This window comes from Perna viridis, chromosome 2 (genome assembly GCF_037379345.1).
Source record: "Perna viridis isolate PV_CMFRI_1.1 ecotype Kerala chromosome 2, ASM3737934v1, whole genome shotgun sequence".
NCBI classification, from domain to species: domain Eukaryota; kingdom Metazoa; phylum Mollusca; class Bivalvia; order Mytilida; family Mytilidae; genus Perna; species Perna viridis.
Genome location: NC_142446.1, coordinates 11,133,355 through 11,244,041, shown reverse-complemented (window position 1 = coordinate 11,244,041; position 110,687 = coordinate 11,133,355). Strand labels below are relative to the sequence as shown.

At 32.5% G+C, this 110,687-nt stretch overlaps 3 protein-coding genes across 9 annotated transcripts; 2 read left to right on the top strand and 1 right to left on the bottom strand.

Annotated features, from left to right (window-relative positions):
• The first annotated feature begins 8,780 nt into the window (after window positions 1–8,780).
• LOC148623626 (phospholipase B1, membrane-associated-like) lies at window positions 8,781–27,589 on the top strand. The gene is made up of 13 exons (XM_088565572.1): window positions 8,781–8,938; window positions 9,412–9,521; window positions 10,933–10,984; window positions 15,037–15,095; window positions 15,576–15,643; window positions 16,479–16,522; window positions 16,740–16,848; window positions 17,147–17,282; window positions 18,906–19,063; window positions 23,658–23,838; window positions 24,654–24,752; window positions 26,215–26,280; window positions 26,771–27,589. The coding sequence occupies exons 1-13, from the start codon at window positions 8,887–8,889 to the stop codon at window positions 27,059–27,061; spliced, it is 1,425 nt and encodes a 474-aa protein (XP_088421698.1). The 5' UTR covers window positions 8,781–8,886; the 3' UTR covers window positions 27,062–27,589.
• Window positions 27,590–31,097: 3,508 nt separating this feature from the next.
• LOC148623625 (zinc finger CCCH domain-containing protein 14-like) lies at window positions 31,098–91,924 on the bottom strand. 5 transcript variants are annotated; one of them, XM_088565570.1, is made up of 18 exons: window positions 91,824–91,924; window positions 62,557–62,599; window positions 59,138–59,252; window positions 58,343–58,383; window positions 56,210–56,503; window positions 55,626–55,894; window positions 54,642–54,778; window positions 52,145–52,272; window positions 51,115–51,594; window positions 49,827–50,181; window positions 49,434–49,609; window positions 48,117–48,240; window positions 46,349–46,488; window positions 45,571–45,686; window positions 45,294–45,335; window positions 41,265–41,371; window positions 38,763–38,856; window positions 31,098–34,192 (listed from the first exon to the last, which is right to left on the bottom strand). In XM_088565570.1, exons 3-18 carry the CDS (start codon window positions 59,227–59,229, stop codon window positions 34,142–34,144), a joined length of 2,646 nt encoding a protein of 881 aa, XP_088421696.1. In that variant the 5' UTR covers window positions 59,230–59,252; window positions 62,557–62,599; window positions 91,824–91,924; the 3' UTR covers window positions 31,098–34,141. The 5 variants fall into 5 exon arrangements, with proteins under 5 accessions (XP_088421696.1, XP_088421693.1, XP_088421695.1 ...); XM_088565567.1 differs by lacking the exon at window positions 91,824–91,924 and adding an exon at window positions 66,241–66,580; XM_088565569.1 differs by lacking the exons at window positions 38,763–38,856; window positions 91,824–91,924 and adding an exon at window positions 66,241–66,575.
• Window positions 91,916–106,077, top strand: LOC148623624 (uncharacterized). Of its 3 annotated transcripts, none has more exons than XM_088565575.1 (4): window positions 91,916–92,032; window positions 94,681–94,778; window positions 96,324–96,451; window positions 105,741–106,077. In XM_088565575.1, the coding sequence occupies exons 1-4, from the start codon at window positions 92,005–92,007 to the stop codon at window positions 105,886–105,888; spliced, it is 402 nt and encodes a 133-aa protein (XP_088421701.1). In that variant the 5' UTR covers window positions 91,916–92,004; the 3' UTR covers window positions 105,889–106,077. The 3 variants fall into 3 exon arrangements, with proteins under 3 accessions (XP_088421701.1, XP_088421702.1, XP_088421703.1); XM_088565576.1 differs by having other exon boundaries at window positions 91,977–92,116; XM_088565577.1 differs by lacking the exon at window positions 91,916–92,032 and adding an exon at window positions 92,071–92,093.
• The last annotated feature ends 4,610 nt before the right edge of the window (window positions 106,078–110,687 follow it).

Below are 110,687 nucleotides of genomic sequence, written 5' to 3'. Positions count from 1 at the left end.
TCGATGGTAAAAGAAAACTATTGACCAAACTTTACGACAAACGTGATGACATTCAGAATTGTCAACTTTCCTTTCATCTGTGGCAACATCCCTTCAGCACCTGCGTATGGAGTGTTCATATCACAAATCATGTTTTGCCAGAGCTTGCCGAAACTACGCAGACTTTTTGTATCGCACTAGAACTCTAACAAATAGGCCTCTGGAACAGGGTTATGTTGCTACAACACTGAAGTCATCACTACAGAAGTTCTATGGTCGTCATCATGAACTCGTGGATCGTTATGGTGTATCCATCTGCACCATGAAAACTGATTTATTCAACGGGTCATAGTTTTTCTTTCCTCGTTTGTCTACCCCGGACTTGACTTTTTATGAGCAACTCGGCGGGTGTTTCTAGAAAAGCAGAGGACGCTTACCCTACCGGTGCACCTGGTCCATGCCCCCAGTTTTTAGTGGAGTTCGAGTTGCTCATTTGCTTTTGTTACTTTGTATGTATGATTTTAGTTACTTTATATTCTTTGTTGTGTATGTCTGTTTTCCATGTCTGGTTTTGTCCCTGGATTACATTCTTTTGATTACCGCTATAACCGTGGTTTCCTTGATTACTATTTCGTATAGTTTGATCATGTGTTTTCCTTTTCCATCGATCTGTAATGTCTTTTATCTAATTTTTTTTGGGTAAACTTCTTGTGTTTTTCCTTTGCTTTGCCAGTTTTTTCATAACAAGTGATGTCCAAAACAAAGTCAACATTGCTACACTTTGAAGACATGTCGAAACTCGCATTTAATTAAGTTAATTTAAATTATATACAGCTTAAAAAATATGTCGAACACAGAGCTTTTTCTATAGAAAGTGTCAGAAATGTTATGTCAGAAATGCTATTATTACTGCTGTTTTGTGGCATTTCATTTGATCATGACTTGACTTATTTGATTTAATTTCCCGTCTGCCTGTAGAGAATGGGGCCATGAACAAGTCATCTCCATTCCCTGTCTCCCTGTGGAGAATGGGGCAATGAATAAGTCTTCTCCATTTTGATCTATCGTGTGCAAATATTAATGTATCTGCCCAAGACTGGAACTCCAGCTCTTTCAGTCCATTTCCGAAACTTCTCCGTGTTTTGGTTGTCCTCTTTTTCTTTTTCCTTCAGGGGCTAGCTGAGTGTGATTTTGACACACCTGGTGTTGTACATTCTTAAAACATGTCCTATTCACTGCCACCTTCACCATAGTCCTAATCTTTTCTAGTCCTGCTCTTTGTCTCTCTTTAAGAATTTCTTATACATTTGTGGAGGAAGACGTCCTAGATATTTTCATCTCCTTTTCTTATCTTCCAGGTTTCTCTCTCATATAACAAAACAGATATTACATTAGATCTGGAAAGCTTCATTGTGGTGTTTCTTCCAACCTGGCTACTATTCCATATTGGTCTCAATTTGTGGCAGGCTGTTCTTGCATGCACTAGCCGTCTTCGTATGTCTTCATCTATTCCACCTGTGTGATTGATTGACTGTTGCACCAAGGTATATGAATTGCTTTTCTCACAATCCAGTTAATAACTAATTAGAAAATAAAACTAGACATATTACAGCATTGCTTCACTCCTGATCTGAATGTGGACCGCTCTGAAATTCCTGTTCCATCTACTACTGCACATTCACTGCCAGTGTACATACATTTGACAAGACAAAATAATTTTTCTGGTATCCCATAATACCTTATTATAATTACCTTCCAGGATGTGAACACTATCGAATGCCTTTTCGAAATCAATGAAAACAATGCAAAGGTTGGAGTTCCACTTAGAACACTGTTACAGGATGTTACGTAAAATATTTTTTCTCGTTGTTCCTCTCCCTGCACTAGAGCTTGCCTGCTCATCTCTTAGGTGTTTGTCTGCCTCCTGCTCAATTCTTTTGATGCTGATTTTACCCATTTTTTACTATGGAATACTTCTCTAACTTGCACATAGAGTGAAGTTGCCTTTCTTTACCATCTCGCCTGTGGCATTTAATTTAATCTACAAGCATTGAAAATTCACCATCTCACTATTGCATGCTACTAGAATCTCAGGTGACACAAAACCAAACAAACAAACAAACAAAAAATGACAGAAAAAAAAATAGTAGCACATTTTAAAACACGGAGGCTCATTCCTTGTATTACACCTGGTACACTTCACGGAGGCTTCATCTCCTGTGTTACACTCAGTACAACTTAGTACTAAATTTGGTTTCTATTTCGATATATTTGGTTTTAATTACTTCTGGCATATAATTAAGTTTAGGATTAAGATCTCCGTTTCCATTTCGTTGTAATACTGCTGAGACACGAGCACAGCATACCGGAATTTATCATAACAATGTGTGTAGTATTTTTTTTAACTTTTGTTTATAACAACCAATCAACGACGAGGTCATAAATGGCATCATAATGTATTTTGCAAACTAGATACGGATGGGAGTACAGAATCCATAAAAACAGAGCTACAACGACGTCCTATATATGTAGATGCTCTGAAACACGAATGGCTCAAAATTGTTCTGGCGGAAGTGACGTAAATCGGAAATGACGTATGCAGTAAGGAAGAGATTGTCTGAAGTCTCACATATTCCCGTTTGTTGAGACATCAGTGATAAAACAACGTAGCGGTACGTTATCGACAAAGAAAAATGCGATTTGAGTAAACGTAGCTCTGGCCCTTACAATAGGCAAACCCTAAAATCATTATTTAGATGCTCTGAAACACGAAGGGCTCAAAATTATTATGTCAGAAGTGACGTATTTCGAAAATGACTTATGCAGTATAGAAGTACAGTTACTTTGTTTTGTTTTAAACCGCGATAATATACAATTGACAGTCTCCGAAAATTTAGGTTTACAGTAACAGCATCGCGGTGCATTATCAACAAAGTCATATATGGTATGAATTATAAATAAGTGAACAATAGCCATTTTTTAAAGGTAAAGGGAATTAAATATAAATAAAATATTTCCCCCTACGTATGCACAACACTTTCCTCTTCAATAGATCAGCAATAATTTCTGGAGGCAGATAAAAAAAAATAGAGAATGACTGTTATCGTCCATCTGCCATAAGTTGGTCGTTGTCCAAACTGAAGTTTCTTTTAAACAGAAAGCCAAAGGCGCACTCAACAAGACCTTATGCTGTCTTCTCCTTCTTCCTAGAACTAAAAGTGTAGCCTAATTAACCAAATACAATGTAAATACAAATTTGTATCAACAAAATGGGATCGGACAATAATCGTGGCTAGGACGTAATTGTGTCGTATTAAGGTCTTGATGAGGGCGGCAAGTACTATTCTGTATGTTCTTCATCAGAGTATCAACAAAACGAAAAGAAAAAAAACGTAGGAAAATCTAGGTAGTCGTAGTAAAACCGCAGTTAAGTCTTTTCTGTTTGCTTCAAGATTGCACAAGATAGGTACTTATACGTCCTTACTACAACCCTCCAGCTCCTACGCTTCTGCTACGACTAATTATGGCAGCAAACGAATGTTTTAAGTATGTTGGTAGTGGACATCGGCAAATCTTTGCTACGACTTCCTATACATGTATATATATTGTTCTTGTGTACTGTAATTCCACTCTCATGCGATCTATTACAAGTGCTACGATTGACATTTCATAGGTGATCATGGAAATTGTCTGAAGCTACAGATTTGCATACAAGGTAATGCGAGTCGAAAGTTCTTATACTATTTTTTGTTCGATTTGGTTACGGTTGGTCAATTTCAGGTGTGAATAGTTGTTACGATCACATGCATAGTGTTAAGTAAAGTTCGGGTTGTTCATTAACTTTAGATTCTTTGTACGTGTAATTTTTGTTATAGTTGTTTGTTGCCTTGTCTAGTTGTTATCCTTGAATTATATTCTTTTTTATTACCGTTCGAATCATGATTCATTTGACTAACAATCACATTGACCCGATCAATTTCATTATTTTTTTCTCGATCTGACATCGATGAGCATGCGTGACATATACTTCCGCGTGGTAGGACTTGGATAGAACATACGAATTTTCTTCGCGAAAGTGTATATCTAGCACGCTCAACGTATGTTTCTTGACTATTTCACAGTTAACACGAAAGTCTTTATTCACGATCCAGGTCCTCTATTAGGGACGACTGGGCAACTGTAAGTTTCAAACAAAACCGACGCTCTATTTTGCGATAGTACACAAGTGTGTTTGCGATGCATTTCACGGTTGCGATCTTTGGGATAACGATTTGAACTGTAAATGTATCCCGACAGGTACAAACTGACCTCCAAACGACCATGATTTTGATTGTTTCTTCAATTCCTAGAAATAAATTCAGGAGCAAAACTACCATTACTTTTAATGCAAAGCTATTTTTAAAGATTATTTCTTTGTAAATAGGCCTTTAGGAAAAAAATATTTCTATTTTTCAAGATGACTTCAATTAGATTCTACGTCTTACCGGATCGACTACCCACCGAACTTGACACCGTCTAGCCACTGAAAAGTAGCTCCTTTGACACAAGTCTAAATGCTAGGTTATATGAGTCACTACGGTTCTCTATTACATATATCAATCACACTAATATCCTGAAAGATAGTTTTAGTATATACTTAATGAAATAAAATGTTCTTAAACTATGCCCTATATGCGAGGGTATACCAATATCCATACGAAAGTCAGCTCAAATAAATACTAATATTTTGATTAAACTCATTTTATCTACTATTTTAAAACGTCGCGCTACCGTGTTCGTTCGTTAAGAGAGATAAAGATTTTATTTCTTTTGAAATCTTCAAGTAAATTTTTGGCCCTAGGTAATTTTTATTGCATGGTTTTTTGTTTTGCGATATCAAATGCATGATCCGACGGATTGAAAAAGTAATTGATAATGGTGTTTGTTTGGTGGTTTAATCTAATTTTGTCAATTTCGGATATTTTCCCCTATATCCAAGTAAGTTAAAAATGAATGATTTGGGCCTTATAATATGTGTTTGACACGTGTTGCAGAATTACATTATTGTTACTCACTTGCAATATGGCGGGTTCCGCTGGTTTACATTTCCGGAGCACCTGCTGTCCATCCCGTGTTTTGATGGGAGATCATATAACAAGTGCATTACATTTTGTGGGACGTCATGTTTTCTCTTACATCTAGTTTTTATGTGTAATCTTTGGTTTGCTACATTGTGTATGTATATTATTTCTGTTTCATGAATTCACGTTAAGGCCATGTTTTAGGATTTTGACGTATTTGAATCATCCCACTGCTGACGTTTCGGTATTCTTGCCAATATTTCTTTAGGTGATGACCCAAGGTATCTTTTAAAACTTTCAAAACATAGTGTCATGCCGTATTTTTTGCCCATTTCAATTGTTGTTTACAATATGAAGACAGGCTAAATTTTGAGATAAGCCGCCACGACTTTTTAAATGATTTGATAAAAATCTTAATTGCAGAAAACTAGCATATTTTTTTAAGTGCAAATGTGAAATGTTATACAATCATATAGCAACTGTTTTTACTTCGTTTCAAATCACTATTCACATTCACCATTTTCGTCGAATCTTGTGGAATCAGGGGCCATGTCAATGAAAGTATCCTAAGATATGTCTAAGGCCACGTCTTACAAATAAAATTTGGATGGTCTTAGGACAAGTCTGCGTCTCGTCGTACGGTGCAAATCGAAGCTATCTTAGGATGATCCTACTATGATCATCCTACGATGGTCGTAAGACGATGTTATTTTTAATACGATTTAATATCGGATAATTATTAAAAATTGAATTGCGAATATATTGAAAAGGTGTATATATCAAATCTATAATATATACAGAGCATGGGAAAATTCTACAAAAATTAATGCCATTAATTCTAATATTTTTTGTCGTTAATGTAATATATACAAGTACAACTTAAAACTAATACAATGTACGTACCTATGGCCAATTTGATACGCATAAAAGATTCGAGCAGAGGTCCACTCGATATCATTTACCTTTAATTTCAAATGTCGTTCAACTCGTATTGCACGAATCATGAGTAGTAAGGAAAGAAATTTTTCTTATAAGTATCCTAAGATCATATAAGGATACCTATCGAGGTATTCTAACTTTAGGGCAAATTTTAGGACGTATCTTAAGTTAGGTGACTTTTGTTGACATGACTTAGGAAAAAGATGTGTCCTAAGACCATCCTAAGACATCCTCCGAACATTAAAATATCGAAAATGCTTCTATAAAATATATATCAATTAAATATTCCTGAGAGTAATCGAATCAAGTTTCTTTTCCCATGGCTCCAATTGCAATCTCACCCGATCTTAAGCCTGCTGACCCCTGTTAACCTCGATATAATTGAAGAAGTTTTCCGGAATGGGAGTGAATATGAAAGTCATCCATTGAGGGTGGCAGGAATTAGGGGTGGTGCCAAAAAAGCAATTGGGACCTTATAGATCGTCACCAATAGTGATAAATTGTGGGAAATAGTATCACCAAGTGAATATGGACTTATTAAATAAATAAAGAGAGAAGGAGTATTTTTTTTTATTCGGAATATTTTAGTATGATTTTCATGTTAGTTTGCAGTACTTTTAAAGTGACATTAATTGAGCTTTGTTAGTTGCCGTTGAGAACATTTAAATAAATCTACGTACATATAGAATGAATATAAACTTCTTTGAATGTTTGTATTCGTTGTATGTTCGTTCAGCTGTTTTTGCATTTCATGGTAAGCATTTGTAGCTTTCTCTTGTTTTTCAATTCTTTCATGATGTTGATTTTCTGTATACATTCTCTTCCAGTCCACTACATTAGAAAGAGCTTTGTGTATAGCTTAACAAACGCGTGCTTAACGACTAGGCTTTGTACAACTAAATAGTTTCTCAAATTGATAAAACTTTGATAACACCTTGATGACTACGTCTACATTGGCAATATGGACAAGAGTGAGCAGTGGGATTATTCAATAATTATTACATAAAAATCCAAAAATATGGCCTAAACACGAACACCTGAAACAGAGACAATCTACAAATTAATCTGCAACAGTCTAAAGTTGAATTAAATGGCTCTATTTTATTTGATCTTCTCTTGTGTCATTAGCTATAGGTGAAGCTCTAGTAAAACACTATTGTCGGCTTGTCGATGAGTTCGGGATCTACAACATACACTGGTGACTTTTCATATCTGCAGGAAACTCCGGATTCTAGCACCATCAATGACCGTTTGGTTTTGGAGTCTCTATGAATGATTGTTTGTCTGGACGTAGAAATTAGTCACGAAGATTTAAAGAAATGAAAATTTCGCCTAAACACTAACTCACAAAAAAGAAACTATGGAAGTTCATAGTACAAAACCTAATCCAATTTTATATCAACATGAATTTTACAAAATGTATTTAAAGCTTTTCTAATAATTAGTAATACTCAAATTAATATGACTACTAAGTAACAGATTTATTTCTTTTATAATTATCAATAGACATTTATGATTTGTAATACATAAGCTAAGTTTTCTGTATTTCTCTTTTATTTTAATAGTTATTATAGCCCGTGTTTATTGGATGATACATTCATTGAAAATAAAACAAACTGTATTTCACTTAAAGTGTTAGTCTTTGCTCTCTCCCAATAATCACACAGTTTAAATACAATTAAATTGTAGCGATTTTTAAACCGAAGATTAATAAAACTGAATATATTAAACCACCCATCAAATCAAATATCGAAAAATAAAGATTTAAACCAGGCAGCTAACATGTTTTAGAGCGGTGTAATAATTTAAGTTTTTGCATTTTTATTGCACGGTACAATTTTCCTGCATAGTCTTTATCATCTAAAATATTGTTGAAAAAAATAAACAAATAGGTAATAATTATAATTTGTAGTAAAAATCTTTCGTGGTAAAACCATGGCAATAATGATATGAATTTAGGCTTTGTATATGAGGAGTGAAATAACATTTGACTTTATTGATAATTTTATTATTTTATCAATGTCTTGACCAACGGGAATATGTTGGATTTCCTACATCTGCGTCAAAAGTTCAAACAATCAATTTTCGAAATACGTCACGTCCGACAGAACGATTTTGAGCCATTCGTGTTTCTAAGCATCTTTATAAACTTCCCTAATATCCTAAAATTTTATTCCACACAAAGTAATTTTTGTTAAGATATGAAGAGTTTCAATCAGGGAGAAGGACTTTGTGTGACAATCAATCTAAAAATTTCCTCTCTCTAAACGATCGATTCCTAATACAGTTCCATTTATATTCGGAAAAAACGGGGAAAAACCCTGTAACTTCCCAATTCAATATGCCGTGTCTTAGAATGTAACTGTGCGTTTGTGAGCTTTCATTTGAACACATTTCCCTTACAAATTCGTTTCTAGAAGTAGCAGAATCATGGAAAAAAATGATTTAAGTCTCGCAAATGTCGCCTATTTACTGATTTGGAATTAAGAATAGGAATATTACAAAATTATTTGAAATATTGTGTCAACTATCCACCCAGAACGAAAGATGTGGACTCCACATAATTTTTTTCTAGAGTAAACAATGAGTAGGATTTGTTAGACATGTCAAGTTCAATATATTTATTCACTGGTTGTTTATATTTGCAATTTGAGTCCTAATCTGAAAAATAAAGAATACCTATACAATAAAGCAGTTTTATGACAGAGTTAATGTTTATTTAATGTTCACATATTTAAACAGTTAAAATATGGTGTATTGATATTAATTTCCTTGCAGTATTTCAAATGTTAAATGTAAGTCGTCTACGCAGCCATATATTGTTATAGATATCAGTTTATCTTAAGTGCTATTTATAACAGTTTCATCATGTGATAATGTATTAATAATCGTGTACAATCCAGAAGAAATGGAATTAATTCACCTGCTGTTCCTTTTGTTGGGAGTATCAAGCACATTTGGTGAGTATCAACTTTTTTACTTCCTAACATAAGAATACTAGTAAAAAACTGAAAACGTCTGGGATGGGTTGGTCAGTTCAATAAATAAATCCACCTTACACAATGACATTATAATATGGGAATATTGAATAACTGTTTAAATACTGAAATGTTGATTGGTATTTTACTAACGGACAATTTAATATACTGTTTAACGTATTAATTTTTTTTTGTATCTTATGCTTGCAGATTCTGTCAAGTAAAATATTCACGGGCATCAATTTTCGCAGTTTAAAGAGATGATATGCATTTTAGGGTGTTAAAAATCGATATTGTGTGTGCTTTTTTCGTGCTTTTATGTCCACTGCATATATAGCGAAAATTAATGCGTTAATAGTATGGATTTCAACAGTAATTTTGAACGTAAATGGATCTAATATTCTGCTCCATCTTATTTAAATGACGTAATTTGAATATGTATTCGGCTTTTATAGGTTTGCGTTTTGAAGAGTACAAAGTATTTTTGGAAAAACAGTCTAAAAATACAACATTTGTGAAATTGTTTCATGATCACCTTAAGAACTTCCACAGAGTTAGTACAAAGGTCAGTATGAATGTATAACCAACTTAAGTGCGTTTCTTCAATCCATGAGCAAAGTCATCCGTTTTTTTTCACCTATTCCACCCTATAAAGTGTTTCTGATTTTCATATAAATGGTAAAACATTTGATGATAATATTCATTAGAGAGGAAATTCAGTCTGGTTGAGGAGCAGGGGTTCTATTAGTGATAGGACGTGTCTTAGGGTGGTCTTATGACACATCTTTTTCCTCAGTCATGTCAACAAAATTATCTTCACTTCAGACACGTCCTAAAATTTGTCCTAAAGTTAGGATACCTCGATAGATGATCGTAGGATACTCCTAAAACTTACGATGAACTTAAGATGTCATAATTTGAAAGAATAACAACAAACGATGATAACTGTATATTTAAGGAATAACGAAATAAAGACTGTTTACATTTAATTAAATAATTTTATTTATTTGTTTATACAAATATTTTATTTGTTTATACATTTATTTTTTATTTGTCTCATAACGAAGGGAATAGAGTATTTTGGGACAGAGATAATCCATCAGATTATTATTTTCACATCCACTGTTAACGGCATTCACTTGGAGTCAAATATTCTCCTATTCCATTTGTAAAACATTCTGTTAAGATATTGTCGATATATTTTATAACTTTAGTCAATATAATTTTCTGAAAAAAATGGGCTCCTCTCATTATTTCCCATTATTCGTGCAATACGTGTTTAACGACTTTTGAAATTAAAGGTAATGATATCGAGTGGACATCTGCTCGAATCTTTTATGTGTATCAAACTGATCACTGGTAGGTATTAGTTTTAAATTGTACATGTACTTGTATATATTACATTAACGACAACAATTTCATTAGAATTAATGGCGTTAATTTTTGTAGAATTTTCCAATGCTCTGTATATATTATATATTTGATATATACACCTTTTCAATATATTCACAATTCAGTTTTTAATAATAATCCGACATTATATCAAAATAAACATAACATCGTCTTAAGACCATCGTAGGATGATCATAGTAAGGATCGTCCTATGATAGCTTCGGTTCACACCATTCGACGTATCTCAGACATGTCTTAAGACCATCCTAATTTTATTCCTAAGACATGCCTTAAGACATATCTTACGTTACTTTCATTGACATGACCCCAGATTTGCTGCAGATCTAATATTGTTCATGCAGTTATTCTGGACTTAAAAAAAAAAACTAAAACTATATTCTTCCGTGATTAAATTGAAAATACCTGTATTTGTATTTGCACTGTTGAAGACATTAATTGGCGTTCAAAACATGAAAATATCTTTTATCACGTATGCAAAAAAGTCGGACCAATGGGAAATCGACGCCACTTCGGACGTTTTGAATATTTAGTTTTAGTAACATGTAAAGCTTACCTTTTTTCAGAATGATAATTTCCCTTGCATGCCATTCAGATTGAACAAAAATGCAACAAGTGGTACGTATAAAGGTTCTTTATTTCTAATTAACTTAAAAATAGATTTCTAATTGACAAAAAAAACCCAAAAAACAAAACAAAAAAAAACAAAAAAACAAAAACAAAAACAAAAAAACAAAAACGGATTTTAAGAACATTAAAAGACTGTATATTGAGAAAACATAAAATTACCTGTTATGCAATTAAATAGGTTCTTAAAGGAATCTCTACATAACTGTTTAAAAAGTCTTCAATGCATCTATTAATCTATTAATTTTGTCACCTATGTAAAATCTTAAACACTATTTAATTGGTAACCAACCAATGTTCGTTGAAAACAGAACTTTGTTGAGCTTAACTCTTTTTTTTAATGGTAACTGACAGAAAACCTAAAACTAGATGGTGCTAAAATAATTGCTATCAAGACAAATGCGTACAGCTCATTTTGCAAGTTTTGAGATCCTATCTGGATCTTTCTTTGAAATTTCACCCAATACCGAGCTGAAATAATCAACGAAAAACAAAATATATGAATTATATCAAGTTGTCTTACTTGAACTGGTAAATAAACTTTAATCTGTACCTTAGCATCTGGTAGTGACAGTCCTCATGGGTTGTCTTACGAAACAAATATTACTTTTTTTTTAAATATTTGTTTTTGAACAGGTTCTCGTCAGTTTACACTTAAACACTTATTGTGTACAACCTGTTCAAAAATTTGACTTATTGTACATTACTTTTTTTAAGGACGGGCCGTCAGCAACGTACTTTTTATGTTAAAATGTTTGCTGGTCTATTTAAGAACAACAATTATTTCAAAGGGTTGTGAAATCTTTTAAGATCTTTCATGCTTGATCAATATAAGAAGAAAAAAAAAAGATGGGTCAGTGTGCTCGTTTTTGAGATATGTGAATTTGAAATATTCGCGGGGAAAATATTGTCTCTAACTTTTTCATAGGTTTTGTCGTAGTAGGTTTTACCTAATAAAACCACCGAAGAAATAACAAGGATTTCACAAAAACTTCCAAAATAATATTTTAAGGTTTGTTAAATGAAAATGTGAAAAAAAAACTGGGGGACACTGGGCAAAAATATTTATGCTGTGAAATAGATAAAACCAGAGGAGTCCGAAAATCTAATAAAAATGGCTGAACCTGACCGCGAACATCCTTAATGCGGCCCGAAATCGTTATGTCAGAAGTGACGTATGCAGTAAGGAAGTGATTGTTTGAACTTCGTACGGCGTGTGTTATAGGCATATTCTCGTTGGATATAACAATATGATCAATAAAGTCAAATATTACTTGAATACATATATCCCTAAAATCAATTTAAGTTAATTTCTAAGATTTCAGGACAAAAATTTAATAATTAATCCGTAATCAAAATGCTTTTTTTGTTTGGGGTTAATTTCATCATTCATATTATAACCTGGTACCAACCAACTAGATACCATTTTCATCGAATTTTGTTGTTAATTTGTGTACTTTTCTTTATCTGTTTCAACACGAAGTTCCTTTTTTTCAAAATACGTTTTTTTCCTGCAGATTCTTATGAAAGTTTCGGACATATAAGCATTTTCTTAATTGGCCTTATTGGAGGAGTCAAGCTAAATTCGTTAGCTGTGTTGAACTCAATTCTCCTTGATCACTCTCACAACTATTTTGTTTTTATCTGCAAAACTTTTTACATCCAATGTTTATTATCAGAGGTAGACGTAGAAAATAACAGCAGTGATAAGACTTACACTGCCACCACACTCTCCAAAGAAGAGATTGTGGAAAACCATAACTCTGTGCTATCCTCTTTTGGTCTTTCTATCAGCGACGATGATTGTGATTTACCGTCTATGTACTGGAATCCTAAACTCCACAAGAATCCATACAAACAACGTGTCATAGCTGGATCTGCAAAATGTACCACCAAATCTCTTTCAAAACTTCTATACTCACAACTGTCAAAGAAGGTCTGTAGTCCTACCACAACACTTGTAATTCCCGTAGTGGTATTAATTCGATGTGGATCCTGAAAAATTCGAAAGATCTTTTGGAGACAATCAGTTCAAGACTATTATCTGAATATAATAGCATTAAAACCTATGATTTTTTGACACTGTATACTTCTATTCCCCATACTCAGTTAAAATCCCGGCTTAAAAACATTATACATCGTTGTTTTTCCAAAAAAGATGGTACACCTAGATACAAATATATAGTTCTTGGTAGAGATTCCTCATACGTCGTAAGAAATAATCCAAATCATTTTCCAAATATACAGAGGAAGATGTTTACAAAATGTTGAAATTTTTAAACGATAACATATTTGTCCAGTGTGGTGGACGTGTTTTTCAATAAACGGTCGGCATTCCAATGGAAACAAATTGTGTTCCTTCTTATGAGGCTGACTTTATAGCTGATCTGATCCGAAAGAAAGAATATTGTTTGGCTAGATCTTTTAATCTCACCTTCCGCTATACAGATGACGTATTATCTTTAAACAATCCTAATTTTGGGGATTTGATACATCGCATCTACCCCAAAAGAACTTGAGATAAAGGATACTACAGACACTTTGAAGTCAGCCTCATATCTTGATTTACACTTAGAAATCGATGGTAAAGGAAAACTATTGACCAAACTTTACGACAAACATGATGACGTTTCATTCAAAATTGTCAACTTTCCTTTCATCTGTGGCAACATCCCTTCATCACCTGCGTATGGAGTGTTCATATCACAACTCATACGTTATGCCAGAGCTTGTCGAAACTATGCAGACTTTTTTGTATCGCGCTAGACCTCTAACAAATACGCTTCTGGAACAGGGTTATGTTGCTACAAGATTGAAGTCATCACTACAGAAGTTTTATGGTCGTCATCATGAACTCGTGGATCGTTATGGTGTATCCATCTGCACCATGAAAACTGATTTATTCAACGGGTCATAGTTTTCCTTTCCTCGTATGTCTACCCCAGACTTGACTTTTATGAGCAATTCGGCGGGTGTTTCTAGAAAAGCAGAGGACGCTTACCCTACCGGTGCACCTGGTCCATGCTCCCAGTTTTTAGTGGAGTCCGAGTTGCTCATTTGCTTTTGTTACTTTGTATGTATGATTTAAGTTACTTTATTTTCTTTGTTGTGTATGTCTGTTTTCCATGTCTGGTCTTTGTCCCTGGATTGCATTCTTTTGATTACCGCTATAACCTTGGTTCCCTTGATTACTCTTACATTAAAAAGGGTCATGACCGTTCCAATTATATCATGTGATTTCGAAACATGCTTCAACGTCACATTAGCCTAAATAGCCAATTATCAAGAATGTATTTATTGCATATTTACTGCCTGTGTAACTGATTGATGTGTAATCTGATCAATCGATAGCCTAGTCAAACAATAACACTCGTGTATATATACAGATATAGACAAAGGTCATTGCCGAATGGGTTCAAAAACCAATGTAAAAAAGCTCACTTTCTAAGAAAATATAAGTGAAAAATAGCTTAATTTAAAAGGTTAAGAGAAACTAATTACAAATAAATACAAGCAAAACGTAATAATTTAAAACAAAGAATGTTTGCGATTTATTTGTATTTCAGTTGTATTCAGTACCTTCTGACCTTTTAACTAATTTATTAATCATATTTGCGCTTAACAAAGCCACTGCACGACTTATATTATTTTTCAACATATGTTTTAAATGTCAGCATATACTATTAAATTTGTTTGTATATTTATGTGGGAGGTGAGACTTTAATAAACTATTTCGTCTTGTCTTGTCTATGAAATTTTGACTCTAGTTTATTTATACTTGCATACTTGATTAAAATAACAACTGAAATAAGGTCTAAATATTAAAAAAGTTATGAATTTTTATAAAACTTTTTAGAAGATGCGACTCACCTAAAAACTTTCCTTTTGAACATGAAAAAAGCGTCATGCTTATCATAAGACGCTTTTGTTTTAGTACAAATATGAAAAAAAATCAGACGTATGACATTATAGGAATGTAGACAATTGCATGTGCATATTTTAAAATTGTAATGTATGTTTAAGGCATCATTTTTACTTCTTAGTACATGAGCTGACACCAGCAGATATAAATGTCATAGGCGCAATTGGTGATTCGATTACAGTAAGTCTCAAGTTTTTAAACGTCTCTTATATTTCTTTTAAGAATGACATTAATAAATGTTTTATTACACTATAATCTATGTAGATTTTATGTTTATATTGGTGGTGAGACATTAATAAACAATCTATCTTTTTATCTATCTTAGTATATAGCCTTTTTCTAATTAAGGTGTCATTAAATATATCCTGTAAACGTACATTGTGTTAAAGTAAAAATCCAAACCACCTTTAACATTAAATGAACAGAGTTAAAAGAAATTCTCTCGATGATACGAAAGAAAGTGCCAAACAATCCATTAAGTTTTAATTACGACTGTGATAAAATAAACAATGAAGAAAATGGCAAAATGAACGTGCAACAGTTATAATCCTTTAGCTGTATTGAATTACTTTGAATATAAGTTAGTAGCTTATAATGCAACCCATCAACCCGTCAGTTGTTCCCCCAAGTTACAAATAAATACATATATCACGTTTTCAGGCAGGTACAGGAATTACAGCAAAAACTCCTATTGGTTTACTGAGACAGGACAGGGGACTATCATGGAGGTAAGACTGTTCACTGAGACAGGATAGGGGACTATCATGAAGGTAAGGATTGATCACCGAGACAGGACAGGGGACTATCATGGAGGTAATTTATTAGAATGATCACCGAGACAGTCATGGAAGTTACATGAATCATGCAAGTAGAAATAATTGACGACTGTCATTTAGGTCAGATGAATTACTGAGAGATGAAAGGCAATTGCCATGGAGGTAAGAATGATAACTGGGACAAATCAGACGACTCTCATTGAGGTGATCTGAAAAACATACATGCAGTATCGATTATTGTGTGTACAGCCGTTTCACTAGGAGGCATGCAGCATCGAATAGAGTGTACAGTCATTTCACTAGGAGACATGCAGCATCGAATAGAGTGTACAGGCGTTTCACTGGGAGGCATGCGAGATCAATTTTTGTGTACTGCCATTTTAAAACTGAAATGGTATATATCTAAGCAAGTTTTTAATGAGAATTATTCCTAAATTTTCATAACATCACAGGTTATAGAGAGGTATTTTTCATTGATATTGACACTGATGTCATGATTTTTTTATCGACTGAACTATCTTGTTTTTACATAGATAGAAGTTAAATTTAGATAACGTGGTTTATATTACTGAATTAGTCAGTGTAATGTTATGGAAAGGGTTTAATACTCGACATTTGTAAAAAAATTTCTTTGACTAAACTACAAGTATTTATACCGGTTCGTTCTAAAACCCCCAAAAATAATAAGCATTGAGAGAGTTGTATAGTGAATGACCTCTTTACACAAAATAATAAAAACTATACTAACAAAGGCCTTACAAATATTAATGATTTATTTACGTTTCAGTGTCGGGGGAGATGGCACCGTGGAAGATCATATTACATTAGCAAGTAAGACATTGTTTATTTTCACTATTATAAGTGCTTAATACCTCATATGTAATTATAATACTTTAAAAACTTCAACTTGGTTCATTCATTAAAAATATAGTTGATTCTCTTCATTCTTCATTAGTATTTAAAGCTCCAACATGATGTTGTTTTTGAAGATCTTAAAAAAAATATTCGTCAATTAAAAATGCTGAAGGCAAGACCGTTTTCCTTTCAGATATTCTTAAGCGATATAACCCAAAGTTGAAAGGATTTTCGATTGAGAGTGGTGATTATGAAAGTAAGAATGCTCATTTAAATGTGGCAGACCCTGGAAATGAAGCAAGGTAGTATAAATGTAATGATTACGCTGGAATTTTATTTCACAAAGTTATGATATTGTATGATATGATTTTGAGCACTTGTTTGTAGTATAAAACGATCTTAAGCACTGTATTACTAGAAGCACATATTGTAGGTGTTGCTATGTCTGTTTGGGTATAATCATAAAACTGTCAAAGGCTCTTGACTCTGCAAGGTATCACACTAACATACATGTGAGGATTGTTTAATATTATATAGTATATATATACGTACATATGACATGTGACCTAAATATTCGTAAAACATATTTTCTATTCATAGAAATATGCCATTCCAAGCAAGGCTTCTAGTTGAAAGAATGAAGGCAGGTGAAGAAGGTGTTGACTTTCAGAAAGACTGGAAAGTGATTACCATGTTTATTGGAGGCAATGATCTGTGTAATTACTGTGGTGATAGAGTACGTTTATTAGGATTCTTCTTAAAGATCAAGAAAAGAAGGTTTATTCACATACAAATAAGGGGTCGATAATAAATTATTTGCAGGATCCTTCAAGTATCCATGCAGGGTGCTTCTAGGATCCTGATGGTTTAATGACCGTAAAATCATGATTTAATAAACAATTAAAAAATAACTGTTACTCAAATAGTGATGAAGCTTAAATAAGCTTAAATTAGGGGGCTCCTTATTAATTATTTATTTGTGTGTAGAATTTTGGGTATATTACTATTCACACAGTGTTTTCGGAAAATATCATCTGAAGGCCTTTTCAACATGTTTTTTTTTCTTGCAAAGTAACTCATATTTGTTTAAGTACATATCAACCAACCAATCTTGATATTTCATTTCATTTATAATTTTGAAAATAAAAATCTGGTCTATTCATTGTAATACCTTTTAAATGTTTTAAAACGATATTTATCTCTTAGTAACGTACATGTTTGCTTTGTCTTTTGATTTATTCCTGTCAAATATTTTTTGTTACTACAGATCGCAATAGTATAATAAATTTTATTAGAGAAAGGCACACATTTTAAGACCATTAGTGCAATATTCCTTGGCATTTCACCTTAAAACAAATTTCAAAGCATCCTTTCAAGTGCTTTAAATGTATTCTAATGCTTGAAGTTTCCAAGCATTATTGCAAGCTTTCGACATCATATTAGGGGCTTTCTTGGATAATCTTTCACTGATCAAATGGTTAGTATAAATGAACATTTTTTTGGATAGATATCCGGAGAACCAATCTGTAGAGATCTATTTTTATACAAAATTATAGATGCCATATCTTTGCATGACTTGGAATTATACCTTAAAATAGTTCATAAACATACTAATTATAACGGTCCCAATTCATATAAGGAGAATACTTCACAGTTAATCAGGTTAATTATCATTTGCACAATTTAGAACTCAGTATTAATAGTTTATGAATATAAGTTAGAAAACTTTATGGTAACAAATGACAAGAGTTATTATCATGAATTAAATGCTAGTGAAAAATCAGTTTTTGAACATTTCACTTTCTCCCAATTTAAGTCTTATATTTTGATTTTATCACTCAGAAGAATAAACAATATAAAAATAATTTTTGGAAATATCCTAATCATTCATTTTGTAGACTTATTGAATTCAATCTCTATGCAAAAAAGGGGATGCAATTTGATCACATTGCAAATATATAGTAATAATCAACTTAAGACAATGAACTTCATGTAAAAAAAAAAGAGTTTCTTAATGATACTCTGCTAAAGAAAATAGGTCACCCTGTTACTGTAAGAACCAGTTCTATAAATGTTTGATTTTTAAGAACTTATCATTGCATGATAACCACCAGGATCCTTGGAGCATCCTGCTAGTATCTTGCTGAGAATTGATTTCCGATCCTAAGGGATATCAAAAATATGATATATGGAGTGGGCGTGGTTTGCGACAATGTCGACAGTCAAAATATAAAAAAATGCAATTTATTCATTAAAGTGGTATTGAGTTTACTGGCTCAGACAGACATTGCCAGTCATTGTTGAACAAATAATTACCTTGCCAAATTAGACTCAATCTTAAGATTTTTATTTTTTATAGCCAGAATATACAGTAGAGAAGTACATAGGATATATAACAGAAGCATTGGATATTTTCCATAAAGAGTTACCCAAAGCCTTCATTAATGTTGTGGAAACTTTGGACATAGCAAATGTGCCGTTGTTAAATGAAAATATTGTCTGTGATACACTACACTAGTAAGTATCTCTTTATTATATGGAAAAAGTTTGTATTGTACATATATATATATTAAAAACAACAAGTGCGGGTAAATATATAAAGTTATATATACGATACATCTACTCTACGCTATAATTTTCGATGCAAATGCCTCCAAACCGTTTCAAAAAGGACGTAACTTTCATTGGTTTTATCCTGATAACAAGACTTATTGAAGGTATCAGTCTTGTATTACATATTTCTGAGCTGATAACCAGTTTCAGTGGAAAGTGAGATTTTTAGTAAGTGAGTTTCAATTATCTTCAAATAACAATATATCATATTTTATACTAAATGGAGCAACTTTTAATGAAGAAAAGTAATGCAAGGCCTCATTTTTCACTTTTTTGCATATTTTTACTAAATTTGGAAATTAGCCATTAGATTGAAAGATAAGCAATGGATTGCAATTGTTATTATTAAAAGTTTTCTCAACACAACTTTATAAGAAATAAATTGGGTGACTCAAATTGCTGAATTTTAAACAGATTTGATTTTTGGCGTAGAGACTTGAAAACGGTAGAATTGCACTTGTTACACATGACATATAAAAACTGAAATATTTTTCTGCATTTTCACTTCAATTCTATTTCAACTGCTGTACTGTAGTACTGTACTACAGCCATTTGATTGAATAAAGTGAAAACTGACCAATAAACCACTTTTCATCTCATACATGACTATTTCTAATGGTACTTCCACTCAAATTCTAATGCGGCTTATATAAAATGGTAGTAACGACATATAAAAAGTGATTTTTCTTTAATAGTCTGTGAAGTAAGTAGAACTTTGATGTTTCATGTTATTTTATGTTCTTGCAAAACATCTATCTGTATCTGTGTTATTTCTTCTTATGTAACTAAGGAGTACATTTATGCATGCTCAGGGTACGAAAGTTGACTGAAAATCAGCATTTTTGGCAACTAAGATGTCTTTTTCATTACAATAATGGTAAATATACAACATTTTGACTCTATTTTACCTTTGTGCAAACAAGAACTTTAACTTTGTCCAATTGGCTGTATTAGTAAGCAGATTTTAGATTATCAAGAGGTCCCCTTGTGTTAAGGCTACAAAAGGGGGGTCCGAACTTGACTTTTTGTGAATATGAGGCAAAAAAATTGACTATTCACAGAATAGTTAAAGCATTTGTCTTATCAATACAGACCATCTTTCATGTTTAAAAAGGTTACTAAATTATTTCTTTCAAAACTTGTCTTTTTTTGCAAAAATTGAGATATTTGACTTAATGCTGTTATAGGGTACCTCTATTAAAATTAAGACAAAAATTCACAGGAAAGCAGGAGGACAGAGGTATTTTGTCTTTATTTTGGAAATTGAACATAATTATAGAAACACAAGAAAAACAGTATTTTCATGAAAAATATACTTCAGAAAAGGGTCTATTTCATGAACCCAAAAGAAAAGTGAAAATCTATTTTAGTTCGACCTGTCCTGATGTACCGAAGTTCGGGCTTTTTTTTTCTAAAATGGGTCTATAAATTATTTTGGACATTTCCTGAATGGAAAAACATGGTCAAAAGTTAGATTGAAACTCCTTGTCTATTTTAAAAACATCTTGAAAACTTAAGGTTTACTATAGACGTCTATGTGGCAAAGAATACAAGACTGAAACCTGAAATATGTAATGGAAAGGTAGTAAATATACAGGAATTGTCGCCCTTTAAAGTCCAAAATTGTTTTATTTATTGTATTTTGCTTCTATTGGAACCTATAAAAACTTCAGGAATTAACTTCAACAAGGCTTACAAAATACAGAGAAATGGCTTGTTTATTTCAAAACTACCCTATCTTTTTTTTTGATAAAGTGATTTTTGTCATTTCTTTCCAAAATAACGTATTTTCGATGATAAAGTAGGTGTACAAAACTTTGAATTTGTACCTGAAATGAAATTAGTATATAATCACAATACATATGTCATAAACAATTAATAAAACATGTAATTTTGAATGCAAACACCATTTTCAGCTGTTACAACTGTGGTCTAGTAAACGATTTATTTCATTTGGAATAGCAATCTTTGACAAATGAATATGTTCACTGGATAAAAGAGAAATCAAGAGCACCAAGATTCTAGTGGAAATAAAAAACAAAATGTAATCCCGGGACAAAGACAAGACAAGGAAAATTAGAAATATACAACAAAGAACATGAAATAACCAAACTAATACTTACAAAGTAACGAAAGTAAAGGAGCAACTCGGACTCAGCCTTATTTCGAAGGTAACTTAAAGCAAACAATATTACTGAAACAGTATTGGGATATGTTGTTTATTAACTCCTTTAGTTAAATGACATTTTCTATAAAAGACCGAAGCTGTACCAGGTTTTGTCTCCGTACTTTTGTGAAAAAGCGTACCATCCAAGAAGCCTAATTAGCTTACTTGTGTGGTAATAGACCCAAGTGACCCAATTAAAATATAATCCAAAGGGTAATCAATGAAACCAAGGTTTTAGCGACAATCAAAATAATGAAACCCAGGGACAAAGACCAGACATGGAAAACAGACATACAAAGAACATGAAGTAACTAAAATAACACATACAAGGTAACAAAAGCAAATGAGCAACTGGGACTTCATTAAAAACTTGGAGCAGGACCAGGTGTACCGGTAGGGTAAGCGTCCTCTGTTTTTCTAGAAACACCCGCGGAGTTGCTCACAAAATGTCAAGTCCGGGGTAGTCGAAAGACGAAAGGAAAACTATGACACGTTGAACAAATCATGGCGCAGATGGATACACCATAACGATCCACGAGTTCATGATGACGACCATAAAACTTCTATAGTGATGACTTAAATCTTGCAGCTCCAAAGAATAGATTAATGAGCTATTATGCCTTAAATGTTTTAATATTGACGTTACCAGTTGTCGTTTCTTTCCAATTTGCAATTATTTCTTATGAAACTAAGAGGCTTGTGAATGGCTGCTGATCTGGAAATATTGGCCAAACTAAATACTTTGCCAAATGATATCTCGATACCTTAAGCTTTTGTGGTTGAAAGATTAAAGTTGTCGACAAATATGGCCAGTACTTCCTTCGTAGGAAATATTCTCGAAACTGAAGAAAATCTTGCTATGATCGATCGTTTACATATATTCTGGTGGTTTTTGTAATCATAGTTTACAATATTGTTTTTCCTGTATGTTTTCCAATTTGTCTTAATTGGTATATCTTCAATCACTATTTGCAAGGATATCGAGTATCATCTCATTTTTGATATTACTTGTTATGTAGAATACATATGGTATTTACATTCCGTGATCCTTCCTTAGTGATTTTTAGCTCAATTTTTCAAAAATCCTCTCCTTTGACACTACTGGACCAATTGGAACCAAACTTTGTATGAATGTGCCTTTGGATATCCCGCATAAAACTAATGTGGGGATTTTTTATCCATCAAAGAACATGGCCGTCGTTACATAAAATAGAACATATGGGTCAGACAGAAGTTTTTCGTATATATCTCCAAAACCGTTAGGTTTAGCCAAATTCTGACACAAGTAAAAGTGTACAGCATGATGAGATCTATTTATGGTCAAATTTTCGTTTTGATTTGTTAAGCCATGTTGGAGTTATTGCCATTTTTCGACGTTTTTTGCTATCTTTAATGTTACTTCTTTGAAAAATCTTCTCCACTACTTGACCAATTGGAACCAAAATTGGTATGAATGTTCCTTAAAGTAACCTGCATAGAACTGGTGTGGGGATTTTTGATCCGCCAAAAAAAAAAAAAAAAAAACATTGCTGCCGTTACTTAAAATTAAACATAGGGGTCAGAGTAGTTTTTCGCATATATATCTCCAAAACCGTTTGGTTTAGCCAAATTCTTTTGATTGCTGAAATAATCCTTATTACAAGGCCTACAAAAGTGAAGTTCCTAAGGAATCAGAGTTGTCAGACAACTCCTTGTAAGAGTTATTGCCCTTGAAAGATGAAAATGTTTTTTTACCGTTTCCAGCCAATATCTTGAAAACTATAATAGATAGAAAGAAATTTTCGCTTGCTGAAATGATCCTTATAATAAGTCCTACCATAGTTTTCTGATTCAAAAGTTTGGGACAACTGCTTGTTAAATTTATTGACCTTGAAATACAAAATTTAACCAGATAAACCTGGGAGCCTCTTGTTTACAGTTATAGTGTTTCAACCTCCTAGTATGTTAACTTTCGGTTCAAACCTTAGAAATCATACTTCATCGACCTTTCGGCTATTAATTAATCTCTTTGAATACTAGTATGCTCGATTGCTTTGCCTACCCTTTTTCACGTGGATTATATACATACTATGTATAAACAGGACACTTGTTTGCAGTTAATTAATCACTTTTAGCCCTTTATTGACGTTGCGGTCATCACGCACGTTGGACGATTGCGACCCACGGTCCAGTTTTTCTCTGAAAGCTTTGATTATTCGCAAAACGAGAGTTACCCTATTAAGCAATAGTCGCCTTTTACACGTAAAAGTCGACTTCTGTTGAAAAGTTAAAAAGCATGAAACACAGTTAATTGCACTTTGTTGATATTGTGCATTGATATTATATATGTAGCTTTACCTGTAAATGTGGTGCTTTTCCTGGAAGTGACAAGAACCATAAAGAACTTCGAGAACTTGTTTTGGCCTATCAGACTGGTCTGGAGAATCTAATACAGTCTGGTAGATATGACACAAGGGGTGATTTTACAGTAGTTAGTCAACCATTCTTTACTGAAACAAAAATTCCAGTTAATGTAAGTTTTTACTTTTTTACATATCCCCAAAATATTTGTTATCGCTTGTAAAATGTGTTGTTCGCTACTGTAGGTTGTTGCTGATTTTAATCATAAGGAAAAATTGTTGATACTAGAATTTGAGTCGTCAATAGTAAAGGTGTAAAGTAAATTTTATCATTTTCATTACAGTTAGATATGGTAAAAATGTCATTTAATTTTTAACCTGTTCACGATGTATTTTGGCACAAAACTGAGAAGAAGCGGTTTCTCCTAAGTATGTTTTGCATTGATAAACCGAGTTTGAAAGCTGTGTTTTTAACCATTGTATTGCTTCTTATAGACACAACTTTGTACAATACCTCTCCATAAAAAATGTTGAACTGTGATGTATAGGGTTAACAGTTAACTTTGGCTTAAAAACATAAAGGGATTTTATTCAATATTTATTTATGTCAAATTAAAATGTCGTACATTAGGAACTACTCTAATTTCTATATTACTTGCGAAAATTGTAAAAAAATATGCTGAATTAAGTTGCTTTAGTTAACAATGTGCAAAGCAATTTAATGTAATAGAAGGAAATGACAAAGATCAAACCAGTTATTACAAAACATCTCTTAATTGCAGATGAAAAATAAACATATGTTATAATCAAAGATGTTTTTAGATATTTAGGTCTTGATATTGACCCGGATCTAAACATATAAACAATTTTCGGTCTTTTATTTAAGAGAAATACAATTACTTTTTCTGATTGAAATGTACTCCTTATTCCTTAATGTATAACAGTCCTAGAATAGAACTCTGAACCCCACATTTCTTCTTTTGTGTAGTCTGATGGGTCCACTGATTTAGATTACTTTGCTCCAGATTGTTTTCACTTCAGTGAACTTGGACAGGAAGCTGCTGCTGGTGCATTATGGGATAATATGGTAAATATTACTTGAATATGTAAACCTAATGCTCCATCAACGATTCCACCCAAAACTCACATATGAGTGGCGCCCGAGTTGCTCATTCACTTTTGTTACTTTGTATGTATTCTTTTGGTTATTTTATGTTCTTTGCTGTGTATGACTGGTCTTTGTCCACGGATTACATTCTTTTAATTTCCGCTAAAGTCTTGGTTCACTTGATTACTTTTTCAAACATACGAAGGAAAATGAATGATTTATATGAAGATATATTTGGAGATTGGCTTTCGAAAGAAACTTTTGGGAAATACCTGTTATGGAGGAGCTACAACAAAAAGGTTCCATAACAAGCAACCAAAGCAGGTCCGATTGTGATTCAATACGGAATATTTTAATATCTAAAGCATGTCTTAGAGTGATGAATGACTTATAAATCATAAAATAGTAACTAGAATCGCTTAATTCCTGATAAAAGATTAGAAATCTGGAAATCGACTTTCAAACTTATATTTTCCAATACTACACTTAAACCTAAACTGTTGATTTTGTTAGAGAGCAACCATTTGATTTCTAGGGTTGGTGGGGTGGGGGTGTAGGAGGCTAGGATTAAATTTGAGAAAAGGCAGGATGGTAGCATATGGTAAAAATATCCAGGATGACCATTTGGGTAAAACAAAAAGGCATGATGCATCTGTTGAAAATAATCAGGATATATGTCATGAAAAAAATCCAGGATAGGCTGGAATAAAAAATAAAAAGTCAGGATAGGTTTAACACACACACACACACAAAATATCCAGGACGTAAAGTTTGTTCCTAGCCCCCCCCCCCCCCAATAAAAAATCAAATAGTTGCTCCTTTATTAAAACATGTGTAAATAAACCCCATAACTAACTTTTGAACAGTTAAAAATAAACGACTGTTACAGAACTTAAACATTATTGTAATGCTATACAAAACTTGTAAGGGAAAATAAATATGTTTCGTTATAATGCATCATTGAACCTCTTTGCAATTCCACCAGAACCGCATATTGTACAGGATCTACGTTTTTGTAGCATAGTTTTTTCATATCTTCTTTAGGGTTTATCCTTTGGATGGCTAAATTTGAGTATTGTAGCTATTTTATCTTTTTACTATAAAATCTGTAACACTCTGTGAATGTCCACACTCAGCATAGATTGAAGTAAAATATAAATACATTTTGCGAGATATGAAAAAAATATTGATATCAATAATTGCAAGATTTATGAATATCTATGACCATATTAAAGATGTTTTTGATAATTCAAATTCACTACAGGAAGAATAGAGATTTCAGAAAAAAAGTTTTTGTGAACAACATAATGATATACATGTAATCGTTTCTTCGAATTTGAAAGATATTTGAACTGCCTATGTATACACCACCAGATTTGTAGAAAATGAACACTTAATTATTAAGTAGGTAGAAGTTACACAGATGTGATTTTTTTTCCAGATTGAGCCTGTTGGTCAGAAACGAAGATACTGGAAACCAAGAGAACCAACTGAATGTCCAGACACAGTAAGTTTACTAAGTAGAATTATTATGATAAAGAGACATCTACCATATTATTATGGCGGACAGACATCGTCTATTTTATTACTATGACCAAGAGACATCGCCTTTTTTTTATTATGATGACGAAGATACGTCGACTGTTCTATCATTTTGACGGCGAGAAATCCTCTATTGTATGACAGACATCGTGTAATGCATTATAATGACGAAGTAACATTGTCTTTTGTATTATAATGAAGAAGTGACATCGTCTATTGTATTATGACGAAGTGACGTCTTCTATTGTGTTACAATGAAGAAGTAACATCTCTTATGTACTTGTATTATAATGACGAAGTGACATCGTCTTACGGATTATAATGATGATATGACATCGTCCATTGTATTATAATGATGAAGTGACATCGTCCATTGTATTATAATGAAAAAGTGAAATCGTCTATTTTATTATTATTGCCTATCCATTGAAATGCTCGTTTTCACTGTATTTCAGGAAAATCCGTACTTCTACACCAAGAAGAATAGTCCACCAGTATTAGGTACCAGCAAAAGAAAGACTACAAATGACAATAAACTAAATTTATTACAATTTAACACGAACCAAAAAAATACTAAGGACAGCAGTGAGTTTAGTGGCACTACAATGTTTGGAAGTGTTGTTGGAGGACTTTTACTGGTTGTTGTTGTTACTATGACAATTTACCTGTTCAAAAAGAAATCTTCACAAAAGTTGGAGGAAAAATGTCTTTTGTCTGAAGTATCTCCTACATATACTGAAATATGAAAACTAATCAATCTCATAGGTGTTTATTTTTTAGTTCATTTACTTCTGTATAAAACGGCACGGAAGTGAAATAACTAATATGATTATAATTGTAATAATTTATGCGGTACTTCGATGCTTAAAAGCCTTAGAACATTCGTAGATTGTTCATTAACTCTGATGTTGAAAAAATAGCCAAGACACTTGTGAACTTATAAATTCCTAATTATCAGAAAATAGTTCTGATTCCTAAAGTAATTAAATTTTGTTCATCCTATCAAACTTGGCACGATTCTAAGTACTAGTGACGAGAATAATTACATAATGATACTATATAAAACTGCAATTGATCTCATGATTTTGTTGCAATTGATTACAATAATGTTTGTTGCCTGCATGGCAAAGTTATACCATGTTTACCAGTTATGATAGAAATGCCCGTTTGAGATTAAATTATTGTCATGTTTGTGATTTATAGAACCGTTATTATGTTGTATTTATTTTTGCATCATTTTAATCGTTATGTTAAATATAAGGTCAAACAACGTATTGTGTTGTCATTTGTTGGATAAAAATATTTTGAAAATGAAGATAGTGACAATCATTCCATTGTACAGCATGTTAATAAGTGAACTTTGAAATGAAAAATTAAAAATATCAAAAGACATATTATGATTGTCAAAGAAAAGAAGTTTTATTGGAATCATTTTTATTCATCTATCCATGCAACTATGTAATCATTATTTGATTAAGTGTCACTTTTTATGTCTTCAGATTATTATGGGGGAACGAAAAACATTTTTTCTAGCCTCTTTTTTTAACCTTAAGGGTCAAAACCCAACATCAAAATGGTGTTTTGACGTAAAAATGTATCTCCTATTGACTAATCTTTAAAATGCATATTTTCAATGGTATTGTTAAATGCTCAAAATGTCAGTTTAGCAGGATGTATTGGTTTTGAGATTTTGCACTCACAAAAAAACTGTTCTCAAGATCTGCGGATTCACATTGAAGAATCAAACTTAACAGAACAAATTACATAATTTTGACAAAAATGCAATAATCCATCTTTGCTGATTATAGCGGAATATAATAGCATCAAGACCTAAGTTTTTACAACTCTTTATGTTACTATTCCCCATACTCAGATGAAATCCACTCTCAAAAGCATTATACATCGTTGTTACCATATAAAGGATGGAACTCCTATATACATATACGTAGTACTTGGAGATTCTCCATACCTTGTAAAGAAATATTCTAACATGTCAAAAAGCTGGATTTTTTATCGACAATTGGGATGGATGTGCTCGGCATTCTAATGGGTACAAATTGTGCTCCGCTACTCACTGGCCTATTCCTTCATTCTTATGAGGTTGACATTATAGCTAATCTTATTGTTTAGCCAGATCCTTTGATCTCTAGTTTTATTGTCTAGATTTTATCCTTTGAATATATCATTGTGATTTCCGCTCGAATCTTTGTTCCCTTGATTACTCTAAGCATAAAATGATATACTAAATCTGTTTTCCCACTTTCGGTATGCGTTTCAAGACGATCCAAATCACAGCTCGAAATTAAACTTTTCCTTAAATTGAAATCTAGGAACTCGTTGATATGGTAAAGTAAGCCATGTGTAGAGATTTTTTCAATTGCCGCCCATTTTTGGATTAAATAAAACGAAGTTCAAATGGTCTATATTCAAAAAGAGATAATAATGTTAGAGAAAAGGATAATGTTACAGTGTGTTGATCTTATCATGTATAATGATTTAGGTTTTTTTACCATCTGTCCAAATTAATATATAATAAGTTTATCGTATTTCAATATTTGTTTTTAATAGAAAGGAATGCTATGTATTTTACAAACTACAAATAATTGATATGATTACACGAATGACATGTACAATACATGTATTAAAATGTTAGTTAGGTACAACCGTGATAATCACCAACATCGTTTTTTCGAATCCCTAGCTAGATACACTCTCAATAATGGAATCTACAGTGCTGATCCGCCTCTACGCATTGATTGTTGGTATCCAGTTACTAGTATATCTTTGCTGCATATGTCAAATTCTTGGTTGCCGTTGGTCTAGGTCAGCTTCTCTCCTTATGCATAGAATATTCGCCACGCAGACTGCAGTAAAGCCTCTACATCCAACCTCTAAAGAATCGCTACATGTCTGCCATCTATATCAACAACGAGGCGCATATCGCATTTTCAATTTTCTTGGTCTAGGATTGGTTCGAAATATCTCGGAGAATGTCAGCCTCCGGTCAAGATCTGCAAATAACTTCCAATCTCCTGTCAGGTTAAGTATTATAACATGTATCGTTTTTGTCTATTTGCTGCTTCTCACAGTTGATATGTGTATATTTGCGTTTTGTTGTTTGAATTTGTTCTGCAGTTCCTTTTCATAAGTGTTTGCAATATCCGGTAGAATGTGACGATAGAAGTGAGGATAAGTTATGTTCCTTTATTTCAACAAAGCTAATGGACACACAGGTGTTTGTGCAAGAGTCCTTCCATGGAGTTTTCTAGTGTTGGTAGCACATCACAGACTGACCTCAGAAAAAAGTGCAATTGCAACGAAGGATATTTTTGTCCAGGTCACTGTGCGCTGGTCTGTTTACCATCTTGTCCTAATTGATTTTGTTTGTAGGCTTTCCCCTTTCTCCTTCATGGTTCATGCGTTTGTACCATACAATGTCTTAGAGTTGAGTCAATTTTCTTCCATTAACTACCCTTTTTAAGTTCCATTATTTGTATTTCCGCAACCAATATTCCAACAATATGAGGAATGCCTCAACTCGTCCACAGCTTCTACTGCTGTTGTCCGACTACTTTTTCCCCTGTTCCTATTTCAACTACTGCTGATCTGACTTTATTATCTTCAGAACTTTTCAATGTTCAACTTTGCCTTGCATGTATTCTATAGATTTAAAAAGAAGCTTCAGTTGAAGATGGTCTGTTTAAGTGATGCACGATGAAACCTAAACTATTTTCCAGAGGAAGTATTCCACTGTTGAAGCCATAAAAAAAGAGAATTCCCCTTTTTTATTTAAGAAGCTTACTATTCAGGGTTATCTTTTTTGAGAGCACCCTTTCGCCTTCCCTAAACACTGTGGAATAAATCCTTTCTTCTTATGCTCAAAATTTCTTATTCTTTTGTTTTGTTAAAACTGAGTCTAAATGACCATGTAAAAACAAGGATTATTTTGTCAAAATGCTTTGATTTTCTATCGACAACATATTCGTAGTGTGATGATGTTTTGAACGTATAGACGTTATACCAATGGGAGCATATTTTGCCCCTCTACTTTCATGAACAAACTTTATGGCAGATCTGGATCAAAAGAACATAATGGCAATTGGTCAGGATCTTAAACATTAGTTCACGCTTCATAGATGACATTTATTCCAAAGTAGTTGAGATAAAAAAATACTAGACATTGATACCCCTGCTCATATCTTTACCAACAATTATTTATCGACGAAGGAGAAAAACCCATGACTAAACTGGACAACAAATGTGATGCCTGTATATTTAAAACTGGCAGCTTTTCAGACTGTACATATGGAATACATATTTTATGCAAGAGCATGTCGAAGCTACCTGGAATCATGGTCTCCAAGCTTTTATATTTCCTCTACAACACTTTCAGTAGCTTTCATGGCTGTCCAAAGGATCGTTGAACATGCAAATTTAAATTCCTATCCACGAATTTCCCCAAGTAAAGGCTAACACCTTTGTCACCTGTATATGGAAATGGTGACCCATATGCTCTGGTACACATAGTTTTCAATGCAGTTCATAGTATAAGGGTCTTAGCAAAACTACCTTAATATTCAAATAGTATAGGAATCTACATTAAACTGACAACTGTAGGTCCTCATTCTGTTCTATAACTTTCAGCAATGACTTTGTAGTATTACTTTTCTAAATTGAACTGATTAGCACCATCACAATTTATATATGGAAATTTCGGACAGTTAGATACACATAACTTTCCATCTCATCACAGTTACCAATTACTATCAATCATACATGAACCACATTTCGTATGGAATTTTATTCCTTATTAACTTAAGTTATTCATCTAGATATATGACAAAAATATATCAACAAATTTATTCAACTCTTTTAACAAGTAGTCTACACAAAACAAAATATAACCAAAACTTGACAACGGTTCTAACTGTTATGATATCTACAAGACTTCTCACTGATATTACTTATCAGTATATTTGAAATCATATAGTTAAAGTCTGCAAAGATTGGTTGTGAAAATACTTCATCCCTCAGTCATCTACAATCATTTCAACCAGGTTTACATTATATTATGTAATCAAAGTGCTGATACAACCAGTGGTTTTAGATTTTTTGTAAAAATTGTAGCATGAACAAAGTTTCAAAGCTTATATAATGTTAAATAAAATTGTGATCATACATTGCATTTTAAATACTATTAAGAACTGTCTAAATATGTATGAACTGAGAGTCAATCTATACTACTGATCCAACTTCACACAAATTTACAAATTTTGTTCCATGTCACCTTTTTCTCCAATTTTAAATCTATCCATAAGTTAATGTGCATTTACATTCAAAAGCTCAACAGAGTATTTATCCTACATAACAATTATACTTAAATAAAACTAATATCAGTTTAAGACAATAATTTCCTTAACACAAGATTTTTAAAATATAGACACTTTTATCAATTTTAATTTTCCAGACAATGTTACTTGGTTAAAATCACTGCTCTTCACTTCCTGTTTATAAATGGTAAAATATTGTAATAGGATGGATAATTTGCTTTTTAAGTGTGTTCAAATGACAATACTTAATTCATTTTATCCTTCAAGACACAATACTGCAAGAAATAATTCCCTAAATGTAAATTTATTACTAAATATCTTTCAAGGCCGAAAAGGAGTCCCTCAAATCTTGATTTGATATGAAGACCAAATCTTTATTTTATTTGCATAAATAATAAACTATTATTGGGCTGATAAATTGCAAGAAACATAATTAATTGTTATAAAAGAGATACTGAATGATATAAAAGGAAATACATTTGGACTATATTTTTGTGTAGTGTTCAGAAATAGTAGGTTCCAGTGATAGACTGGTGACATAAGGTATTTTGATCCCGAAGCATAAATAAAAAAAACCAATACAGTATTTGATGCTAAATGTCATGAAACATTCATTGTGCTATTTTCTCTTATCACAAAATATCTGGGTTATAATGATGTCACATAACTTGCTGTAAGCATTCTAACAAAAACATGTCAAATATTGATAAGATTAAAGTACACATAATAAAATTATCTGCGGTGAGCAGCTTAGTGCAAATAATCCAAACAATTGGGCAAATATGGACACACCATTCACACTTACATGTAACACAACATCTCATTCACACTTAAATACAGCATTGAATTTGGAATATGATTAAATGTTTGACACTTGATATGGTTTTGACTAGAATGGAATAGAATAGAATGGACTTGAAACTTTCTTTCAATATTTGAATTAATAGTTTAAGTAACACAAAATCAGCCAATCAAAAGCTAAAATGGGCTCTAATGCCATCTGGTTGAACAGAGCAAGACCATATTAAAGTGGATTAATTGATAAATCTTGTCAAAATTAATTGAAAATAGTCAAGACGTCTTCAAGTGGTTGCAAAAAAAAATGCTTCTAATTTTACATAGTTGATGGATACAAGCATTCTGACAGTAATGCTGATGCAATACAGTGTCCCCTTTCGGCCTTTGAACTCATTGCCTTTATGAGATTTTTTTTATATATGTGAACTAACAGTGGATGGTGTTATTTTTTAACAATCAAGAGAAAATAACTCTTGACCAGCAAAAGCAAATTCCATCAAAATCAAACCTGAGCTTCATTTTACAGTAGATAATAACATTTTTGCATTACAGAAAGCTGCATAAAGACATTCTCTTTCTATCACCTGGAAAATTGAAAAAAAACTTCGTTATTATGAATTACAGGGCAAATAACTCTAGAATGACAGCAGCAATTTGCATCAAAATGATGAAACATAAAATTTTATGTAATTTTCTATGTCAAAGGGCCATAAGTTCCATGTAAACCATTTTGCCGCAATAATATTTAAATTTAATTTGTAACTTGTCATGATAAGACTAGCTAACAAATATGAAATCAATTGGATGAGGCATTACAAAGAAAAGTCTGGAAAACATAAAATTTTATGAAATTTTCTATGTCCAAGGGACACAACTTCTGTAAAAATCATTCAACTGTAACATCATTCAAACTTAACTTGTAACTTGTCATGATAAGACTATATACCAAATATGAAATCAATTGGATGAGGCATTACAAAAAAAAACGTCCAGAAAACATAAAATTTCATGAAATTTTCTATGTCCAAGGGCCATAACTTCTGTAAAAATCATTCAACCGTAAAGTCATTCAACTTAACTTGTAACTTGTCATGATAAGACTTTATACCAAATATGAAATCAATTGGATGAAGCATTACAAAAAAAGTCTGAAAAACATAAAATTTCATGAAATTTTCTATGTCCAAGGGCCATAACTTCTGTAAAAATCGTTCAACCATAATGTCATTCGAACTTAACTTGTAACTTGTCATGATAAGACTATATACCAAATATGAAATCAATTGGATGAGGCATTACAAAAAAAAGTCCGGAAAACCAAGTGTGACTGACAGACTGACGGACAGACGGATGGACGGACGGAGTGCAAACCTAAGTCTCCTTTGGCATTTGCTGAAAGGGGACAATAAAGTGAAACATATCATAAGCTTAATTTTACCGGAGTTCTAGGTGAGTACAACAATATAACAGATCACAATTTTTAATAACATAAATCAGTTAAAGAGCAGAGAATTATTTCTCTAATGTTTTAATGCACAGGTCTGGATGGTAACATCTCAGTATACACTGATCTCAGGACAAACAAATCCATATTTCTCCAAAACTATAACCATTCATTGACTCTCCAACTGAATCAGTTGAATACCAATCAATAACTATACTCTATCCTGTTCCAACCTCCCTGGTCATGATGGTTTACTACTGGTTCTCATTTTTGTGACTACATTTGGTTTGTTTAGCTTCATCACACTGAAAAATACAAATGTAAGAGACAGTTTTTTTTTCATACTTAGGCAATTTCAAACAAGATATCTGTATCTATTAATTATTACATCTGAGGATTTTAAAAAATAAGTATAAAAGGCTATGGAGGATAAAATAACCTCACTTGTTCCTGTTTCCATACTTTTACCATGACCTTATAAGATTATTTCTAAAATGTATAAAGTAATTCCAGATTAGAATCATATCATTATTTCACCAAAGAAGTAGGTGCTTTAAAAGATAAAACTGTCTCCAAATTAAATTTTTTTTCTTACTGCTATTTACAAACTTTACTATGGCTTGGTTTTAAAATTACAAAACTTAAATTGAGAAACAAGAGGCTCCCAGGAGCTTGAATCGCTCACCTGGTTAAATTTTTGCTTTTCAATGCAATAACTCTAACAAGAAATTGTCCGACAAATTTGTCTCCATGGAAACTTTGGTAGGACTTATCATGAGGATCATTTCATCTATCGAAAGTTTCATTCTATCTATTTTAATTTTCAAGATATTGACTGAAAACTGCAAAAAATGTAATTTTTTGCCTTTCAAGGGCAATAACTCTCATATGGAGTCATCTGACAACTTTGATCCCTGAAGACTTTTGTAGGCCTTATAATAAGAATCATTTCAACAATTGAAAGGTTCATTCCATCTATCATAGTTTTCAAGATATAGGCTGAAAACTGTAAAAAAAAGTCATTTTCCACCTCTCAAGGGCAATAACCCTTACATGGAGTCGTCTGACAACTCTGATCCCTTGGAGACTCTTGTAGACATTATAATAAGGATATTTCAGCAATTGAAAAATACTAGCCAAACCTAACCGTTTTGGAGATATATCCAAAAAACTACTGTAAGACCCCTATGTTGTATTTTTAGTAAAGGCGGCCATGTTTTTTAACCAATCATAAATCCAAACATTCATTTTGTTAAGGATACCCTAAAAAACAAAAAATACTAACTTTCATTGAATTCTGTACAGTAGTTTCTGAGAAAAAATTTTTGAAAGTAATAACATCAAAAACAGCAAAAAATGTCCAAAAAGGGCAATAACTCCAACATGGGTCAACAGATTTTCACCAAAATTTGACTACAGATAGATCTCATCATGCTGAATACTTTTATACCATATGTCAGAATTTGGCTAAACCTAACAGTCTTGGAGATATATGTTCTATTTTCAGTATTGGTGGCCATGTTTTTTTACAGATCAAAAATTAAAACATCATTTTGTGCAGGATACTCTAAGGAACAGCATTATAAGTTTCATGCAAATCTATTCAGTAGTTTCAGAGAAGATGTTTGAAGAAACTGTTAACGACGATGATGACAGACACCAAGTGATGGCAATAGCTCACATGGCCTGCGACCAGGTAAGCTAATAACACCACCAAAATGGGCAACTTTTTCAATTTATTTAATACTTGATAAAAATACTTCTTTTAAGTCCACTATTGTTAATATCCGATGCCTTCACACCCTTCCATCAAAAGATCCTTTTGATACTTATTATTCACAACATATCTTAACAATTTGTCGGTGGAAGAATGTGGAAGTTACTATTTTCCCTAATAACCATAGTAAAGGAGAGAAGGTACAATAAGGGCTATATTTGGCCCCCTATTTTACCAAAAAAAATGCCATATGCATTGTAAAATGGATGATTGCAATTTAATTTTAATTGGTTTTTAATTTTCACCATTTCATCAATTTTCTGTTTTGTGGAAGATAACAACCTGTCAAAACTACTAAGTTGGGAAAATGCCATTTAACAATGCTAATTTTATTATCTTCAAAGGGCTCTGCCAGTGTGACCCAGAGATATCTTGACTGATTTGTACTCTTATCAAAGTCGCAGTTAGAAATCGCAATCAGTAATTTGGGGTCAAGTTGGCAGAGAGACTGAAAAATTGAAAAAAATGTTCCAAGAAGTGCCCAATTTTGTCACATATGATGGAAAATTTACAGCTTTCCCAAATTTGGAAATCACATTTTGCAATCATTGAAACATGATATGCTAATAATTGAGGTTGAACATGCTAAATCATTCATTTAACATTCTAAACAGCAATTAAAATATTCCCATATCAAATGTCTAATTTCAAGTCATGCAGGGGCTTTATTGTGCTAAGTCCTTTAGGGATTTTCTTTAAATTTTCTTATAACGTTAAGTTTAAGAAGACTGATCTTAACAAGAATAATGCAACAATACCACTTGTTAAATATAAACAAAATTGTTCGGTGAACAAAGAACCAATTTTGGTCACTGAACAGAAAATAAAATAACTTGATGTTTAAACCCCTAAATGATATACCGGTAATCACTGATATAAAGGTTGATTAAAAAAACAGAAGAAAAAAGTCCATTTCTGACACTGATACCACCGGTTCTTGTGAATAGTCTTCTTTGTTCTAGAACTTTGACCATAGGGACTGACAAGTGATTACTAGACTTTATATGTTGTTTCACCATTGTTTCTTCAGAACAACAAGAGTAAGCTCATTGGTTTACAGCATTATAAACATATCATCAAGGTAGATCATACTTAATATAGTAGATAAATTTTTCTAGTTTTTCTGAAAGATGACCTTGAATAAACATACTTTGTGATAATTGAACCTTAAAAAAGGCAATTTTTTTCAACATTTTATATGGATTCTATAGGGAATTTTCACTATTTCCTGTACTACTAAAAAACTGGTAGAAAAGATTTCTTTTAAATTTATTTAAAGAACAATTAACTGATATTCTTTTATATTTCAAAAAGAAAATTAAGGGTCACCTATCTCTTTTTCTTGCAATATTGAAAAAACTCCCATTACATTTCTATAGAACATTTCCCGTCAATTACCTCCTTTTGAAAAGGGTTCTTTACAGTTCATGTTTGTAAGTTCACCATACAAAATTTCTATGTAAAACATTCTTTTAAAATATTTTGAACATATTATTTTTACATTATTTAAAGACCAGTAATTAATGGAAAATATAAATGTCCGTATGATTTTGCAAGATGACAGAAAATAATGCCTCATGTAATAGGTATTATCTCCCTTAATGACTTTATATAAAGTTTAATCAAAACCCATTTAACGATTCTGGAGAAGTTTACAACATTTAGAACAAATAAACCCCATTTAAACATGGCATTTCTTCATGTGCAAGAATTCAACAATAATTTTCTTGCTCATGCACATCTACGTATGATGTCCAACCATTCTTTGAAGTGTTATCAAAATCCTTAGAATGGAGATGCACTAACACGGTACATGGGCAGCATAACAGAGATTATACAGACAGCCAAACATGGTGATTTCTGTATAACCTCTTAAAGATTGTATGTGGGTTGTCTTAATGCTCCCTATCCATATAGGGGTTACTTGAAGTACAATTACCAGTAGTCAATCCTAGCGATCATATCTCAGAAATAAAGGGGATGCCCACTAGCATTAGTCCTAATTCATAAAAGAGAGTGTATAAAATTAGTGACCTTAATATAGTTTCTTAATTGAAATGCACATTGTGTAAGCTGAGCTTAATAATACTACAAAATGAATAAATATAGAAAGACATTTTGATATCTAATAACTGTCAGTTGAACTAACAGTAAACATGTACTGCTGTCAATGGATCCTGTGAACAATTTAAAAAAAAAATCACAATTTTGAGGCATTCAAGATCCAATAATTATGAATGAAAAAATTGGATAGCAACCAAAAATGAAAGGAGATTCATTCAATGACAATGAATCACAATGGCAGTGTGATATATTTCAAATTTTATATGATGTTATATTTTCTACAAAGAGTGTTAGGTGGACTTCAGAGAGGAGACCACAACAAAATATTTATGACAGATACACACAGACATTCAGTTTCCATGGAAAAAAGCAAAGCAAGTCTATACAGCCAAACATTTTATGACTAAAACTAAGTCCAAGGTTAATAATGGGTAAAACATCATTTCATGCCAAGGAAATTAAATTGATTAGAGACTCATCAAGAGCTTACCACAAACCAAACTTTTTTAACAATATCCAAAATGTCTGAATAACTTAATGATGTGTAATGAAGGATGGTATGACATAGACAGACTGACCACAAAACTACAATATCACTTGTTGCCATAAGGAGATTATCAAACCAGTAGATATTGGATGGTAATTATCTGAAAGAGTTAATTCTTTCAATCATTCTGTCTCTAATTCAATATTAAGCCAATTTAATGAAACTTTATTTCAACAAAATAATTATGAACTTTTGCAAAACACGTGCAAGTAATTGAACATAATTAAATGAAGACAGTCAAACACTTCATGAAAAATTGAATACCTCAGCAGAACTGAAAATGTAAAATATATACAGATAAAAAGTAAAGTTTTAACCTTTAAGATTCATTATCTAATCAAAGAACTGAATTTAATAAGAAAGCACCCAAATTTTCTTGCCATTTTAAAAACTTATACAGGTGGACTTTTTCATAGATCAAATTCGGCTACTATACAAAAAGGTCAATTTTTCATTAAATGTAGACATGCATGCAACATAAAGTCACCTTATTATAAATTGTGAGTAAAAGATTGGGTTCATCATAAACTGCCATTCTTTGTACAAAACTAACTGTATGGGTTCTTTCAAAATCACTCTTTCTTCATGGAAAATCACAATAAACAGTTGAAAAGAAGCAGAAACAAAACTGACAAATATAAATATAACTGACGTTAAAACAAATCTAGAAATACTGACAGCATAACTCACATAAAAATACAATGGCATCTAATACATGAATGCAAATACTTTCTAAAATTTCTATTCAATCATAAGTTTTACTATTAACACAAAACCCATTCAAATCAGAAATTAAAAATAAAATGCACAAAAACATTATATTAATGTTTGACAGAAACAAACTACATTGGAGTCAGTGGCGAAGTAAAAGTAATGGAATCCAAATTATTCAGAACAAGAATCAATATGGCAGGTGAACAATGGCTTGAAGTAATAATAATTACCTGGAAGTTATTAAAACATCATTCAAGCATTTGAGCATACAAGAGGGTGATGGAAAGACAAAAAGAAGGAAGGATATTCCGATCACATCAAACTGCCTTACTTTAAAGAAGGGATAAAAAAAACACCAGTAAGATATGAAAAGCTCAAGATAGGGAGAATTGATAATACAGATAGTAAATAAGTTATCTTATTCAAATGAATTTTAATTAATATGCTTTTGATGTCAACCCAGAAATCCAACCTTCAATTGTAATGGTGTTTATTGATTGTTCAGATACTATAAACTATATGATTCCTGCTACCTATTAAAACCATGTCCCCAAAACATATAGATATTTCAACTAGCATTGTTGAGAGCATGAGATCTGTGTAAGTTAGACCAAACCTATAAAATCATGAGAAAGCTTAAAACAGCAGACTTAGAAAAAACTGAAAAATCCAAAGGCAACTACTCTGCCATAATTGATGGTATATCACTCTAATAAGCCATCAAAATGGAGTACCATCGAAGTTTGATTGAAATTCGTCTAATTAAACAAGTCATAAAGAGTTCTTACAATGTCAGCCAGTCAGATGCCTCATTGAAGTTTCAGGTTAGGCTGAGGACTATTTGCTAGGTAGATTGTTAATGACAGAACAAGAGTAATGAATAAGATCTTTGGTTGAGGGTGAGCTAAAACTGGTGGGAAATAACAGTAATAAGTTTCTTCCACCATTTCACTGAATGTAGCAACAGTAAGGAAAAACCTATTGAAGTACTGTCAAATCATGAAAGCTTACTTCAAAGCTTAAGGAACTATACTGTCATGGGAAAGTTTTCTTTCCAGAAAATTTCCCAACCTATTTTGGACTGAGTTTTGTTGTTTTAAAATCCTTTGGTTGGAGATGAAAACCTTTTGGGGAAATAATGGCACCATGGATAATATTTATACATGTACAAGTTTTGTAGAGAATATCTTACTTAGTATTCAGTCTGCCCCTTTAGCCATTAGTCCTGAGTCTAGTCAAAATTGATGGATGGGTGTCAGAGTGAAAGTTTACTGAAATTTGTTTTAACAAATTCAAATTTTAAATAGATATCATTAAGATGGAATCCATCTTTGTGGGCCCGGCTGTGGTAAAAATCCTGTATATCAGCCATGTAAAACACATTAAATTTATCACGCAAAACTCATTACAGTTGAGACACAAAACTATTATGCAAAAATCATTAATTTGACCTTGAGTTCAAAGTTCAACAAAGGTCACCAACCAAAGTACATGACACAACCACTTGAGCTGATCTAACCTCATGCCAAATACCAAACACCTACACCATAAGACAGTTACAGCCCAGCTCGAATCCCCCATGCAAAATTCATAAATTTTACTGTGAGGTTAATGTTTAAGGTCAAAGGTCATAAACAATGATAGGCAACACATCATCTTGAGCTGTTCTTCCCTCATGCAAATTTCAAAAGCATATACAAAAAGACAAAAAGTAACAGCCCATATATGTATTTGTAAGCAAAAATCATTAATTTGACCTTGAGTTCAAAGCTCAAGATCAAAGTCCATCAACCATAGCATGCGACAAATATCTTGAACTGATCTACCATCAAGCGAAATATCACTACTTAGTATTACTTAGTAGCTGAAAAATGTTCTGGAATTTGCATATCTACATATGAAGTTTTTCTTATCTACACAATTTTATATGAGATTCAACTGAGTAGTTTCAGAGAAGTGGCAATGATATGCTGTCTCATTTATACATTTTGGGAAATTTCTAATACTAAGTTCTAAGGGGCATAACTTCAACAAAAATAAAAGGATTTCCTGGCAATACACACAACTAAATAAACTGAGAAGATATAATTCAGTAGTTACAATGAAAAACTGTAATAAAGACAGATGGATAGACAAGACAAAGCTATACATGTGATAATACAGTGAATGATAATTATTAGGAATGATTCCTTATTCTTTGCATACTGAATTATACTGAGTTAAAGGTAAACACAAATCCTGTGAAAAATAATCATAATCAAGAATTTACACATACCTATTATTGAGAGATTTGCCAGCTGTCCAGGAAAACTGAGTCTGTAATGGTGGATGTGTAAATGGACAAGAGGCACGATTGGCACAGTTAGATCCATATCTACAATACTACAATAAAGAAATGATCATAGTCAAATGTTTCGGTTCTACAATAGAGAAAAATATCATTGTCAAGTGAACTGGTTCTACAGTCTACAATAAGGATAAAATGCTTTATGTGGTGCAGCTGGATATCACCACAAAGGTTTAACAAAGGGCTTCCCAAAATGGATATATACACTTCCCAAAATGGATATATATACACTTCCCAAAATGGATATATATACACTTCCCAAAATGGATATATATACACTTCCCAAAGGGAGCTTCCTACTATGGATATACTTACACTCCAAGTTTCAATTTACATGGTGCAAGTGTTTTTGAGTTATCAAGCCAAATCATGCAAGACACACAGATGGACAAGAACAATATGGGCATAAAAAGAGAAATTACTCCTACGAGGCATCTGATATTGGTCACCACTGTCAAAAAATAATGCTGAAAAGGTGTACTTTAAGATAATATTTAACTTTACTACACACATATATTAATACATTTGCATGTGTGAGCAACTTCTCCACTATGTCAGTTAGTAGAAAGGGGAAAATGCAGATTTTCAGTTCATTACTTTCTATGATCATTGTTCAACTAATACAATAATGTAGAAACCTTTGTTTTTCAAGCTTTGTAATGGTATGCACAATTAAGATATGATTTGTCCAGCGAATTTACAGTGAAATACTAATTTTAACATGATAAGTTTAAGGTAAAATTTGTCCTTGAACTTGAAACAGGTCATAATTCAAAATTCTCAATACATGGTATAGTAAGATTCAGTATATTAATGAATACCACAATTTCAAGATTTTGAATTAAACTTCATTGAAACTGGTGAAGAAATAATACTTACAATGTGATATACCCTCTAAGTCAATTACACATTTTTATTCTGATATAGACTATTGTAGTACAATAAATCCATTCAATAATACTTGTAGTTGCATGAAACAAACAAATCAAAGCCCTATTAGATAAAGTCACAAAATGTTTGAATGTGATTTATACTTGTTATATAAATGTACAGGTTCTAATCTAATAATAATAAATTGATAGTAAGATTTTGGTTCTAATATGATAAAATAAAATAAAAAAACATACTCATGAAGATATTACCCTCTTTTTAAGGGGTGCGTCTAAACACCACCTAGGCCGCCTTGGTGCACCAAGCTCATGAAACAGCATTAAGGACATGAAAGGACAATGTTATGAATGAAAAGAACACGCCATCGGATAGAATTTTTCATCAGTAAAACATTTATCTAATTTTTGTGTCAAAATATAAAGTGATTTTGTTGCAATTCAGATTTTTCTGTTAAGGATTCACTGACACGTGCCACTGGCCAGTAATCCTCTGGTAATAAAATTAATGAACCATGAAGGAATAGTTAATCATGTCTGATACACATATAGCACCTTTTGTTTATTCTGCTGTAACAGTATTTCCTTGGGCTTGTTTTTATGGGTTGGTTACATTTAAAAGGTTTTTTTGTAATTTTTTTTCTTGGCTTTTTTCTTTTGGGGTTTTTTGTAAGATAAGTAACAACTTCTTAAAAAAAAAAAATCATTTATTAATCACTATCAATGACATGAAACTTATAGTATATAAACATTTGATTTGTCGCTATAGATTCTTCAAAGATGATCAGTATCTTGGTTTTGTACGGCACACTCTTGGTCGTTTCCTTTGATTTGGCGTTTTTGCAAGTCTTTGCGGAATCAGAATTTGGAAATTACTATTGACTGCTTGAACGACGCGGCCTTGGAGACAGTTGGATATTTTACAGTCATTCATAAGTTTATGAAAAAGTTTATCTTTCTGTTCCGTTGTTTTAGATAACCAACACTGCTGTGATACCTTATGTCAATTGCAATGTCCAAATAGCTCATAATTTCCGTTTCCATATAACGCTCTTTTCAAATTGGCAAAATGTACTCTGGTTATATCATGAAGTTTATTAACTAAGTCATGGAGACTCTGTGGTTGCCAATTAATAGACTTTTTAAAGACATGATTAATGGATTCACAGTTGTTGTTGGTCCATAGGCATTCTCGGACACTTAGTTGTTTCCTAGGAAAAGTAACATGTTCGAAGAGTCTATCTTTTAGACGAGAATTAAAGTAACTGGCAAACTGTGGATGCTTTTGAACGATATCATTTGATTTGAGATCAAATTGAACAGAATCATTGGCTGTAACAAGTCCTGTAGAACCAAAGATGTTGTCAAGGATTTTTTAGCGTTCTTTGTCATTGCAACCTATACTGTTCTTTAAATGGTCAGAGACATTGTCTTTCATGTGTTTTGTACACAACAATCGAGTTGTGCCAGGATATTGAAAAATGTCGTCCAGAGCTTTGGTGAGTCTGCTTTCATCATCACTGCCGATTCTAAGATCAATTATTTCAAATGATTCTTGGATGCGTGCTTTGATGTTTATGTAATATGCAAATATATTCTTCTGTCTCGTAATTTGGACTATGTTGAACAGTTGTCTCATTAGCAATTATAACACATTTCCCTACGTTGATATAAGATATATGTATAATTACCTCTTGCAATATTTCAAGCTCTCTTTCATATATGTTGGTTATTCTGGGTTCCACAGAACCCCAAAGACGCCACATTCTTTATCTTTTATTTGAAATTTGAGTGTATTTTAAAATATTTGCTTATTCTTGCGAATGTCAAACAATAAATGAAAAAGAATGCAAATAAGGTAACAAGCTACTACATACTCGGCTTTGAGTAAAAGCCAATTTCTATAATTGTTTTTACTGTGATTTCCGCATATAGTACTTCAGAAAGCGCTAACAAAAGTTTTTTTTATGAAAAAATTTTTTTTTATAACAGAACATCAAAGAAAACATCGTTCGTTCTCTTATTAACACTAATTAGCGGAAAAACACCCAATTATTAGTTAAATGACTAATAAGACCAATTAACAAAGTGATCAGCTACTACAAAGAATAGCGCGTGCCACGCATAAATATTAACTTTTATGTCGCTGTGTAGCATTTAATATATATCGAAAATAATCATATTTCATTATTAAAATTAAACAGTACATTTCATTCAATATTTTCACACATTAAACAGTAAATCTACATTGTGTTATAATCCATCAGGTTTCACTGGATTCAATCAACTATGTCATGTCAACGAAAGTTGGCGCGTGCCAAGGAAAACGTTAATAAGTCTTTCATATTTATCTATATTTACACCAAATTTGAAATGCACGTTCTTTTATTTTAACTTTGTCATATTGATTGGTCTTGGTGCTAATACAACTGCTCCTTTATGTCCTTAGTGCAGTTCCATGAGCTTGGTGCACCAAGGCAGCCTAGGTGGTGTTCAGACGCACCGCTTTTTAAGAGGACTGTTAAACCCTTGAGTCAGGTACACTTCCCTGGCACTGACATTAATCACCTACAAGTCAGGCACATCTATATATTATGCTTAATCTTCCTATCAAGTTCATTAAAATCCATTAAGCAGAAGAATTTCACTTAATACAAGTGAAGCTTCTTAAGTTAAGATTATCTCCCTTTGCAAGCAGAGAAAAATATATTTTTTGTTTGAAATCCCTGTACCAAGTCGGGACTATTCAGTACCAGGTACTCTGCCAGTCTCTGGGGAGGACTATTCAGTACCAGCTACTCTGCCAGTCTCTGGGGAGGACTATTCAGTACCAGGTACTCTGCCAGTCTCTGGGGAGGACTATTCAGTACCAGCTACTCTGCCAGTCTCTGGGGAGGACTATTCAGTACCAGGTACTCTGCCAGTCTCTGGGGATGTAATATCTATTTTGTCAGTTTTATTTTTGACTTCACTTGATTATGGATTGGATTAGTGTTTGGTAATTTTGTTGTTACCCTTAACCCACAAGTTATATACTTTTGAAAACAGGTCATTTGTAAAAATATCTTACCCAGCAGCTCAATTTGTATTGATTCATCAGTAATTTTATTCCCTACAACATGATAAATCTAGTATTACGGATGGACTCAGATTCTGAGGAAAGAAACATGTCACCCTACACAGGCACATCATTTTAAGTTCTTCAGTCTATAGTGACTACTTCTTATTGTCTGTGGTATTATCGTAAAGAAAATTCAACCCTTCATCAGTTGTATTTGCAATAAAAGAGAGACATGGTACTGATACAAAGTACCACTAAATCTGATCTAGCAAACAAATAATCTTACTGTGGGATGCAGGAAAGGACAGTACATATTCTGACAATTTGAGCCAAATCTGCATGGTATCTTCCCCTGTGGCCCGGGTTGGTAAGACGGAGCTGTAGGCACTGGCATTGGAATATCTATAAAAAATTAACTGAGATTAAAAGTGATATAAGGAGAATGGATATGGTAGAATATATCGAAGAGACAACAACCCAACCAGGATGTCAGTAAGCCTATTTCAAAAGCAATGCAATATAAATAGAAATACTCTAATTCATATAATTTTCCTAAAATTATTAATTGATAATTAATACCAGTAAATATTCATTGTCTTTGACCACTGTGACAACCAATTATTGGAATACACTAAAAATAATAATCAGCGTGTTTATCCTGTCCTAACATAGATATTGTTTCGTGAAAGTCCATGTTTATATAATTCTAGCATATGTCAACTTTAAAAAACATGTTTTATGACAGCATGTATATCTTAGTGTCAACTTACATTGTTTTATGAAAGTGTGTTTATTCCATCTTAGCGTGTGTCAACTTACCTTATTTTGTGGCTGTATGTATATCCCATCCTAGCATGTGTCAACTTACCTTGTTTTATGGTAGTATATATATCCCATCCTAGCATGTGTCAACTTACCTTATTTTGTGGCTGTATGTATATTCCATCGTAGCACCTGTCAAATTATATTGTTTTATGGCAGTATATATATCCCATCCTAGCATGTGTCTACTAACCTTGTTTCATGGCAGTTTGTATATCCCATCCTAGCATGAGTCAACTTACATTGTTTTATGACAGTTGGTGTGTTCCCTCTCTTGCTAGCATGTGTAAATGGACAATCTTTCTTGGTACATTTAGCATCAAACTTACAATTTGGATGGATGTAGAGACATTTATCTCCAAACTTACAGTTAGGAAACATTCTAAAATCAGAAAACTGATAGCATTAGTTTTGGTGATTTTACAGAATCATGTTAAGAAATGTTGGGCCTTTTTAAAGTGAAATAATTTGTCTTTTTGTCAATAAAATGATCTGAAGGCAGCTTGATACAACCATAAATGTTGGATCCTGATCATTAACAATAGGGACAAATATGGACACTATTACTGAGTTTATCTACATTGCAGAATAAATACTTGATACAGCAAAGGTTTCTGACTCAGAGTAAATTTAATAATAGAAAAAAGTATGCAGACAGGTTTAATCAAGAAACCAGCTTTTGGTCTCAGTTTTCATACAAAAAAAAAAGATTATATGAACCAATAGAAATAACTAAGTATGACATTGATATACTGCATACCTGTTTCTTACAATGAAATGAGGTCCAACTTGTTTTTTTTAAAGAAAATAACAACTCCATATTGTTGTAAGATTGATGCTTACATTATGAATAGAAATCTAGAAAGTACAGTACTGGGTCACAAGTGAGTTCTACTTTAAAAATTCCCCCCAGTCTATATAAAATCGTGTTTTTCAAAAATAAAAATATTTTGTAGCTGTCTTATTGAATGTAAGTTTCATCAACAGAGAGATAAAAAATAAAAGTTTATATGTCTCTTTGGGTTGAAGATTAAATAAGAAGACTTTGAAATAACAAAAGTTGAACTCAATAGAAAAAAATGACATTTATATGCTTTTATAGGTATATCTTAACACCATAATTCTTCTTTTAATTCAATCATTGGTATTTATGAATTTGGCAACAAAAATGTAAAATCTTAACAATAGTTTATTCCCTAGTTATTTCTCATTCATAAGATAAAAAGTTCTTGGCTTCATAATTGTTTGTTTCTTTGTTGTTGTTGTTTTTTTGAAGGAATTGTGTACAGATTCTATTGGGGAAATTAAAAATTGGACTCCCTTTTGCATTGTGCATTACATATAAACAAGATGGATAACATGTCTGAAACTGTGTCATTAAGGACTACAGTATGGCTTACCTTAAGTATGATAGCATTTTACCAATGAAAAAGTGGGTAAGTTTAATGGGTACAAATTCATAATATATATTTGTCAAACTTCTCCATACTAAAAGATACCAATAAATACTGTCATGACTGTACATATTATGAATAATACTGGTTTGATACTTTATGAGTTACATATTATACAAATAAAGTGACCCCTAAGTGTGAAGGACGAACAGAAAGATGGGCTGAATCAAGCAGGTACTATACCTGCTTTCAACTTTGGGGATGCAGGTAAAAAAAAACAAAAAAAAAACAGAAATATCAATTTCATTTTTTTTAGAAAAAAATGGAAAACTGGGTCGATGGATCCCTAACCTAACTAATAAAAAAACTGGATTAGATGTTTGTTCCACCTTATTGAATCTAGTTGAAACCAAATATGTCCACCATACAGCATTTCTTGACCACATCAGCATTGTGGTAATTATTACAGTAGAAAGTCAGCATGTTGCAAGGTTTACAGACAAAGGACATATAGTAATGGCATAGGTATACTTAGTTCAGTTGTGATCTTCAAACATTTAGCTATAATATTTCTACTATGTAATAAGATAGTCGAAAACATGACAAAAGTACATACTTGCATGGTGTAGTGGGGTGATGGTATGAACAGGCATTTCCATTAACACAGGCTGGCCAGAATTTACATTTCTCAGTGATCTTTGATTTCTTAGAAGGAGATTCTTCTTGTTCTTCCTCTTCATCTTTCAAAAAAAAAAAAACAATTCAATACAAAACATTAGTTAAATAAAATCACAATTTAATTAGGCAGACTTTTTTTAATGAAAGATGAAGAGACCAGTTAAGATCAATAAAAAGTTGACAGGTTGAGCAGGAACAAAATAACTTTTCCTTACTTTCTAAAATGCATATGTGTTTTCTTGTTTCCTTTCCTGACTGAAACAATATCAAATTATCATGTCCCCGATAGGACAAAATATAAACCGAAATATAAATAACATATAACTAAGAGGGTGATAGAGCAGTTTGTTACCCCAAAAAAATTGTTGTCATCCCGAGGCTTAACCAAGGGTGACAATGTATTTTCAAAGGGTAACAAACTCTCTACCACCATCTAAGCTAAATATTTTATATGTATGTTTGTCTTTCATCTTTATTTTCTTCATTAATATTGTTTATTTTTTTTTAATTTATTGAAACTGTATACATCCAACCATTTTGTGACCTTTGAAAAAAAAAAACTATCACCCTCTGAGACATGTGATAGAGCAAAATATTACCCTCATATTGAACCAATCAAAATTCATTACTTACTGTAAATGAAATTTTGTGAATATCTTAGTAAAAGTTTGACTTATTCCATTTTGTAGCATGTAAGATGTCACATTTAGTTGACTTGAACTATATTTTGATACTAAGGAAGGGAAGGAAATAAAGGCATAAAGACAAGTTGAAAAGTTACTCATAAATCTAACTGGACTTATACCCTGCAGAGGGATTACTTTTACTTTTATTTGCAAGAATCTGGCAATAGTTATTTTGCTTTGTGTACATCATCATTTGACAAGATAGCCACATGTCCCCCAACTCACTGCTATAAATTGATATGACATAGTATGAATGATTACCCTATTCAATTTTAATAAAATAATTTTAATAAATCAATCGTGGATCATAGATTTGTCGTGCAATCTGTTCCTATAGTTTCAAATACACAAGTCAAATGATGCTGTGGAATGATCAAGTATGTACAGTATTTAATCACTCAAAATACTAAAGCTGGTCTCAGAAGAGTAATGTTAAAAACTGCATGGCTGGGAGACAGGCAAACATACCAACAGATGGACAGAGTGACTACCAGAGCAATTGTTTTGTCTGTGGAGGAATGAAAACTGATATCAACCAAGATGCTCTCAGAGACACTTAACATACTTACCATCAGTATCTTGTAGGTTGAATGTAATGGGAGTAATAGCTGGAGGGGTTATTTTAGAAACTACTGGTACCCCTTGTCTTGATGTCTCAGATTTAATATCACTTTCTGTGTAATTTTCAAATGCAGAAGGATCAATACCATCTAAAGTCACAATAAATTTAGGATTCACTTTTCTCCTAAAATAAAAAAAAAGGACATGTAGTAATAAATTCACACTTAAGAAATCATTTGATTATGAAGAACACAAGTTTGGACTCTTACACTAATAGGTAGTAGTAAATTAAAAATGTTCATGCATCTGCTTCTGCATTTTAATTTAATCATTACCTTCTAAATCAATGCTCACTAAGATAATTCAGCTTCTTAGAATGTTTGTCCATCTAACATACTTACTGTGTAGATGCTCTTTCCTTTATAAACCTCTGTGTTGGAGGTTCAGGACTAGGTACTGGTGTTTTTCTATCTTCATCCACATCCAGATTTAAGCTATCTTCACCCTCATCCTCAACATATTCCTCATGTTCAACACTGTCTTTTACCAATGGTAACTGGGCATACATTTGACCTTCATTGCTAGTTTCGTCAGTGTCAGCAATTTCAGTTTCAAATTCGTCTTCCTCAGCATTGGAGGCCTCTTCCTCATATATTTCTATATCTGATGCTGCCATATCCTCTTCAAGGTCTTCATTTGAGTCTACAGATTTCCTCTTCACTAAGCGATTGCCTATCACAGGATGAACTCTTGCCACTGAAATACCATGAATAGATTAAAAAAAAAACCAACACTTTTAGTCTTTATTAGATCAGTTACAATATAAAAGTAACACATAACTAAAGACAGTATACTTACTGTGGTTTCATTCTTATTCATGAGGTACCATTTTTTATAAATTTGTTGGTAGTGTTGAACAACAAAATCAAGATATCAACACACAATTATGTTTAGACAGATAAAAGAACAGATTTTTAATACCAGTATTGTTTAATTGTTATGGTGGCAGAGGCCATATTGTGCAATTTAAGTCATGACACTACATAATTGTTAAATTAAACTGTATATCACCTGTTTATAACCTCTAAATGTCTTGAGCTACCTGAGTTATGTTAAGTTATGTTAGGTCAGTATGAAGCATAAAACTGATAGCACAAGTGTCAGACTTTCGATATATTTTACTATTGTTAAAGTTGAGCCAGTAAATGTTGAGAAACATGTTAGGTATCACACCAAACATTTTTTGTCAGTTGACAGTGTTCTAGGATTCCTATTTCCTGTTACCCTGGACAATTGAAATTTGGGTCAGGGAAAGTTAGGCACTTAGTTACACTTTCCAGTGGCAAGATGAAAACTTCATATGCTGTAAGGATTTGTTTTGTTAGGAAAGCAGTCATTGACTGTGGGAAAGTTGATTTTATATGGAATTTTCCCGAGGAAACCTCAATTTCTGAAAAATCCTAGAACACTGAGTTGTGAATTGAGAATAATTAAACCAGAAACGTAAAAAATATCCCTTGATTTTGTATTTTATTTACCAATTAATTACAACTTTAAGCACTTAAAAAATGTCTTTTTTTTCTTAACCACAAAAATTGGTACTAATTTGTAAATAAATGAAAAACCCAGTTCATCATACATAGAGGGGAATGGGATATTTCTATTAATGATATTAAGGTGGAACTTTACCAGCAGGGAGTGATGACTGAACTGGTTCCGGGTCTACCTGTTGAGGTTCAACTTTAAGATAAGTAAGGAGGTGCGGCTCAGTAGTTTCAGTATACATCCCTGAAGGCAGTCTAGCAAGGTACTGAAGTGGCTGTGATGGTATGACTTGAACTGTTTGTTGGCTGGGGTATTCAGGGGAGATAACATACTGCACCTCAGAGGTATGATCTTGATCATGTTTCCCTTTAGACTGTTTATTTACCACAGTATATGTCATTTTCTCTAGTCCTTGATTCTCAACACCAGACTTCAGCTTATTTTCCACAACTATTTTCATACTCTCAGCTTCTTTAGGTTCTGAATTTTCATTTTCTACTGTGTAAGTCATTTTTCTTATCATCTCTTCACGTTTTGATTTGGAAACCAGTTCTATGTTAGGGCGTATTTTTGGATGCCTCAATTCAGGAACTTTTCTTTGCACTGGTCGCACAGTTGCTTGTTCTACAAAACATAGTATGACGAAATAATTAAACTTCATGTACATATTAATAGAAATGAAGAAAACTAGTATGGGGTTATCTTGGAATCACTGCTATCATACAACTCACCAAGTCAATTGTCTTAAGAAGTTAAGATCATAACTTCATCAACAACTTAAAATACCTTTCTGGTTTCTTAAACAGGCCAAGATGACTTTCAAAGGAGATTAACTTATACAAAAAGGTTTTATTCAACTTTGCTATTGCAAACAGTTATAGAACTCCTAGAGTCAAGTTCATTAATACAGTATCTTTTATATTTTGAAAGATATAAGTTGAGTTTTTAGCACTGAGGTCTAGAAAATTTTAACCACCCATACACAATTGTTAAGTAGAATCCCCCAGAATTCTTGTGCTAATATTTGGCTACAATGCCCTAGGTGTGATCACATGAATATATCTTTTCCAAAAATTGACAATAATGATGGGCGACAAGGGATGATAGAAAAAGGTTGCTACAATGTAACAGTAAGTCTGACAGTATAATGTATAAGTAGGAAATAGTTTCATACCTCTAGCACTGTACAATCTTTCTTCTTTAAGAACTTTGTTTAATGTTGAACTGACAGATTTCTCTGCTTCTGCTGTAGCTTTCATTATAAGCGTCTTGTTTGCTTGTAATGATGGTGGAACAGCAAGCCTAAAAATAAATATGCATTCCAAAAATTGTGGTATTAACTAAAGTTTAAAACTACGAGGAAGTCAAAAATGCAACATGCATGTTGAATTTAAAAAGAAAATTCACTGCAAGTCAGTCAGACATTATGAAACTAAAAGCTATAGAGCACTTCTCTTGGATGAATAACAGAAAGTATGTTCCAACTTTTGACATAAAACAAGTCCTTGAGCACAGTAAATTTAACAATATTAATAAAGAGGGAAATTTTTTTCGTATCACAAATGCATCAAACATACAAAATGAATAAGTTGTTCTAACAAAGATTCTAGTGCAACAATCTTTGTAATGTCTAATTCTACTGGTTAATGTCTTAAATTTCTGGCTAACAATTTCATGAATGACCACTTCATTTTTTATGCATGTTTACATCCTTGACTACTTACTAGTCTCACAATAATGGAAAATTTTTGACAATTTTACTAGTAGGTATATTCAAAATTAATCGTACTACTGTTAAAAAATAAATTAAAAGATAAATTAAAACAAATGCTGATACTATTTTTAGATGTTTATAGTCTTTTTCACAGAGATGTTTTTAACAGCCCCATTAGAACTTAGAATTGCTCATCTGGTCAAAAACAGTCTAAAGCTGGACTTCTTAACCATACTATTGCCTCAAGAATCATTTAATCAATACAGAGCATCTTAGTAATCCACTCAGTTTTCATATTATAAAATAAATCTTCAATAGTCATCATTTCTCTTCAAGGGCAATAACTCCAACATTGAGCAACAGATCTTTATGAAAATTTCAATATAGGTCAGTCTCACCATGATGATCAATTTTCCCCCTAGAAAATTAGGTTAAACTCTTTGGTTTTCAGTTTTTATTAGTGGTGGCCATGTTTTTGACAGATAAAATATTGTTAAGGATATCCTAACAAACATTCATGCAATGTTTGGTTACAATCCATCCTACAAGTTGTCTAAGGGAGATATTTAAAAAAAAAAATCCATTTCAGGACCTGTAACTCAATCATTTGTCAACGGATCTGTCAGAAAATTTCTGCATTTATATACGTGTAGGTAATCCGATCATGCTGAACAATTTTAATCCCTAACAGATTTTAGCTAAACCCAACTGTTTTTGAGTTATTTGCACAATTTCAATTTGACCCCTATGGTCTATTTTTAGTAACGGTGGCCATAATTTTTCACAAGATGAGAAATCCCCACACATAGATTGTAAAACATGTTCTACATAACATTCATGCAAAGTTTTGTTTCAATACATTGGTAGTTTTAGAGGAGAAGATTTTCAAAGTTGGAAATGTAAAATTTGGGAAAAAATCCATTTCAGGACCCCTAACTCACCAACAGATCTTTCTGAAAATTTCGGCATTGGTCCATCCCATCATTTTTAGTAACAGCAGCCATGTTTTTGCCAATTCAAAAATCCAAACACAAAGATTGTTAAAAATACCCTAACGAACATTCATGCAAACTTAAGTTACAATCTATTCAGTAGTTTCAGAGGAGAAGATATTTGAAAAAGTTAATGGACAACGATGATGACGGACACATAATGATGGCAATAGCTCACATGGCCATTCGGCCAGGTGAGCTAAAAAAGATTACTTTATTTAAAGGTTTGTAGGCATCAATCATGATTTGATACCTCCAAATCTTCTAATACATCACAGAGTGAGATCAACCAGGGTAATAACTAGATTAGAGGAAATGATCCCTTAAATTTCATATTGAAGAAACATGGAGTCAGCACCTATTGAGCCCTGAATAATGATGGGAGTATTCTAATATTCCCTTCTATGGGTTAAATAGTGAGTTAGAACAGGATTATCAGCTTTGAACAGCAACTCATCTAAGAGAAGAAACACTCCGATATAAAAATGTTGGGTTGATTTGACTCGTCAGCTTTGGATTAGCAGCCAATCAAGAGGAAGGAAACCTTGACCACAATATCCTGGCTCTCCAGGTTGGGGATTTAGGGCTAACAACACTGTCCAGTAAAAACAACTTTGTTACAGAAACCAAAGCAACAAATACTCTAATACATTTAAATGGTTTACAGAAACGACCCAACGGAGATTATTTGATTATTAAAACACATAACATTTGACAAGAAAAACAACTATAACTCGAGAATAGAACTCCTTAGAAAATCATTAATCACACTGACTTTTCTTTTCACTTCTGTTTCAGCATCAAGTTTTTTTCAGTAAAAATCTAACCCCATAATGATCTGATAATGTACTTATATAAAGAAACAAAAACAGCATTATAAATCAGCTTTCATTATTCGAAAGACATCTGTTTTTAATACCAGTATCATTCATTTATTGGCAGAAAAATAAAATTGTAAGAAATACCTTTTTCTTTGAACTTTTACTGAACTTGAAAGTTTGCCAAAGGATGGATTGAGGGGATCATATTCTTCATCCGGCATTTCTGTGTATCTCTTTTTGACAGTTCCAACAACAGAAGAAAATGCTTTCTTTCCTTGAAACTACAAGAAAAAGATCAAATATTATGAACTTATGTAATACAATATTCAATCTGACATATATTTATATATAAGGAAGTGTCCATATCAACATTATCCACATGCTAATGTAGGGTAAAGCATTAATGATAGTGTTCTAAAATTGTGTATACACATTGCTGAGGAATTTTTTGTTGGCATAGTAGGAAATAGACAAATGACAGTATGTTCTGGTGGGCGGAGAAATCAAATACAAAATCTGATGCAAAGTGATGACATAAGCTGTCACAGACCAATAAGGCCATCAACAGAAGAATTTTCAGTTATGAGTGAATCAGACAAAGCAACACATTTTTTTGCTGGAGTCATTTTACAACAGGCTCTTTTGTGCAAGAAAAATATTTCAATTTACAAAAAATCCCATAACTTGACTTCACAATTAGAGTTCCCAACATTTACTTTCTAATAAAACAAGTTACTGATTTTGAAGATAAGATTATTATTATAAAATAATATAGTCCCAAAAGTTTTTTCCTAACTTTTCTACCTGTTTCTTGATGGCAGTATTCATAGTGACATTATTAATGCAAAGACAATTTACTTTCAGAAGAAATGTGTTTTCTAAGTGGATGGAAATTTTCAGCTAAAATTTCATAGACCTTATTTTACTACATGTATTTGACAGATAAGTCATCAACAATTTTTCACAGGTTCTGTGTTGTGTCTCACCCTGGTTTTAATGGTAAATAAATCAGGTTTTGGGCATGTCTCACAATGGGTTTGATAGTAGATAAATCAGGTTTTGTGGTATGTCTCACACTAGGTTTGATAGTAAATAAATCAGTGTGAGATAAAATGTGGCAAATCTTACACTAGGTTTGACAGCAGATAAATTAGACTTTTCCTTCACCACTGTTTTGACCTTCTTGGAAACCACTTTCTTCCTTGGTGGTGGTTGAGGATATGACAGATCTCTAGTTGGAATCATCTTAGAACCAGTTTTTTGTGGTGTTTCAGCTTGAGTAACATGAGGCTTCTTAACATTTAAGACAGGGGAGGCTGTAACAGGCTTTACAAGTTTAGTTACTACAGGTTTTCTTCTACTCTCTTCTTCCTTTTTGAATTCTTCACTAAATTCATCTGAAATCATTTGTAAGTCATATTACTGTCAGATGTAAGCTAAAAAATAGTTGCCTGCTCTGATATCAGTCATATTTGTTCTAATTTTTCAATTTCAGCTCATCTATAACATAGCAGTGTCTCTTTGTTGAGTTTTTGAGCCTTTAGCAAAAAGAAGGAATATCATCCATGACTGTTGCCAGTGTTTTGTCATATTGAGCTGTGGCCATTTAATATTTAAACAACTAGTGTTAAAGTGTTTTGTCATAGTGAGCTTTGGCAGATTGATATTTAAACAATAACTGTTGCAGTGTTTTGTCATATTGAGCTACATACCTGTTTCTACTGTCTCTAAAAGTTCTGAGACATATTCTTCATCCTTTTGTTTTGTATTAACAGGTTTTGTTTCTGAACTCCCTATATTCTTAACAACCAAATTTTTACTGCTTTTCTCAGACAATTTTCTTTTTACAGTCACCCTCTGCACATCAGTCTTCTTTATACTGCTATCAGTCTTATTTATATCTACAGTATTTTCTTTGGAAGATGATCCAGTTTTCTGTGCTTTTTTCTCTTGTGGCATTGAATCCGATTTCGTGATTTTTTCCTTCTCAACAACTTTTTTGTTATCTTAAAAATAACATTGAACCATTGCATTTATTAATTATATTATTTAAACAGAATAACAATGATTTACATGTTTTATTATACTACTACAAACATAGATCCTAAATAATTGTTTTTCTTGAATTATTGTTGTAGGGACATGAGGACTTGAAAAAAACAAGAAAACAGTGATACTCCAACACCCTAACTTTAGTATACTGTCATAATATAAACAAACTTGTCCTGTAGGGTGCTGTTGTAGCACAACATCAAATCCCAAACTGAGGCAAATTTATATTGTATCAAAAAGTGACTGTGATAAGCAGTTGAAGAAAAGACTATTACAAGCATTTAATATTAAAACAATACAATCACAAATAAATCAAGAACAGAAATCTGTTGCTGTAAATCAAACCTAACAATATGACATACCGATGTGTGATGTGTAAATATATCACATGATTGTAACAAGTACATTTGATTGCAGAGAAAAAGTGTTACAAAAATGTGTGTTAGATGTACAGGCATACAAACAGTATTCCCAATCCATAGGGGTGAGTGTATACTAATTAACATCCAACTTAAAATTAAGGCAGCTTCACAGACCAGAGCATGATATGATCACAGCACAACTTTGTTCACTTGGGGCAAGTGAGGAGACAATACTACTTTTTGACACACTCGAGAATAGGGACTACAAAAATTCAATTAAAAGTTTTCAACACTGGACCAAAAATAAAAAAAAAGTAGAGTTTTTGTAGTGTGGCCACTTAGACCTCTAAAAACTAAAGATGTAAGAGATGGCTGAAATCTGACTGCACTTTGCAGGCAGGGATTTTTAATAAGGAATAACATAAAGAAAAGTTTTCAAAATCAGACCAAAAATAAACAAAGTATATTTTTTGGAATGTAGTCCCTTTCGCTCCATAAGAGATACTTGAAATCTGATTGAAAAACATAAGTAGTTATTTTCATAAGGAATCCAATAAAAATATTTCAAAAATGGACCAAAAATAAAAAAGTTTGTACCCTGTTAACTACAAAACAGTTAAGGATAAGCCTACCCTGCGAGAAAAATTGAAACAGAATTTCAAAAGAACAGATTGTTTGTTTTTGTTTGTTGGGGTTTAACATCCGAGCAGCAATATTTCAGCTATATTCAGACGATGAACATGAAATTGATGATAAAATGAACATGAAATGATGATGAAATGAATTAGGGATGGGACAAAAGGACAATGGGGTTGACAAATTTTGATTGCCACTGGAAAAAAATAGGGAAAGGTGGGTAGGGTCGGACAATTTAGCCTCCTGTGGTGGAGCCCTATGGTTCCTACTCCGGGAGAATACCACAGTAGGGTTCTTTAACGTGCGAGGAACGTGGCATCTTTCCCAACACGGTGCATCACTATGGTTTGCGGTCAGGTTTTCCGTATTATAGCCAGTAACATGCCAGGGGTACCCCATTCCACCACCTGGGGCACACATCCCAGTTGCTCTGTGGGCAGAGCTCCCTAGCCCCCAGCTAGGGTTTTGAGCACTATTTAGTCGCCTTTTACGACAAGCTTAGCACTGCTGCAGGCCTATTCTTTTTACACTCGAACCTGCACGGGGCAAAGAACAGATTGACATCTGAATCATTGAATCAACAATCTCAATCTCAATTCTAATAGTAACACCTATTTTCCCCTTTTAAGCCCCTTATTTCAAAGGCAAAAATCTCCAAAAACTAAAGGGCCCTCCACCATGTCCCTAGGAACAATGTTTTAAATTTTCAAAATGATCGAATAAGTTATACTTACAAAAATTTTTAAAGTTATTTGTTTGTGTCATATAAAAAATAAACAGACAATCAGTACTTACCAGAACTCAAGTTTTGCAATTTGACTAACAATCCATGCAGCCTGAGGAAAAAAATGAATTAAAGAATTCATATTGTATAAAACACTATTTTCAGCCTTTCAAATGTGTGCACGTATAAACAATACATTATTATTTTATATGAGGTAGAGTACACATACTACACATCCCTTTTTAATCTTGTATTTAAGTCCAGGCCCTTATAAACAATAAAAGTGCAGCTAAATATGTCCACCGAGGTCATAACCTGAAAAGAAGGGCAAATATGGTCACAAAATTTAACACAGATTCAGCTCTGAAATTGAATGTGATTAGATGATTAACCAGAATGGCCAGACAAATTTTAATACTAACAGAAAGATACAATGGAAAGACAAACAGATGGACAGACAATGTGATTTTTTTATCCCCAAATTTTGCTTCTGGAGGGTATGATAAACTAAATAAAACTCTGAGCAAAGCTTATTAAAGTATATTCCCTACTCCCTACACTGTTAAAATATAAACAAGGTTGTCAAACAGGAAATTGATGTCCCTCAAGTCTGTATTAAAATCCTAAGATATGGCATAACTAAATAAAACTCCACTCAAAATGTCAAAAGGCTGTCATTGGAGCGTTTATTTTTAATATAGTGGTCGGGTTCACTAATTACAAATATTGACTTCAAAATATCTAAGGACCCTTAAAAAACTTTTCTTACAACAACAAAGAAAATTATCATATTGTTAACCACATGAGTTTTTAGTAAGAATTTTTTATGTTTATATTATAAGTCCTTGTAGTTGCACATGTATTACCATGTTGTGAATTTGTCTGTATTTGCACCAAGAAATAAACTCAGATCTTCAGTCATCTGGTTTTGAGTCTTCTTATTAGCTACCATCACCATAATGTAATCAGGTAACTCATCATCTGCAACACACAGACAATACAATAAAATGAAATTAGATACTTTTAAGATTTTTACTTGTTTACATTCTTAGACATAACTGATGGTCCATATACAGTAATTTTATAATAGTAATACTATATGGACAGATAGGAAATTATAAGGACCACCTCACTTTCAAATAACAAGAGGCTGCCAGGAGCCTGAATCGCTCACCTGGTTTTTGTCTTTCAATGGCAATAAATTTAACAAGAAGTTGTCTAACAATTTTGATTCAAGAAGATTTTGGTAGAGCTTATAATAAGGATCATTTCAGCAATTGGAAGAATTTGGCTAAACCAAACAGTTTTGGAGATACATGTATATGCAAAAAAACTACCACCTGACCCCTATATTTTATTTTTAGTAATGGCAGCAATATTTATTGACGGATAAAAAATCCAAACATACTTCTCAGCAAGATACCCCAAGAAACATTCATGACAAGTATGGTTCCAATTGGTCAATTAGTGTCAGAGGAGAAGATTTTTTAAAGAAACAACATCAAAAATAGGAAAAAAAATGCCGAAAAAAGGGCAATAACTCCAACATGGCTTAATAGATTTAAATGAAAATTTCACCACAGATAGATCTCATCATGATGAATATACTTATACCCATGTCAGAATTTGGCTAAACTTAACAGTTTTGGAGATACATGCAAAAAACTACCATCTGACCCTCATGTTCTATTTTTAGTAATGGCTGCCATGCTTTCTGAAGGATAAAAAATTTAAACATAATTACACATTGTGCAAGGTACCCCAAGAAACATTCATACCAAGCTTGGTTCCAATTGGTCATGTAGTGTCTGAAGAGAAGATTGGCCCTACCGTACAATTTTTCACAAAAATCCTTTAATCAAAAGAGAGCATCTAATATAAGTTATCACCCAGTTTTCATATTATGAAATAAATCTCTTAGTCATTTTTTGACTCTTCAAGGGCACCAACTCCAACATCCAACAGATCTTTATGAAAACTTGGAGACAGGTCTGACTCATCATGTTGATAAATTTTATCCCATGAAAATTCAGTCAATTCGGAGTTATTTCCACAAATCCTCAATGATGGCCATGATTTTCAACAGATGAAAAATCTCTACACACTGATTGTTAAGGAAATCCTAAAAAACATGCATGCCATAATTGGTTACAATCCATCGAGTAGTCTCTGAGGAGACTTGAAAAGTTGGAGATGTAAAATTCTGAAGAAAAAAAAATTTCAGAACTGTTCTAGAGTTTTTTGCAAAATTCTGCAATCTGACCCCTATCATCTATTTTTAACACATGTTTTTGCAAGATAAAAAAAATTCCAACACACAGACATTAAAAATATATTGTAAGGAACACATTTTGTTTCAATTCATACAGTACTTTCAGAGGATTTTTTAAGTTAGAAATGTAAAATTTGGGGAAAAAATCCATTTCAGGACCAATAACTCACTCATCCATAAATGCATCAGTCTGAAAATTTCAGCATAGGTGCATCCAATCATGCTGAACAATTTTACATAATGTCAGATATGAGCTTTTCCCAACCTTTTTTTTTAGTTATTTGCAAAATTCTGCAATTTGACCCTAATGGTCTATTTTTAGTAATGGTGGCTATGTTTTTCGCTGGATCAAAAATTTAAAAAAAAAATTATTCTTGGTTTAATCAAGGATCTGTATATAAACTCCTTGGTTTAATATAAAATTTTGTTTTACCTAAGTTAAAAAAAGGGAAAAATTAAACATACAATCACAATGTGTATTGGGCTCTATAACAATATACTGACTTCTTTCCTACATATTTTTGTAACATTTTAAGGTCATTGTGTTTATTAGTAAAAACATTAAATCTCTAGTTAAAATTAATGTTTCATAATTTCTGTTAATTAACTGTATTATATGTATAACTGTGTGTTCATTCTTCTGACTTGTTATATATATATCTTTATTTCTCATCACCATATTACATAGGTACAGAGATATTTTGCATAATATGTACAACTTAAGATAACCTGAACACCTTATTTAAACATGCCTAGGGGCCTCAATAATATACACCAAAAAATGCTAAAATTTAATAAAAAACAAGAAAGGAAATCTTAAGTACAGTTAATTATTTTTTTTAAATAGATTAAAGATTTTCCTTACCAATTTTATTGCAATAAAAGAAACTGTTTAGATTTTAAATATACAATTTCATTAGCTAGATAAAATGGTATGAAAAATCAAGAATTTGCTCTTTAATTGTAAAACGTACATCCAATGTTTTGTAATTGATATTTGCAACCAAGATGACAGGGTGTGGAAAAGGTCATAAAATACAAATCCTGGAAGTGATTACTCAGAATGAACCTGAGGGCAAATTAGAAACTTAAAACTTTAGGTGCAACTACATTGTAAATCTATTAATCCACTATTTAATCGTTTAAAAAAAATAATCAAATTTTGCTTTGAAATATTCTAAGTCTTAACTCTTGAGAACAAAAAAAGATTTGGTACATTTCAACCTTAGTGTTAAAAATAATTATTTACTTATCATCAATTTTCAGATATACATATATGTAAGTCAACCATTTTCGTGAAAAATTTCCCTAAAATCTTTGGCCCATCCTTCAATCAGTTCACCAATTGCCCATTAAAAAATATATTTGTTAAAACTCTCTGAAATTGAAAGCCTAACACTGATGTATTTGCCTTCATTTACTTGTAATTTTTATTTTATGTTTATTCATTCTAGTCTACTTTTTCAGTTTCATTTTGAGTACAAATTTCAAAACAAAAACTGTGACATTTGAAACATTTTAACTCACTTTTTACTTTTCTCCTTTGCAATTGAATAAGTTCAAATATTTTTCTGCATTTGAAGAAAACGAAAATAACAACCTTTTGCCATTTATGCACTATTTTATCAAAGGAATAACCAGTCTCTTGAATCAAAATATATAGCTTTATTCTTTAAAAACTAAAAAATTCAATATTTTTGTTGCTCTTATTATGAAAAACCAACAAATTAATGACTTCACAATAATTCACAAAATTAAATACCTATTTAACTTAGCTACTTGTACCTGTCCAGGCAAACAGGTTAAATTTACCTGAGATACCAAAATTACTTTCAATTAATTGATGAGTTGTATTTTAGAAATACGGTAACAGAGATAAACTTCTAAGCATTGTGCAAGGTATACCAGGTATTGGAGGTATACCTGGTATTTATCAGACCATGTTGCGTGCTGTACTGTAACATGGTAGTAGACTCAAATAAATAAAAATACTCAAATCAGTCATCAACTTACCAACATAAGCACCCAGTTCCACAAGTTTGGCTTTAATGGCACTCTGAAAAAAATATGATTAAATGTATATAGTACATAGCATATTTATACATTGTATGTGATAGATTATCATACTTTATACATTTTTTTATTCACACAATGCATTCAGTATTGGATCAAATTAACAGGTACTTTGTTTTATTAAAGGTATTTGTGGAAGATTGACTATGTACATGTACATGTAGTTAATTAATTGATTTACAATTTAATTTTAATTCTCTTGAAAAATAGCAATTTCTTTAAATGTAAATAAATTTGGATATTTTAACCCATGGTACAGCTAAATTCATGTGCTAAAATCAACTAGACATTACCCCTAGCGGAACTAATACCCCTGCAGCCTGTAGAACCCGGTACATTTGGAGACCAATGAGGACATACAATTCATTTTCACAATTTTTATGGTGGATAGACTATGCACTTTTGACACAAAATTTGCTACCATTTCTAAAACACTCAACTCCAAACAGCAATCACTTCTATTTTTTGTTGACAACACGTACACTGAATTTGATTTTTTCCTGAAATATGTACATCTCCATATGGAAATCTAACATTCCATTAAGTTTCATAACAATCCTGCAAGTTGTTAAGAAGTAGTTGCTGACAACGCATGAGATCAAGTTTTGCAGAAAATTGCTTTAGTCCAACAGCCATCATTTTTACAATTTTTGCAAAAATAATAAACTCGTGACAATATGCACATCTCCATATTGTAATCTAACTCTCTATAAAGTTTCATAACAATCCTGCAAGTTGTTGCAGACAACGTATCAGACTTTGTTTTGCTGAAGAATGCCTAAGTTCCAACAGTTGTCATTTCTAAAATTTTTGTCCAAACATAAACACGAACATGAAACCAATATACATTTTGTACCCCTCTCCAAACTTCGTTTGCGGGGGTATAATGAACATGAACTATTAAAACTTTCAATTAAATCTGACATTTGTTACAAATTATTAGTACATGTAGCTTGCACTGCACTAGATATTTAGTCTTCAGCATATTTGCATTTCTGAACAAAAGTTTGTTCTGGTAAAGCTGTACATTTACAGTTTATTTTAAAATTTGATGTTTACATTATTTTTGTTTGCAAAACATAGTTTTAGTAGCATATTTTATTAAGGAAGGAAACATCCTGTGTAGAATACCCCATAAAGAAGCATTAGCAAAAAGTCAAAAACATAGTAATTGCATTTTGTCATTATGACTAAAATTATCTTGAAAAGTAATGTCCTAGATTTTGACTTTAGTGGAACCTAATATTAGCTGTCATAAAAATGTTCAACTTCATATTACCAGCAAATAGCATTTTAGATATTATATGGATGTTACTTGGCAGGTGCTGCTGGCAGAGCAGGACATGCTTACCTTTCCAGAGCACCTTTTCCCCCTTGTTTTTTGTGAGAGTTCATATTATTAGTGCTTTAGCTTTATTGGTGTGATGTCTTGTTTCCTTCATCTTCAGTTTTTACGTGTAATATTTTTTATTCGGTTAGCTACATTGTGTGTGCAGATCTTCTCTGCTTCATGCATTCAGGCCATGTTTTGGGATTTTTATGTATTTGAACCATCCCACTACTGACACTTATTTTTTTTTGCCAATACTTTCTATGAACATAAGCAAAGATTTTAAATTAGCTGCTTCATTACAAATAGTTACCACAATGAAGATAGTTTTTTAGGGTACATTTTTTTAAAGCTTTTAAATCCAATTTCCTTTTAAATTATTACAAACTATAATTTCATACATTTTAAGCAAGATGAAAGACTTGGCATTTCACGTAAGGCTTATCCAGGGAGGTTCTGGTGGTTAGAAATGTTTTGGTCAATTTCATGCAAAATATGAGCAAAATAGCCTGAAACTCCCCTTTTTACCATACAGGAAAATAAATGAATCAAATTGAATTGATTGAACATCTAATCATTCTTGTTATAATGGGAAGTTAATGATTCCTATCATGTCTTCCACTCACAGGTAGAAGATGTAAATACTGAGCCAAATTAACCACACTAGTTGAGTAATCCTTTAGTTATTGGTAGAAGGGTCCAGGGGTTTGATACCCAGCTGATAATGTTGTGAATTTTGTCTCCAGCACTGCCCTCTACAATTACATTTGCCGCCAAACAGAAAAAGGCAAAGTAATGTATTGAAATACATGTACATGTAAGTTTTATTAAGGGTTTGATGTTGGATATGGTCAAAATGGTAAATTGACACTTGAGGTGGGGGAAGTGTGTAGGATGCTTCTTCTCATTGATAGAAGATTTAATAAAATGCTTCAAGTGGTTACAGTCACAACTTCCAAAATCAATCCTAACCTTCCTTTTAAGGTATGGTACTTTGTGGTACAATTTCAAAGAGATCTAGTCCCTTTCACTAAAGTCATTATCTGTATCCTAGTAAAATGCTTGCTTCTTGCCCTTTTTTAAGCCCTTACATGTAATTCCTTAATGGTTCCAGTCACATCACGCAAAAACATTTCAAACCTTCCTTTTGAGGTATGACACCAAGTAGTACAATTCTAAAGATATCTATTCACTCATAGTCAAGTTATATTGTCCAGAATTCAGAAAATGCTTGTTTCTAGCCCCCTTTTACCAGTTTTGGTTCCTCATTCCTAAACTATTCAAATCTTAACTCCCAAAATCAATCCCAGTATGCAGACCATAGTGGTATAGAATATTGTGGATCAATATCCTAGACATACATATGCATTTACATGTACTTGAGTTAAGTACATGTATGTGTAGTTCTTATAAAAAGAAAACTTTTCTCGCCCCTAATTCCAAAATGGTTGGGGCCACAACCCCCAAATTAAATATCAACCTTCCTCTTGTATATCGCACCTCTAGGTAAATTTTAAAAAGATCAACCAGCTATTGCCCGAAAACCAAGTGTCTATGGATGATGAAGACACAGCCGACAACAGTACCATAACATTTGTTGTAGTAATATAAAACCATCCTCCTGCAGCTTAAAATGATCTTTTGGCTCAGTTAGTAGACACATGTAGTTGCATGGCTTACTTTGCCAGGGATTCCAAGGTTGATCCCAGAGTGGTACTGATGTGAATTAAGATTTTGCCAACGTGATCAAGCTCTACAGTTACATACTCCTATGTAAAAGTCATTGAATTCGGTTAGTTCAAGGCTAGCAACAAGTCAGAAAATACACAAGTAGCTTGTCAGGTAACATCTAGAATTGCTGGGGTAAACTTTAAGTGTTGAGAGGGTGGACAGGGGGTTCTTCACCCCTTTCCTTCCCATAGATCACTGTCTAAAACCCTCCTGACCACAGCTTTCCAACCCCTTTCATTTTACCCCCCAGTTGCAGGGCAGACCAAGGATTTGAGTTTGGGGAAGGGGGCATTAATTGAATTAAATGCCAGTCTTTGGATCCGCGCCCGTGTTGTAGTTCCCAGCCATAATCCCACTTTGTGCATTTTTGTTTGCTCCCCGTTCCCTGCCCCTCAACCACCATTCCACACCCTTCAAACAACGATTCCAGTCCCCATAACCCCCGTTCCCCATCCCTCCAATGTTAATGTCTTACGATGGACATGTCATACAATGTATATATTTAGGGGGGATCGAATGTGCTACTTTAAATTCATGGTGAAAAATGAACGTGAATAAAATACCCTTATTTTCTTGCTGATATCTCTTGCTGATTCCATATTGGCGATGCATTCACAGTATATGTCAGGGTATATATTCTCCAGGGGTATTATAGAATTATCCGAATTCTCTAGGGGTATGATAGTGTAGGGGAGAGAAACCTATTACAAATGGTGTGGAAGATTGCTTGGGTATTTAGTTATATCATTTCTGAAACGGACCCATTTACTTGATTGACTAAAGTACTTAATCATTACTATCTGACGGGGTAGTATAGACAAAAAATCGGCGTTCTAACAGCCTGTGACAGAGACTCGTTATAGATATACATTTCATGCTTCTTTACATGAATAAGGATTTTATTTTAATCCATACATATGACAAATGTTTCTAAAAGATAGTTCTCAATATTCCTATTTTTCATGCCTGGAAGTTCAAATATTTGATTGTTTGTATATACTTCCCAAAGTGGTTATTTTTCATGCCTGGTCGTTCAATATTCCGAATTTAGAGAGTAATAGAGAGTAGGCGGAGCTTGTTACCTTTGGAACGGAAGGATAGCGGACACGTAATTTTTCAGCGGAATTTTGAAATATTCTGTTAGATTCCGGTTTTAAAAATCGTTTCTGCTCCGTTCCGTCCCAAAGGTAACAAGCTCCGCCTACTCTTATTAGGGTTCAAAATGTCAACAAAACAGGGACTCTCGTGGAAAATTATCGAAACTTCAATAATAAATGTAATTTTTGTAGCAAATTTGGTATCAGAATACAGGAAAATGATTCCGGAATCGAACTAGGTAGGTGTGACATGCTCAATTTCAACTTGAAAGTCGTTACAAGCGGTTGAAGGGCGGTACTCCGCGGTACCGCTAAATCTCCCCCTTTTTGTAGGCTAAAAACCACTAATTCCACTTCCCATAGGCTTCTATGCTAATTTCACAATATTCAATGGCTTCTCTGGACTTTATCTTAACTTTAACCTGCAGATGACTATATATCAGCATGATTCTACATATGTCAGCTCACAATCCTCAGAATGGCATGTGGGGTTAGCAGACTTGCAGTGCAGTACTGGTCACCGGAAGTGAAGGGTCTATAAATAGCATGGGAAATCCCAGTGTTTTCACAAGATAGGGGTATATTTAAAAATCATTATGGAGATTAGGCTTCACATCACAAGAAGCAAAATGCACCTATAAAATGTACAGAAATGTTTTTCCTTTCAGAAACTGTTTAAATTTTTAAAATAAGATGAGAACTTTTTTCACAGCACTATGAGGAACAGGGGTAATTTCTGCGTAGGACTATTTTTGCGTACGTTCCAAATGCTCATTGGTTGAATTGGTGGTCTGTAACCTAAAGAGTCACTTTTTGTCTTAGAAAAAATAAATAACTATACAGGTATCTTCCTACACACATACTGAATGCATTTGCAAAGTTTCAGTGAAATGTGACAAGCACTTTTTTAAATATTTGATTTTTAAATATAGGGTAACCAAGTTGTGCGAGCAAAAAAGTGAAAATATTCTACCATACTGAAATGCATTAAATATTTGCAAAGAACTTTTTCTGACTTTTCAAATAAAAAATATCAATCACAACTTGTTTTTTAACAATATTAATGAAGAAATAGTTTTAAAAGTAATCATTTTCTGAGAAATTGGTCTATTTTTAAAAATTTATTTCTGACATGCCTCCCCCTTTTTCTTGATCACATGTCAAAAATCCTAAATCTTTAAATTTTCACAAAAGGTGATATATTTGGCTTTAAATTTGTAAATACAGTGTTTTCACATTAAAACATGACCAGTAAAGGGCACCTAAAGCAAAAAAAGTGCTCAATAATGGATTTTCCATGTTGCCATAGGGGAATGCTTATATGGCCTTAACCGCAGTAATGAAAGTGAGTTTTTCCTCATTTCTAACCTAATTTTTGCTCAAATCTACACAAAACTTGATTTCAAGTGCTTATTACTACCATATTTAGGTAAATATAGCCCTCAAAGTTTAATATTTGATATTTTTACTAAATTTTCTACACTTTTTACAAGATAGGACATAAAAATCAGCCAAAAAGACCAATTTTCCATAATTTGGACCTATAACTTAAAAAAATGCATATTTTGAAGGATTTTTGTAGTGTATTCATCTCATGGCAAAGTTAACAAGATCTTCAAGTAGTTTAAAGCTATTTGAAGAAACTTTTCATTTTGCCATGGCTTCAGCTTAAGGCTAAAAACCACTAATTCCACTTCCCATAGGCTTCTATGCTAATTTCACAATATTCAATGGCTTCTCTGGACTTTACCTTAACTTTAACCTGCAGATGACTATATATCAGCATGATTCTACATATGTCAGCTCACAATCCTCAGAATGGCATGTGGGGTTAGCAGACTTGCAGTGCAGTACTGGTCACCGGAAGTGAAGGGTCTATAAATAGCATGGGAAATCCCAGTGTTTTCACAAGATAGGGGTATATTTAAAAATCATTATGGAGATTAGGCTTCACATCACAAGAAGCAAAATGCACCTATAAAATGTACAGAAATGTTTTTCCTTTCAGAAACTGTTTAAATTTTTAAAATAAGATGAGAACTTTTTTCACAGCACTATGAGGAACAGGGGTAATTTCTGCGTAGGACTATTTTTGCGTACGTTCCAAATGCTCATTGGTTGAATTGGTGGTCTGTAACCTAAAGAGTCACTTTTTGTCTTAGAAAAAATAAATAACTATACAGGTATCTTCCTACACACATACTGAATGCATTTGCAAAGTTTCAGTGAAATGTGACAAGCACTTTTTTAAATATTTGATTTTTAAATATAGGGTAACCAAGTTGTGCGAGCAAAAAAGTGAAAATATTCTACCATACTGAAATGCATTAAATATTTGCAAAGAACTTTTTCTGACTTTTCAAATAAAAAATATCAATCACAACTTGTTTTTTAACAATATTAATGAAGAAATAGTTTTAAAAGTAATCATTTTCTGAGAAATTGGTCTATTTTTAAAAATTTATTTCTGACATGCCTCCCCCTTTTTCTTGATCACATGTCAAAAATCCTAAATCTTTAAATTTTCACAAAAGGTGATATATTTGGCTTTAAATTTGTAAATACAGTGTTTTCACATTAAAACATGACCAGTAAAGGGCACCTAAAGCAAAAAAAGTGCTCAATAATGGATTTTCCATGTTGCCATAGGGGAATGCTTATATGGCCTTAACCGCAGTAATGAAAGTGAGTTTTTCCTCATTTCTAACCTAATTTTTGCTCAAATCTACACAAAACTTGATTTCAAGTGCTTATTACTACCATATTTAGGTAAATATAGCCCTCAAAGTTTAATATTTGATATTTTTACTAAATTTTCTACACTTTTTACAAGATAGGACATAAAAATCAGCCAAAAAGACCAATTTTCCATAATTTGGACCTATAACTTAAAAAAATGCATATTTTGAAGGATTTTTGTAGTGTATTCCTCTCATGGCAAAGTTAACAAGATCTTCAAGTAGTTTAAAGCTATTTGAAGAAACTTTTCATTTTGCCATGGCTTCAGCTTAAGGCTAAAAACCACTAATTCCACTTCCCATAGGCTTCTATGCTAATTTCACAATATTCAATGGCTTCTCTGGACTTTACCTTAACTTTAACCTGCAGATGACTATATATCAGCATGATTCTACATATGTCAGCTCACAATCCTCAGAATGGCATGTGGGGTTAGCAGACTTGCAGTGCAGTACTGGTCACCGGAAGTGAAGGGTCTATAAATAGCATGGGAAATCCCAGTGTTTTCACAAGATAGGGGTATATTTAAAAATCATTATGGAGATTAGGCTTCACATCACAAGAAGCAAAATGCACCTATAAAATGTACAGAAATGTTTTTCCTTTCAGAAACTGTTTAAATTTTTAAAATAAGATGAGAACTTTTTTCACAGCACTATGAGGAACAGGGGTAATTTCTGCGTAGGACTATTTTTGCGTACGTTCCAAATGCTCATTGGTTGAATTGGTGGTCTGTAACCTAAAGAGTCACTTTTTGTCTTAGAAAAAATAAATAACTATACAGGTATCTTCCTACACACATACTGAATGCATTTGCAAAGTTTCAGTGAAATGTGACAAGCACTTTTTTAAATATTTGATTTTTAAATATAGGGTAACCAAGTTGTGCGAGCAAAAAAGTGAAAATATTCTACCATACTGAAATGCATTAAATATTTGCAAAGAACTTTTTCTGACTTTTCAAATAAAAAATATCAATCACAACTTGTTTTTTAACAATATTAATGAAGAAATAGTTTTAAAAGTAATCATTTTCTGAGAAATTGGTCTATTTTTAAAAATTTATTTCTGACATGCCTCCCCCTTTTTCTTGATCACATGTCAAAAATCCTAAATCTTTAAATTTTCACAAAAGGTGATATATTTGGCTTTAAATTTGTAAATACAGTGTTTCACATTAAAACATGACCAGTAAAGGGCACCTAAAGCAAAAAAAGTGCTCAATAATGGATTTTCCATGTTGCCATAGGGGAATGCTTATATGGCCTTAACCGCAGTAATGAAAGTGAGTTTTTCCTCATTTCTAACCTAATTTTTGCTCAAATCTACACAAAACTTGATTTCAAGTGCTTATTACTACCATATTTAGGTAAATATAGCCCTCAAAGTTTAATATTTGATATTTTTACTAAATTTTCTACACTTTTTACAAGATAGGACATAAAAATCAGCCAAAAAGACCAATTTTCCATAATTTGGACCTATAACTTAAAAAAATGCATATTTTGAAGGATTTTTGTAGTGTATTCCTCTCATGGCAAAGTTAACAAGATCTTCAAGTAGTTTAAAGCTATTTGAAGAAACTTTTCATTTTGCCATGGCTTCAGCTTAAGGCTAAAAACCACTAATTCCACTTCCCATAGGCTTCTATGCTAATTTCACAATATTCAATGGCTTCTCTGGACTTTACCTTAACTTTAACCTGCAGATGACTATATATCAGCATGATTCTACATATGTCAGCTCACAATCCTCAGAATGGCATGTGGGGTTAGCAGACTTGCAGTGCAGTACTGGTCACCGGAAGTGAAGGGTCTATAAATAGCATGGGAAATCCCAGTGTTTTCACAAGATAGGGGTATATTTAAAAATCATTATGGAGATTAGGCTTCACATCACAAGAAGCAAAATGCACCTATAAAATGTACAGAAATGTTTTTCCTTTCAGAAACTGTTTAAATTTTTAAAATAAGATGAGAACTTTTTTCACAGCACTATGAGGAACAGGGGTAATTTCTGCGTAGGACTATTTTTGCGTACGTTCCAAATGCTCATTGGTTGAATTGGTGGTCTGTAACCTAAAGAGTCACTTTTTGTCTTAGAAAAAATAAATAACTATACAGGTATCTTCCTACACACATACTGAATGCATTTGCAAAGTTTCAGTGAAATGTGACAAGCACTTTTTTAAATATTTGATTTTTAAATATAGGGTAACCAAGTTGTGCGAGCAAAAAAGTGAAAATATTCTACCATACTGAAATGCATTAAATATTTGCAAAGAACTTTTTCTGACTTTTCAAATAAAAAATATCAATCACAACTTGTTTTTTAACAATATTAATGAAGAAATAGTTTTAAAAGTAATCATTTTCTGAGAAATTGGTCTATTTTTAAAAATTTATTTCTGACATGCCTCCCCCTTTTTCTTGATCACATGTCAAAAATCCTAAATCTTTAAATTTTCACAAAAGGTGATATATTTGGCTTTAAATTTGTAAATACAGTGTTTTCACATTAAAACATGACCAGTAAAGGGCACCTAAAGCAAAAAAAGTGCTCAATAATGGATTTTCCATGTTGCCATAGGGGAATGCTTATATGGCCTTAACCGCAGTAATGAAAGTGAGTTTTTCCTCATTTCTAACCTAATTTTTGCTCAAATCTACACAAAACTTGATTTCAAGTGCTTATTACTACCATATTTAGGTAAATATAGCCCTCAAAGTTTAATATTTGATATTTTTACTAAATTTTCTACACTTTTTACAAGATAGGACATAAAAATCAGCCAAAAAGACCAATTTTCCATAATTTGGACCTATAACTTAAAAAAATGCATATTTTGAAGGATTTTTGTAGTGTATTCCTCTCATGGCAAAGTTAACAAGATCTTCAAGTAGTTTAAAGCTATTTGAAGAAACTTTTCATTTTGCCATGGCTTCAGCTTAAGGCTAAAAACCACTAATTCCACTTCCCATAGGCTTCTATGCTAATTTCACAATATTCAATGGCTTCTCTGGACTTTACCTTAACTTTAACCTGCAGATGACTATATATCAGCATGATTCTACATATGTCAGCTCACAATCCTCAGAATGGCATGTGGGGTTAGCAGACTTGCAGTGCAGTACTGGTCACCGGAAGTGAAGGGTCTATAAATAGCATGGGAAATCCCAGTGTTTTCACAAGATAGGGGTATATTTAAAAATCATTATGGAGATTAGGCTTCACATCACAAGAAGCAAAATGCACCTATAAAATGTACAGAAATGTTTTTCCTTTCAGAAACTGTTTAAATTTTTAAAATAAGATGAGAACTTTTTTCACAGCACTATGAGGAACAGGGGTAATTTCTGCGTAGGACTATTTTTGCGTACGTTCCAAATGCTCATTGGTTGAATTGGTGGTCTGTAACCTAAAGAGTCACTTTTTGTCTTAGAAAAAATAAATAACTATACAGGTATCTTCCTACACACATACTGAATGCATTTGCAAAGTTTCAGTGAAATGTGACAAGCACTTTTTTAAATATTTGATTTTTAAATATAGGGTAACCAAGTTGTGCGAGCAAAAAAGTGAAAATATTCTACCATACTGAAATGCATTAAATATTTGCAAAGAACTTTTTCTGACTTTTCAAATAAAAAATATCAATCACAACTTGTTTTTTAACAATATTAATGAAGAAATAGTTTTAAAAGTAATCATTTTCTGAGAAATTGGTCTATTTTTAAAAATTTATTTCTGACATGCCTCCCCCTTTTTCTTGATCACATGTCAAAAATCCTAAATCTTTAAATTTTCACAAAAGGTGATATATTTGGCTTTAAATTTGTAAATACAGTGTTTTCACATTAAAACATGACCAGTAAAGGGCACCTAAAGCAAAAAAAGTGCTCAATAATGGATTTTCCATGTTGCCATAGGGGAATGCTTATATGGCCTTAACCGCAGTAATGAAAGTGAGTTTTTCCTCATTTCTAACCTAATTTTTGCTCAAATCTACACAAAACTTGATTTCAAGTGCTTATTACTACCATATTTAGGTAAATATAGCCCTCAAAGTTTAATATTTGATATTTTTACTAAATTTTCTACACTTTTTACAAGATAGGACATAAAAATCAGCCAAAAAGACCAATTTTCCATAATTTGGACCTATAACTTAAAAAAATGCATATTTTGAAGGATTTTTGTAGTGTATTCCTCTCATGGCAAAGTTAACAAGATCTTCAAGTAGTTTAAAGCTATTTGAAGAAACTTTTCATTTTGCCATGGCTTCAGCTTAAGGCTAAAAACCACTAATTCCACTTCCCATAGGCTTCTATGCTAATTTCACAATATTCAATGGCTTCTCTGGACTTTACCTTAACTTTAACCTGCAGATGACTATATATCAGCATGATTCTACATATGTCAGCTCACAATCCTCAGAATGGCATGTGGGGTTAGCAGACTTGCAGTGCAGTACTGGTCACCGGAAGTGAAGGGTCTATAAATAGCATGGGAAATCCCAGTGTTTTCACAAGATAGGGGTATATTTAAAAATCATTATGGAGATTAGGCTTCACATCACAAGAAGCAAAATGCACCTATAAAATGTACAGAAATGTTTTTCCTTTCAGAAACTGTTTAAATTTTTAAAATAAGATGAGAACTTTTTTCACAGCACTATGAGGAACAGGGGTAATTTCTGCGTAGGACTATTTTTGCGTACGTTCCAAATGCTCATTGGTTGAATTGGTGGTCTGTAACCTAAAGAGTCACTTTTTGTCTTAGAAAAAATAAATAACTATACAGGTATCTTCCTACACACATACTGAATGCATTTGCAAAGTTTCAGTGAAATGTGACAAGCACTTTTTTAAATATTTGATTTTTAAATATAGGGTAACCAAGTTGTGCGAGCAAAAAAGTGAAAATATTCTACCATACTGAAATGCATTAAATATTTGCAAAGAACTTTTTCTGACTTTTCAAATAAAAAATATCAATCACAACTTGTTTTTTAACAATATTAATGAAGAAATAGTTTTAAAAGTAATCATTTTCTGAGAAATTGGTCTATTTTTAAAAATTTATTTCTGACATGCCTCCCCCTTTTTCTTGATCACATGTCAAAAATCCTAAATCTTTAAATTTTCACAAAAGGTGATATATTTGGCTTTAAATTTGTAAATACAGTGTTTTCACATTAAAACATGACCAGTAAAGGGCACCTAAAGCAAAAAAAGTGCTCAATAATGGATTTTCCATGTTGCCATAGGGGAATGCTTATATGGCCTTAACCGCAGTAATGAAAGTGAGTTTTTCCTCATTTCTAACCTAATTTTTGCTCAAATCTACACAAAACTTGATTTCAAGTGCTTATTACTACCATATTTAGGTAAATATAGCCCTCAAAGTTTAATATTTGATATTTTTACTAAATTTTCTACACTTTTTACAAGATAGGACATAAAAATCAGCCAAAAAGACCAATTTTCCATAATTTGGACCTATAACTTAAAAAAATGCATATTTTGAAGGATTTTTGTAGTGTATTCCTCTCATGGCAAAGTTAACAAGATCTTCAAGTAGTTTAAAGCTATTTGAAGAAACTTTTCATTTTGCCATGGCTTCAGCTTAAGGCTAAAAACCACTAATTCCACTTCCCATAGGCTTCTATGCTAATTTCACAATATTCAATGGCTTCTCTGGACTTTACCTTAACTTTAACCTGCAGATGACTATATATCAGCATGATTCTACATATGTCAGCTCACAATCCTCAGAATGGCATGTGGGGTTAGCAGACTTGCAGTGCAGTACTGGTCACCGGAAGTGAAGGGTCTATAAATAGCATGGGAAATCCCAGTGTTTTCACAAGATAGGGGTATATTTAAAAATCATTATGGAGATTAGGCTTCACATCACAAGAAGCAAAATGCACCTATAAAATGTACAGAAATGTTTTTCCTTTCAGAAACTGTTTAAATTTTTAAAATAAGATGAGAACTTTTTTCACAGCACTATGAGGAACAGGGGTAATTTCTGCGTAGGACTATTTTTGCGTACGTTCCAAATGCTCATTGGTTGAATTGGTGGTCTGTAACCTAAAGAGTCACTTTTTGTCTTAGAAAAAATAAATAACTATACAGGTATCTTCCTACACACATACTGAATGCATTTGCAAAGTTTCAGTGAAATGTGACAAGCACTTTTTTAAATATTTGATTTTTAAATATAGGGTAACCAAGTTGTGCGAGCAAAAAAGTGAAAATATTCTACCATACTGAAATGCATTAAATATTTGCAAAGAACTTTTTCTGACTTTTCAAATAAAAAATATCAATCACAACTTGTTTTTTAACAATATTAATGAAGAAATAGTTTTAAAAGTAATCATTTTCTGAGAAATTGGTCTATTTTTAAAAATTTATTTCTGACATGCCTCCCCCTTTTTCTTGATCACATGTCAAAAATCCTAAATCTTTAAATTTTCACAAAAGGTGATATATTTGGCTTTAAATTTGTAAATACAGTGTTTTCACATTAAAACATGACCAGTAAAGGGCACCTAAAGCAAAAAAAGTGCTCAATAATGGATTTTCCATGTTGCCATAGGGGAATGCTTATATGGCCTTAACCGCAGTAATGAAAGTGAGTTTTTCCTCATTTCTAACCTAATTTTTGCTCAAATCTACACAAAACTTGATTTCAAGTGCTTATTACTACCATATTTAGGTAAATATAGCCCTCAAAGTTTAATATTTGATATTTTTACTAAATTTTCTACACTTTTTACAAGATAGGACATAAAAATCAGCCAAAAAGACCAATTTTCCATAATTTGGACCTATAACTTAAAAAAATGCATATTTTGAAGGATTTTTGTAGTGTATTCCTCTCATGGCAAAGTTAACAAGATCTTCAAGTAGTTTAAAGCTATTTGAAGAAACTTTTCATTTTGCCATGGCTTCAGCTTAAGGCTAAAAACCACTAATTCCACTTCCCATAGGCTTCTATGCTAATTTCACAATATTCAATGGCTTCTCTGGACTTTACCTTAACTTTAACCTGCAGATGACTATATATCAGCATGATTCTACATATGTCAGCTCACAATCCTCAGAATGGCATGTGGGGTTAGCAGACTTGCAGTGCAGTACTGGTCACCGGAAGTGAAGGGTCTATAAATAGCATGGGAAATCCCAGTGTTTTCACAAGATAGGGGTATATTTAAAAATCATTATGGAGATTAGGCTTCACATCACAAGAAGCAAAATGCACCTATAAAATGTACAGAAATGTTTTTCCTTTCAGAAACTGTTTAAATTTTTAAAATAAGATGAGAACTTTTTTCACAGCACTATGAGGAACAGGGGTAATTTCTGCGTAGGACTATTTTTGCGTACGTTCCAAATGCTCATTGGTTGAATTGGTGGTCTGTAACCTAAAGAGTCACTTTTTGTCTTAGAAAAAATAAATAACTATACAGGTATCTTCCTACACACATACTGAATGCATTTGCAAAGTTTCAGTGAAATGTGACAAGCACTTTTTTAAATATTTGATTTTTAAATATAGGGTAACCAAGTTGTGCGAGCAAAAAAGTGAAAATATTCTACCATACTGAAATGCATTAAATATTTGCAAAGAACTTTTTCTGACTTTTCAAATAAAAAATATCAATCACAACTTGTTTTTTAACAATATTAATGAAGAAATAGTTTTAAAAGTAATCATTTTCTGAGAAATTGGTCTATTTTTAAAAATTTATTTCTGACATGCCTCCCCCTTTTTCTTGATCACATGTCAAAAATCCTAAATCTTTAAATTTTCACAAAAGGTGATATATTTGGCTTTAAATTTGTAAATACAGTGTTTTCACATTAAAACATGACCAGTAAAGGGCACCTAAAGCAAAAAAAGTGCTCAATAATGGATTTTCCATGTTGCCATAGGGGAATGCTTATATGGCCTTAACCGCAGTAATGAAAGTGAGTTTTTCCTCATTTCTAACCTAATTTTTGCTCAAATCTACACAAAACTTGATTTCAAGTGCTTATTACTACCATATTTAGGTAAATATAGCCCTCAAAGTTTAATATTTGATATTTTTACTAAATTTTCTACACTTTTTACAAGATAGGACATAAAAATCAGCCAAAAAGACCAATTTTCCATAATTTGGACCTATAACTTAAAAAAATGCATATTTTGAAGGATTTTTGTAGTGTATTCCTCTCATGGCAAAGTTAACAAGATCTTCAAGTAGTTTAAAGCTATTTGAAGAAACTTTTCATTTTGCCATGGCTTCAGCTTAAGGCTAAAAACCACTAATTCCACTTCCCATAGGCTTCTATGCTAATTTCACAATATTCAATGGCTTCTCTGGACTTTACCTTAACTTTAACCTGCAGATGACTATATATCAGCATGATTCTACATATGTCAGCTCACAATCCTCAGAATGGCATGTGGGGTTAGCAGACTTGCAGTGCAGTACTGGTCACCGGAAGTGAAGGGTCTATAAATAGCATGGGAAATCCCAGTGTTTTCACAAGATAGGGGTATATTTAAAAATCATTATGGAGATTAGGCTTCACATCACAAGAAGCAAAATGCACCTATAAAATGTACAGAAATGTTTTTCCTTTCAGAAACTGTTTAAATTTTTAAAATAAGATGAGAACTTTTTTCACAGCACTATGAGGAACAGGGGTAATTTCTGCGTAGGACTATTTTTGCGTACGTTCCAAATGCTCATTGGTTGAATTGGTGGTCTGTAACCTAAAGAGTCACTTTTTGTCTTAGAAAAAATAAATAACTATACAGGTATCTTCCTACACACATACTGAATGCATTTGCAAAGTTTCAGTGAAATGTGACAAGCACTTTTTTAAATATTTGATTTTTAAATATAGGGTAACCAAGTTGTGCGAGCAAAAAAGTGAAAATATTCTACCATACTGAAATGCATTAAATATTTGCAAAGAACTTTTTCTGACTTTTCAAATAAAAAATATCAATCACAACTTGTTTTTTAACAATATTAATGAAGAAATAGTTTTAAAAGTAATCATTTTCTGAGAAATTGGTCTATTTTTAAAAATTTATTTCTGACATGCCTCCCCCTTTTTCTTGATCACATGTCAAAAATCCTAAATCTTTAAATTTTCACAAAAGGTGATATATTTGGCTTTAAATTTGTAAATACAGTGTTTTCACATTAAAACATGACCAGTAAAGGGCACCTAAAGCAAAAAAAGTGCTCAATAATGGATTTTCCATGTTGCCATAGGGGAATGCTTATATGGCCTTAACCGCAGTAATGAAAGTGAGTTTTTCCTCATTTCTAACCTAATTTTTGCTCAAATCTACACAAAACTTGATTTCAAGTGCTTATTACTACCATATTTAGGTAAATATAGCCCTCAAAGTTTAATATTTGATATTTTTACTAAATTTTCTACACTTTTTACAAGATAGGACATAAAAATCAGCCAAAAAGACCAATTTTCCATAATTTGGACCTATAACTTAAAAAAATGCATATTTTGAAGGATTTTTGTAGTGTATTCCTCTCATGGCAAAGTTAACAAGATCTTCAAGTAGTTTAAAGCTATTTGAAGAAACTTTTCATTTTGCCATGGCTTCAGCTTAAGGCTAAAAACCACTAATTCCACTTCCCATAGGCTTCTATGCTAATTTCACAATATTCAATGGCTTCTCTGGACTTTACCTTAACTTTAACCTGCAGATGACTATATATCAGCATGATTCTACATATGTCAGCTCACAATCCTCAGAATGGCATGTGGGGTTAGCAGACTTGCAGTGCAGTACTGGTCACCGGAAGTGAAGGGTCTATAAATAGCATGGGAAATCCCAGTGTTTTCACAAGATAGGGGTATATTTAAAAATCATTATGGAGATTAGGCTTCACATCACAAGAAGCAAAATGCACCTATAAAATGTACAGAAATGTTTTTCCTTTCAGAAACTGTTTAAATTTTTAAAATAAGATGAGAACTTTTTTCACAGCACTATGAGGAACAGGGGTAATTTCTGCGTAGGACTATTTTTGCGTACGTTCCAAATGCTCATTGGTTGAATTGGTGGTCTGTAACCTAAAGAGTCACTTTTTGTCTTAGAAAAAATAAATAACTATACAGGTATCTTCCTACACACATACTGAATGCATTTGCAAAGTTTCAGTGAAATGTGACAAGCACTTTTTTAAATATTTGATTTTTAAATATAGGGTAACCAAGTTGTGCGAGCAAAAAAGTGAAAATATTCTACCATACTGAAATGCATTAAATATTTGCAAAGAACTTTTTCTGACTTTTCAAATAAAAAATATCAATCACAACTTGTTTTTTAACAATATTAATGAAGAAATAGTTTTAAAAGTAATCATTTTCTGAGAAATTGGTCTATTTTTAAAAATTTATTTCTGACATGCCTCCCCCTTTTTCTTGATCACATGTCAAAAATCCTAAATCTTTAAATTTTCACAAAAGGTGATATATTTGGCTTTAAATTTGTAAATACAGTGTTTTCACATTAAAACATGACCAGTAAAGGGCACCTAAAGCAAAAAAAGTGCTCAATAATGGATTTTCCATGTTGCCATAGGGGAATGCTTATATGGCCTTAACCGCAGTAATGAAAGTGAGTTTTTCCTCATTTCTAACCTAATTTTTGCTCAAATCTACACAAAACTTGATTTCAAGTGCTTATTACTACCATATTTAGGTAAATATAGCCCTCAAAGTTTAATATTTGATATTTTTACTAAATTTTCTACACTTTTTACAAGATAGGACATAAAAATCAGCCAAAAAGACCAATTTTCCATAATTTGGACCTATAACTTAAAAAAATGCATATTTTGAAGGATTTTTGTAGTGTATTCCTCTCATGGCAAAGTTAACAAGATCTTCAAGTAGTTTAAAGCTATTTGAAGAAACTTTTCATTTTGCCATGGCTTCAGCTTAAGGCTAAAAACCACTAATTCCACTTCCCATAGGCTTCTATGCTAATTTCACAATATTCAATGGCTTCTCTGGACTTTACCTTAACTTTAACCTGCAGATGACTATATATCAGCATGATTCTACATATGTCAGCTCACAATCCTCAGAATGGCATGTGGGGTTAGCAGACTTGCAGTGCAGTACTGGTCACCGGAAGTGAAGGGTCTATAAATAGCATGGGAAATCCCAGTGTTTTCACAAGATAGGGGTATATTTAAAAATCATTATGGAGATTAGGCTTCACATCACAAGAAGCAAAATGCACCTATAAAATGTACAGAAATGTTTTTCCTTTCAGAAACTGTTTAAATTTTTAAAATAAGATGAGAACTTTTTTCACAGCACTATGAGGAACAGGGGTAATTTCTGCGTAGGACTATTTTTGCGTACGTTCCAAATGCTCATTGGTTGAATTGGTGGTCTGTAACCTAAAGAGTCACTTTTTGTCTTAGAAAAAATAAATAACTATACAGGTATCTTCCTACACACATACTGAATGCATTTGCAAAGTTTCAGTGAAATGTGACAAGCACTTTTTTAAATATTTGATTTTTAAATATAGGGTAACCAAGTTGTGCGAGCAAAAAAGTGAAAATATTCTACCATACTGAAATGCATTAAATATTTGCAAAGAACTTTTTCTGACTTTTCAAATAAAAAATATCAATCACAACTTGTTTTTTAACAATATTAATGAAGAAATAGTTTTAAAAGTAATCATTTTCTGAGAAATTGGTCTATTTTTAAAAATTTATTTCTGACATGCCTCCCCCTTTTTCTTGATCACATGTCAAAAATCCTAAATCTTTAAATTTTCACAAAAGGTGATATATTTGGCTTTAAATTTGTAAATACAGTGTTTTCACATTAAAACATGACCAGTAAAGGGCACCTAAAGCAAAAAAAGTGCTCAATAATGGATTTTCCATGTTGCCATAGGGGAATGCTTATATGGCCTTAACCGCAGTAATGAAAGTGAGTTTTTCCTCATTTCTAACCTAATTTTTGCTCAAATCTACACAAAACTTGATTTCAAGTGCTTATTACTACCATATTTAGGTAAATATAGCCCTCAAAGTTTAATATTTGATATTTTTACTAAATTTTCTACACTTTTTACAAGATAGGACATAAAAATCAGCCAAAAAGACCAATTTTCCATAATTTGGACCTATAACTTAAAAAAATGCATATTTTGAAGGATTTTTGTAGTGTATTCCTCTCATGGCAAAGTTAACAAGATCTTCAAGTAGTTTAAAGCTATTTGAAGAAACTTTTCATTTTGCCATGGCTTCAGCTTAAGGCTAAAAACCACTAATTCCACTTCCCATAGGCTTCTATGCTAATTTCACAATATTCAATGGCTTCTCTGGACTTTACCTTAACTTTAACCTGCAGATGACTATATATCAGCATGATTCTACATATGTCAGCTCACAATCCTCAGAATGGCATGTGGGGTTAGCAGACTTGCAGTGCAGTACTGGTCACCGGAAGTGAAGGGTCTATAAATAGCATGGGAAATCCCAGTGTTTTCACAAGATAGGGGTATATTTAAAAATCATTATGGAGATTAGGCTTCACATCACAAGAAGCAAAATGCACCTATAAAATGTACAGAAATGTTTTTCCTTTCAGAAACTGTTTAAATTTTTAAAATAAGATGAGAACTTTTTTCACAGCACTATGAGGAACAGGGGTAATTTCTGCGTAGGACTATTTTTGCGTACGTTCCAAATGCTCATTGGTTGAATTGGTGGTCTGTAACCTAAAGAGTCACTTTTTGTCTTAGAAAAAATAAATAACTATACAGGTATCTTCCTACACACATACTGAATGCATTTGCAAAGTTTCAGTGAAATGTGACAAGCACTTTTTTAAATATTTGATTTTTAAATATAGGGTAACCAAGTTGTGCGAGCAAAAAAGTGAAAATATTCTACCATACTGAAATGCATTAAATATTTGCAAAGAACTTTTTCTGACTTTTCAAATAAAAAATATCAATCACAACTTGTTTTTTAACAATATTAATGAAGAAATAGTTTTAAAAGTAATCATTTTCTGAGAAATTGGTCTATTTTTAAAAATTTATTTCTGACATGCCTCCCCCTTTTTCTTGATCACATGTCAAAAATCCTAAATCTTTAAATTTTCACAAAAGGTGATATATTTGGCTTTAAATTTGTAAATACAGTGTTTTCACATTAAAACATGACCAGTAAAGGGCACCTAAAGCAAAAAAAGTGCTCAATAATGGATTTTCCATGTTGCCATAGGGGAATGCTTATATGGCCTTAACCGCAGTAATGAAAGTGAGTTTTTCCTCATTTCTAACCTAATTTTTGCTCAAATCTACACAAAACTTGATTTCAAGTGCTTATTACTACCATATTTAGGTAAATATAGCCCTCAAAGTTTAATATTTGATATTTTTACTAAATTTTCTACACTTTTTACAAGATAGGACATAAAAATCAGCCAAAAAGACCAATTTTCCATAATTTGGACCTATAACTTAAAAAAATGCATATTTTGAAGGATTTTTGTAGTGTATTCCTCTCATGGCAAAGTTAACAAGATCTTCAAGTAGTTTAAAGCTATTTGAAGAAACTTTTCATTTTGCCATGGCTTCAGCTTAAGGCTAAAAACCACTAATTCCACTTCCCATAGGCTTCTATGCTAATTTCACAATATTCAATGGCTTCTCTGGACTTTACCTTAACTTTAACCTGCAGATGACTATATATCAGCATGATTCTACATATGTCAGCTCACAATCCTCAGAATGGCATGTGGGGTTAGCAGACTTGCAGTGCAGTACTGGTCACCGGAAGTGAAGGGTCTATAAATAGCATGGGAAATCCCAGTGTTTTCACAAGATAGGGGTATATTTAAAAATCATTATGGAGATTAGGCTTCACATCACAAGAAGCAAAATGCACCTATAAAATGTACAGAAATGTTTTTCCTTTCAGAAACTGTTTAAATTTTTAAAATAAGATGAGAACTTTTTTCACAGCACTATGAGGAACAGGGGTAATTTCTGCGTAGGACTATTTTTGCGTACGTTCCAAATGCTCATTGGTTGAATTGGTGGTCTGTAACCTAAAGAGTCACTTTTTGTCTTAGAAAAAATAAATAACTATACAGGTATCTTCCTACACACATACTGAATGCATTTGCAAAGTTTCAGTGAAATGTGACAAGCACTTTTTTAAATATTTGATTTTTAAATATAGGGTAACCAAGTTGTGCGAGCAAAAAAGTGAAAATATTCTACCATACTGAAATGCATTAAATATTTGCAAAGAACTTTTTCTGACTTTTCAGATAAAAAATATCAATCACAACTTGTTTTTTAACAATATTAATGAAGAAATAGTTTTAAAAGTAATCATTTTCTGAGAAATTGGTCTATTTTTAAAAATTTATTTCTGACATGCCTCCCCCTTTTTCTTGATCACATGTCAAAAATCCTAAATCTTTAAATTTTCACAAAAGGTGATATATTTGGCTTTAAATTTGTAAATACAGTGTTTTCACATTAAAACATGACCAGTAAAGGGCACCTAAAGCAAAAAAAGTGCTCAATAATGGATTTTCCATGTTGCCATAGGGGAATGCTTATATGGCCTTAACCGCAGTAATGAAAGTGAGTTTTTCCTCATTTCTAACCTAATTTTTGCTCAAATCTACACAAAACTTGATTTCAAGTGCTTATTACTACCATATTTAGGTAAATATAGCCCTCAAAGTTTAATATTTGATATTTTTACTAAATTTTCTACACTTTTTACAAGATAGGACATAAAAATCAGCCAAAAAGACCAATTTTCCATAATTTGGACCTATAACTTAAAAAAATGCATATTTTGAAGGATTTTTGTAGTGTATTCCTCTCATGGCAAAGTTAACAAGATCTTCAAGTAGTTTAAAGCTATTTGAAGAAACTTTTCATTTTGCCATGGCTTCAGCTTAAGGCTAAAAACCACTAATTCCACTTCCCATAGGCTTCTATGCTAATTTCACAATATTCAATGGCTTCTCTGGACTTTACCTTAACTTTAACCTGCAGATGACTATATATCAGCATGATTCTACATATGTCAGCTCACAATCCTCAGAATGGCATGTGGGGTTAGCAGACTTGCAGTGCAGTACTGGTCACCGGAAGTGAAGGGTCTATAAATAGCATGGGAAATCCCAGTGTTTTCACAAGATAGGGGTATATTTAAAAATCATTATGGAGATTAGGCTTCACATCACAAGAAGCAAAATGCACCTATAAAATGTACAGAAATGTTTTTCCTTTCAGAAACTGTTTAAATTTTTAAAATAAGATGAGAACTTTTTTCACAGCACTATGAGGAACAGGGGTAATTTCTGCGTAGGACTATTTTTGCGTACGTTCCAAATGCTCATTGGTTGAATTGGTGGTCTGTAACCTAAAGAGTCACTTTTTGTCTTAGAAAAAATAAATAACTATACAGGTATCTTCCTACACACATACTGAATGCATTTGCAAAGTTTCAGTGAAATGTGACAAGCACTTTTTTAAATATTTGATTTTTAAATATAGGGTAACCAAGTTGTGCGAGCAAAAAAGTGAAAATATTCTACCATACTGAAATGCATTAAATATTTGCAAAGAACTTTTTCTGACTTTTCAGATAAAAAATATCAATCACAACTTGTTTTTTAACAATATTAATGAAGAAATAGTTTTAAAAGTAATCATTTTCTGAGAAATTGGTCTATTTTTAAAAATTTATTTCTGACATGCCTCCCCCTTTTTCTTGATCACATGTCAAAAATCCTAAATCTTTAAATTTTCACAAAAGGTGATATATTTGGCTTTAAATTTGTAAATACAGTGTTTTCACATTAAAACATGACCAGTAAAGGGCACCTAAAGCAAAAAAAGTGCTCAATAATGGATTTTCCATGTTGCCATAGGGGAATGCTTATATGGCCTTAACCGCAGTAATGAAAGTGAGTTTTTCCTCATTTCTAACCTAATTTTTGCTCAAATCTACACAAAACTTGATTTCAAGTGCTTATTACTACCATATTTAGGTAAATATAGCCCTCAAAGTTTAATATTTGATATTTTTACTAAATTTTCTACACTTTTTACAAGATAGGACATAAAAATCAGCCAAAAAGACCAATTTTCCATAATTTGGACCTATAACTTAAAAAAATGCATATTTTGAAGGATTTTTGTAGTGTATTCCTCTCATGGCAAAGTTAACAAGATCTTCAAGTAGTTTAAAGCTATTTGAAGAAACTTTTCATTTTGCCATGGCTTCAGCTTAAGGCTAAAAACCACTAATTCCACTTCCCATAGGCTTCTATGCTAATTTCACAATATTCAATGGCTTCTCTGGACTTTACCTTAACTTTAACCTGCAGATGACTATATATCAGCATGATTCTACATATGTCAGCTCACAATCCTCAGAATGGCATGTGGGGTTAGCAGACTTGCAGTGCAGTACTGGTCACCGGAAGTGAAGGGTCTATAAATAGCATGGGAAATCCCAGTGTTTTCACAAGATAGGGGTATATTTAAAAATCATTATGGAGATTAGGCTTCACATCACAAGAAGCAAAATGCACCTATAAAATGTACAGAAATGTTTTTCCTTTCAGAAACTGTTTAAATTTTTAAAATAAGATGAGAACTTTTTTCACAGCACTATGAGGAACAGGGGTAATTTCTGCGTAGGACTATTTTTGCGTACGTTCCAAATGCTCATTGGTTGAATTGGTGGTCTGTAACCTAAAATGTATGGCACATCGTTCTGACCCCAACCCGACATATCAATATCCAAATAAAAAAGAGGAGGGTTGCAGGGTCAGAGGAAATTCGAACTAGTCGTTCAGATATTTGATTTTTTGTATATACTTCGCTAAGTGGTTCTGTTCTTTCAGTTACAGTCTGTCATTGAATTAAAAACACTAAATGAATGGAATGTATTTGGATGCAGGGGTTCTGAAACACCCCTGCATCACAATACATTTCATTCATTTTTTTGTTCATATAAACATCCAATTAATACAGCATCAAGTTTAAAAAAAAAGAAATAATTTGATCATGTAACTTTTACACTAATTTTGGAACTCAGTTGCATGTTTAACCCAATAAGACATGGACTTTATATTCCTAATAGTAAGAGTAATCAAGGGAACTAAGGTTATAGCGGTAATCAAAAGAATGTAACCCAGGGACAAAACCAGACATGGAAAACGGGCATATACAACAAAGAACATAAAGTAACTAAAATCATACATACAAAGTAACAAAAGTAAATGAGCAACTCGGACTCCACTAAAAACTGGGAGCATGGACCAGGTGAACCGGTAGGGTAAGCGTCCTCTGCTTTTCTAGAAACACCCGCCGAGTTGCTCATAAAAAGTCAAGTCCGGGGTAGACAAACGAGGAAAGGAAAACTATAACCCGTTAAACAAATCAGTTTTCATGGTGCTGATGGATACACCATAACGATCCACGAGTTCATGATGACGACCATAAAACTTCTGTAGCAACATAACCCTGTTCCAGAAGCCTATTTGTTAGAGTTCTAGCGCGATACAAAAAGTCTGCATAGTTTCGGCAAGCTCTGGCATAACGTATGAGTTGTGATATGAACACTCCATACGCAGGAGCTGAAGGGATGTTGCCATAGATGAAAGGAAAGTTGACAATTCTGAATGAAAAGTCATCACGTTTGTCGTAAAGTTTGGTCAATAGTTTTCCTTTACCATCGATTTCTAAGTGTAGGTCAAGATATGAGGCTGACTTCACAGTGTCTGTTGTATCCTTTATCTCAAGTTCTTTTGGGTAGATGCGATGTATCAAATCCCCGAAATTAGGATTGTTTAAAGATAATACGTCATCTATATAGCGGAAACTGAGATTGAAGGATCTAGCCAAACGATATTTTCTTTCTGATCAGATCAGCTATAAAGTCAGCCTCATAAGAGTGAAGGAATAGGTCAGCAAGTAAAGGAACACAATTTGTTCCCATTGGAATGCCGACTGTTTGTTGAAAAACACGTCCACCACACTGGACAAATATGTTGTCGATTAAAATTACCAGCATTTTGTAAACATCTTCCTCTGTATATTTGGAATTATTTCTTACAAAGTATGAGGAATCTCTACCAAGAACTATATATTTGTATCTAGGTGTACCATCTTTTTTGGAAAAACAACGATGTATAATGTTTTTAAGTCGGGATTTTAATTGAGTATGGGGAATAGAAGTATACAGTGTTGAAAAATCATAGGTTTTAATGCTATTATATTAAGATAATAGTCTTGAACTGATTGTCTCCAAAAGATCTTTCGATTTTTTCAGGATCCACATTGAATTAATACCACTACGGGAGTAACAAGTGTTGTGGTAGGACTGCAGACCCTCTTTGACAGTTGTGAGTATAGAAGTTAAAAGTTTTGAAAGAGGTTTGGTGGTACATTCTGCAGATCCAGCTATGAAACGTTGTTTGTATGGATTCTTCTGAAGTTTAGGAATCCAATACATAGACGGTAAATCACAATCATCTTCCTTGGTAGAGAGACCAAAAGAGGATAACACAGATTTATGGTTTTCCACAATCTCTTCTTTGGAGAGTGGTAGCAGTATATGTCTTATCACTGCTATTATTTTCTACGTCTACCTCTGATAATAAACATTGGATAAAAAACGTTTTGCAGACAAAAACAATGTTGTTTTGGGCTTTGTCTGCTGGTACGACAACATATTTGTCATGTATAGTAGACAATGTTTTTGCTACATCGGGGTCTTTGAAAACTGATGTAGCCTTGGCACTCATTGACCTACTTAAAACTTTCATTCGTTTCAAAATTAAAGACCTCACGGCCTTTAACCACTCTGACAGAGAATCGATGTCTTCTTGTTCTCGTTTTATCCATTTTCTTGCATAGTCCTCGACGGCATCCGTAAAAACTCTAAAGTTATAATTCCAATTTATAGAGTGGTTCATGGTACTTGGGACCTTTAGAAAGGATATTACGCAGAAATTCGTTTTCGATAATGGTTAAATCTCCCGTAACGACGTGACCAGAAGGACCATATTTGAATGGAGAGGTTTTGCAAGAACAGTCAGGTGGTTTAGCCTTGAAGTCCTCAATCTCGAGGTTCTGCAATAGCCTTTTGTAATTGAAAATTTTGGATGCGATGGGTGAAGTATAGGAATATGAAATAATTGGTATGGATTTGTCTTTGAAATATGGGGGAATTTTGCTGGTAACGTTTTTGTGATGGAGGATGTTAGCCAAGTTAATTGCATCTATACATTTGTTGACAAACGGTAGTGGAAAAATTATCGTTTTTCTTCATCTTGACTTTTCACACAAACTGGTTTAAAGAGTCTGTGGAAACCAATATCCAAAATGATGGCAACAAGTCTGTATAGTGACGAGGTGGGGTCAGAAACAGGAGTGTCAAGACTTGTTTTGTAAAGGGAGTGTAGTAGAGTGAGAGGTATAGAATAAAGTTTGGTTCTAATGTGATGAAGTCCAAGAGGTTTTTGTGTGAAAGGAAGGAGACCATCTATGGAGACATCATGTAACTTAGGTGACGTATAGTGAAGATGGCCATGACTTCTTTTCCGTCTTGGGTTTTTGTCAAATAAATTCATCACATTTATGCTATTGTTATATTGGCTTGAAAGGTTTCCTATACTTTTGATGTTGTCATTGCATCCGCAAGATATTGCAGTACCTAGTCTGCGTATCCAGTACTACTCTCTTTCCCTACGATAGTTTTTACTTAGAACGGGACTGTTAGTAGGATGGTCACTTTTTTCTAAAATACGAACTTTCATGGAGAGAATTGAATGATCTTGTTGATTAAAGTGTTGATAAACTGTCAGGAATTTGGTGGTGTTAATTCCCGAACGATGACCGCACATTCTTTTATTTAATCGTTCTTGCGTTTCTTCGACATATATTAAACCACGTAATTTGCATTCTAATCCATATATTAAGTTTGTTGATTTGCAACTTAAGTCATCGTGACTTCTTGTATGGAGGGTTTTGTTTGTAAGTGAGTGTGCTAAGATTCCCATCTGGGGACACCACATACTTATAAGACAACGGAGTGTCCAATCTGCTGTCAGGTTCGGACCTTTTTATACTGGGGACGTCCGAGCCAGTAAGTATTATATAGTCTCTGAATAAAGCTGTATCCAACCTCTGAATTCCACGGAGTCCATGATTGCGGTATTTCGGCTTTAAGGGGACCAATATGGGTAAAAATCAATGACATCTTTATTGAGAAGTTGTGAAGGATATGATAACAGTTTTAGGTGTACATCTTCAAGACTACTAGATTTTTCTTTTTTTTAATGAGCATATTTTGTTTTTGTTTCGGTTTATGTAGTATAAACAGGCTCTTTTCCTTTGTTATTCATTTGTGTCTTTATTTCCATTACTTTGCAAAGTGGTGTTGTTCTTTCAGTTGTTACAGTCTGGTATTGAATTAAAAATTGGATGTTTATATGCGTAAACTAAATGAATGGAATGTATTAGGATGCAGGTGTTCTGAAACGCCCCTGCATCATGTGTAACACATTTCATTCATTTATGTTGTGCATATAAACATCAAATTAATTCAGATTCAGTTTTTTTTTAAATTAAATTAATTTGATCATGTAACTTTTACACTTATTTTGCAACTTGTTTAACCCAGCAAGACATTTTTTGTGTGAGCACATTTTGTGTTTGTTTCGGTTTATTTAGTATAACTGGCTCTTTTCCTTTGTTATTCGTTCGTGTCTTTATTTCCTTATTAAGAGACATAATGCCAATACCTTAAACAATTAAATACAAACTAAAGATGCAGTGTGATCACAAGGTCAACATGAAAAAAAATCTATATACAAACGTCTCAGAATGTGACGACTCCATTCGCTACACAGCTCCATCGGATCAAATTGTATAGCCTAGCTGGTCGAGTGGTATAGGGCGCTGGACTTAGTGCAGGCGGTATTGCCATAGATGTCACAGCGATACGAGCTCGAGTCCCGCGGAGGGAACGACCAAAAATTTGCATCGCAAATTTGACAGTTCTAACATCGTTGGGAATTGAATTTTTCAGGCCTTTATACACACCCAGTTTATTGAAGGCACTGAAGAAGGTCATTTGTTGAATGAAAATTTTGCTCATTACATGTTTTATTATACGCATGCGTATACCTATTAAATATAAGTTTAATTAGGTGTTTTCTGCATTAGCGTTTGCCCCGGAACTCATGAGTAAGTTACACTTACCAAGGCATTGCATAACATGAACGTGTTATGATCTCATGAAATTGTATGTATCGACTTCGATTGATGTCAATGGTTTTCCTAAAAGTACTTCAAGACCTGAAGATTTTAAAATAAACTCTTGTAGTTTTTAAAAATACTGTGTTTTTTTTTTTTTTTAGGTTTGCTTTAAAATAAGTCTCATGATTACATAAAGATTCATCTCACAGGGTCTGTCATGTCTAATATAGTCATTGACCGGGCTAAAATTAATTCATTAATATATTTAACTTCTATACTTATTCAGATCTAAAACTTTATCACAAATATGTCCACAGAATGGCGAATTTACTCCTAACTTATCTTCAAAATTTATCTTCCTCCACGTATGACCTGAAACACACAAATTAAGTTTAATCAATAGTAATTCAGAAAAACCTTCCAATGTAAGAAAATAATTCAACCACCAGATAAACAAAACCAACTAACTGCATCCTGTATATGATCCAAATGAATTATTGACTTTCCACCATAATTCATTGTGAATTTATTTTGTTCAACCGACTGCATTTATTCACAATACCTTTAAATTCAATATGAACACATCAAATGGCGTTATGCAATATTTTGATATGCAAAATTACCATCAGTACTACATGATTTGACACTTATATTTATAACATTTTACCATTTCTTATGGTTTTAAAACCACCAAATTTAGTAGTAACACATTTCTATACAATTAAGAAGCCATAGATATTATCACGGAAGTGAAATTATACGCAGATATTCAATGTTATTCCGAAATTTCTTTTCCGACAAAATTTGTCGTTGGAACTCTCCGTTACTCCCCATTATAACCAAAATTTCAACTGTTGATTTCGGTAATACACTTCATTGTACAGCTATAAAAATAGATAGTCAAAATTTGTAAACACATATAAATTTTCATGTTCAAAACCAGCCTGATATATGCATGGAGTTAAGAGAAATCACACTTTTATCTCGCAATTCTACACCAACTTGGTGGATCCACCATCTTGGTATCTTGGGTTGCACACTCCTGAATTCTCACTTAGAAATCCGCGTAAGAAAAGCGCTTCTGGGCCGAGCAGTGTGAAAACACGCAAGAGACTCAGACAATTAATGTCCACTTAGTGACTTCAGATCGTATTTGTGATGATGTGCTGGGAAAACTTGGTGAAAGGTCCATAAGTATTCGTCGTAAAACGTGAATTCGAAAGACTTGAGGTGGAAGAAGAGATGAAGTACAATAATGGCTTGGCATATGGTTAAAAATATTGTCATGTCGACACTTCTGTCTTTCGTCACATAGATATGACTAGTTAAAAAATTAAGCTATTTAAGTACCTTTCTGTGTACGAATCAGGCAATGTGTGGCAATATCATATTTCTAAAGTTGGTCTGTTTTACCTCAAATATATTCAGTACATCTAGAAAACAACTGAAAAGCTTTTTGAATTTATCCTGAATCATCTGTGATGTGCTTTTTTTTTGACTGCTTGTATAAGGAAAACATGCCAGTAATAATTTCCCACCACTTTTCCACAGTACATTTTAACTAAGTTTGACCTATCAATATCTTAGGAAGGCAAATTTTACAAACACTTTACTTTTAATTTCTGGAGATTATCAGGTATAAATAATTGTAGAGTGCAATAAAATATTTATATTTCTTTTCCTTCATGTGCCACACCTTATACACTTTTTACCTGATTCCAGAGATGGGGTAATTGTAATTGTTAATCAGCTGTAATTGATTACATTTCTTCAAGTAATCATTAATCAGCCAAAAATTTGATTACATGTAATTTAACCAATTACTTTTCAAAACACCCTCCAGTTCTGCTTACTTTATGATTACATTATAATTACAATAGAAATATTGAAGCCTCTGCTGGTATCAATGAATAATGCATTATGTCAACAACAAAAAAAGAGTAAAATAATTGTTTATCAGTCAATCATTGTAGTTATTTACAAATTCATTTTAATCAGATGTAATCATGATTACTTGCCAATGTTATCATCAATTTAATCAATTACTTTCTGAAATGCTGTAATCATTAATTTAATTTAATCATACATTTGACAAAGTAATTGTAATTTAGTCAATTACATTGAAAGTAATTGAATCCATCCCTGTCTGATTCTTAGATGGAGAAGTACTAGGTATAGGTAATAGTTCAATACAAGAGAAAGATTATATGTTACATGTGTCTGCATCATCATAGTCTGGTCACTTGAATATGAGTTGATGCATCTTGATGAAATTTTGCAAGAGTAATCAAGGGAACCAATCTTCGGGCAGAAATCAAAAGAATGTAATCGAGGGACAAAGACCAGACATGGAAAACAGACATACACAACAAAGAACATAAATGACCATATTAATACATACAAAGTAACAAAAGTAAAGGAGCAAGGTTCTGAACCATAAAAAGATTTGAAGGATTTTTTTAGTTTTATTTTCAAAGTGTTTTGGAATAAGGAGCCAAAATGGGACAAAAAAAACAAATAATTTATTGATGTCCCGACAATGCCTGTGTGTGAAAGTGGATGGATCTCTTATTAAATTGCACACAAAGTGCCATATCACAAGAGGAAAGCTGGGAATGATTTTTGTGGTTTTGTGATGACATTGTGTAGGAATTACCGGTACAAGGTAAAAAAAAAAGTAGCAGAAAATAATCATTATCAAGGACCCAAATTTACTAGAACATTAAAATTATTTTCAAAAGCAGTTCAGGATAATCAAATACTACCATTTTGTAATAATCTAAAGTGACACACTTTTGTCTTAAGTAATTTTGATATTTTGGGCCATTTTGAACAACTTATTGATGCTACTTCTTTGAATTTCAGTTATATTAGATAGTTTTTGGTAAGGTCCGAAATGTGTAACCTGTACCTATTTTTACCCAAATACTGTTTTGCTGAAATATTTATTCTCACGGTATGTAATGGACTGAAAATTGCATGAGACATAAAAAAGTCTGTTTCAATTCATTTCTAGTCAAGAAAATGATGTATATTTTTCTAATATTTTTTGTTTGATTGGTTTTCAGATTTCAAAAGGTCTAAAGTGTGTAACTGGAAGGTGCCATATAAAACTAATAATTGACTATTTCTCACTTTCCTGTCCAAATTTTACAGTTTTCTGAAATCAATAAGAAGTTAAAAACTTCACAAAAATATTTGGTAAAGTTTTGAAAGGTCTGATGAAAAGGAAGTGATTGATTTTGAATTCCATTACGTACCTAGCATCAGTCGTCATACCAGCAAAGAATGGATACATTCTTATATAGGAAGAAAAAGAAAGTCTCAAATAGAGAGGTTTATGCAAATTTAATTTATCATCAATGAAAAGTTTGATAATATTATGATGTTCTAATGTCTAATATGCATTAAAATTATGCAGGTAACAAATAAATATCAAACTCTGATTTTGGGATGGGAATTTCTGGTTACACATTTCAGACCTTTTGAAAGCAGAAAATTGAATAAAGTCTAGTTTTTAAAATAAAAACATTTTAAAAATCATTAACTCTAGCCTAATCATGATGCCATTTTGTAAATGTGTACCAACTTTCAGCTGGAATATCAGGTAATAATGGAGAAATTAGCAAAATAGTGGGTACAGGAAAAAGTTGGTGCAGGTATGGGTACAGCTTACACATTTTACACCAAACCATAGTTTTTGACAAAGTTATGACTTTCACTTGGTTTGCTTTTAGGGGGCATCACCTTTTGAATTTGCTTCGAGAATCTTGTTGCATATTACTGGTAATTGAGATATGCGATGTGAAATTTTTGTCATTTTCCTTATTTCAGTGCATTTACTTCAGCACAAAGTTGTTAGCGGAATTCTCCTAATCACTAAGCATGGACAAGAAGCATATACATATGGAGAGTTGTCTCACCTTTTACAGGTATCATACATTGTGTATTTAAAAATCTTTACAAGGTCACCAACCAAATATATTCAGATGCAACATGTTTTTATCATTTCTATGAAATTCAAACAAGACAAAAAAACGATGCCAGAGTAAAGCCTTTTTTTAATTTATTCCTCATTTTTTTTAAAAAGGACCTCCACTATAATTACATATACTAGTAGTCAATGAAGTCAGTAGAGGGTCCTTAACAGTACACCTTGGATAGAGGGGCCAAATTTATTATGGTTCTTATTTTTCCTTCCTTCCTTTTTTTCTACAAAGGTCCAGTTATTGGCTGTTGCTTCAACTACATGTACATTTGTAGGTAGTTTCCACTATTTTTTCTTTATTTCATTCATTTACAGGTGTATTTACTCAAATGAACCAAAGTTCAAAGATCCATATATATACATGTATATATATAATATAACAAGAATGGAAATGTGTCAAAGAGACAATATGTTCACCGGAATGAAAATGTCAGGTCAAGGCCACCCATGGGTCCTCACACCACAGGGTAGCTGCAGATGGGCCAAAAACAACATTATACACAGGTACAGTGAAATAGTTGCCCCTACATACTCCAGCAATATGAAAGTAAACTGAAAGCTTATGCTATCACTTCGCACCTGACATCCATTGTCTGTCATAAACAATGTCTTTGAAGATGAACTATTCAGAAACTACTTGGTAGATTTCAGTCAAACTTGGTAGGAATGATCAATGGAAGATCTTCTACTAAAGATACACTTTTGGTTTAGCTTGAACAAAATGACTGCCTTAGGCTATCTAAGCTTTTGATTGGCCAATTTTTAAAGATCAACAACTCTGAAACTACAGGGAATAAATATTTGAAACTTTATAAGTTTAACCATCTGAATACTATCTATAAACAATATAATTTTTGTGTGGTTCAGCAAACCGTTTCTATAACAACATCATTAGGAAACACATTTTGGCCTTAATATTTGCTAAAACTGAATCAATTGTAACCAAACTTGGCAAAATTAACGTATTAGAGGATTTCTACACATCCTCTTCTTATCTGAAGTACATATGCTCATTCAAAATTTTTTATAGTAAAAGATGCTTTGTCCTTTGTTGCTTACAGGAGATGATTAAGGCTTCTTAGAGCAGCTTGTTTATTTACTGTAAAAGTACTTTAATTCATGGATACCAATTTTCATGGATTAGGGAAGAAACACAATTTATGGATTCTTAAATTGGTTTTTAGGTTATTAGTATATACATCAATAGGATTCTCCTTTTTTGTTGGGAACCAAATTTCCCTCAAAAACCATGAAAATTGGTACCCTACAAACAAAAGTACTTTCACAGTATTTGTGTAACTTTTTGGATCCTCTTCAGTTGCTCATTTATGCTTTTGTTACTTTGTATGTATACATGATTTTAGTTACTTTATGTTCTTTGTTGTGTATGTCTGGTCTTTGTCCCTTGATTACATTCTTTGATTACCACTATAACCTTGGTTCCTTGATTATTCCTTCAAAGCTTGACATGAGTCTCATTCAATTTTAGGAGGAAAAACAGCAGTTCATTGACTGTTTTCGGGGATTGAATCCTGCAACCAATTTCAATACATTTTTATTGACTGTTGGAACTAGACCAACAGTTCACTACAAGATCTATAAGCAGTCACATTGCAGGTATGTGATAAAATGATTGGTGAAATTTTTCTCCAGTGTAATAACAAACTATCGTAATGACAGTGGAACTCCAGGTTTTTCTTAAGTCAAGATCGAAGACACACACATACACACATAAAATTGTCAATATTTTCATTATTACATGGCCATAAGCCATAAAAGCTATTACCATCATTCAGCGTCTATAGCCAAATTTTCATGAAAATCTGTTTACCCATGTTGTCTTCTTGTTCTATGTAAAATAGAACATAGTGTTCAGACAGCAGCTTTTACATATATCTAAAAAAAAATATTAAGTTTAGCCAAGTTCTGACTTGATGAATGTGTTCAGCATGATAAAATCTACCAGTGGTATTTTTTTGTGAAAATCTGTTTACCCATATTGGAATTAAATGCCCTTCGTTGGATTTTTTTCCTTTTTTATTACTCTTGCAAACTTTCTTCTGTGAAACTTCTGGATAGAATTCAGTGAAAGTTGATATGATTGCATTCTTTTTTTAAAAGTTTCATCGAAGGGAAACAAAGGCCATTTTTACAAAAAATAGAATGTGACTTATCAAGCCAGTGGGTGATTCAGGCTCTTTAGGAAACTTGTAATGAAACTTTCTAAAAAGCTTGTAAACAAAACATACTGGTACTTCTTGATGTATTTCTTCTTTTCACCCAAGATATATGAATATATGGTTTTTATATAATTTGTGACGTCATCCGTCGTTGTTAACAATTTTTCAAAACTCTTCTCCTCTGACACTACTGGACCAATTGAAACCAAACTTGGTATGAATGTTTCTTGGGGTAAAAGTGTTCATTATGATGAAATCTATCAGTGGTTTAATTTTCATTTTAATCCATTAAGCCATGTTGGAAATATTGCCCTTTTTTGACATTTGTTTCCTATTTTTAATGTTATTTCTTTCAAAAATCTTCTCCTCTGACACTACTCGACCAATTGGAACCAAACTTGGTATGAATGTTCCTTGAGGTATCCTGCATAGAACTAATGTGGAGAAATTTGATACTTCAAAAAACATGGCTGCCATTACTAAGATGGAACATACATGTAGGGGTCAGACAGTAGTTTTTCACATATATATCCAAAACCTTTATGTTTACCCAAACTCCTTCAATAGCTTATAATGACCCTTATTATAGGGCCTGCAAAAGTCTTCAGGGATCAAAGTTGTAAGACTCTTTGTAAGAGTTATTGCCCTTGTAAGATGAAAAATGATGTTTTCTTTTGTTTTTGTTTTTTCAGTTTCAGGCAATTTCTTGAAAACTATGATAGATAGAAAGAAACTTCAAATTATTGAAATGATCCTTATGATAAGACTTACTAAAGTCTTCTTGAGTCAAAATTGTTGGACAACTTCTGGTTAAATTTATTGCCTTTGAAAGGCAAAACTCAACGAGGTGAGCAATTAAGGCTCCTGGGAGCCTCTTGTTGGAATTTTTGCTATTTTTGATATTACATGTATTATTTTTAAAAAATCTGATTTTCAGAAACTACTTGACAAAATTCAATGAAAGTTGATATGATTGTTTCTTAGGTACCAGTGTTAGGAATTTTTATATAAGAAAAAATATGACCACTTTCATAAATATTAAAATGTAGCTTATCAAGTCAGACGAGCAGTGCCTTTAGTTTATGTATTTCTGGGTTTTGAATACATACTCCCATAACAAAAACTTATTTATTTCAATAAAATGTATTCCCCAATAAAACCATAATTGGGAGGACCATGACAAGATGTCAAAAGAAGAGTTAACAAATATTTTGGAATGAAATTCTGAATTCCCTTGCCTGTGTATTTTTTATACTTCTAGAATGACCAAAAGAGTACATGTGCATGAAAAATCAAATTTCTACACATTTTTGAGAAAGTAAAGAAATGGATTATGAAGTTATGCAAAAAATGAAAACATTCTGGAAGGTTTCAGTTTATAATGTATTGAAATAATGAATATACAAATGTATTGATTTGTATGTCCTAGATGTTGACATAGGAAGAACATAAAGTTATATAGAGGTAATGTGATTGAGGGACTCCCTTGTAAATTGTGACTCGCGGTAACCTAGTTTTCCATTGGATGAAAAGTAAGCCAAAATTTTAACTTTCCATGATGTTTTTTTTTTAATTATTTAAGGAATGTTTTAGTTTTTGACCGGTTTTATGCAAACTAACCAACTTCAGGTCAGTTTATGAACAGGAGTAAACTGCCTCAAAGTTGGTTATGCAAGCGTAACTTGGTGAAAAATTAGAAAAAATCCTTATAATTTAGTTTCTAATTGATTAAAGTCAAAATTAAGATTTGTCCCTTCATCAAAGCCTAATTTTGTTTGGCATTGTTTGAATTGGAGATTGCAGACTGATCGACATTAATGACGTCACATACCAAGTTAGTTTATTGAAAGAGTAATCAAGGGAACTAAGGTTCTAGCGGTAATCAAAAGAATGTAATCCAGGGACAAAACCTGACATGGAAAACAGACATACACAACAAAGAACATAAAGTAACTAAAACAATACATACAAAGTAACAAAAGCAAATGAGCAAGTCAGACTTCACTAAAAACTGGAAACATGGACCAGGTGCTCCGGTAGGGTAAGTGTCCTCTGCTTTCTAGAAACACCTGCCGAGTTGCTCATAAAAAGTCAAGTCCAGGGTATTCGAAAGAGGAAATAACTTATCTTGCCCAGATGAGAAATAAATAATCAAATTAGTTATTAAGGAATGTTTCAAATTTTTATAAGTCTGTCAAAATTTTGAGGTTTTGACATATTCTGGTATACAAATGTCCAGGGTCAGTCCGTCCATCATTAACATGTATTGTAACTTGAGAACAACTTAATCAAATTTCTTGAAACTTGATATAGTTGTTTCTTTTTATGGTTAATTGGTTTGTATACTTTTTGGTGGAAATCAGATTAAAACTTTTCAAGTAACAGGACTTTGTAAATAGTGGGGGATTTACATGTCATGCCGTATCTCAAAAGCAATTTATGAAAAACAACATTACACACTTGTTAGTTATATTAATCTAAACATCTGTATACTTTCTATATGTCAGTCTAAGACGGGATGTATTATGGTATACTGTTGTCCGTCCATCCGTCCGTCCATCGTCCTTACTTCTGACAATAACTCAAAAATGCTTTCACCAACTTTAATGAAACTTCAATGAATTGTTCATATCAATCTTCAATGAATTGTTCATATCAATTTACGTAAGCTCCCTTTCGATATTTATAAATTTCAGATTTTTCATTTCTGTGTTATGAATTTTTTTCCTTAAAAAAGGGTGATTTTCAAGTTTTCAGACAATAATTCACAAACACTTTCACCTACTTTTATGAAGCTTTGATGAATTGTCTATATCTGTTGACAGAAGCTCCCTTTCAATTTTTAAAAATTTCAGATTTATCGTTTCCATGTAATCAATTTTATCCATAAGAAAGGTGGATTTTCGAGTTTTCACACAAAAACTCAAAAACACTTTCCTCAACTTATATGAAACTGTGGTGAATTGTTCATAACTATTGACGTAAGCTCCCTTTGGATTATTATAAATTTCAGATTTTTTGTTTCCGTGTTATGAATTTTTATACTTAAAATGGGGAGATTTTCAAGTTTTCGCACAATTACTCAAAAACACTTTCACCAACTTTTATGAAACTTTGATTAATTGTTCAAATCTATTGAAGTAAGCTCCCATCTGATTTGTATAAATGCCAAATTTTACATTTCCGTGTTATGAAGTTTTACTCTTAAAAAAAAGGTGGAAACTGCCAAGGAAATTTTATTGGTTGTCAAATTGTTTAAAACAGACCATTTGTTATAATGATCAACTAATAAATGTAAAAGGTACTTGGTAACCTTGTCAGAAGTGTGTTTTAAACAAGATAGAAATGTATGGGAGAAAAATCAAGACAACAAACTTTGTTAAACTTGAGGTAGCCCTGATAGTGCCAAATTTTTTGTGCATTTTTTATTTACTTTTTTTTGGAGGGGAAGGGTATTGGACAGGGCTCATAGTATTTCTAGTTAATCATATAAATTCATTGAAAGCATAAGGACAAGTTAAAAAGACAATGGGTGTATCATGCGCTTAAAGCGCAGCTCTTTATTGGTGATGATTTGATATTTTATATCCGAGTTATTGATTATTTTAGCTCACCTGGCATCTGTCCTTGCCATGGTCTGTGTCATTGCTGTCGTCGTTAACAATACTTCAAATATCTTCTGCTCTGAAACTACAAAATGGGTTTGGATGAAACTTAAAATGATTGTTCCTTTGAGTATCCTGCACAAAATGACCATTTGGATATTTGATCTGATAAAAAACATGGCCGCCATTACTTAAAAAGATCATAGGGGTCAGACGTCAATGTTTTGCATATATCTACAAAACCTTTATGTTTAACCAAATTCTAACAAGTGTAAAAGTGTTCACCATGATAAGATGTATCTTTGTTCGAATTTTTGTGAAAATCTGTTGACCCATGTTGGAATTACTGTCCTTTTTGGATGTTTTTTTGCTGTTTTTTTGCTGTAATTACTTTCAAAAATCTTCTTCTGAGAAACTACTATACAGAATTCAATGAAAGTTATTATTACTGTTTTTTAGGGTTTTGTAAACAAAATGACAGTTTGGAATTTCGATTTGTGAAAAAATATGGCCACCATTACTAAAAATAGAAGATAGTGGTCAGACAGCAGTAATTTGCATATACATGTACATGTATCTCCAAATTAGTTAGGTTTATCCAAATTCTGAAATAGTTAAAAGTGTTCACCATGATGAGATCTATCTGTGGTCAAATTTTGGTGAAAATCTGTTGACCCATGTTGGAGTTATTGCCCTTTTTTGATGTTTTTTGCTCTTTTTGATGTTATTACTTTCAAAAATCTTTTCCTCAGAATCTATTGTACACAATATAATGAAAGTTGGTATTACTGTTTTTTTAGGGTATCCTGCACAAAATGAAGATTTATGAATAGCATTTTTAATTTCCTTGCACAAAATGATCATTTGGATATTTGATTGATGAAAAAACATGGCTGCTGTTACTAAAAATAGATCAAAGGGGTCGAAGTACAGTTTTTTGCATATAACTCAAAAACCGTTGAATTTAACAAAATTCTGATGTGAGTAATAATGTTAACCATCAGAAGACAGACCTTTGCAGAAATTTTCAAAATGATTTGTTGGCTGTTGTAGGATTTAGGGCCCCTGAAACAGATTTTTTTTTGTTTTATTTGTTTGTTTGTTGGGGTTTAACGTCTGAGCAGCAATATTTCAGCTATATACAGACAATTTTTGTTTTAATGTGTACAACTCTCTGAAAACAATTGCACTTACAGCATTCATCAATATATACTCTCTTTCAGCAATTTTTTGTCAAACATGGTAACAAAGCATGATACCTTTACTTACTTAGTTAATGGGGTATGGTTTGTCAGGTGAGCGATTCATGCTCTTTGAGAGCCTCTTGTTGTAAAAATGAGACATATTTTTTCCACATGTCTCACCATAACTTGAGAACCAGTTATCTAGATTTCTTGAAGCTTAATATAGTTATTTCTTATGATTGTCAAACAGTCTGTATACTATTTGGTGAAAATAAGATTAAAACTTTTTGAGTTACTGAACTAAAATAAGGGGATGTTTTTTTTTCACATGTCACATCGTATCTCCAATATGATTATTACATAAAATTTTACACACTTGTTAGTTATCTGAAGATCTGTATAGTTTTTGGTGATGATTATTTTATTTTTGAGTTCTTGAATTTTTTATTGAGTTATTTCTGTAGGCTTATTTTCACATTTCGTGCTGATACGGGGAATTCAGGAGGTGCATTAATCCTTAAAAATATGTATGGGTGGCTGAGTCACAAAAAACTGCCTTCCAACCCTCCCATACTTTTATTGATTGATAGCCCTTAGAAAGAACAAATATTGGGAATTTGTTTTAGAGAAACATTATACCATGAATGCTGAAACATGTTGCAATACTTTTCGTTTCTCTCTTTTATCAAGTTTCTGTTTTATGGAGGATTGAAATATTCAATTTATGTATTGACATGCAAAATTTTTGTTGCAAAAATCTTTGCTCCCTTAACCAGAGTTATTGCTTCAATTTGATATCAAATAAAAGATGTGAGCAATTTTTGTTGGTCTCTTATATAGACTTCTTATTGAGCAAAAATAAGGAATGAGTCAGGATATACTTGTCATGGAATCCTTTACAACCCAGTGTATTTCCATAAACATTTATTATGGTTTTTTTCACAAGACGACAAGCTTATGATACGCTCTTGGCAGCATATTCAAAATTCAGGAGGTGCATTAGTGCTTGAAAAATTGTTTTCCAACCCTCCCATACATTTATTGATCGAATAGCCCTTAGAAAGAACAAAATATGAAAAAAAACATTATACCATGAACACTGAAACATGTAACAATTTTCGTTTCTCTCTTTTATCAACTTTCTGTTTTATGGAACGTTGAAATTTTCAGTTTATGTTTTGGCTTGCAAAATTTTTGTTGCAAGAACCTTTGCCCTCTATTCAGAATTATTGCTTCAATTTGATATCATATAAAAGATGTTTTTGTTGGTCTCTTATATAAAATTCCTGTTGTGCAAGAATAATGAATGAATCAGGATATACTTAACAGGACATCCTGTACAACCCAGTGTTATTCCCAAAACATTTATGTTTTTTTTCACATGCGCTCGTGATGCAGCTGTTTACTTTTTTATTTTTAATGTTATTTCTGTCAAAATTCTTCTGATTTTACACTACCAGACCAGTAAGAACCAATTTTGATATAAATGTTCTTTAAGGCTTTGTACATAGAATTGTTGTGAGGATTATATTGATCTGTCGAAAAACATGACCTTGGTTACTAAAAAAGAGTATAGGGGTGAGACAGACATTTTTCTCGTATTTTTTTCCCAAAATCATTAGGCTTAGCAAAATTCTGTCAGGAGTATAAAAGTGTTTAACTTGATGAGATCTGTCAGTAAAATTCCTGTGTAAATCTGTTAAGCCATGTTGGAGTTACTGTCATTTTTCTATGTTTTTTTTTCTTTCTATTTTTAGCTCACCTAGCCAAAGGCCATGTGAACTATTGCCATCACTTGCCGTCGTCGTCGTTAACAATTATACAAAACTCTTCTCCTCTGAAACTACTTGACTAATTAAAACCAAATTTGGTATAAATGTTCCTTGGGGTATCCTGCATAGAACTGATATGGGGATTTGTGATTCGTCGAAAAACATGGCCGTCATTATTAAAAATAGAACGTAGGGGTCAGACAGCAGATTTTTGCATATATCTCCAAGACCATTAGGTTTAGCTAAATTCGAACACAAATAAAAGTGTTTAGCATGGTTTTAATCCGTTAAGCCATGTTGGAGTTATTGCCCTTTTTCAACGATTTTTTGCTATTTTTAATGTTATTTCTTTAAAAAAATCTTCTCCTCTGATACTACTTAACCAATTGAAACCAAACTTGGTATGAATGTTCCTTGGGGTATCGTGCATAGAACTGACGTGGTGATTTTTGATTTGTCAAAAAATATGGCCGCCATTACTAAAAATTGAACATAGGGGTCGGACAGTATTTTTTCGCATATATCTCCAAAACCGTTAGATTTAGGCAAATTCTTTCAATAGCTGCACTGATCCTTATTATAAGGCCCTCAAAAGTCTTCAGGGATAAAAGTTGTCAGATGACTCTTTGTAAGAGTTATTGTCCTTGAAAAGGGAAAAGGGACTTTTTAAACAGTTTTCAGTCAATATCTTGAAATTTATGATAGATTAAAAGAAACTCTCAGTTGTTGAAATGATCCTTAAGATAAGCCCTACCAGAGACGTCTTGAGTCAAAATTGTTGGACAACTTCTTGTTAAATTTATTGCCTTTGAAAGGCAAAATTCAACCAGGTGGGCGATTCAGGCTCCTGGGAGCCTCTTGTTGTTATTACTTTCTTATTTTTTTCTCTTCTGAGGCTAGCTCATAGCGTGCTTTTCAACGCACGATAGACAAACAATGATAATAATAATATTTACAAATACTGAGAAAGAAAATATAGAAAAGAAAAAATATAAAAATAACAGTTGAATAAAGAAAATAATAAATGTACAAAAATAAATGAACGATTCTATTGTGCATTGTAACGAATGTTCATATCATGTTTTTAAACAGACTCTTCCAGCATAGTTTAAACGAACGTATCGTCTGTTAACACAACAGCTTCTTTCGTGAAAAGAAAATCTGTTGAGCCATGTTGGAGTTACTGCCCCATTCCAACGTTTTTTTTTGCTGTTTTTTTATGTTATTTCTTTCAAAAATCTTCTCTGACACTACCAGATCAAGTAGAACCAAACTTGGGTTAATTGTTCCCTAGGTTGTTCTTCACAGAACTGATGTGGGGATTTTTGAAAAATATGGCCCAGTAATTTAAAATAGATCATACGGGTCAGACAGACGTTTTTCTCATTTATCTCAAAAACTGATAGGTTTTGCCAAATTCTGACATGTGTTAATCTGTTGTGCAATGTTGGAGTTATTGCCCCTTTCAACATCTTTTTGCTATTTTTAATGTTATTACATTAAAAAAAAAATCTACAGAAACTACTGGGCAGACTTTAATGGATATTGATATAACTGTTCCTTAGTTATGAGCAATAGGAATTTTTATTCAAGAAAAAAACATATTTCACAAAAATAGAATGTTGCTTATCAAATCAGATGAGTGATTTAGGCTCTCTTGAGCCTCTAGTTGTTTTTCAGTATACAATTGTATTGGCCACTTCTGAGAGTTGCAGGTATGGGGTGTCAGTTTGTAGTTGATTTTGTTTTTCAGTATATATGTTACTTCAGATAGTGGGAGGGATTGGGTGTCAGTTTGTAGTTGTTTTTTGTTTTTCAGTATATATGTTATATCAGATAGTGGGAGGGATTGGGTGTCAGTTTAAACTTGTTTTTTTTTTGTTTTTCAGTATATATGTTACATCAGATAGTGGGAGGGATTGGGTGTCAGTTTGTACTTGTTTTTTTTGTTTTTCAGTATATATATTACATCAGATAGTGGGAGGGATTGGGTGTCAGTTTGTACTTGTTTTTTTGTTTTTCAGTATATATGTTACATCAGATAGTGGGAGAGATTGGGTGTCAGTTTGTACTTGTTTGTTTTTTGTTTTTCAGTATATATATATTACATCAGAGAACGGCAGGAATGGGGTGTCAGTTTGTAGATCAATGTTTTTGTTTTTCAGTATATATGCCACATCAGAGAGTGATAGGGATGGGCTGTCAGTTTGTAATCTTCCGTATGGTATAATGATCTGTACATTTCATCAACCGGTACAATGTTGTAAAGCTGTGCAGATCGTAGAAAAGTTCTGTGATGTCTTGAGATCATAAAATATCTCACTATGACAGTTTTCAGATTATCATATGTACAAGGAGATATTTTTCTACTGACTTTCAAATAAAATAAGCATAGAGAGACCTCGACTAAGTGCCCAGGTAATTATGAGATGCTCAAGTGTACATATCAGCTTCATGTATTACTGTATTATTGAGTTATTTGAATAAAGGATTCTAATTTTGTATTCTTTTCATGACCATTTCATGTTAATCGTTTGAATATAGCTCAAATATTGCTGCTCGGACTTTAAACCCCAACAATCAATCAATCATAATTTTGTATTCTTATGACTATTATACATCACTTATATAAAGAGGACTATACTGCAATTACTATGTCAGCTTATTAAACTATTATGCAACTGCCAAAAAAAAAAAAAAAAAATTGCGGAAGCAAAGTATAATGGTATCACTATGTCTTTGTGTTGGCATATATTGACTTTTGTTCATGATAATTTATAATAACTTACCAGATCGTTTTTGAAATTTTAAACATACTTGACCAATTGGAACTAAACTTGGTATGAATGTTCCTTGGGGTATCCTACATAGAACAAATTTGGGATTTTTGATCCGTCAAAAAACATGACTGCTGTTACTAAAAATAGAACAGGGGTCAGACAGTAGTGTTTCATTTATTATATCTCCAAAACCGTTAATTTAGCCAAATTCTTTCAATTGCTGAAATGATCCTTATTATAAGGCCTACAAAAGTCTCCAAGGGATCAAAGTTGTCAGACGACTTATTGTTAGAATTGTTGCCCTTGAAAGACCAAAAATGACATTTTTTTATTAACAGTTTTCAGCCAATATCTTGAAAACTATAATAGATAGAAAGAAACTCTCAATTGCTGAAATGATCCTTATAAATCCTACCAAAGTCTTCTTGATTCAGAATTATTGGACAACTCTTTGTTAAATTTATTGCCCTTGAAAGACAACATTTAAGCAGATGAGCGATTCATGCTCCTGGGAGCCTCTTGTTGACGTTTTTATTAGTTTTTTTGCCTACTATTTAGAAATCAAAAGCATATTGATTAATGTAAATTGATAAAATGCGTAGTATTTGTATATCTATTATTGGTGCCAATTTCAGAAAAATCTGTTGACACTTCTTTGAATTATGACCCCAGAAAGTGTCATTTTGACCATTTTCCCTGTTTTTGGTTGTTTTTATAAATACCATAGCAGATTGATAATTAATTTAAATTTTAAAAGATATATATGTAAAAGAATGTAAAGATTTACATCTGTTGATTGCATGTTTTATGATTTTTTGCTCTTTAGCATGTTATTCAGTTAATATATGTAGAATCATGATTAATGTTTAAAATGTTCAGCACCATGACACATATCATCTGTGCAAAATTAGTCAAACGTGTTTAACCATATTTAGGTTTTGCATGTATTCAGGTTACATACCAGTAATTCAACCAATGAGCTTTTAGAACGTACACAAAAATAGTCCAACACTAGTTTTAGTGCACTTGTGTTATGTTGCTGTGGAAAAAGTGCACATCAGATCTACACAAGTGAGCTTGTGTTTTGCAAGGAATTACATTTTCTTCAATTCTACAGAAATGGTCACTGTAACTTACTGAATTAAATATTTGTTTATGAGTTCTGCATGAAGACCCTTTTTTGTAAAGTGGAGTTTTCTTCTAGGAGCCGGTGTCACACTGCAAGCTATTAGTGTAAACTTAAAGTAAAAGCTCCATAACACATTGAACTTAGTGAAATTAGCATTGGAACCTATGGGAAATGACATCAGTGGTTTGTAGCCTTCAGTATTTCAAAGCTATTAAACCAAGTGAGCGATTGAGGCTTTTGAGGGCCTCTTTTTTTATTTTTGGTCTGGTTTTGAAAACTTTTAATAATTTTCACTGTGCTGTATTGTGTTCATTATAAACTACAAGCTTAAGTGCGTCTTAAACTTATATTGTGTCCAAACGTGCCCCAACTGTTCAGTGTTTGACCACTGCAGTCCTAATATGCTGCGCTCTACGAAGCTGTTTATATATTTCTGGTAAGATTTTTTGTTTTTGTTTTTTTTTAATTCACCTGGCCATAAGCTCCATTTGAATGCACACATCATGTGTGTAAAAGCAAAATTGTTAAGCATTCATATGAGTTTACAGGGTTTGTAATTTAGTTTTTAGCTCACCTTACCAAAGGTAAGTTTTTCGCATATATCTCCCGAAACGTTAGGTTTAGCCAAATTGTATCAATTGCCGAAATGATCTTCATTATAAGGCCTACAAAAGTCTGCTTTGGGTCAAAGTTGCCGAATGACTCCTTGTTAGAGTTATTTCCGTCGAAAGGTGAAAAATGTTTTTTTTTTTACAGTTTTCTGCTAATATCTTGAAAACTATGAAAGAAAGTTGGAAACTTTCAATTGCCGAAATGATCCGTATAATAAGGCCTACAAAGGTGTGTGGAGATCAAAGTTGTTGGACGACTCCATGAAAGGTGAAAATTATGGTTTTAGCAGTTTTCAGCCAATATCTTGAAAACTATAATAGAAAGAAATTTTCAGTTGATGATATGGTCCTTATGAAAGTCCTCTCAAAGTCTTTGAATCAAAATTGAAGTCTTCTTTGAATTAAAATTGTTGGACATCTCAAGAGTTATTGCCCTTGAAAGACAAAAAATTAACCAGGTCAGCGATTCAAGCTACTGGAAGCCTCTTGTCTAATTAAACAGTCAACCAATTTTCGGTCATCTGTTGACACATTCTCTCAACGGATGGAAATCTTGCCTTTGAAAGGCGATAAAGATGTATTTCGTACTATCTTGGAGTGGGAATCACCAAGGTTGAAGTCGAAAGAGTTGACAGTTCATCTGTTTGATGTTAGAAACATTAGCTGAACAACAGTTGCTTTTGATCGAATTTCCCCTAGCCCTGCAACTCTCTTTTTTTAGGAACTGTGCAATATTTATCTGAGGGAGGGGCCGGTGTACAGCAATCAATAGCTTTTAAAAAATCTGTTTGCTCCGCTGTCACAAATATAAAAAAAATCTTCATGCCCCCTTTCACATTATTAAAAAAACCTTGCAGCCCCGCTAATTATCAATCACAAAGACAATATAAAAATAGATCCTAAATTACAATGCATCTTTAATTCTTATAAATAAATAATTGTAAGAGTCAACATTTAAGTAGCAGTCTGTATAAAAATCATGCAAAAGGCCATTTATGCATATCAAAAACCTGCAAATTTCTATTCTATTTCATGCATAGAAACCTTAATATTTTCGGATCACAAAACCACTTGTATTTTTTCAGTGGGAGGTTGGATATTTCAGGAAAAAGATATATGGATTGTGTTAGAAATTAACATTTTACAAGAGTTATCATTCTATATAGAATAGACTATTGTGTCATGAAATTATAGTATGTATAGACCCTAAACAAATTGTCAGACCCATGGGTTTCTCTTCACCATGAATCACTTTATCTGAATTTTGCATGATTTTTACGTGGACTAGTACTTAACTTTTCATTTTCAATAGAAGTCTCGAAATCTGGATGAAACCCAAATTTGTCTATTAGATCTAGTGGTTGTAATTTCATGAACTTGGCTTATTTCACTTTCAGATTGTTCTTGCTTGTCTAAATAAGATTCCATTTCGGATTTTGTTTATCAGATTCACATTCATAATGCTCCATAATGATGTCTTCATCGTCTTCTTCAACTGTTTCCTGTTCTACAAGAGTTGCTGCAATTGATCTTTTAACTGCCTGTTCTTTATCACTTTTGTATCTAAATTATCCAAGGTTTTCATGGATTATATACTTGTATAAAACAGACATAGTGAGCTTGTCTATAGCATTGTTTTCAAATATGTTGATCCAATCGTAGTTGTCATATCCCTTTTCTCCTTCATCTTTCTTTTTTTTTTTGTTGCTTTGCAATTGTTCGTTTCTGTTTATCTTGTTAGAGAGTTTCCATATGTAATGCATATTTCTGTACAATTTCTCTCGGCACTATGAATTTCTTATTGAATATTTCAATAGCATTATCATCATTACTTGAAATTTCTCCCTCACTATTATTTTAAAACAACTTTTTGTGGTGCGCAAAAGAAGTAAAACACCCACACTAAAACAGAAAGCCAACAAACCTACAAGCAAAAAAGTAAATAGCACTCCCCCCCTTGAGAAAATTTGAGAGCGAAATCTCCCGTTTTTATTATACGACGAAAAAAACTTGCGGTCGTATAATGTTATGGCGCAGTCGTCGTCCACGTCGTCGTCGTCGTCGTGGTCTGAGGACAATTCGTTTCCGTGCGATAACTTTAGTTGTGGTTGACGAACTGTTCTGAAATGTTGATATGATTTTACCAACAACTAAGAAGATTCCTATTTAATTTGGACTGTGGCCCCTGCCGATTTAGAAAAAGGGGCCAAAAAGGGTAAACATTTTATTAAAACCCATGTAGATTGGTTTCTTTTTCGATTTTAAATATTCTATTTTAATGTGTTCTTTATTTAGTTCGGCTAAACAAATGTATAACAATTTTATGCTTTTGGACCGTTTTCAAATTATAGGGGGTCAAAGCTGGGCAACGCCTAAAAACATTTTCATAACTTTTGTTTTGGTCCGATTTCGAAATTTTTTATTTTATTGGATTCTTCATTGGATTCCTCATTAATATACCTGCTCATTAATAAACCTGTCTGCATTTTTCAATCAGATTTCGGATATCTCCTATGGTTTTCGAGTTATAAGGGTCAAAAAGGCCACACCAGAATAAATCATCTTTTTGTTTTGTTTTTGGTCCGATTTGAA

Coding starts and splice junctions, on each gene's coding strand:
- LOC148623625 (XM_088565567.1), bottom strand. CDS start 66,276: ATGGAATCAGCAAGAGATATCAGCAAGAAAATAAGG. Junction 51,595..52,144: donor AAGATTGTACAGTGCTAGAG/GTATGAAACTAT, acceptor TATGTTTTGTAG/AACAAGCAACTGTGCGACCA. Junction 41,372..45,293: donor AATACAAATTGAGCTGCTGG/GTAAGATATTTT, acceptor TCTTTATTGTAG/TATTGTAGATATGGATCTAA.
- LOC148623626 (XM_088565572.1), top strand. CDS start 8,887: ATGGAATTAATTCACCTGCTGTTCCTTTTGTTGGGAGTATCAAGCACA. Junction 8,939..9,411: donor GGGAGTATCAAGCACATTTG/GTGAGTATCAAC, acceptor CGGCTTTTATAG/GTTTGCGTTTTGAAGAGTAC. Junction 23,839..24,653: donor AAACAAAAATTCCAGTTAAT/GTAAGTTTTTAC, acceptor TCTTTTGTGTAG/TCTGATGGGTCCACTGATTT.
- LOC148623624 (XM_088565575.1), top strand. CDS start 92,005: ATGATGTGCTGGGAAAACTTGGTGAAAG. Junction 92,033..94,680: donor CTGGGAAAACTTGGTGAAAG/GTCCATAAGTAT, acceptor TCCTTATTTCAG/TGCATTTACTTCAGCACAAA. Junction 96,452..105,740: donor TATAAGCAGTCACATTGCAG/GTATGTGATAAA, acceptor TTTGTTTTTCAG/TATATATGCCACATCAGAGA.